Source organism: Sorex araneus, chromosome 2 (genome assembly GCF_027595985.1).
Source record: "Sorex araneus isolate mSorAra2 chromosome 2, mSorAra2.pri, whole genome shotgun sequence".
In the NCBI taxonomy this organism is placed as follows: domain Eukaryota; kingdom Metazoa; phylum Chordata; class Mammalia; order Eulipotyphla; family Soricidae; genus Sorex; species Sorex araneus.
In genome coordinates this window covers 420,617-529,238 of record NC_073303.1, presented here as the reverse complement: position 1 = coordinate 529,238, position 108,622 = coordinate 420,617, and the positions used below count along the sequence as shown (strand labels likewise).

At 67.3% G+C, this 108,622-nt stretch overlaps 4 protein-coding genes across 9 annotated transcripts; 2 read left to right on the top strand and 2 right to left on the bottom strand.

The window, feature by feature from the left end:
• Positions 1-7,255: 7,255 nt before the first annotated feature.
• RIOK1 (RIO kinase 1) lies at positions 7,256-16,539 on the bottom strand. Its single transcript, XM_055126468.1, has 17 exons — positions 16,369-16,539; positions 16,098-16,290; positions 15,331-15,421; positions 14,593-14,662; positions 14,159-14,201; positions 13,576-13,668; positions 13,327-13,439; positions 13,153-13,233; positions 12,347-12,433; positions 10,422-10,559; positions 10,237-10,340; positions 10,060-10,166; positions 9,923-9,988; positions 9,568-9,687; positions 9,426-9,479; positions 8,433-8,582; positions 7,256-8,021 (listed from the first exon to the last, which is right to left on the bottom strand). Exons 1-17 carry the CDS (start codon positions 16,437-16,439, stop codon positions 7,911-7,913), a joined length of 1,692 nt encoding a protein of 563 aa, XP_054982443.1. The 5' UTR covers positions 16,440-16,539; the 3' UTR covers positions 7,256-7,910.
• Positions 16,540-22,933: 6,394 nt separating this feature from the next.
• On the top strand, positions 22,934-35,802 carry CAGE1 (cancer antigen 1). The gene is made up of 11 exons (XM_055127816.1): positions 22,934-22,964; positions 23,617-23,954; positions 25,628-26,542; positions 27,220-27,387; positions 27,879-27,998; positions 28,281-28,358; positions 29,151-29,348; positions 30,174-30,278; positions 31,033-31,103; positions 33,132-33,200; positions 35,581-35,802. The coding sequence occupies exons 1-11, from the start codon at positions 22,934-22,936 to the stop codon at positions 35,666-35,668; spliced, it is 2,181 nt and encodes a 726-aa protein (XP_054983791.1). The 3' UTR covers positions 35,669-35,802.
• A 1,213-nt stretch (positions 35,803-37,015) lies between these two features.
• Positions 37,016-44,228, top strand: SSR1 (signal sequence receptor subunit 1). 2 transcript variants are annotated; one of them, XM_055128178.1, is made up of 9 exons: positions 37,016-37,171; positions 37,974-38,086; positions 38,837-38,924; positions 39,327-39,589; positions 39,895-39,971; positions 40,782-40,860; positions 41,384-41,477; positions 41,573-41,587; positions 42,111-44,228. In XM_055128178.1, exons 1-9 carry the CDS (start codon positions 37,093-37,095, stop codon positions 42,176-42,178), a joined length of 876 nt encoding a protein of 291 aa, XP_054984153.1. In that variant the 5' UTR covers positions 37,016-37,092; the 3' UTR covers positions 42,179-44,228. The 2 variants fall into 2 exon arrangements, with proteins under 2 accessions (XP_054984153.1, XP_054984154.1); XM_055128179.1 differs by lacking the exon at positions 41,573-41,587.
• A 2,357-nt stretch (positions 44,229-46,585) lies between these two features.
• On the bottom strand, positions 46,586-97,134 carry RREB1 (ras responsive element binding protein 1). 5 transcript variants are annotated; one of them, XM_055126124.1, is made up of 13 exons: positions 96,873-97,134; positions 68,031-68,086; positions 67,712-67,786; positions 66,879-67,091; positions 64,202-64,291; positions 62,927-63,090; positions 60,024-60,168; positions 59,428-59,561; positions 58,960-59,149; positions 55,640-58,328; positions 51,997-52,161; positions 48,874-49,560; positions 46,586-48,567 (listed from the first exon to the last, which is right to left on the bottom strand). In XM_055126124.1, the coding sequence occupies exons 4-13, from the start codon at positions 67,050-67,052 to the stop codon at positions 48,203-48,205; spliced, it is 4,803 nt and encodes a 1,600-aa protein (XP_054982099.1). In that variant the 5' UTR covers positions 67,053-67,091; positions 67,712-67,786; positions 68,031-68,086; positions 96,873-97,134; the 3' UTR covers positions 46,586-48,202. The 5 variants fall into 5 exon arrangements, with proteins under 5 accessions (XP_054982099.1, XP_054982100.1, XP_054982097.1 ...); XM_055126125.1 differs by having other exon boundaries at positions 67,703-67,786; positions 96,900-97,134; XM_055126122.1 differs by having other exon boundaries at positions 96,900-97,134.
• Positions 97,135-108,622: the final 11,488 nt, after the last annotated feature.

The window sequence follows — 108,622 nt, the reverse complement described above, 5'->3', positions numbered from 1 at the left end:
CGGTTCCCTCCAGACCCATCCACGTAGCGGCACACGCAGGCTCCGCCCTGGAGCCGAGAAGCCTCCCGCTCTGCCTCGTGCGTTCGCGTGTGCCGGCTTCTCTCTCGGGCACTGGCGCGTCCCCAGGCCCCGGACGCCAGGAGTGGCGCCCACGGGCACGGAGCGCAAACAGCTCTTCTACGAAGAACTCAGGGCCCGCGGGAAGCCGCTGGTCATGGGTCCTGGTGTCCGGGGACGCGTCCTTCCCAGTCGCATTCCCGCCCGGGGGACGCGGGTCCCTGCCCCCGCACAGCGCCCGCACTGGCTCGTCCTGTCCTCGGTGGCTCCGGCTCTGCTCCGGGAGGGCTCTTGGCTGACCCCTGGGCCAGCTGCCCACTGCAGGGCCCTGTGGGCACACTCCCTGCCCCCGCGCCGGCCAGCAGGTGTCCATCCCTCGCCCCTCGGCTGAGCCCGCTGGGCCTGGCCAGCACCGCTCCCGCTGGGCCGCCGGGGACCCAGGGTGTGGCTTCCGATGGCCGGCGCCCCCTGGCGTGGCCGTTCCCCGCGGGCCGGCAGAGCGGCCCTGCAGGTGCTCCCCACTTTCATCTGCGCCCGTAAAGCCGCTTCCCAGGGAAACCGACCGTGTGAACCTTTGAAGGTTCATGTTTGGACAAATTCCTGCCGAGGTTGAGCAAGATAAGACGCAGGGGGTGCGGGGGGGTGCGGGGGGTGAGGGCCGCCGGGAGCACCGAGCCTCAGAGCGCGCAGGCGGCCCCTGGCCCAGTCCTGGGCAGCCCCTCTCCGAGCAGAAAGGAGAGGCAGTGAGAAAGCACAGCCCGTGTGTGTGTGTGTGTGTGTGTGTGTGTGTGCGTGTGCACTCACGCATGTGTGTACGTGTGTGTGTGCATGTGTGTGTGCGTGTGTGTGTGTGCGTGTGTGTGCATGTGTGTGTGCGCACACGTGTGTCTGTGCGTGTGTGCGCGCGTGTGTGTGTGTTTGTGTGTGTGTGCATGTGTGTGTGCGTGTGTGTGTGTGCATGTGTGTGTGCGTGTGTGTGTGTGTGTGTGCGTGTGTGCGAGGTCGGGAGGTGGGCTCTCGCTGTGGCCGCCACCTCAGCTACCATCAGCGTAAACACTCGAGGAAACGGGGGTCCCGACCCAGCCGAGGTCGGGGCAGGACTCCGATCCCTGGGGTGGACACACCCATCGTCAGCACCTCAGGACCGAGCCCTGAGTCCCCGTCCAGGCCGGCTGGGGCCACAGCGCGGCCCGGAGTAACCCAGAAACTTCTACACAGTGCCCGGCCACGTGGCTCTTCTCTGGCCCGGCCCCGTGAGGACGGCCCCCCCCCCACTGACCCCGAGGCCGCGGGAGCAGCTCAGGGCTCCTGCGTGCTGGGGTGCGATTGTTTTCAGTCTCGGGGGGACACATCACCTCACTGACTGCCGTGACCGTTTTGACACAAAGTTGGCGACTTTTATGTTGCTTTTTCTTTCCCAGCGTCCGTTTCTGGGCCGAGCAAACGGCCAGTCCAGAGCCTTCCTCTGCCCCGCGGTGCCGGGTGCAGGGGGGCACGTGAGCTCCGTCCTGCCCTGCCCGGCTCTCGAGAGTCACAGGCAGCTGCGGCCGCGCTCTCTGCTGGGACTCGGGACACACGGGCGGCTGCGTGCAGGCGGATGCCCGGCCCCCCCGGGCTGTCTGGGGAAGGCCGGGCGGCTCCGCGGGCAGGACCCTGGGGCCCACTGGGGGCCCACCTGCGGGGGACTGCATTTCCCGCCGTGGTCCTGGGCAGGACCCCAGCTGCCCCCGGCCACAGCCCAGCCTGGTCAGCTCTGGCTGGCCTGGGTGCTGCCTGGGGGGGTGACCACTCCTTCTGCGTCCTCGAGGCCATGCCCGGCCGTGCCCCGGTGGGAGGGGGTGCCCCAGCTCCAGAACCTGCCTGCTGCCACGTCCTCCCCTGGCAGCCCTGGGCACAGGGGCATTCGGAGAGTCTGCAGATGCCTCAGTTTACCTTTCTGAACCTTCCCTTAACAGCAGACTTGCCACGGAACGCCCTCGCCCCCACAGTGCGTGGTCCCGTGTCTGCACCCACATGCGGGTGGGCGGCGTCCATCTGGGAGGAAGGTCACCACCACCCCGGCCGGGCAGGGGCACCCACCCCTCCCCGCCCCTCCCACGGGCCCAGGAAGAGGGAGAGGGAGGGAGGGCTCCCGGCGAGAGTGCCCGGGCGTGCGGGGACTTGACGAGAGGCTGCACCTGGCACCCAGGACCGGGCAGAGGGTGTGGCTGCGGGCAGAGGGGGGTGACTCAGCCCTGCGCCTCCCTCTCCCAGGCCGGCCCCCGGGGGCCAGGGTGGGATAAGGCTGGTGACTCAGCCCCCGGGACCCTGGCCCCATCTCTGGCCACCCTGTCCTGCCGGCCCCTCCGACCCCCACCCCTCCCCCAGCCGGGCCGCCCCCTGGCCCCAGAGCCGGCTGGTCCCAATCTGGAGCCCGCCCAGCCCCGCGAGAGGGGGGGCCGTCGGGCCTGGGGTGTTTCCCACGACAGTCGGAACAGGAGTCCGTGGGAACCGGCCCGGCGCATCTCACGGATGAAGGGATTTCCGAGCTCCCCGCCCAGGGCCTCAGGCCCAGGGCAGTCGGGAGGCCTCAGGGGACCCCCCAGGGGGCTTCGGAAGGGCCAGAGATGGGCGAGCCCTGGAAGTCAGGCCTGGCCCGCCGGCCCGTACTCTGAGCGGGGGGTTTAAAGGTGCCCCTGTAGGTCCAGTGGGAGCCAGGCCGGGTCTGACGCCCGGCACCCCCCAGCCCCAGCAGGAGTGACCCTGAGCACCGCCGGGGGGGCCCACGCAAGCAGCTAAAATCCAAGTATCCTGCACGGCAGCTGCCTTGTCCACGGGCAGCAGAGGGGCGCTGGCCCCGCCGCTGAGCTGGGTCATGGCTTGCGGGCCCCGAGTGCGGCTCAGGGCCCGCAGGCCAGAGGGAGGGTCGCTGCCCACGCCAGCTGCTGGGCGGGTGGACATGGTGACAATGGTGTCCAGCCTTCCCCATTTTTATTCATTTTATTTATTTGTTATTTGTTATTTTTTGGGGGGGTCACTCCTGGCTCTGCACTCAGGAATTACCCCTGGTGGTGCTCGGGGACCCTATGGGATGCTGGGAATTGAACCCGGGTCGGCCGCGTGCAAGGCAAACACCTCCCCGCTGTGCTGTCGCTCCAGCCACCCCCCACCCCCTTCCTCGTCTTTAGACAGATTTCAGAAACGGGCTGGCGAGTCCCGGACAGAGAGCGGGCGAGCAGAGGTCAGGCACACGGCCACCCGGTTTGGCCCCAGCCCCACACAGCCCCCGAGCACTGAGAGGGAAGCTACTGGACCCTCAGGCCCAGCGAGGCACCAGCCCCGGACGGGACAGGACGCTGGCCGTGGCGGCCCTGCCTGGCCAGCAGGGGGCGCAGGAGCCAGAGCAGGACTCTGCAGGCGCCTCCTCTCGGGCCACAGCCCAGCCCAGCTCCGGCCGCACTCCCCACGGCCCTCAGGGTCCCCGCACACCCCCCACCCTCCAGTGCTCCTCCCGGCCAGTCCCCCTCCGCAGAACGAGAGGCAGTATGGGGGGTGCCTCACCCTGCCTCACCCCTGCCCGGCACACTCGCCCCTGGGCACAGGCCCCCAAGGGCCCCTCCCGCCTGCCCCGCGCTGACGCTGCACAGGACACGGGTGGCTGGGGCTCGGACGTGTGGGACCCTCCTGCACCGACTGGTATGCTGGGGGCGCCCCAAGGGGTCTCTGGGGGACCCAGCTCCCACGGGCGTGCCTGAGTCCACACAACAGGCTGGCGGGCAGGCGGCAGAGAAGCAGGAGCCGCTGGTCTCCACTGAGGAAGGTCCTCAGGGCAGAAGGGCGGCCAGCACTTGCCTCGAAAGCATTTGCCTAAAGAGTGGGGGAGGGAGGGGAGAGAGAGGGAGGGAGGGAGGGAGGGAGGGAGGGAGGGAAGGGAAAGGGGGAGGGGGAGGGAGAGACAGAGGGAGAGAGAGAGAGGCGGAAGGGGGGAGGGAGGGAGGGAGGGAGGGAAGGAGGGAGGGAGGGAGGGACAGAGGGAGAGAGAGAGGGGGGGGAAGGGGGGAGGGAGAAAGAGATGGAGAGAGGGAGGGAGGGAGGGAGGGAGAGAGGGAGGGAGGGACAGAGGGAGAGAGAGAGAGGGGGAAGGGGGGAGGGAGAAAGAGATGGAGAGAGGGAGGGAGGGAGGGAGGGAGAGAGGGACGGGGGAGGGAGGGAGGGAGGGAGGGAGGGAGAGCTCCCCGCATCCTGGCCTTCTGTGGGAGGAGTCCCCGCAGCCCTGACCCTGGACGGAGCTGCTGGCCGCGGGAAGGTGTGGCGGCCACAGGCAGAAGGGGCGAGGGGGGCTCAGGCAGCAGGAGGGGGGGCAGCGGAGGCCCCAAACTCCCTCCCACAGCAAGTCAGCTCGACCGAACAGAAGCTCCAAGAGAAGGGGCCGGGCCGGGCCTCCCGGGGCAGAGGCCAGACGGCCCACAGGGTCCTGTTGGCACCTGCCGGTGGGCGGGGGGCTGGCACACGGCCCTGGGGGCACACGCCTGGCACACGCCCCTGTTGGGGGTCTCCCAGCACGTGCTCCCGTCGTCGTCGGAGCCCCCGGTGGCAGCGGTGGTGGCAGAGGCGGGTCCGAGCGCCCAGCCGGGGTCACCCTGGTCTCGGGGCTCGTGCCCGGCCGGGGTCACCGGGGTCTCGGGGCTCGTGCCCGGCCGGGGTCACCTTGATCTCGGGGCTCGTGCCCAGCCGGGGTCACCGGGGTCTCGGGGCTCGTGCCCGGCCGGGGTCACCAGACTTTGAAGATGTTCACGAGCTTTCCTGGGAGTGTCCCCAAGGGTGTGACTCCCCTTCCCGCTAATAACTAAGGGGGACAGTCCAGCAGGACAGGGTGGCCCGAGGGGGTCAGCCGGGTCAGGAGTGCCCCCCAGGGCGTGCCGGGCAGCTGGTGACGCCCACCGGAGCCAGGCGCAGGCAGAGCTGGGAACCGGGGATGTGGGAGGCAGGGGAGGGTCTTCAGGGCCAGGGGAACGCGAGAGCGAACAGAGGCCAGAGAGGCAGTGCAGGGACTGCGGGGCTCACCTCTCCTACGGCCGGCTCTGGTCAGTGCCCAGCACTTATAGGGGCCCCCAAGCCCTGCAGGAGTGAGCCCTGAGCAGTCAGAAGTGAGCCCTGAGCACAGAGGTAGGAGTGAGCTCTGAGCAGTCAGGAGTGATCCCTGAGCACTGAGCCGGGATTGAGCCCTGAGCACTGAGCCAGGAGTGAGCCCTGAGCACTGAGCCGGGAGTGAGTCCTGAGCACAGAGTCAGGAGTGAGCTCTGAGCAGAGCCAGGAGTCAGCCCTGAGCAATCAGGGGTGAGTCCTGAGCACTGAGCCAGGGGTGAGCCCTGAGCAGAGCCGGGAGTGATCCCTGAGCACTGAGCCGGGAGTGATCCCTGAGCACTGAGCCGGGAGTGATCCCTGAGCACAGAGCTGGCTCCAGCCAAGTACCCCCCAGGTGTACCCGCCCCCAGAAAGGCTGTTTGCGGGGACAGGGAGCCGCTGGCTGGGGCAGCAGCCCGGCTCTCGGCTGGCAGTGGACGGGCCTCTGGGAGGTGCCCTGGGGGGATGAGAGCCCCTCCTGGGCGACCCCTTCTTCAAGGACCTGTCCCGGAACCCACAGCCCGGGAGAAGCACCTGGACCAGCTCCCAGCCCGCCCCCAGGCCAGGACCAGCCTGTGGGGCCGGACGCTCCAGGCAGGAGCAGGAAGGCCGGAGAGGAGTGGACACGACCCCACGCAGGACAGCAGGACACAGCGGCCACGGCCACGACCCCCAGCAATGCCCGGAAGCAGACCGAGAATCGTGTCCCAGCTGCAGGCGCCGAGGGGGTGCTGGGCCCCTCCCCACGGGCAGCCCCTCCCCCACGGGCAGCAGCACCTGCCGACAGGAGGCCCCGGGCAGCGCTGGCTGAGCACAGCCAGTGGTCAGTGGGGCTTCCTGGCCCACACCCCTCCCTGCCTGGACTCCCGCCCCAACCCGCTCAGCTCACCAGCAGGAATCACCTCCCCCGCCCCCGCCCCCAGCCGGCCCAGGTTTGGAGGGACCGGCCCGCTCCGGTTAAAGCCCCACTCGTGGTTCCTGGCCTGCAGCCCCGGAGGCCCCAGCTGCAAAACAAGGGCTGGGAAGAGGGTGCGGAGGCCGGGGGGGCCCCTGGGGACAGCACTGCACTCCGGAGGGCCGAGACCCCGGGACTGGCCCTGGAGGCTGGGTGGGCCCTGGCTGGGCTCCGGTCACCTGACCCACGTGACGGCCTGGCCGGGAAGCGGGTCACCGATGCCAGCACAGGCCAGGGCTCCCCCGGCCTCTGGCCTCAGCTGTCTGGGCGCCCAAGCGGGCCGGCCACGCCTCTAATCCGAACCCCGGCCGTGGGGCCGCGGGTGGAGAGGAACCGTCACCCTCCGTGCCAAGGGTCTCGACTTCAGCCTCTCCACGCTCCCCCGTGCCTGCTACCCCACGGTCCCTCAGACGGGGAAACTGAGGCCACAGAAGGGAGCCTCCCCCACCCCCTGCAGACAACTGCCAGACGGGACACACAGCCTTACACAGCCCAGCTGGCGGGAGGACAGCGCCCCCTGGTGGCCGGCGCTGGCTGCTGCAGGGAAGCCCAAAGCAAACCTGCCCCTCAGGCCGCCCGCCCCCCTCGGGGGTTACACCCCTGGGCCCGAGGTGAGACAGACCCGAGTCCAGTTCTTTCATCTAGCCTTAGGACGACCTTCCCAGAAGCCCGGCAGCCCACCCAGTCCCGGCCCCAGCGGCTGAGGTGGCCTGGCCCTGCGGCACGCTGGGCCCGTGCCTGCGGACGGCCAGACCAGGTCACGCCAGGGCCTTCGGGGAACGGGAGGGTTTGCCAGAGTCCCACCAGCTGCTGCCCCTCCCGGTGTGGGGCCCAGAGGCCTGGCCTGAAGGCAGAGGCTCCCCATGGCGGCCCACCAGCACTGGCAGCGGCGGCCTCAGAGGACACCAGAGGGGTCAGAGGATACAGTGGGCAGGGACTGGCCTTGCATGTGGCTGACCCCGGTGTGATTCCTGGCACCCCCAGGAGCCAGCCCTGAGCACTGAGCTGGGAGTGATCCCTGAGCACTGAGCCGGGAGTGATCCCAAGCACTGAGCCGGGAGCAAGCCGCCTGCTCCATCCATCCCCTTCTCCTCAGCTCCCCTGCCTGCCAGGACACAAGACACGCAGACGGATCACTGTCACGTGTTTATTAGGGGACAGGTGCTCCTCTCTCAGTGCTGCCCTGGGTTCCATCCCTGAGCACAGGGCAGCTGTGGCCCCAACCCGCATCCCAGCCCAGCAGCCTGTACCTGACTCGAGCTCCCCAGTGGAAGTGGGTGCTGGGGACCAAGTGCACCGAAACCAACCAGGGGGGGCCTGGCCCTGCCCCGGCCTCAGCCAGAGCTGCTTTCGGCAGCCGCGGCCCCTTCCTTAAAGCCTCAGACTTGCCGCAGCCATGCCAGCGTCCGTCCTTCCTGCTGTCCCCCGCTGGTGGCCAGTACCTGGCCCTGTGCCCCCCCCCCGCCCCCACAGGCCGATGTGGCCGGACTCCGGCCGTGCAGAGAAGCCTGTTCTCACCCCGGGGCCAGCTGTACGGGCAGCCCGGGCCGGAGTCTTCACGTGACACACGAAAGCACAGGCCAGCTCAGGGTCACGTGGAGCCGGGCCCGCCCTGTCCACGCACAGGCCGCGTGAGCGATGGCCGAACCCGCGGCCGGAAAGGTGGCGCTTGGGTCAGCGCTGCCCCTGGACGAGGAAAGGCAGCTGACGGGCACAGGCTCCGTGGGCCCGGGAGAGGGGCACGGCGGGCAGAGCCCGCGGGAGGCGGAGGTGCACTCGGGGCCCGAGCTCCAGCTCATTTGCCCCTTTTCGTCCTGGCCAGCCTCTCCTTCCTCTTCTTCACGTGCTTCGGGACCTTGTTCCTCCTCTTCTCTCTCTGGGCCTCCTTGACCATCCTTTTCCTTTCCTGCAGGACAGAGACTGGCCCTAGGACGGCGGGTCTCAGCACAGCACGGCCCCCTCCCCCGTCCCGACACACGACAGAGCGGAGGGGCCCGGAGGGGGGCTGGTGCCGGACGGGCAGAAGGGGCCCCTCCCCCTGCACCCCGGAGAGGCCCAGGAGAGCCGCAGGCGCCCTCCGGCCCTGGAGCTGCACAGAGCACACGCCCAGCGGCGGGCAGAGGGCAGCAGCCGGAGGGGCCGGCACCCGGAAGGGCTGAGCTGCAGCCCTGGCTGGGTGCTGCACTGGCCCAGGCACGGGCGAGGCCTGTCCTGTGCCCGAGGACGGGGCCAGGATGCCCGGTGCAGGGGTGGCCGCCTCACGCTGAGGGAGACCCCACCCCCGCGCAGGAGGGGAGGTGCCCGTGTGCTCGCTGACCTTCTTGTCCACTTCCAGGCCGGCAGGGACCTCCGTGGACACAGCCTGGTCCTGCCCGTCGGCGTCCGCGTCCGAGTCCTCAGAGCTCGAAGCCTCTTCCGACTCAGAGCCAGTCCTGACCGGAACTTGGCTCTCCAGGAGGGCGGGGACCTGGGGGAGAGGCCTGCTGGTCACCCGGGGCAATGGAACGGGCTCCCCTAGCTAACAGGACTGGGCCCAGCTGTACCTTGGGGGTGGCTCCGAGCAACACGCAGGGGACCCCAGGGCCAGTGGCAATACTTGGGCCCGATGACTCAGTGCTTGACCCAGCAGTGCTCAGGGGCCAGCAGGACCACCTGGGGCGTGCTCCAGCCCCCGGAGAAGCCACCGCGCCCAGCAGGCCCTCCTCGGCAGGGCCAGAGAGCCAGGGCTGGGCCACCAGGAGTGCAGAATCCAAGCCACAAACGGTCACTCCTGGCTGCACTCCGGGGACCGACTTCAGGAACCGGCCACCAGGGGGAGCTCCTCTCCCCTGCCGAGGCCCCGTGGTTGGCTGCGGAGGATTCGCACCTTCTCCCGGCTCCTTTCTGCACCTCCCCAGCCCCAAGGAGACTCGTGAGCTGCCACCCCGAAAGCCTCCAGCCACTGCTGGGCGTCTCTCCCAGAGCCCCCCGGGCCAGGATGTCTGTCTGTCTGCTCGTCTTCCCGCAAACCCCCAGCCCAGGCCTGGCACCAGCACCCGGGGGAACAAGAACCCGACCAGCTGTCTGAGGGCGGGAGCTGCACGCTGAGCACCCACACCCCCCGCGCTGGTCTCTCCCCCTGCCCCCGACTCCCCCAGCCAGGGCTGCCACGGGCACGAGGCTGGAGCTGAGGGAAGGAGCTTGCCCGGCCTGACCCAGGCTTGCCCTGGGCGCCGCGTGGCCTCCTGTCCTGGTGGCCCCACACACAGCAGACGGGGACGGAACCCCGCGGACAGGCGGAGGCCCGGCAGCAGGCGCGCGTCCCTCCTACCTGCTGCACTCCCGACAAGTCCTTCTTCAGGCCCGTGACAGTCTGGTACAGAACCTGGTGCGGGGGAGACGGGTCAGCCGGTGGCTCCGGGCAGAGCCCCGCCCCGGCCTGGGGGGCCCCGCCCGCACGCCCTCCTGCACACCGTGTCCTGCTGGGCGCTGAGGGCCCGGTCCTCCTCCTTCAGCTTCAGCATGAGGTCCACGTCCCGCTCGTAGTGCTTCACCTCGGTCAGCGTCCGGGGGATGTACGCGCGCTTGAACACCTGCAGACGCGGCTCTCGGTCACTGCGCCCTGACCGCGGCCAGACCCCCAGCCCTGGGCTCAGGAGAAGCGCGTGCGTAGCAACTCCCGGCACCACCAAGGGGCCCGGGGCACCAACGACCCGCCAGGAGCGCCAGGAGCAGCCATGGAACAGCGTCCCCGCAGGCCCGCTCCCACGTGGGCGCAGACGGAGGGGCTGGCCAACACCCCCCTAGACCCGCCCAGGGGCGTCTCACCTCCTCGTCCACGTGGTCCTGGCTGGACCGCTCCTCCTGGGTGCGTCGGGCGGCGATCTCCATGGCCTGGGGAGAGAGCAGAGCTGCTGGCACCGGCGGGGCAGAGCCCGGTCCCGGCCCCCAGGGGGCGCCCTCACCTGCGAGAGGTACGCGTCCATGTTGGCCTCGGTGATGGACGGGTCCGTGACGAACTCGAAGAGCTCCCGCACCGTCATCACGGCCACGCTGTGCTTCAGGAAGAAATCTGTGGGCGCCCGTCAGACGGGGTCCACAGCGCCCTGCCCCCCGCCCACCCCCGCCCGATGCCCACGCACCATTCACGTTGGCACAGTCCTTCCGCAGGAACTCCAGGGCATGCGGGTGGTCGTGCTCCACGGCCTGGGACACGTCGATGATGTACACGCCTCCGCCCTGGTAGCTGGGCACGAGAGCACCCGTGAGACGCCCGTCTCTGACCCGGGGGGGGGAGGCAGGGGCGGCCGGGCCCGCCCACACTCACAGCATGTTGAACTCGCTGAGGTCCGCGTGCACCAGCCGTGCGGCCTGGTACATGCGCCGCATGTACTGTATGACCTGCAGGTACAGCTCCCGGGCCTTGGACTCAGACAGCGGGACGTTCTTCAGGAGCGGAGCCGGCCTGCAGCGGAGACACTGTGGGTGCCTCGCCGAGTCAGGCGAGAGGGCAACGGTGACGCAGGCAGGGACCAGCAGGGCCAGGGGGCGGGCTGAGGCCAGTGCAGCGGGAGGCGCGCGTGCCGGCCCTGCAGTGGACGGGCCAATGCCTGGCTGCACCTCACAAGCAGGTGCGGGTCCGACAGACCAGGGGTGCACACAGCCGCACACGCCACTCCCGCACAGAAGGGGCTTTTCAGACAGGCTGAGGGGACAGCTAAAGGGCTGGGGCACGTGCCTGCCACGCAGGAGCCCCAAGTTCGGTCCCTAGTGTCCCAAGGTGCCCTGAGCATCGCCAGGTGTGGCTCAAGAACAGGAAAAGTGATAATCACACACAGGCTATTTCAGACCACTGCAGAACACAGCCCCAGGCAGCACAACAGAGCGTCAGCAGTGCCAGGCACACAGACAAAACACACACCAGACACACAGACACAGAGAAAGAAGAAACACGTCACACGCAGGCACACAAGAAACGCACCAGACACAGACACAGAAGAAACACCACAGACGCAGACGCAGAAGAAACCCACCGGACCCCTCAGCGTAGAGAAGAAACCCCCCAGACGGACCAAGCCACACGCACAGCCCTTGGCGCAGGGTAGGAAAGACCCTAAGCCCAGGAGCAGGCGCAGACCCTTCCCAGAGCCACAAGGCGATGCACAGTGGACCTGACTGGACGAGCAGTCCGAGACCCTCAGCCCGGAGGATCAGGTGGTGAGCTCTTTGCTGACACAACGCTATTGTGTCTTCAGCAAAGGAAACAAAAGCAGAATTAAACTGCGGGGATCACATCAAACCATTTGTTTTGGTTTTTGGGGGCCACACCCGGTGATGCTCAGGGGTTGCTCCTGGCTCTGCACTCAGGAATGAGCACTGCTGGTGCTTGGGGGGCCATAGGGGATGCTGGGAATTGAACCCGGGTCAGCCAAATGCAAAGAAAGCCCCCCCCACCCCCTCGCCCCTACTGTACTATCTCTCTGGTCCTTAAGCCAAACACCTTGTGCCTAAACAGCATTCGGGGGCCTGGGGTGCCCTCTGGGTGGTGCTCGGCTGAGTGCTGGTGGCAGAGCACGTGTTGCCAGGGAGGGACCAGGACTGGGCACAGGCACGCAGACCACCGCTCTCTCCCCGCCTCAGTCTCGACAGCAGAACAAACAGCGTCAAAACAGAATGGGAGAAATTCCCGCAAACCAAGCCACACGCCAGCTCAGAGCTGAACCGAGGGTCTGAGTGGCCACATGCCTGGCCCAAGGAAGGTCTCCACAGTGGGGTCAGCCCCGCTGGGAGGCCACTCCTGCCACGCAGGCGGGAGGAACTGGTCAGAGCACATGGAGGGAGCGAAATGCACCTGCCTGGCGGGCGCGGGCTGGGCGGGACCTAGAACCAGTGTGGTCTGGGGTCACGTGACGGCGAAGGGGAAAGGAGTGCCGGGAAGCGCTGTGGCCCGTGTGTGTGTGTGTGTGTGTGTCCGTCCCACCCCTGCGGTGGCTGAGCACAGCGTGCACAGTGCTGGTTCGAGGCTGATGCAGGACCTGCAGCAACCAACCAGCGGGACCCCGCTGCGAAGCGTGACCCAGCACGGGGGAAGGCTTGGGTCTGCGTGATCAGCTCAACACCGGCACCCCACGTGGTCCCTAAGCACGGCCAGAGGCAGCGGGGAGGCCGGCAGCACGGCCAGGAGAAAGGAAGGGGCGCTCAACAGGCCCCGGGGCCAAGCACTGCAGGCGCCGGGCACCGCCCCCTACTCACATGTCATCTTTCCCGATGAAGCCCATGACCAGAACGTGGCTCCTCAGCAGCACGGGCTCCGGGCACGGGACGCCAGCAGTGCTGAGCCTGCGGTGGGGGAGAGGAGCAGGGTGAGGGTGGGGACGTCGAAGCAGAGTGTGCCCGCCCCCAGGGGGCAGCAGCCCTTGGCGCTCCCTGCAGGAGACCCCACCACTCGGGGCCCCTGGCGGCCCCCAGCCCGGGCCGAGGGACCCCCGTGGGAAACGTGCTGTGAGCCCGACAAGACGCAGCAGGAGGACACGCCCGCCCCCTCCCCGCCGCGCACGAGAGCAGGACGCCTGCACGGGCTGAGACGGAGCTGGTCAGCCTCCGTCAGCGCAGTGACCCGCGGGCACAAGGCAGAGAAGGCAATCCCGAGGACCTGAGTGCCTCTGTGCCCTGAACGGGGTCGGGGGGCGGCTCAAAGGGCTGAAGCCCCGAGTTTGGTCCCTGGTACCCCAACACCCCGTCCCCGAACACCTCGGGGTGGCCCCCGAAAAGCCCAAGTATAGCTGGGAATGTCCCCAGGCCCCTGAGCAGTGCTACGGGGAACACCGAGCCCCTGGTCCCTGCTCCGTCCCCAAGAGACACTCTCCCAAGCCCACGCCTTAGCCTGGGTGCACACGCACGTACACACGCCACACACGCACACACGCACACACGCACACGTGCTGTCCCAGAACCTCAGCTCAGCCCAACTGGCTGCTCGGCCTCCGGGGACGACCAAGGGCGCTGCTGTGGCCGCCACACGGGGGAGAGCCCGGAGCCCCGCCCGGCCCTGCCCGCACCTGATCAGGTTCCTCATCTCCTTTTCTGCCCAAGTTTTCACCATCTTCCGGGGGTTTCCTTTACAGTAGCCGTGCCGGAACCTGCACGAGAGACACGTGTCGGTCCCGTGTGTGTGTCCCCCACACCCCACGACGCCGCCGCGGGTCTCGTGGCGGGGCAGCCTCTGCGCTCACCTGAACTCCCCGCTGACGTACTTGTCGCGGTCCTTGAACACCAGGATGGACGTCTTGTAGATCTTGATGGCTCTGCTCTCCCCGCTAGACGTGCGGGCGTGGTACACGTTCGCCTGTCACGGCACAGGCCAGCGGCAATGAGGGCTCAACCCTTCTGAGCACAGTCGCGGGGGGGGGGCGCATCCTGCACGTCTCTCCTGCCCCCCCCCGTCCACCCTCCCCCCAGCCCTCGCAGCACGAATGCTTCACCTCCTTCCCGGTGCTGACACAGCCGTGGATCTCTGAGATGACGCCTCGCGTCAGCATCTTGAACAAGATCATGCGGGTTCTGGGATCCAGGACCTGAGGAGAGACGCCGACGCCAGCTGAGCAACCCCACGGCTGCTCCTCACGGGCTGAGGTGCTGTGCGGGTCTCAGGGCGTCAACGTGCGCCAAGGCCCCCACGCACGGGCTTGGGGCCCTGGCAACCCGCCCCCCGCACCCACACGCTGCCGTGTCCGTGTGCCGGCTCTTCGAAAGCCAGTGAGGACGGGACGAGGGACAGGGACACGGTGTGGGGGCCACCAGGCCTACCAGGGCCCCGTACCTCAGCCCCACACCCTCACCCAGAGGGGGGCAGTGGCAGGGCTGCCCCGTGCCCAGGGGCTCCCCGTCTCTCGGACAGCAGGACCAGAGACCCGCGGGCACTCCTGCCCTGAAGGGAAGGCGGGGCCCCCACCAACAGCCAGCACAGGCTTAGGGCAGGCCAGGGCTGGGAGAAGGCGTGTCCTGCCCCAGACTGTGCGTGCGGGCAGGGCTGGGAGGGGAGACCACCACCACACCCGGGCCCACCTGCTCCACAGTGGCTCTGTCCGCCTTGTCTTTGATGCGGTACCTGCCAAGGAGAGAGGAGCAGGGGACAGTGACACACAGCCTAGGCAGGCACCCCGCGCCCCACGGGGCCGCCCTGCACCTTCTCCAGCCCTCAGGGCCCTCAGGACACAGGTCGGACGCCCGCCCAGTCACAGTGGCAGGGAGAGAAAGCGCAGAGAGGAGGGACAGGGCCCGGCCCCTCCCTGCACAGTGTCCCAAGACCCCCCCCGCGGCTACACAGAAGGTGCACGGGGTCCAGGCAGCCCGCCAGCTGCACGCAGCGAGGGAGGCTCCCCACAGGGCTCGCCCCACCCTCGTGCCGGGACACCCGGGAGAACGGTGCTTCGTCGCGAACAGTCTCTGACCCTCAGGCGTTCTCACCCCCAGAGCTCGCCGGGGCCCCATCAACTCACATGTCCGCCTCCTTCTGTCGCGACTTCTCGGTGACCTTATTCATGACAGAGTCGGTGACATGCAGCTTCTCTGGAGACAGAAAATCCACAGTTGGAAACCAGGCGAGACAGTCGTGAGCGAACAGGCCCCTCCAAGGACACGAGCCCCTCCTCCTGTCCCCCTGTCGCTCATCGGACAGACCACGGCTGGCGACACGCTTTGCCCTGGCCTTGGTCGGCCTGGCAGTCTCCCCAGGTCTCCCAGGCCTGCGCTCGGCTGAGTGGTTTCGGGAAACAGCAGCTGGCGTTTCCGCAAAGACTCACTCCCGGGGCTGGGGCGGAGGCTCTGCAGGCAGAGTCCTGGGGCCAGGGTCCCCCCCGGAGCCCAACGGGCGGGAACGTCCCCCTCAGCTCCACCCAGACAGTCTGTGCTCCACCGCGGCACCCACAGTCCCAACCCTGCAGAGCCGAGTGGGACCCCAGGCCTCCGCCTCTCCGGGGGAGCAGGGGTGACCCACGCAGGCCCGCACCAGCCCCCCAGCCTCCAGAGATACACACACCTGCAGCTGCTCTTCCAGGCCCGACTAACCCCGCCCGAGCACGACGCAGCCAGAAACCAGCTTCCTGGGACCCCCAATCCCAAGCGCCCCCCAGAGCCTGAGTGACACACACACCCCCAACCCAAGTGAAACCTGAAGGATCGGTGGTTACTGAGCAATTTCCAGACTGCACAACAGGAACAGGAACTTACAAACTCACCGAGGTTGATCTTATTCTCAAACTTCCGCAGGGCTTTGTCAGCCGGGGTGGACATCTTGGCTGAGCTAAGGCTGGCGGCCTGTCGGTTTGCCTGGAGGGAGCAGACCAGCAGCTGAAGCAAGGGCCGGGGACGGCGGGGAAGCCCCTCGGCCCAGGGAACAGGGGAGCAGCAGTGCTCAGAGGGGACACAAAAAAGGGGCAAGGCAAGTGCGCTCCCCGCGGCACCATGACCCTGGCCGTTACAGAACGTCCCTGGGAAGGCTGGCGAAAGTGAGGGCGGTTCCTGATTGCTGGGATCTCCTCTCTCCTTAGCACCAACCTACTAAGCACCACTTGAACATGTGTGCTTGGGGGTCACTCCTGGCTTGGGGGATCGACTAGGGTGCTGGCAACTGCACCGGGTGAGTGTGTGCAAGGCGGCGCCCGCCCCGCAGGACCATCACCCGGCGGGCCGGCCTTCCCCGGGGCTCCGGAGGGCCCAGACCCGGCGCTGGCCGGACAGGCGCTGCCCGACGCACCACAGGCCGCCCATCCCGGCGCCGACAGCCTCCCGGGGCCCACGTTGCTACAAAGTAACAAGTCAAGCCGCAAGGAACGGAAGAGAAACTCCCACACGGCAGGCGCTACAAAGTAACCGGCGATACAAAGTAACAAGTCGGGCCGGAGGGGGACCAGAGAAGCCCCCGCAGGGCAGGCCCTACCGTCGCTACAAAGTAACAAGTCGGGGCCGCAGGGGACTGGAGACGCCCCGGCCTGCCCGGCCCTACCTGGGGGGCGGCCCCCGCGAGCCTGCCCAGGCCGTCGTCCCAGTCCCAGTCCCAGGCGGCATCGTCGTCGTCGTCGTCCTCCTGCTCCTGCTCCTCCTGCTCCTGCCCCTGCTCCTGCTCCTGCTCCTGCCCCTGCTCCCCGGCCGGCGGCTCGTCCCGGGCCCCGAGGGCCGCGCGCAGGGTCCCCCGCTCGCTGCGGGAGAAGCAGGGGGTGGGTGTCTGGCGCCCCGCGCCCCCCGCCGCCGCGCCCCCGCCTCGGGGCCCCGCCCACCTGTCGGAGGCGTCCGCGTCGTCGAACTGCCCGGGCACCGTCCGGCTCATGAGCAGCCGCCGGTAGTCCATGGCGCCCGGGAGGCGCCGCAAACGGCCCGGGCCGGCCTGGCGCGACCGAAACCCGCGCCCCACGCCGCGCCCCACGCGCCTGGCCGGCCCCGCCGGAAGTCCCGCCCCGCGAGGCCCGGGAGAGCCGGAAGTCCCGCCCCACTAGCTCGGCCAAGCCGGAAGCGCCGCTCCGCGAGGGCCGACCAGCCGGAAGCGACGCCCCAAGAGGCCCGGCCGCACCGGAAGTGCCGCCCCGGCGGGGAGCGGGACGCGGGCTGGGCGGAGCCCGCAGCCGTCGTCCCGGCGGGCGCGCGCTGTGACGTCACACTGGCGCGCCGCGCCTCGTGCGGGCCCGGAAGCGCGGACGCGGGCCGCCTCACACACGGTGCCCCGCGAGCCGGGGAGCGCGGCGGGGGGCCATGTCCGAGGCGGACGCCCGGGGCAGCCCCTCGCCGGCGTCCACGCGCGCGGCGTCGCCCTCCGACCCGCCTCAGGTCCGCCGGCCCGGCCGCGTGAGCACTGCGCGGGGAGCACTCGGACTCCCGCCGCAGCCCGGGTCTCCCGGCCCCTCGGCCTCGGCCGGCCGCGCTGAGTCCACCTTCCATGCCCAGGGCCGACTCCGGGCTCTGCACTCAGGACTCAGCCCTGGCAGTGCTCGGGGACCCCGTGGGATGCCGGGATCGAACCCGGGCCGTTGCGGTGCCGCCGCTCCGGCCCCTCCCCCCCTCCCCTCCCGAGACGCGTCCCCGCCGCCTCCCCCGGTGTGGACCGGCCTCCCCGGAGCGCGTCACTCGCTCTCCCGGTTTCTCCCCCCCCAAAGGCCTCCCAGTAAAACCACTTTTACCCAAAGAGACGCGGGGGCAGCAGGGGCAGAGCCCGGCGGAGCGGCCAACTGGGAGGGGCACTGGGAGGGGCAGCTGCCCGCGGGAGCGTCAGGAGAAGGAGCTGTTGCTTCTCGCTAGTTTGGGGGCCTTGGGGGGCTTAGTTTACTTTGACTTTTATTTATTTTTGCTTTTTGGGTCACACCCGGCAATGCCCAGGGGTCCACTCCTGGCTCTGCACTCAGGAATCACTCCTGGCGGTGCTCAGAGGACCCTATGGGATGCTGGGAATCGAACCCGGGTCGGCCCCATGCAAGGCAAACGCCCTCCCCGCTGTGCTCTCGCTCCAGCCCCTCTAATTTTTTAAGTATTTCATTCGGAGGGAATCTGGCCTGGGCAGAGTCTACTCGTCTCTGCTCCCCCTCGCGGAGCGAAGCTCTGACTTAGGCGGGGAGGCCTCCGGCTTGCAGCCACAGCAATCCCGGGCTGAAGGAAACGGGCGCCTGTTTCAAACAGTGACGTACACGACCCCCACGTTCCAAGTGACCTGAGGTTCCCTGAGTAGCGAGGTGTCCCAAGAGGTCACATTAAATATGGTATCGATGGATGTTAACAGGAGATAGGAACTTTGTCTGGGGGGCCTTGAAGGCTGTCCCTGCTCTGTGCTTAGCAGTGACCCGTGGTCACTTGTGGGACTTAGGTCAAGGCTTGTGGGACGCAGGTGCCTTAACCCTTGTGGTGTCTCTCCAGCCCCAAGAGACGGAATTTCTTAGAGCATCATTGCAGTCTAGCAAATTTATGATTTAACCAATGTTTTCCTCACTTAAGATATCTTCTTAGTTAAAATTTACTTAATAAAACCCTTCGTCTTAGATAACATAACTTTAGAGGATGTTACCGATTTGTGGTCTGCAGATTTAGAGTCTACCGCATCACAAAATCACTATATATCGTCTGTGTCAGTTGAATTCCAGCGACTGTGATGTGGGCAGACACTTGAGAAGTATCAGGAAGATGTCATTTTCCCCTGTGCAGTTTCATGCTTTCACTTAAGTGTTAGAACAACACGGTACTTGCCTGGGCTGGAGCGGTAGCACAGCGGGGAGGGCGTTCGCCTTGCATGCGGCCGACCCGGGTTTGATTCTTCTGCCCCTCTCGGAGATCCCGGCAGGCTACCAAGAGTATCCCACCCACACAGCAGAGCCTGGCAAGCTCCCCGTGGCGTATTCAACACACCAAAAAAGTAACAAACAAGTCTCATAATGGAGACATTACTGGTGCCCGCTCGAGCAAATCGATGAGCAACAGGATGACAGTGATATTGTCCAGTGATTCAACAGCACAACCCCGATTGGCAGTGGGAGAGAAGCGCTGTATAAAGCACTGCAGACCGTATTTTATTCTGCTTCACAGGCAATTCTGAGTTTTACTTCATCTCACTGGGGCTCAGATGATGATAAGCATGTTATCAATTAACAATGAAGTAGTAGTTTTGGTGCGACCACACACAGAGTTGCTCAGAGACTACTCCCCGTATAGTGCTCTGCTCTGAAGAACATGCAGTGTTGGGGGGCTAAGCCCTGGGTTCCTACACGCAAAGCGTTTACTTCAACCTGCTGGGCCGGGTTACTGCCCCAACAGTGAAGTGCTCTCTTTTTTGTGTGTTTTGTTTGATTTTTGGGTCACACTCAGCAATGCTCAGGGTTCCTCCTGGCTCTGCACTCAGGAATTACTCCTGGCGGTGCTTGGGGGACCACATGGGATGCCGGGGATTGCTTACAAGGCAAAGCCCTCCCCTCTGTACTATCGCTCTGGCCCTGTAAAGTGTTTTTTTTTTAATTTTATTTTTTATTGAATCACTGTGAGATACAGTTGCAAAGTTTTCATATTTGATCCACCACCAAACCCCGCATCCCCCCCCCCCACTCCCCCGCTGCCTGTGCGGCAGACATTTTTCACTTTACTTTTTCCTTACTTTGGTTACATTCAATTTTCAACAAGACTCGCACTATCATTATTGGTTTTCCTCCACCAGTCAGACATGTTGGATGGCATCAATAGATTGTGTGTTTTCATTTTTTAGAAAAGGTCGGGCGGCCGCCTTAGCATTAGTTGTCCCAGTCCTGCATCCCGTAGCCGTGTTAGTCGTGGCTCATTGTCGCCGGGGCTCCATCTGGAGAAGGCGTACCGGCCGTGCCTCCTCCGTCTGGCTCCCCGGTGTTGCTGGCCCGGTCTGAGGTCCGGAGCAGCCTCCGGCCTGCCGCGCCGCTTACCAGTACGCCCAGATTCTTCTCTGTTGAATGCGGCAAGATGGCGCCGAGGGTGGGTCGAGGACGTGACTTCCAGCGGCCGTGGCCCCCATAAAGTGTTCTTAGGGGCAACTGGTGCTCCGTGTTTCAGACGCGGCTCATGCCGTGTTCCCGGGGAACCCGAAGCCCCCTTTATCGTTTCTGCGCTTTCCTGCCATGCTTGGTCTGAAGCCACCTGAGCAGTGGCGAGTCACAGCTGGAGAGGCAGGTCCCGCTGTGCAAAACACGACACTTCGCCGGCTGTTCACAAAGTCTCCTTGAGGTGTGGACACTGACATTCTCTCGTCCCGACAGGACGCCGTGGAAAGGGAAGGCGAGAAGGGGCGTGAGCTCTCACTGTCAGAAGAGATTTACAGCACACTGGACAGTGTGTTGGGCGGTGAGTGTCCCTCGGTGGCCCGAGGTGCTCCGTGTGTCCTCGGACAGTCGTGGCAGTGGCCAGGCGCCGTGCTCAGATGCCCGTGGACAGGCCTGTGGCCTGGGGCTGGGCCTGTCACTCCAGGAGCTGCTCCCTTGGCTGAATGGGAGGGGGGGTGGGAGGCTGGGGTTGCTTATGTCTCCCCAGCAGGGTCAGGCCCAGGACATGCGTGATGTGTGCTCGCCCGCTCGGTCATGCCCCGGCAATGACATACTCTGTCCCCATTAACGTGGGGCTGTTTTCCCTCCGTTTCACAGAGGAGAAACAACAGTGGCGTTGGAAATACACTCAAACCACAAACTCATTTGATTACATAGGAATCTCTTCAATCTTCCAATGAGCTGACTGTAATTAACACTTACAAAGCCCACCACGGACGAGAGCTGGGCATGGGCCACGAACAGAGCCTCAAGCCCAGGAGAACGGGCTCCCCCGCCTGCGGCCTGTCCTGGAGAAGCCCCTCCTGGGGCTCTTGTTTCCTCGCTGGCGGTGTCCGGTGGACGCTCTGGAGCCAGGGTGACTTCTGTGCTTTTCCCTTCTCAAGCTCCGCTTCTCGTTCCTCTTCAAGGGGCCAGTCTCTGACTTTGCTTCTCACTTTTCGGTTACTCCTGACTCTGTGCTCGGGGATCACACCTGGAGGGCTCAAGGGGCTGTCTGGGGATTGATCCAGCTGTGCGCAGGGCTTTCCCTGCTGCACTGTTGCTGCGGCCCGTACTTCCGTCGTGTCCTGCTGTGCTTGGTTGGCATCTCTGATGCCAGCACTGAGTTCCTGCCTCAGACTGAGCCTTCTCAGCTGTTGTCTTTCCATGAGCCAGTTTTCCCCTTCCTGCTTTTGGGGTTTCTGTGGTTCAGAGGTGGCTCTTTCCACTATTGTCCATCAAAGGCTTACGTTTTCTTCAATAAAACAATTCTTACCAATAATAATAATAATAATAATAATAATAATAAATAAATGATTCTCTTACCTCTTTATTGTTTCAGTGGGAAGGGGAGGACTTGGGGAACACATCCAGCCCTACTCGGGCTACTCCCGGCTCTGTGCTCAGCAATCACTCCTGGCGGTGGTGGGGAACTTGTGGTGCTGGGGATGGACCAAGAGTCAGCTGTGTCCAGGCAGGCGCCGTCCCGCTGTGTTACCACTCCGGCCCCTTTATTGAGGGTCCCTCAGGTCGGGCCCTTCTCCACCGTGACGCCCTGGCCCTGGCCCCTCGGGTCCGGTTCATTTTTCAGCTCTTTCCGTTCTGTTGCAGCTGCCTTCTGCGACTGCTGCCTTTAACTCCTTCATTTCGCCTGAATGGGCTCTTTGATTGTTTAATTTCCCTCCTGTCAGTACTGAAAGTCCCTCCCAGTGACTTCACCCACTTGGTGAGCACCGAGTTACTGCTTTGACTCCTTCAGACAGCGCTGAAAGTCCTGCTGTCTCAGGCTTTGCTGGACGTCCGTCCCCGTCCTGATGGGGCTGGGGGCTTCACCTGGCCACTGTGCCTGGTGCTTGGAGAGAGCTAAGAACAGTGCTCTGAGTTCCGCCAGTTCCCACCAGGGCAGTGTTGCTCCGGTGAGGGGCAGGCACGCTCATGCCTTTGTGTCCAGGATCCAGACTGAGCTCTGGTGCAGTGCCCGCGAGCAAGCCTGTGGTGTGGGCCGGGCCTCCGCTCGGAGCGGCTCCTGCCCGCTCCCTCTGTCCGCAGGGCAGGCGCCGGCGTGACCCGAGGCTCTGGAGGCCTCTAGTGTCCACCGGTCCTGCTACTCCTGTTCCTTCCGTCCCTGCCCACCCCTCAGCTGCGCCCTTGGCCCTGTGCTGGCCCCTTTCTGCTCCCACAGTGCTGAGGCTCCCCAGGTGCCGGCTGCTCACTCCGGGGATGTTCCTGCGGACCCTGCGGTGCTGTGCCTACGTGGTTTCCATGCAGGGGGTGCATCTTGGCCGACGCCGCAGGACCCCTCGCGAGACTGTTCCTTTTGGCCAGGTGGAACCTGCAGGCTTAAGAAAGGAAAAAACTTGGGGCTGGAGCGATAGCACAGCGGGTAGGGCATTTGCCTTGCACGTGGCCGACCCGGGTTCAATTCCCAGCATCCCATACGGTCCCCTGAGCACAGCCAGAGGTAATTCCTGAGTGCAGAGCCAGGAGTGACCCCTGAGCCAGGTGTGACCCAAAAAGCAAAAAAAAAAAAAAAAAAAAGAAAAAAATTTTCATGAAACTCTAAGAGCAACAGATCCCATCACTAGAGGTTTTGGAGTTTGGGGGAAACCGTGAGCCTGGATGTCAGTGCACTTCTGAAATCCCCTTTGCTGGGAAACCCTGCGTGGAGCCTTCTAGAATCCCTTATTTGCAGAGTTGCGTTTGGGGAGCTTGTGATGAAAAGATCTGTGTGGAGACGCTTGTGGGTAGGGAGCAAAGGCTGTTGGTCCAGTCTGACTGTGAGGTTGAGACCTGCAGGGCCGACAGTGTGTCGCTGATGAGTTTAAGAACGAACGTGGTACCATGGCACTGCCACGCAGGGTCCGAGCACGTGTCAGTTTCAGTAGAGCGGGTTGTGTTGTTTGCAGACGTGTGACAGTTTGTAATCACGCACTTTGGAGACAAACCCTTAGGACGGTGGTTACGAGTGTGTGAATGTCTGTCGCTAAAGTCTGTCTGTCATCGGTGCCCCTGAAATGAACGTCTGCTTTAAGAAGTGAAACGTAGCGGCTTGGGATGGCCCAGTGGTAGAATGTTTTCACCTTCTAGGCACCTCCGAACAGCGGACACTCACCAGAACATACACAGACACGGGCAGGTGCTTCCCCACGCACTGGCCAGGAGAGGAGGCGTGAGAGGCAGCAGTGAATCATGAGTGCAGTCGCCGTCAGGGGCAACACGCTGACCTTCCTACTGAGGGCCCGGCCCCCCGACTGATGCCATATCATGGCTGTGTACGGTTGCCCTGGCTGCAGGTGTGCCCGGGGGGACCTTGGCCCGCCTGTCAGCGATGTCTGTTCCGGCTCCCTGCTGCGGCCCAGGTGCGGTGTCCTCTGGCCAGGGGCGTTTGAGCAGAGGTGCCCTTCCACCGTGGAGCCTCTGCCTTTCTTCTGTGACTCCAGAATGCGCCACTGTTTGGGGACCATCCTCGTGAGACGGTTTTCTGACCCACTGTCTGTCTCTGGGGCCCCGATCCCGCCTGGCCCCTCTGGATCCTGGGGTGAGGAGAACTCTGGTCTCCTGGAAATGTGCGTTTCCCAGGATTCTGTTCACTGTGCCTTTATGGGTCTTCAGCCTTTTGTAACTAATGATGGTACACAGCCCACTCCCCGCGGTGCCCTGGGGCCTCATGGGGTGCTGGGGTTGAACCCGCGTCGTCTTCATATGCTCCAGCCCTCCCAGTTGTTTTTATAGGGTCCCTGCTGCCCCCCCAAAGGTGGTGTGTGCAAAGGCAAACTGCCATATGTGGGGCCCAGCACTCAGTGCTCCTCTGCAGAATCCTCTGAGGAAGCCGGTGGCCCTGGGTCCCGGCTCCCGGCCACTGAAACAGCAGAAGGTTCCGTGGGCTGGCCCAAAGGCAGCCAACCCCACACCCTTGATAAGGTCGAGATCCTCCTAATTCTTCAGGCTCCCAAGGCCGGTCTTCTCGACAGGGTGGCCGCTGACACGCGGTTCCCGTCTGTCTCTCCTCAGACATCCACGTGGGACACGGCTCCCCGGAGGCAGGAGCGTGGCCCGTGAGCACACACAGTGCTCCTGCCCACCAGTACGGACACCTGTGCGAGCTCCATCGTCGGCGAGCCTCCCCCGAGGAGACTGTGACGCTGCAGCCTGTGGCCGATGACTCGCCCTACGCAGGAGGTCCCGGCCACGATGACAGCACCGGCCGCCCTGGGGAGCACTGCTCCTCCAAGGACGCGGGCCCCGAGCCGGGGAGCACTCGCGCCGGCGGGAACCTGCTCGCCCGGCCTTCTGCCTGGCAGCTGCCGAGAAACAGGCCTTGGGCCCACAGCTGCGGGGACTCCCCGGAGGCCGGCCCGCCTCCTGCCCGGCCTTGCGGCCACCTGAGGAAGGAAAGTAGCCCACGTGCTGAGCCGCCGAGCCCACGCGCACGCGGGAGGCGCCTTCCCGCCTCCCACCGTGGAAGGTGTTTGTCTCCTCGGCAGGACCCGGCCTGGGCGTCAGCACCAGGGCCTGGGGGGAGGCTGCTCTGGTTAGTGGGCGGGAGAACGGCCTTTCAGTCCAGAAGCAGACTGCTGGTCCCCGGGGATCCTGTCTCTGAGGGTCAGAACTCCGTCCTTCTCTCTGTGCAGTATCCACACAGTGCGTGGAACGTGGTGGGGTTGGCCGGGACTCGGGGTTACGTAGGGGGGGTCTGAGAAGAGGACAGAGCACGAGGCGCTCGCTCAGCTGACAGGGAAGGCTGGAGAGGCGGGGCCGGGTCAGGGCCGAGACCCCGTGTGGGTCCAGCAACGCGTGGCCCCCTGTGCCCTGCCAGGAGGGGCCCCTGAGCACCATCAGCGAGGCACCGACAGAAACAGAAATGCTCCTGGGGTTTCTGTTCACGTCAGAAAACACTTATGGGGCTGGAGCGACAGCACAGCAGGGAGGGCGTTTGCCTTGCACGCGGCAACCCGGGTTCGATTCCCAGCATCCCATAGGGTCCCCTGAGCACCGCCAGGGGTAATTCCTGAGTGCAGAGCCAGGAGTAACCCCTGAGCATCGCCGGGTGTGACCCAAAAAGAAAAAAAAAAAAGAAAGAAAACACTTATTTTTCCACCCAAGGGAACGCCTTGGTTTTACTCTCGACTGGGTGGTTTTGGAAGCCTGTCCCTCAGGTGTGGGGACGTCACCCTACATGCTCCACTCTACTTGGAACAAAGAAACCCTGGGGGCTTGGGAGCACTGCAACCCTGTGCCTCCCTCCCAGAGCCAGCAGGTGTCTGCGCGTCCTCCCGAGGGAGAGTGGGCGTCTGTGCGTCCTTCCAAGGATCAGCGGGCATCTCTGTGCGTCCTTCCAAGGGTTGGCAGGCGTCTCTGTGCGTCCTCCCGAGGGTCGGAGGGTGTCTCTGCGCGTCCTCCCGAGGGTCGGCGGGAGCCTCTGTGCATCCTCCTGAGGGTTGGCAGGTGTCTCTGCGCGTCCTCCCGAGGGTCAGTGGGCGCCTCTGTGCGTCCTCCCGAGGGTCGGAGGGTGTCTCTGTGCGTCCTCCCGAGGGTCAGTGGGCGCCTCTGTGCATCCTCCCGAGGGTCGGCGGGTGTCTCTGTGCATCCTCCTGAGGGTCAGCGGGCGCCTCTGTGCATCCTCCTGAGGGTCGGCAGGTGTCTCTGTGCGTCCTCCCAAGGGTCGGCGGGCGCCTCTGTGCGTCCTCCCGAGAGTCGGAGGGTGTCTCTGTGCGTCCTCCCGAGGGTCGGCGGGCGTCTGCGTCTTTCCGCGGGGCGGCGGCATCCCTGCGTTTGTCGGGAAGCAGCTGTCCGGAGTCCCTGGTGTTGACCTCTGGAAAGCAGCGTGGGGACAGGCTCTGACTTGCCTCCTCACTGCTCCTCGCCGTTGCCCTTGTCACCCACCCGGTGGCCCTGCGGAGACCTCCCAGCCTCCCGTGTGTGCGGTGGCGGGGCCGCCCCGAGTGCTCAGGTTCCCCCGGGGGTGAAGCGCCTGGGCTGGGTGGGCTGGCCTCGGCCCCTCACCCTGCCCTTCGCCCCACAGGTCACCGACTGCTCCCAGGAGGTGCCGAGTCCCCGGGCAGGTGCCGGGAGGGCGACCGGGCAGCCCCAGGAGGCTGTGGACGGCGGCAGGGAGAGTTCCCGGGGCCCCGGCACCTGGTCCCCGGCGGGCACGTCCTGCAGCGGGGGCTCCGACTCGGAGGGCAGCGAGGAGGGCCTGGCCCTGAACGAGGCCCTGCGGCAGCTGCGGGCGGCCAACCGGGAGCAGCAGGCGCAGATCCGGAGCCTGCGCAGCAGCAACGCGCGCCTGGAGAGCAAGGTGCGGGAGCTGCAGGCGGGCGCGGCCAAGCAGCGCCTGCTGGCGGGCGCCATCGGCACGCTGAGGGAGAACGTGGAGGCGCTCATCGAGGACAAGTACCGGGCCATGCTGGAGAAGCATGAGCTGGACCACGCCCTGCGGGACCTGCACCGGGTCCTGGCCGGCACCCAGACGCACCTCCGGGAGTCCCTCAGCGACAAGGAGACGCTGGAGCTGGAGCTGAGGAAGGTCCAGGCCAGCTACGTCCACCTGCAGGAGAAGTACGTGGCGGAGCTGCGGCCGGACGAGCCCCCGCGCCCCGGCGGCCAGAGGGCGGAGGCCGAGCCGCTGCGGCAGCTCCGCGGGGAGCTGGAGAGGGCCGCGTCCTGCACGCAGCGCCTGCTGCAGGGCGAGAGGCGGGCGCGGGAGCGGGAGCTGCTGGCCCTGCAGGAGGCGCTGCGGCAGCACCAGCGGGAGGACCTGGAGGAGCGCGAGAGGGTGCAGGCCCGGCTGGAGCGGCTGGGCGCCCAGGTGCGGGGCCTGGCCTGCGGGAAGGAGCCGGCGCGTGGCGGCGGGCTCCCGGAACAGGCCGGCCCGGGGACGCCGCAGCTGCCTGGCAGCCAGAGCCAGCGGGCACCGGAGCCCCCGGAGGAGCCAGAGGCAGGTGGCACAAAGGCCTCGATGGGCACGGGTGGCGCGGAGGGACGCCTGGGTTGGGGGCGGGCGGCACGAGGGACTTCCCGGGAACAGCCGGGGCACCCCCACGGGAGTCGGGGGTGCTCGCGTGTTGGCCTGCAGAACGCGACGCACATACAGTAACGGGGAGGCGTGGGGGTTTCCTGGGAGCCTGCCCCGCGGGAGCTGCTGCTTCCCAGTGGCTGGGGGCTGGGACTGTCTGAGACCCCCTGGACGGCACCTTTGGGAAAGGAGTTTGTGTATTTGTCGTTGTGTTTCAGTTCTGGGGTCGCTCCTGAAGGGGTGCGGGGGGGTGACTGGGGTCGGCCACGTGCCAGGCAGGCCCCTCGCACTCTCTCTGCCCCACGCAAGCATTGCGTGTGCTCCTGGTTCAGATTTCCAGCACGGTAATTACGGACGCCTGGAACTCAGTAGGCCGAGTGTCTTGGTCACCTCTAGGAGCAGCAGAGGGTGAAGAGGGAGCTTGGCCCTGGCCAGTGACATGGCCACGGCAGCACTTGTTCGTGGCCTGAGTGGGCAGTCACCGCCCCCGCCTCCACCGCAGGCCCTTGGCCCCCTGCCCTCTTCTCAGACCCCACCACCCCCTCCTGAGCCGCGCGTCTGCTCGGCAAGCCACACCAGGCCTTGTCTTCCCCACCCAGACCGCCCTGGACACTGTGCAGGACTCGGAGCAGCCCACAGAGCTGCCCCTGGACCCGTCTCCTGGGCAGGAGGGGAGCCCGGGGTCCCCCGACAGCAGAAGGGCCTCGCAGCTGGCCGCCAAGGTCCACAGTGTCCTGGGCCTGATGGTGGGCCTCCTGAGCCGCCAGGTAAGGGGGCTCCCGCCAGCCCGGCCCCTCCTGCGCCCCACCCTCCGGGGGACCCCTGGGCTCGGGCAGGGACGTGCGTGCACCCTCGCCGGGCTCCTTGCCAGGCACGGCACGTGTGGCCCTCACCGTCCGCGTGGGACTCGGCGCTCACGCACGGGCAGCCGTGCCTTGCTGTGCTGTGAGCCACCTCCTGGCCCCCCGCCCGCCACCGGACCCTCCACTGTCCTTGCCCTTAGCCTCGAGGGCAGAGCGGGCTCAGGAGGGGCTCGCGGTGGCCTCCTGTCTCAGCACTGGGGCTCTTGGCTCTGACCTTTGCCCCTGTGGGCCCGGGTGTGGCGTGTCCTGTTATGGGGGGGCGGGATTGGGGGTTCCTGTGGGGCGCCGGGGATTGAACTTGTGTCGGCCACATGCAGGCTGGTGCCCTACCCACTGCACTCTCTTCCCGGCCCTTTCGCTGGCGCCTTCCATTTGGCTTCTGGGAATCCCTGCAGGGCCACAGCCCTCTGGACGCGGATGGTGCAGCTCAGCCCCCAGACAGCGAGGGGGTGGGGGAGTCCCTGGTGCAGAAGCTGGGGCACTTGCAGCTGAAGAAGGAGCGTCTGGAGAAGGAGGTACTAGGATCCTCTCCACACACAGCCGGGAAAGTGCGGGAACCCTGGGACTGAAAGTGTCTGAGAACGGTGGGGGGCGGGGGGCGGGGGCGGCCTGCGCTCTGTCTGTACAGGGTCAAGACACCGTGCCGGTGTTGGCCCCGCTCCATCCCTGTGACCACACCCGGCTCCCTGAGCCCCTGAGCGTGGCCTGCACCCGCGGCCGCCCCCGGGTGAACGTTGCTTGTGAGCTCCTGTGGCTGGCACACGCTGTCTGCAGGGACCAGCTGCTCTTCCTCACAGCTGCTGAGGCATAAGCAGAGAATCGCGACGTTCGGAAAGTCGGTCGCCAGCAGTAAGGCAGCTCAGCGGCGGGCTCAGGTGAGCCTGACGTTTGCCTCAGGCCAGTTTTCCTCTAAAAGGCGTCGTGGGAGGGCGGAGAACAGTCAGGGGCTGGAGCCCAGGCCTGGCTGCGGGGGCCGGGCAGGGTCCCCTGAGCGGGCTGTGGCCGAAAAATCACCATTAAAATGGTGACATTCCTGAGGACTGTCTTAAACATCTGAGAATAGAGTTTCAGGGGCCAGAGAGTTGGCCCAGTGGGACGGCCCTTGCCGCATACACGGCAGACTCGGGGCCAGCCCTGGTTCCTCCTGGCCCAGCGGGACGGGCCCTTGCCTCTCACACGGCAGACTCGGGGCCAGCCCTGGTTCCTCCTGGCCCAGCGGGGCGGGCCCTTGCCTCTCACACGGCAGACTCAGGGCCAGCCCTGGTTCCTCCTGGCCCAGAGGGACGGGCCCTTGCCTCGTACACGGCAGACTCAGGGCCAGCCCTGGTTCCTCCTGGCCCAGCGGGACGGGCCCTTGCCTCGTACACGGCAGACTCAGGGCCAGCCCTGGTTCCTCCTGGCCCAGCGGGACGGGCCCTTGCCTCTCACACAGCAGACTCGGGGCCAGCCCTGGTTCCCCCTGGCCCCTGTGCCCGCTGCAGCCACCCCTGAGCAGAGCCGGGCGAAGCCCTGAGCATCCCCGCATGTGGCCCCCAAGCAAAGAAAGATTTCACATATTTCTCTCGGCGAATCTTGCTGAAATTTCCCTCCTGTTTCTGGTGTTGCGCCTGCTTCTACTTTGCCTCTGTGCTGTGTTTCATTGTACCTGCTGTTTCTGTTCCTTGCAGTCAACAGTCACTAGTGACCAAAGTGCCCCGCCTCCGGTGCTGCAAGGGACGGGAAGGGATGGGAGCGGGCACGGGTGTCCCCAGCCCCCAGCGACAGACCCGGGTCCAGCTGACACCAGAAGCGTCGTCGAAGTGCCGGTCTTGCTGGACACCAAGCTGGATGAGTATCACCTGCTGAACCAGGAGCTGGGCTCAGTGGTGAGCGGCCTGGGCCCCGAAGGATCCTGTCTCCCGAAGAGCCCCCCGAGCCCCCCCAGGTGGCCGCTCCCCTTCCCCGGGGCTCCCAGCTCCAGCTGGCCCGCTGTTCACCCGGAGTCTCAGACGAAACATAGCCCACCGGTTTCTGTTCCCAGAGCTTGGCCTTTAAAATACACAAAGTTGGGGCTGGAGCAATAGCACAGCAGGGACGGCATTTGCCTTGCACACGGCCGACCTGGGTTCGAGTCCCAGCATCCCACTTCATCCCCTGAGCACTGCCAGGAGTAATTCCTGAGTGCAGAGCCATGAGTAACCCCTGTGCATCGCCAGGTGTGACCCAAAAAGCAAAAAAAAAAAAAAAAAAAAAACCCACAAAGTTAGGGTTGGAGCGATAACACAGTGGGGAGGGGACTTGCCTTGCATGCAGCTGGCCTGGGTTCGATTACCGGCACCCCGTCTGGCCCCCTGGGCCCTGCCAGGAGCCATCCCTGAGTACGGAGCCAGAGTAAGCCCTGAGCACCACTGGGCGTGCCCCCCACAAAACAAACATGAGTAAAATACAGGAAGTTGTTTCATACATGTGCGATTCTTCCAGTGGGGCGAGCACCTGTGTAGTTTGGGTGTGACGCCCCATTCTGTGACCTTTCGTCCGGAGGCTGTGGTGGGCCCAGGGCTCCCGAGTCCTCTGCGTCTGGGCCGCCTGGAGGAAGAGGTGACTTTAGGCGGCCCCCACAGACGACGGCGTCACCGCCAGGAGGGACACGGGCGGCGGGGGTGTTACGGCGCACACACGGGCCACGGCAGCATCCTGCTGCTTCTCCGTAGGTCACGAAGCTGGGAGGCCTCCTGGAGTCCAAAGAAAACCACTGCCACCGGCTCCTCGAGGAGAACGACAAGTACCAGAGACACCTGGGCAGCTTGATCGATCAGGTGACGGTTCACGGCACACGGTCCATGGTCCCTTGTTGTCTGTGTGGGGTTCGGGCACTTCACGTGGTGAGCCATGCATGGGACCAGGGTCAGCCGAGTGCAGGGTGAGGGCCGCGACCCCCAGGGCTGCCTGCCGCCCCAGGGTTCACATTCCCCAGGGAAATGTGTGTCTTTCTAGCCGTGTGTCGTGGAGTGAGGGTCGTGGTGGCACGGAGGATGTGCGGCTGCTAGGCCAGTTGTCACTGGGGCATTTCTTTCTTTTTCCTTTTCTTTTTTGGCTTTTTGGGTCACACCTGGCCGTGCTCAGGATTCACTCCTGGTGGTGCTCCGGGGACCCTATGGATGCCGGGATGGAAGCTGGGGGGCTGCGTGTGAGGCCAACGCCCTCCCCGCTCTCCTGTTGATCCGGCCCCCTCCTTGGCGCCCTCCACTGCCAAGGCTCTGACGTGCCCACTCAGTGGAGTGGGCGGGCGGGGGCGTCCCTGCCCTCAGCAGCTCCCTCTGGGGGGAGCATAGATGCTGCCCAGCCTGGGTTCCAGTTGGTCGCTCCTTGGTCTGCACGATGGCCGCTGGGCTGGAGCCATGTTGGCGGCACGGCGGCCCCTCTCTCGAAAGTGCTCGGAGACTGCAGGGGCCAGTGGGTCCGGTCTCCCCGCGGACTCGAGGCTTCCCTGCGTGGTCAGCGAGTCTCCGCGAGAGGACCGGCCTGCTCCCACCGCAGACACGACGCGCGGCCGCCTGGGTTCCCTTCCAGGTTGCGTCCTACGAGGAGATCATCCAGTGTGCGGACCAGCGGCTCGCCGTCTCGTGCTCCCACATCACACAGTGAGTCCACGGTCCCCTCGCCCCAGTCTGCTCTGCCCTCGTTTCCTGGGTGCTTCGCTGTGGTGACACCAGGTGCTCCAGTGCAGCGGCCTGAGGAGTGGGGCTGGGGACGCCCTTCCGGCGAGTGTCCCAGCACTGCCCGGGCCAGCGCCCAGCGCGAGCCTCGTCCTCCGTCCTGTCCCCAGCCCAGTTTACTGCGCAGGCTGTTACTCGGGCTTCAGCAAGACCTCTGGGCTCACCCTAGACAGCGCCCCTGGAACAAGCATTTCCTGTCCTGCCTCGAGCCCGCTGGGCCCAACGAGGCAGAGTGGGCGTCAGACAGGAAGCCCACCTTCGCCTCTGCTGAGGGGTTCCCTGCTCCCCCGGGAGACCCCAGCGGCCTGGCCAGAACCCGCTTCCTCTGCCCACGTGGGCTGCACCCTTGGGTGGCCCTTGGGGGTCCGTCATGCCTGTCTCCGCCCCGACATGTGGCCCATCCCTGGCCCATGGCGCCTGCGTCCCGGTTCTCCACCCACGCGGCCAGCAGGCGCTCCCTCGCTGCCGTGTTTCAGCGGCTCTGCCTCAGCCACCGGACTGTTGTGACGGGTGTCGGTCCTGGCCGTTTGCCTTGTTGAAGGGGCGCCCGCTGGAGTGCTGGGCCGGACGCCGGCTCCATCGCCGGCTGTAGGTGCCCAAGGAAGCGGCCGGTGGTTTCCAGTGGAGACTGGCCGAGCGTGCTCAGTGCCCCACACCACACGCGCCCTACGCTCTGCCGAGTGGCCGCTGTCCTGGAGTGACCGCCCACTGTGGTGGCCCCTGCCGAAGTGTTTGTGCCCGCTTACATCCCGAGGGCCGGGGCATGCTCAAAGGGGAGGAGGTGGCGGCCAGACCGACAGAGCCCGACTCCTGCCGCTTCACGCCCAAGCAGCCAGAGCTGGCACCGCAGTCTCGTGAGAGCAACGTGGAGTGACCCAGCGTGTCCCTCTGGGTTTCGTAGGAATGTCTGTTACAATAAGCCTGTAAGGGACCGCGGGGAGCCCTGAGTCTGACCCTGTTTCTCTGCCCCAGTCATTACTTGGTGTTGGTATGTTTGGGGGACTCACTAGAGGTGCTCGGGGTCTGCCCTGGACCCCAGCACGCACAGCTTCGCTGCAGCCCTCTGAGCGCCCCCAGCACTGCCCCGGTGGTTCTTACAGTTCAGTGTGATCAGACTCAGTGCTCAGACACCCCTCTCGGATCTGTGCTCCGGGGTCAGTCTTGGAAGTGCTCAGGAGACTGTGTCTGGTGCCAGGAGCGAACGGGGATTGGCCACATGCAAGGCCTCTCACCCGGCACCACCCCTCTGGCCCCTTGACACTTAGACTTTTGAAACATTGACATGGCTGATTGAGATTGTATTGGAGGAGATTCCTGGTACTGAGCTCCAGAAACTTCACTGGAAAAGTTGCTGTGGGGCTGGAGAGATAGCACAGCAGGGAGGGCATTTGCCTTGCTCTCAGCCAACCTGGGTTCGAGTCCCAGCATTTCATATGGTCCCTGAGCACCGCCAGGAGTGATTCCTGATCACTGTTGGGTGTGACCCAAAAAGAAAAAAGAAAAAAAAGAAAGAGTTTCTGATTGTGACCACATATTTGAATTCCCTTGAGTGCTTTTTAGGAGCGGCCTGAGGCCAGGGCCTCCCTCCCAGATAGACGGTGGTGTGGAGGCTCACGGCATCTGCTGTCTGGAGCCATCCAGGCCCCCCCCCCAGCGCGACTGTCACTGCCTCTTCTCATCAGATCGCTGTTCCCCCAGAGCGGCGTGCGTGTCCCCTGGGAGGCCAGGAGCCACTGGCTAGCTCAGTAGCCCGGGAGGAGAGAGCACCCGCCCGCTGTGCTCTCTCCAGCCCCCAACGAGCCGTACTGGGATAGGAGATAAGTCATAAGTTAATGCCAGAATGAAGGTAGGCCACAGCGGAAAAGAATTCACTTGAATCTACCACGTCCTGGAACTTTCCCTGTTACTGTGCAAGGCTGACTTGGCATAAAACTCAGCCGTTTCTTCCTCCAGTTTGGAAGAGAGAAACAGACATTTGGAGGACTTGATCCGGAGACCCGGAAAGCAAGCAAGAAAACTAAGGTAAAGCGTGCCTTTCCCTGAGAACTGGAGGATAACATGGGTTTGTCCTTTCAGCCTTGCCGCAGGAAGCTTAGTTTACCTCAGAGCAATGGCCTTTCTGTATGGACACAGGAAGACAGTGAATATTATGCTTTGTAACTCGGGAGCTGATTGACTCCAATAATATTTACTCCCGGGCATCTGCTTTCTCCACTCAGTTGTCCTTAGTTTCTAGCACCTCAAAAGCAGGGTCCCGACAAGGGACGGAATGGACCCTGCTGGGGTTAGGAAGACTAACCTGGCCTGAGGACTGTGGCCTGGAATATACAGTGACTGTCCTCAGGAAGAACCAAACCTTAAGTCTGACATGTCTCTTACTGTGCCCATACAGAATGACAGTGCTAGAAATCATCACTGTCACTGTCACCCCCTTGCTCATCGATTTGCTCGGGCGGGCACCAGTAACATCTCCATTGTGAGACTTGTTACTGTTTTTGGCATACTGAATTCACCACGGGTAGCTTGCCAGGCTCTGCCATGTGGGCGAGATGCTCTTGGTAGCTTTCCGGGCTCTACGAGAGGGGTGGAGGAATCGAACCCGGGTTGGCTGCGTGCAAGGCAAACGCCCTACCCGCTGTGCTATCGCTCCAGCCCATCGCTAGAAATATTAGAAGTAAATTTACTATAACTATTTAAGCGTATTACTAGCTGAGGAGGAAGAAAGCAACACACCCTTGTTTGGATCCCACCCTTGAGCGGATCTCCTAGTAGTCTGGAGTAATCTCCTGAGATGAGATTTTGTTAATCTGGAGGAGTGGCCTTACCCCTCTGTGTTGGTTTGTTAATGTTCGACCCACCTTGTGTCACCACCCTGTGAGATCGCTGTATAAACTAGGACTGTAACAGAAGTAGGGAGAAGACAGAGGCGAGGGAGAAGACACAGAAGGAGACACAGGAGTGGAGAGAGGTGAGACAGAAGCAAGGAGAAGAGACAGAAGCGGAGAGAAGACACAGAGGCAGAGACAGAGAGAGGTGGGAAGAGACCAGAGGAGAGACCACAGAGACAGAGATAGAGAGACAGACAGAAGAGAGCACAGCGACCCACACAGAAGCAGAGCACAAGGAGGAGCCATCCCGATCTGGTCTATGCACAGGGGCTCAAGAGCACCGAATGCGAGCGATGAGAGAGAGAGAGAGAAGGGGAGAGGGAGAGAGAGAGAGAGAGAGAGAGAGAGAGGGAGAGAGAGAGGGAGAGAGAGGGGGGAGTGAGAGAGAGGGAGGGAGAGAGGGAGAGGGAGAGAGGGAGAGAGAGGGAGGGAAAGAGAGGGGAGAGAGGGAGGGAGGGAGAGAGGGGGAGGGAGAGAGAGGGAGAGAGAGAGGGAGGGAGAGAGGGAGAGGGAGAGAGGGAGAGGGAGAGAGGGAGAGAAAGGGGAGAGGGAGGAAGGGAGGGAGAGAGGGGGAGGGAGAGAGGGAGAGAGAGGGGAGAGAGGGAGGAAGGGAGGGAGAGAGGGGGAGGGAGAGAGAGGGAGAGAGGGAGGAAGGGAGAGAGAGAGAGAGGGAGGGAGGGAGAGAGGGGGAGAGAGGGAGGAAGGGAGAGAGGGAGAGAGAGAGGGAGGGAGAGAGGGGGAGGGAGAGAGAGGGAGAGAGAGGGGAGAGAGGGAGAGGGAGAGAAAGGGGAGAGGGAGGAAGGGAGGGAGAGAGGGGGAGGGAGAGAGGGAGAGAGAGAGGGAGGGAGAGAGGGGGAGGGAGAGGAAGAGAGAGGGGAGAGAGGGAGGAAGGGAGGGAGAGAGGGGGAGGGAGAGAGAGGGAGAGAGGGAGGGAGGGAGAGAGGGGGAGAGAAGGAGGAAGGGAGAGAGGGAGAGAGAGAGGAGGCGCCCGCAGTTCCCAGGGACACTGGCTTGATTTAAGTGGACACCTGGACAGCTCCAGCCTGACCCTCCCGGGTTCCAGCCTCTCCTCAGTGACCGCTCCTCCTTGGGAGCAAGTGGACACGGATTCGTCGTGCATCCTTGGACTGGAGCAGGTTCTGCACTCGGGCACCTGTGTTCAGTTCTCTGAGCACTGGAGCTAGAGTCCCCTCATAGCACAGGCGGGTTCCTGCTCACTCCCCCTCCTAAGAAACCGAGGACCGGCATGTGGGGACCAGGAGATAGTGCAGCGGTTAAGGCACATGCCTGGCAAGCAGCCAACCTGGGCTCAGTTCCTGGCACCGCACAGCCGCTGAGCACCTCTGGGTGCGGCCCTGGAAGCCCCCGCACTGTGGGGTGTCCCGGGGACCCCAGCCCAGCTGGCTGAGACCCGGGCCCAGGCTCAGGCCGGGTGTGCGGGGCCTGGGGCGGCCGTGTGTGTGGGTTTCCTCTCCCGCTGCTGCGGTTCCTGACGTTCCTTCTCTTTCCCACAGGCTGCGGGGACTGGAGGCGCAGCCCGGGCTCGCGGGCAGGGCGGGCAGCAGGGACGGGCACTGCCCAGAGGGCCCCGCTCCCGTGTGACCCCGTGGCAATAACCCGGACTCCTCATTGCTGTCTGCCGTCACCCGCATCTGTCCGCGGCCGAGGGCTTTGGGGGGCGCCTGCCTGGACGTGTGCCTGGACTGTGTGCCTGGACCGTGTGCCTGGACCGTGTTGCCTGGACGTGTGCCTGGACGTGTGCTGGACCGTGTGCCTGGACCGTGTGCCGGGACGTGTGTCTGGACCGTGTGCCGGGACCATGTGCTGGACCGTGTGCCGGTACGTGTGCCTGAACCGTGTGCCTGGACCGTGTGCCGGGACGTGTGTCTGGACGTGTGTCTGGACCGTGTGCCGGGACCGTGTGCCGGTACGTGTGCCTGGACCGTGTGCCGGGACGTGTGCCTGGACCGTGTGCCGGGACGTGTGTCTGGACGTGTGTCTGGACGTGTGCCTGGACTGTGTGCTGGGACGTGTGCCTGGACCGTGTGCCGGTACGTGTGCCTGAACCGTGTGCCTGGACCGTGTGCCGGGACGTGTGCCTGGACTGTGTGCTGGGACGTGTACCTGGACCGTGTGCCTAGACCGTGTGCCTGGACATGTGTCTGGACCGTGTGCCGAGACCGTGTGCCGGACCGTGTGCCTGGACGTGTGTCTGGACATGTGCCGGTACGTGTGCCTGAACCGTGTGCCTGGACCGTGTGCCGGGACGTGTGCCTGGACTGTGTGCTGGGACGTGTACCTGGACCGTGTGCCTAGACCGTGTGCCTGGACGTGTGTCTGGACCGTGTGCCGAGACCGTGTGCCGGACCGTGTGCCTGGACGTGTGTCTGGACGTGTGCCGGTACGTGTGCCGGGATGTGTGCCGGGACATGTGCCGAGACCGTGTGCCAGACGCGGGATTCTGGGCTCGGCCCTGCCGGGGCCCCCGTGACCGTGTCCGGCGGGAGGAGAGCAGGGCGCGTGCCCTCCGGAGGCGGGGGCCGTCCCGGCGGACACCGTCTGGGGGTCCCCGCGCTCCTCCCCGGGGCCCCGACACGCCGGTCCCCCGCTACAGCGCGACCCCGCGCCCGCACCGCGCCAGGGGGCCGCAGGGACGGGACCAAGGCGCTTCCGGGCTCGCGCAGGCCGCTCCTGGCCCCGCCCCGCCTCCCGCCCGGCCCCGCCCCGCCTCCCGCCCGGCCCCGCCCCGACGCAGGCCCCGCCCCGCCCCGACGCAGGCCCGGATCTCGCGGGACTCGGGGCCGCCTAAGCCACGTCAGCGCCCAGGCCAGGCGGTGGGGGCGTGGCCTCGGCAGGGGCGTGGCCCAGGCGCGGCGGGGGCGGGGCCGCGGGGCGGGGCCGGGCGCGGCGGGGCGGGGCTCCGGCCGGCGTGTGCGTGCCCCGCCCCGCGTTGCCGGACGCCGCGTCACGCCATTCGGCCGGCGGCCCCGAGCACTCGCGGACGGGCGGACGGCGAGCGCCGCGCCATGAGGCTCCTCCCCCGGCTGCTGCTGCTGCTCCTGCTCGCCTTCCCCGGCGTCCTCGTGCCGCGGGGCCCGCCCGGAGGTGAGCGCGCGCCCCGGCCCGCCCGCGCCCCCGCCCGCGCCCCCCGGCCCGCGCCCCGCGCCTGCCCCCCGCCCGCGCCCCCCGGCCCGCGCCCCCCGGCCCGCGCCCCCCGGCCCGCGCCCCCCCGCCCCCGCGCCCGCGCCCGCGCCCCCGCGCCGTTGCCTCGCGCCCGCCGGGGCCGGGCCGGGCCGGACGGGGACTGGGTCGGGGACGGGGTTGGGTCGGGACGGGCACGGGCGGGGCACGGGCCGGGCACAGGGACGGGGACGGGGGCGGAAACGGGACAGGCGCGGAAACTGGGCCGGGCACGGGCCGGGCACGGGGACAGGCCGGGCACAGGACGGGGTCGGGGTCGGGACGGGGTCGGGGTCGGGACGGGCACAGGGACGGGGTCGGGGTCGGGACGGGCAGGGCCCGGCCGGGCGCGCGCCCGCGGCCGTTGGCGCCGGGGGACACGTGCGGGCGCGGACCGGGGTGGACGCACCGCGCGCCCTGGCACCGCCACATCAGCACTCGCGCCTCCTCCCCGCGCCCCTCCCCCTGCCCCTCCCGCCCCGCCCCCGAGGGGCGCCCGGGTGCCCCGCGGGCAGCTGCCCCCTCGCCGCCCACCCCCGTCCACCCCCGCGCCCCGGCGGGCGGCCCCTCGCCGGCCCCGCGCGTCGGTGCCACGCGTGCCGCCGCGTGGCCGCGCTTGGGCGAGGCTCAGCCCCTGGCACTGCCCCTTCCGGGGTCGGGGTCTGCCGGGCCCGCGACACCTGCCGGGTGTGGCCGCGCGAAGTTAACTGCCCCGCGCCGGCCGCAGGCTCCTTGGCGGCCGCGCAGGACCTGACGGAGGATGAGGAGGCCGTGGAGGACTCGGTCATCGAGGACGAGGATGAGGAGGCCGAGGTGGAGGAGGACGAGCCCACAGACCTGGTCAGTGCAGGGCCTGGCACCCTTGCTCCCGCCCCGCCCCACTGCTGTGGCACCGGTGGTCCCCGGGGTGGGCCGGGCCGCAGGCCCCCAGGGTTCGGGAGGGCACCTCCTCCCGGGGCTCCGCCTCCCCTCACACCAGTGCTTGCAGGGGTGGGCCTCAGCGAGCTGTCAGGTGGCCGGTCGGCAGGGGTGCGCCCTCGCCCGAGAGGGTTCTTGGGCGCCCGCGGGCCTCGTGCGGCTCCTCTGTGGGCCGGGCACGGGTGGGTCAGGTCTGCACTGGTGCGTGGGAGCTCTGGACACCTCCCAGGCTGCGCGGCCAGGGGCGCCTGTGGGTGGGCAGACGGAGCAGTGGGCGCGCGTGGAGCCAGGGCGGGCCCTCATGTCTGGGTTTGTGCACACCTGGCCCCGTGCCCGGGAGTCGCTGCTGGCACCCACGGGTGCTGGCGCTTGGCCTCCCTGTCAGGCCCTGCTGGGGGGCAGGTGCTGGGGGGCAGGAGGCTCCATCCCAGCGCCCGCCCCCCGCTGGGCGCCAGCCTCCCCGTGTGCACGCCCGAGACTCAGAGTATTTGGGAGTGACCTAGACCGGCTCTGTGGGACCCTTGGACGAGGGGCTGCTCTGGGTCAGGTTCTCCCTAAAGTCACTAAGACGATGAGCTGCGAGGAGACTGTGGCCCCGGCTCCCGGTGCCTGCGCCGTCTCGGGAGTGGCGCCGTGCCTCCCTCGGTGACCCTGCCGGCGCTGGTCTCCCAGGCAGAAGACAAGGAGGACGAGGACGTCTCTGGTGAGCCGGAAGCTTCGCCCAGCGCAGACACGACCATCCTGTTCGTGAAGGGAGAAGGTGAGGGAGCCGCGGCCAGGAGCGTGTCGCCGCCATCCACAGCCCGGGCGGGTGGCGCGGGGAGTCCTGCCCGGGTGGAGAGGAGCCGCGGTCTGCCCGCGCCCCTGGGTGTTGGCGTCACGCCTGAGTTCCGACCGGAGCCTGTTTCGCTGAGAGGAAGTGGGGGGGGGGAGCCCTAGGTGGGCCCTGGGCCGCGGCCACTCTGCGCGTCCTTCGTGCCAGAAGCCCGGGGCGAGACGGGGGCTGGGCCCCTTCCAGGTCATGGGAGGATGGGCAGGCTCGGTCCCAGGCCCTGGGACACCGGCTGAGGGACAGGGCCCCAGTTCTTGGGCCTGGCCTGCGCTGCGCCCAGCGGGCGGGCCCGAAACGCCGCCTAACCCCTGCCCCCCCCCCCGCTCTCAGACTTCCCAGCCAACAACATCGTGAAGTTCCTGGTGGGCTTCACCAACAAGGGCACGGAGGACTTCGTGGTCGAGTCCCTGGACGCCTCCTTCCGCTACCCGCTGGACTACCAGTTCTACATCCAGAACTTCACGGCGCTGCCGCTGGGCACGGTGGTGCCGCCCCAGAGGCAGGCCACCTTCGAGTACTCGTTCATCCCCGCCGAGCCCATGGGCGGCCGGCCTTTCGGGCTGGTCATCAACCTCAACTACAAGGACCTGAGTGTGAGCCTCGGCCCTTACTACACAGCCAGCCTTGGGGGGCTGAGGGGCAGGGCCGCGCCGACGGGGGCCTGTACCCAGGCCTGGGACCGTCTCCCGGCCCTCGTGGGACGGAGCTGCGTCCAGCAGACAGACGGGCAGATACGCCCCCGGTGTGAGCGGGGAGAGAGTGGGGTCCCCACGGCCCGGCGCAGGCTCAGGCTCACGTGGGCCCCGGGCCTGCCTCCCCTCAGGCACCCCCCCCCCCGCGGGAGCGGAGTGTCGCCAGGGGTGGGTCAGCAGCGTCCCTCCCGGCTTGTTCCCCACAGGGCAACGTCTTCCAGGACGCTGTCTTCAACCAGACGGTGACCGTCATCGAGAGGGAGGACGGGCTGGACGGCGAGACGTGAGTGGCCTGGTCTCGGGCGGGGGCTGGTCCTGACGGGGCTGTGGCCCTGCGGCTCCCCCGGACGTGTCTGTAAGAGGTGACCGTCCTGGCCACGCGGGCCCCTTCCCGCGGTGACTCCTGTCTCCACTGGCCAGAGGAGAGCTTGGAGACGCTGTCTCTGGCCTTTGGGGACACTCCGGGCAGTGCTCAGAAATACCGTACTGGGGGCTGGGGTCAAGCCCCGCTTGGCCGTGTGCGGGCCGGCGCCCCCCCCCATCCCCTGGCTTCAGCCCTAGGCACGTGAAGTTTCATCCTGAGGAGGGGTGTGGGGTTCTCGTGCGTACGAGTTACCAACTGTTTTGCCTTTTGGTTTGGTTTTGGACCGTGCTTGGCCGCGCCTGGGTTACTCCTGGCTGCTCTCAGGAGTCAGCCCTGCGGCAGGGGGAGTGCAGCACGGGATGGTGGAGCTGAGCCCGTGTCAGCCACATCCAAGACAAGAGCCCCCCACCCCCTGCCCCGTCCTGTCACTCCGGCCCTGTGAGCTGAGTCTTGCTGAAGGCTTGTGTGTGAGCTCCCAGGAAAAGACTTCAGAGGCCGCGGGTCGTCCCGAGGGACACGGCCCCAGGAGCGCAGCGCGTCTGCGCGTGGCTCCTGTGTCGGGGTCTCCCCTGGCGGGCCGATGGTCCTTGCGGGCAGAGTGGATTGTAAAAGTTGCTGCTTCTCAGTGGAGCAGACGCGTTTCATCCCGCGCGTCGCTGGGCCGGGTCTGCGCGGTGTCCTGGGGCCAGCTGTGCCCCGGCTGCGGGCTGAAGCCGGTGTCCCTCGCAGGATCTTCATGTACATGTTCCTGGCTGGCCTGGGGCTCCTGGTGGTGGTCGGTCTGCATCAGCTCCTCGAGTCTCGCAAGGTAACGAACGGCTGAGGAGTGGCGCGGCGAGGGGAGCCCCGTGTCTGTCCCCGCCCGGGCCCGTGTCTGCCCTCTGGGAGGATCTGCCTCCCCGGCTGAGCCCGGGTGAATCTTCACGGCCTCGTTCTTCGTGACGCGCCGTGTCCTCATTAGCAGCAGCCAGGAGATAGGGCAGCTGGCAGGTGACTGCCCCAGGGAGGGCATCGGTCAGCCATGCTGCTGGCCGGCCTGGGTGTGATCCCCAGCTCCAAATAGACAGATCCCCTAAACCCTGTGTGTGCTGAGCACTGAGGCAGGAGTCAGCCCTGCCCCGTGGGGCTTGAGTGAACAGTGCATTCGAGTCACTTGCTGTGTTCTGGGGACCCTGTTCCGGGGATCTCACTGCTTCAGCCCCAGCACAGGGGTCTGTGCGTCGAGGGCCGCCTGCTGTCCCGTGGGGCGGGGCTGCAGCAGGCGCAGAGAGGGGCGGGCCGGGCCTGAGAGTCGGTGACGCCGCGGCGTCCTTCACACCCTGTCCCCGCAGCGCAAGAGGCCCCCGCAGAAGGTGGAGATGGGCACGTCCAGCCAGAACGACGTGGACCTCAGCTGGATCCCCCAGGAGACGCTGAACCAGATCAGTGAGTGCTCGCCCGGCCCGCGGGCCAGGCCCGCTGTCCCCGCACCCGGGGTGTGGACCTCCCTAACCTCTGTCTCTTCTCTCCTGTCGCTCCAGTGCAGAGCAGAAGAGGTGAGGCGCGTCCCTGCACGCTGGCTGCTGGCTGTGCTGGGGGCACGCGGGCAGGCCCCGCGGCGGGGAGTCGGGCCTGGCACGTCCGCTCCGCGCGGGGCGGCCAGGGCCTTGGCAGGGGGCGCGTCCCCCTCACCGTGTCTCGAACCCGCCTTTGGCTTTTGCCGACGCTCTCCTGGAGGGTCCCGCTAGAGTCCTGGCGGAGCCCCGTCCCCCGAGGGCCGTGTCGGGCCTTCCCTTACCCCCTCGGCTTCTGAGACCCCCGTGCCCCCAGGCGCCCCCCGGCAGCGAGCGGCTCGTCTGACGGGGTCACTGGCAGCTGGGTGGCCGCCAGCAGGACGCGGCTTCTTGGCGTGCGGGTGCATGGCAGTGCTTGGGGCTGCTTCCAGCCGTGCGCGGGGCGTCTGCATGCCAGGCGAGAGCCTGACGCCGCGCCCACGTGCCAGAGCCGGGGCTGCCGTCCAGCCTGTGGGGCCGCTCACCCCCGGTGCCACCAGCCGTGACCCCCGCCCTCTCTCTGCAGACAAGGCCTCGCCCCGCAGGGTGCCCCGGAAGCGCGCCCAGAAGAGATCGGCGGGATCCGATGAGTAAATGCTGCCTGCCGTGACGCAGTGTGCCCGCTGGGCCGCACGCCCGGAGCCCCCGCTGCCTCGTGTGGACTGCTCAGGCCTGCTGCCCGCGCTGGCCTAACACCGCTGAAACGCATTCGGCCGTTTTTCTAAAGTAACAAACGTGGGTGTTTAGACCATTGAAACCTGTGTGCATGTGTGCGAGTGTGCGAGAGTGTGAGTGTGAGCGAGAGTGTGAGAGTGTGAGTGTGAGCGAGAGCGGGTGAGTGGGAGAAGAGCCGTGTCTTCCCAGGATCACTGTTGACCTACCTGAAGCCCCCTTTGGCCACCAGTATGGTGGCCGCCCTGGACACGCCCCGCCACGGGCAGCCGCCCAGTGCTCTGCTGGCCGGGGCGCCTGTCCGTGGGGAGAGGGGTCCTAAAGGCCTCCCGGCAGCTGCTGCCAGGCCCCCGTCTGCGGGGCCTGGGGGTTTCTCCAGCAACTCCGTGTCAGTCGTGGAGACTGCTGAATTTGGTGTGTAACGCCGACTCCAGCCTTCTTTTTCTTTTTCTTTTTCAACAAACACAGAGTGTACCTGTGGGGGCCGAGGGCTGGGCACGCGCCTCGCCTGCCCTGCTTGTACTGAGGGGTGGTCGCGTTGTTCGGGCCCACCCGGTGGGGGTTCTTAAGGGATCGGCTCAGTTCTGAAGAAGCATCTTGCTGAAGACGTGGCCTGGGTCTCCCACCCAGTGCAGGTCCGCGTGCGGGCAGGGACGGGTTCCAGGAAAAGAAATGATTGGGCTTTAATGTTCTTTAATCTTTGGGATTTTGTTTGTTGATGTAATTTTTTTATTTAATCTGGAAAAAAAAATCAAAATGTTAAGCATTTAAAATCTCATGATTTCAGGGTCTCAGAACTAAACTGAGTTTGGCCTTTGTCAGCGCCTTTCTCGGGACCCCTGCGGCACTGAGAGTGGCCCCAGGTGCGTGTTCTGGCCGGGCTGCCCGGGCGGGGTGACGTCCCCCCCGTTCCAGGAGTGGCAGCGGCTGCTGGCTCCCCCTCTGCGCCTCGCGCTGCCCCGAGGTCCCCAGGTGGGCCAGGCCCAGTGTCGGGTCTGCCCTGGAGCGGGGCTGTGTCAGCCCTCGGCCTTGCTGCTCCTTGAAACTGCCCTGTGGCCTCTGAGGAATTGCGTAGGATCCTCCGCCCACTCCCAGGCCGTGTCTGAGACATCTGCAGGGGTGGAGCCTGCCGTGCTTGGGCCTGCGTGCATGTGCGTGCGTGCGTGTGTGTGGGAGAGTGCGTGCGTGTGTGAGTGGGAGGGAACATGCGTCTGTGGGAGTGAGTGCGTGTGCAGGCGTCTGTGTGTGCGTGCCTGTGTGTGCATGCGTGTGCGTGTGTGTGTGTGCGCGCGTGCGTGCCTGTGTGTGCAGGCGTCTGTGTGTGTGTGTGTGCGCGTGCGTGCCTGTGCGTGCAGGCGTCTGTCTGGTGGCTTTGGGCCAGGTGTCTGCCTTGGCAGTGCCGCCTGAGCCCCTGCAGTGCGTGGCAGGCGCTTCGCTGAGCTGGCTGGGGGCTGAGCCTGGGGTGTGGGGGGCGCGGACACGCCCTGTGGAAAATGGGAAACTGGTCCACACATGGTTTGTTCAAGCACACCGAGTAGATGTTTCACGTTGCTCCAGCCTGTTTGGGAAGTTTCTGCTTTGAGGGGGTCATTTGCCGCGCCAGCCGTGGTGCAGGATTCCCTGGGCGTGTCCGCAGAGTGCACGCCTGGCCCCCGGGGAGGGCTGGGCCCAGAGGGAAGGGCTCACGGCTCGGTGCGCTGCAGAGAGGGATAAGGGGGCAAGAGATGTGCCCCTGTGTGTCTCGCCCGAGACCTGCCTGGAGCCACTGCACTGCGGTGCCCAGTCAGGGCCCGTATGGGTCAGCCGTCGACTTGCAAAACCATCTCAGAACTTCGTGACTCATTTCGCCCCTTCTGGCTTGGGTTCCTTCCTTCCAGAACTAGACGTTAGCATAAGCTCAGACACGTCACATGGGGGCCGCCCGACCTGGACATGCGTAGCCATGAAGTCAATAAATACGTTTGCGTTTCCAGTGCAGTTCACGTTTCTTGGCTGGGAGTCTCCAGCTCCATGTGGCCCCTGACCGGGGATGGGCCTGGCCAGCTCCTGGGGTCTGCCTGCCCCCTTCCCACCCTGCAGCAGTGCTCGGCCCCGTCCCTGCTGTGGGGGCAGAAACCGCCCCTCCCCCAGGCTGTTGGCTGGAGATGCAGGTGCCAGATCGGCTGTGCCGGGCTGGCCGGGGCCTCCGTCCACTCTGCGCAGGTGCCAGCAGGCCTCAGCTGCTCCAGGCTGGGCAGGGGGTGCAGCTTGGCCTGGTGCCATCCAGCTCCCCGCAGCATGCTGCTTGTTGGCCCTGGCTGCAAAGCCCATGTGGGTGCCCGCAGGACGCGCAGGGTGAGGGGGACAGTGCAGAGCCCCCGCTTCCTCCCTCCCACCTCCCCCCTCGCTGTCCTGATGGTGTGACCTTGGGGCCACTGATGGCCCAACTCCAGGCGCCACTAGGAGGCGGGAGAGAGTGGGACTCCCCAGGGGCCGCTCCCTGGACAGCACCAAGGGTGCCGCAGTCCAGGGGGAGGCACAGGCCACACGGGCGCATGTTGGGCTGTGTCGGGGACACAGGGAAGGGGCGCACTGGGGCCACCACGCTCTGGACAGGCTGCAGCACCAGCATCGGCTCCCAGGCCCCGCCCCTCCCCAGGGAAAGTCCAAGGGAGTGGCCGGGCGCAGGCACCCCCTTCTCCCACCTAGGGACAGTGCTCCAGGGCCTCTGGGAAGGTGCTAGAGGGGCTGCATTTCCTGAGGCACGGGTCACAGCACTCCTCGACCTCTGGCCTTGCGTCGGCCGTTTCTGAACTGCCCAGTCCCCAGCGTGCCCAACCCCAACCCGAACCCGAACCCTTCCACTGGTCTCAGCTGCCCTCTGCTGCTTCCGAGCGCTACCGCGGCATGCGCCCACCGCCTCCCTGCACTGACCTTGGCTGCCCTCTGCTGCCCGTGAGCGGAACTGCAGCGTGTGCCCACCACCTCCCTGCACTGACCTTGGCTGCCCTCTGCTGCCCGTGAGCGGAACTGCAGCGTGTGCCCACCACCTCCCTGCACTGACCTTGGCTGCCCTCTGCTGCCCGTGAGCGGAACTGCAGCGAGCGCCCACCATCACCCTGCACTGACCTCAGCTGCCTCCTGCTGATCCCGGGTGTTACTGCAACGTCCGCCCACCACCCCCCTGCACTGGCCTTGGCTGCCCTCAGGTGCCCATGGGCAGTACTATAGCTTGCACCCACCACCCCCCTGCAGTGAGTCCAGCTGCCCTCTGCTGCCTGTGAGCGGTACTGCAGCGAGCACCCACCACCCAGGCTGCGCTGACCTTGTCTGCCCATGGGCGGCACTGCAGTGAGTCCAGCTGCCCTCTGCTGCTCAGGGGCAGTACTGCGGTGCCTGCCCACTCCCAGGGGCCATCAGAGGCCGGTGCTGGCCAGCGCTCCGGAATTACGTCTGTGATTCCCTGTGAAAACTGCAGGGACACCCAAGCACAGGCCCAGCTCAGCGTCCCGCCCCGACCTTCCGCCCTGAGGCCTCCAGGCCGCCCAGAGCCGCCCTGTTGCTGCTGCTGTCCGGCACGTGCAGCTGTTCTAGATCCTTCCCCTCCTCGCGGGTGCTGCCTCTTCAGATCTGTGTCCCTTTGTTGTTTCAGGCACAGGAGGAGGGAGCTGCGGTGCTGATGGTGTCACCAGATCTGAGAGCCAAGAGGCGGCTTCTGCCCCCCCGGGCACCCGCCGCCCCTCTGCTGCTGCCCCCTCCACGGGCTGGAGTGGGTGGTGTGGGCCCTGGAATACGCCGTGGGGTACCAGGCTGCAATAAACAGAACAACCCCTCACGTGGCTGGCTCGGGGGCAGGGGGGCTGGGGACCTCCCCAGGCGCACCCCTGGGCACGGTGTGGTTGGCCGAGGCCAGAGAGGGGCTCAGCAGTGTGCATGGACTCGGGGCCCGGGGCCCCCCGCTTCTCAGGACGGGCAGCTGCACGGGCAGAGCCCGAGGCGGGGCTGGCCTGCTGAGGCCACGTTCAGAGACGGGCCTGATGGAGCTGGTTCCGCTCAGTCCTGCGCCTGGACCTCACTCCAGTGACCTCACCCCGCCCTGGCACACCCAGCCCGGACGGGCTCACAGGACCGACCCCTCACACCCGCCCACCAGGGTCCTGCCTCGTGCGCCCAGTTCAGGGGCAGCCCTGCAGCGTGGGGCTCTTGCCTCTGGGCCCACGGGGGCACCCGGGTGTCCCGGGGTTCGGTGAGGCAGCGGGCCCTGCAGCGCCAAACTCGAGATCCCATGCCCCGGGGGTCTCCCCGGGCCGGCCCCCACGCCCCCAGCAGGCCCAAGGCGGAGGTGCTCACTTTCAAAATAGAACATTTATTGCTTTGATGTTTGATACAGAACAGCAGCCTCTAGCCGCGCCCCGGAAGCTGCGGACGGAGGCGGAGCCAGCACGGCCCGCGCGTCCCTGTGCGTGCGGCGCCCCCTGGCGGGCACAGGCCTAACAGCAGCGGCGGCGCCCGTGGGAGCGGCCCGGTCCTTGTCTGCTCCTGCCCCAGCCCCGCGGGAGGGGCACGGGGTCACGGCCCCGCTGCTGCTGCGGGCTTGGTGCTGCGGCGCAGCCAGGAGCATCATGTAGTGATCGAGTCCCAGCACTGTCCGTAGATCAAAGGGGAAACCAAGGAGAAAACTTGCACCTCAAAAACCTTTTCAGAAGATCCACATATATATATATATATATAATTTTTTTTTGTAAAAGCCCTGAGAGGAGGAGAGAGAAATCAAACAAAATGTATAGAAACAAATTAGCTGGACATGCAAACTATGCTTTGATTCACCCAGAGTTGAAACAATCACAAATTTCACAGTTTCATATGGGGACGGGGGGGGGGCGCGGGGAGGGCCGAGTAAAGCTTTCGATCAACAGTGAGGTTCCTGCTACGGCTCGTCGGCGGGGCAGGCTCTGCCCCACGCCCTCAGGCACGAGCGTTAGTGTGGAGACAGGGAGAGGAAGAGAGCACGAGAACCCCCAATGACAATAGATGCAGGTAACAATCATCGTGTGGGGAGCAGGGCCGGAGGGGAACTTGATTCATGGTTGCCTCGAGCTAAGGACAGGAGTGGGCTCCCCCACACCCAGGCAGTCCTGACCCCCCTTCCCACCAAGCCAGGGCCCCCGGGGTCCCTGCCTTCAGGCCTGGCACCAGTGAGGGGAGAAGTGGGGGCCGGGAGGGGGCCCTGGGGCTCAGCTACAGTAGGGTCTGGGGCCTGCTCCACGCCGGGGCGGCCACAGGCCACACCTGCCCCCGCAGGCGTCCCCAGAGAGCAGCACGGCGAGTGCCGGGAAGACGGGACAGCCCGGCCAGGCCGCTCCTGGCAGAAAGGCTTGTCTGGATACAGTAGGAGACCCCAGCGGGGCAGAGCTAAGGGAACACGGGGACCTGGGTCTTAGGGACAAATATTGCCCATCTGTTTCTGCCGACTGCAGAGCCCACCAGGTGGGGCCCCACAGTAATAATAATAATAATATTAATAATACATAGACACGGGCGGCCAGGCCCCGGAGCCAGGCCAGGCGCCCGCGGGGTTGGGGGGTCAGGACGCTGAGGCGACGTGCACCTCTGGTTTTGGCTGGAACCAGCGGGCCCCTTCTCTCGCACCCGCGCTGGGTTGGGGCCCAGGCAGGGTGCAGGCGCACCAGCTCGGAGCCGTCTGGGGCCCGCGGGCGCGGCGACAGATTCACATCATCATCTTCCAGTTACGGGCCGCGGTGGCCCTGCTCCGGCTCACAGGACAGACGCCCCGCGGCAGGACGGCTGCGGTAATGCTGAAGTGGTCGGGGTCTCCCACGCGATCCGGAGACCGGGGGCAGCTCAGTCCCAGGGCTCTGCGGCCCAGCGGGCACAGCGAGAAGGCACCACGTGGCGGCCACGGGTTCCCCCGGGCAGGGAGGCAGACGGCGGCCCTGGGCATGGCGGTCACTCCAGCCCCGGGGGAGGCGAGTCGTCGGGCGGGGGGCCGGGCCGCTGGCCCCGCGGCTCCTGCGGCTCCAGTGCTGGTGTTGGGCTCTCGGGCTGGGGCTCGTCCCCCTCCGCCTGCCCGCCGCCCGCTGTCCGGCCCGCCCCGTCCTCCTGGGGGCCGACGGCCTCACTCTCCGAAGGGGGGTGGGTGCCGCTGTGAGTGGACTCGCTCCCACTGTCCTCCCCGGCCGCCTCGTCGCGGTCACTGTCCTTGCCCTGCGGCCGGGCGTGCCGCGCCTTCTGGTGCACGCGCTGGTGCCGCACGAGGCTGTGCTTCAGCGTGAAGGTGCGGGCGCACGTCTGGCACTTGTAGGGCCGCTCTCCTGCGGGCAGAGGGACGGGTCACCCTGGGCCACCACCCGCCCGGACTGGCCCACGTGGAGCCAGGAGGGAAGGCGGGGGAGGGGCCCCTACACATGCATGTGCTGCCGGAGCCCTGGCCACAGGCACCGGTGCTGCTCCCAGCTCTGTCCGTGTGAGCATGCGTGCACAGGTACTGTGCGTGTCTGTGCACACGTGTGCACGGCACTGCGTGTGTGTGTGCACGCGTGTGGTGCCGTGTGTGAGGGCCACTGTGGGTCCCCTAGGAGGGCCCCGCGCCTCCCGCCCACCCCCGGGCGCCCGCCTACCTGTGTGGGAGCGCATGTGGCGGGTGAGGTCCTGCAGGGACCAGAAGCGCTTGCTGCACACGCTGCACACCTTCTTCCTCTTGTCCGCCTTGCTGGCGGCCAGGCCTGCCCCCGCGGCCGCCCCGCCCCCGCCGCTCCTCTCCACCAGCCGCTCGGCCTCCCCGTCCGAGGGGCCCTCCCCCTCCTCGCCCTGCTTCTCGGCCGGGGCCTCCGGGGGCTCTGCGGGGGGCTCCCTGGGCTCGGGGGCGGCTGCGGGGGAGCCCTCCTGGGCCTCGTCCTGGACGTCCCCGTGCTCGTGGGCCTTGCGGTGGCGGCTCAGGGTGCCCAGGAACTTGAAGGTCTTCCCGCACACGCCGCAGGCCTGCTTCTGCTCGGGCGGGCCCGTGCCCAGCTTGAAGCCCATCAGCGTGCTGGCCAGGTTCAGGTCCAGGCTCTTGTTGCTGACAGTGTCCGACTCGGGGCCGTCCGCGTCCTTGCCCTCCGCTCCACACCCATCTCCCGGGCTCTCTGCAGTGGCCGCGTCCTCCCCGTCCTCCTCCTCCTCCTCCTCCTCCTCCTCCCCGTCCTCCTCGTCCTCCTCGGCGGGGTGTCCCCCGGCCTCGGGGCTGGGCAGCTCCTTCTCCTTGGAGGTGAGGTCCAGGACCAGGCCTCCTGTGGCCGCTGCCGTCTCGGCATCTGACTGGCTGTCTGCAGGGACAAGCGCAGTGGGCTCAGTGCCCCCTCTCCAGCTGCAGCCCCCCAGCCGGGTGCCCCCAGCCTAGCCCCGGCCCGGAGTGGACAGCCAGAGGCGGGAGTGCCACAGCCTGGGGGAGAGGGGTGCGAGGACAACCCCGCCCTCGGGGGCATCAGGTCTGGGCAGTCAGGACACGGCAGAGGGGGTAGGGGAGCAGAACACCCCAGACTCGGGCGAGGAGGCGAGCACCAAGGGCGAGCCAACACCTGCCCGACAGCCAGTCCAAGGGGCCTCCGAGAACCCACAGCAACCCCAGCACGCTGGCGGCCAGATACGGGCACCTAATGTGAGGCACCGGTGTCCCTGCATGACTAGTGTCCCCTCCCCACCAGCACAGCCTACCCACAGGCCCACCAGGTGCCTTCGCTGACGGCCTGTGTCTGTGGGACCCCAGACAGGCCAGAGGGTGCGGGCCAGGATCCCCCGGGGGTGAGGCTGAGCCGGGCATGCCCCACGGCGGGTGTGCCCTCGGGTGGGTGTGGCCCAGGGCCGGTGTGCCCTCAGAGCTGGGAGTACCCCAGGACCAGGTCCCCTCAAGGTTGGAGTACCCCCAGAGCTGATTACAGCCACAGGTCGCCGGGGGGGTATTTGGAGGCCCCAGAATAGTCAGTGGATAGCAAGCACAGCCCCCCCAGTAGTTCCAGAAAGGACCCAAGGGTGTGGGAGTGAGTCCAAGCCCCTGGCCCCAGTCCACACGCCGGCGCCAGACTCCATGGACATGCAGAAGCTTGTATGCTGAGGCTCGGCTGCGGCATCGGGCAGGCACACCTGGTGCTGTCTGTCCCAGCAGGGTTGCTAACCCACACCAGGGTGCTCACTGAGCACACACGGCCGAGTTCTGAGTAACTGAGGGTCCGAGAGAAGCCTGAGTGCACAGCTGAGTTCTGAGTAACTGTGAGGGTCCGAGAGAAGCCTGAGCGCGCACGGCCGAGTTCTGGGTAACTGTGAGGGTCCGAGAGAAGCTTGAGCGCGCACGGCCGAGTTCTGGGTAACTGTGAGGGCCTGAGAGAAGCGAAGCCTGAGCATGCACAGCCGAGTTCTGAGTAATTGTGGGAAGCCTGAGCAAAAATGGCCAAGATCTGAGTAACTAAGGGTCCGAGAGAAGCCTGAATGTGCACAGCTGAGCTCTGAGTAACTGTGAGGGTCCGAGAGAAGCCTGAATGTGCACAGCTGAGCTCTGAGTAACTGTGAGGGTCCGAGAGAAGCCTGAGCACGCACGGCCGAGTTCTGGGTAACTGTGAGGGCCTGAGAGAAGCGAAGCCTGAGCATGCACAGCCGAGTTCTGAGTAACTGTGAGGGTCCGAGAGAAGCCTGAATGTGCACAGCTGAGCTCTGAGTAACTGTGAGGGTCCGAGAGAAGCCTGAGTGCACAGCTGAGTTCTGAGTAACTGTGAGGGTCCGAGAGAAGCCTGAGCACGCACAACTGAGTTCTGAGTAACTGTGAGGGTCCGAGAGAAGCCTGAGCACGCACGGCCGAGTTCTGAGTAACTGTGAGGGCCTGAGGGAAGACTCAGGACATACTCACGGGTGTGCACATGCGATTCCCACCCTCAGTTCTCCTGGGCCCTGGGGCTGGCTGCTCCCACAGGGTTGTGGCTCTGGGACAGAGCAGGATGCTGGGGACTGGGCCCCCTGTTGCGGGGACACTGGGATCCCAGGCCCTCACACCCCCTGCTGCCCTGGGGCACGGGGTCTCTCAGGAGGCCCCTCTGCCCACTGGAAATGGCCCCCGCATGTGGGCTGGGTGCGTGGCTCCTTGCGGACACCCACACTCCGGGAGACGGGGGTCACCAGACCATGATGCTCCTAGTTCGCTCAGAGGCTGAAGGAGCTGCAGCTCCACACCCTCACAAACACCCCAGTCTTCCGAGGCGCAGCCCCACGCCTGGGAGGGACCCTCCCACAGGAACCTCCCCCCAACGAGCTGGACCCTCTCCCCATCCCCTCCAGTCAGGGGTGAGGACCACAGGGAGAGCCGCCGGGGGGCGGGGGGTGTTTTGAGAGACAGACCCCAGGCTCTCCTCCTCCGGCAGGCCTGGGGTTGCTTCCGGAGGGTTCTGTGGGCTTGTACCCAGGGCCAAGGCTCAAGGGAACCCACATCTGGAGCAATTCTGGGGTGCCGATATCTCACCGGGCCGGGGCAGCCCGGGGGGTGCAGGGGGGAGGTCAATGCTACTTCCTGGAACTGTGCCCTATCCCGACCAACTGGGTCGGGACCCCCAGGACAGCCCCCGCCAGCCTGGAGGGACACAGGAGACCTGGGACGTGCCCTCAGCCCTGACAGGCGCAAGCGGCAGTGTGCGGGGGGCGGGGGACGGGGCCGGCAGGACGCACGGCCAGGGAAGCGGCGCGAGAGGGGCCGCTCCTGAGCCCCCTGGCCCGGGCGCTACCTGTGCTATCGGGGCCCGCGCCCTCGCGCTCTGCATGCCGCGCCAGGAGCCCGTTCCTCCGCGGGGAGCAGGCGCCGAGTCCGTGTCTGCGCAGCTGGTGCCGCTCGCAGTTAGACTTGGTGGAAAAGAAGGCGTCGCAAGTCTGACAGGGGAAGGGTTTCTGACCTGCAGAGAGAAGACACCGTGACCGCCCGCCCCCTCGGGCCAGCGGGCCAGCGACAGAGCGGGAGAGGCCTCTGTCCTGGAAACTGAGTCTGGAACAGAAGCAAAGAAGCTACAGGAGCCCAGCTACAGGGCACACACGCTCACACACACACACCGCCTTCTTGCACACACGCACACACACGCACCAACAGCTCTCATACACACATGCACACATGCACTTATAGCTCTCATGCACACACGCACACTTACAGCCCTCTTACACACACACACTTACAATCTCATCACACACGCACACATGCACTTACAGCTCTCGTGCACACACACACACAGCCCTCATACACACATGCACACACAGCACTCACACAGCTGTGCACTTAGTCCTCATACCCACATGCACACACCCGCACTTACAGCCCTCATACACATGCACACACACACTTACAATCTCATATACACACATGCACACACACAGCTGTGCACTTAGTCCTCATACTCACATGCACACCAGCACTTAGAGCCCTCATACACTCACACATGTGCACTTAGAAGCCTCATACTCACATGCACACATGTGCACTTCCAGCCCTTGTACACAGACGCATTTACAGCCCTCGTACACACACATGCAATGCACTTAAGAGCCCTCATATACACATGCACACACGCACTTATAGACCTCATACACATACGCACGCATGCACACACAGCCCTCACATATGCACAGTCCTCATACATGCACACAGCCCTCATGCATATGCACACACGCGTGCGCGCGCGCACACACACACACACACAACTTCCCCCCACAGCATATGTGTAGCGCTCATCACAGAGCAGGAGCCGCGTGCACAGTAGTGCAGGGGAGAGGGGTGGGGACGCCGTGGGTGTGTCTGCCCTGGTGGTGACTATCCCAGGACCCACAGGGGTCCCAGGCTCCCAGCTCTCCCTTGAGCGCCAGTGACAGAAGCGACTCAATGGCTGGGTGCACACGCTTCCCCCAACACTTGGGAAAGGGCCCCTCCCCTCTGGGCAGCCCCCGCCTCCCCCCAGCACCAGCCAGCAGGCTACGGCGACACGGAGTGGGGCCAGGACCAGAGGGAACTCAGTACCCCAGACACCCACCCACAGGCCTGCAATACCCTGAACCAGATGTATTCTCATGGCCACACGTGTGCATGCACCCCCACCCTTCACGTACACGTGATCAACATGCATGCACACACCACAGCCACACAACATGGCACACACACGAGCACAACCCTCGGGTGCATACTTACACACTCACCACTCGCACCTGTACGTGAATCAACACGCATCCACACGTGTACACACCTAGCACTGACCTATCACCCCTGCCACTCAGAGATGTGGGTGCACTCAACACATCCACACTGGCACATGCGTCCACACGCACACACGCGTGCACCCACCCCCGCAGCCTCGCTGTCCCTGCAGGTGGCCGGAGCCTGGCAGGGGGAACACCCCCTCGTGGGCACCTCCTCTGACCCCCCAAGTGAGCGTCGCTGGCCCCAAACCCCCCTGGGGGCCCACTGGGAGGCTCCCCCGTCCCTGCCAGGGGCAGAGCCGAGACCCCAGCCCGGGCGGCCTCCAGGACTGCCATGGAAGCCAGGGAGGGGGCAAGGGAGGGGCCTCAGGTGCCCAGCTGGGACCCACGCCAATCCCAGGTGCTGCTCCCCGGGACGCTGGACCTGCCAGACGTGGATTTGGTGGGGCAAGGGGGGCACGAGGTCGCCCCGGCCAGCAGGTCAGGAAAACGGCACGACTGGACGCGCTGTCTGCAGCTACAAGCCCACTCGAGAGACGGACGCCGGACAGGGTCACTGTCTGACCCTCGCAGTGTGGGGACGGCCTGCCTGCTCCCGGCACACAGCTCTCGGCCACCCCTGCGCTCTCCCGCGGGCAGCATCCCTGGCACTGGGGCCAAGGCACAAAGGCTGGACGCTGTGCGCTGGAGGCCCTGGAACGGCCGGGCACCGTGGGACGGCACGAAGCAGAGGGGCAGGTGACTGAGTCCGAGTCCCGCACCATACTGGGGGACTGTGCACTGGACCGGCCCAGTGGAGTGGACGCTGCTGGGAAGGGCCTTGGTGAGACCAGTGAGACACCAGGTGAACGGCAGGGACAGCACCAGCCCCCATGTGCAAGGGGACTCAGGACTGGGTGATCTGGTCCTTTCCCCTTGTGGGTGCCCCAGACCCTCAAGGCCCCAGAGTGGGACTGGACTGCAGGGGCTGCCACCTGCCACCAATGCCTGCTTCCTCCCGGCGGCCACCCTGGACCCGAGTCCCTGAGCAGCTGTACAAGACGCAGGTATGGGGGCGGCAGAGGCCAGCGGCGGGGATGACCCTCCTGCTCAGGGGTCTGCAACCTCACGTGTTCCTGACGCTGTGGGGTGGGTGGGCCACAGACCGGGGGCAAGGTCACCCATGGACAGAGGTGACCTGTCCCCACCCCTCTGTAGACTCCAGGGTCCCCATGGACAGAGGTGACCTCCCCGTCCACCCAAGGCTTTCAGGTCCCCTCTTGATCACTGCATGTCAGGATCAGCTGGTGCCCCCTGGAGCAGGGCCAGACACTGCCCCCACACACCGCGGAGGCCCTGCCTGCCCGCAGCCTGTCCCCCAAGCTGAGAGAGCTGCCCACTCCTCCCCCAGCCCCGGGGGCACTCCCCGGCTCCTCTGCCACGGCCCCCCCTTTGACACGAAGGCACCAGATGAAGGGGCACAGTGGCACAGCACGGGCCCCAAGGACAGGAGGTGACCCCCCAGGGTCTCCCAAGGACAGGAGATGAGGACCAGCACTGAGCATGTCCTCACGGTCCTGCCCCCAACATCCAGGCTGGGGGTGCCCAGCCCCCCTCCGCTCCCCCAGGCCAAGCCCCAGGCACCTCCTGTCATCCCTCCCGGCCAGTCACGGCTCTGACGGCCCCTGGAGGGGGCTGCAGGTGACAGACAGGACACTGCTTCCTGGCTCAGATGGAGTGCAGGGGACACAGGGACTCACTGGACCACTCGGAACACTCCGGAAGGTGGAGGCCGGACAGGACACAGAAGAGAGTGAGGGTCGAGACACCGCGTGAGGGGCTGAGACAGCTCAGCAGCCACAAAGACACGGACACCACATGGCTCCAGGCCACCACGGAGGGTCCGCAATAGCCTCCAGCCGTGCTGCTGACAGTTCTCCACTCGGCCTGAGGAAACTGCCTCGTGGGTGACTTTTAGGGGACCTGCGTGTCGCTTGAGGCACTAGCAATACGGGTGTCTGTGAGAGCCGGTCTCCTGGGGGCGGGGCGGGGGGCCCAGGAGGCGCTGTGGGGTCCTGAGGATGTGGGGGCTCCATCCTGCACAGGAAGCCCTCCCCGCCGCACCCCTGCACTGAGAGCACGCCAGCCTGTCCCGAGGCACGCGAGGGTGAGCACGCATTGACACGGACGCCCCGTCCCCCGACTCCCGCTTACCTGTGTGCGTGAGCAGGTGCCGCTGCAGGGAGCTGGCCCAGGGGAAGACGCGCGGGCAGTGGGGGCAGGAGAGCCTCTGGGGGCAGCCGGGAGACGGGGCTGGCCGTCCCTGCTGGGCCTTGTCGTCCAGCGGGCCCGGCTGCTCCTCGCCACCGGCGTCCTGCTGCGGCCCGTCCTGCGCAGTCTGCAGGAACGGGGTGAAGCGGTGGCTGTCCGTGGTGGCCAGCATCTTCTCCACGCTGGCGAACTCGCCGCTCGAGTCCAGGTCCAGGCCTCCGCTGGGCTCCCGGGGCCGGCTCCGCAGCGCGCGCTTCCGGCCCCTCTTCTTGGACACGCCCGCGGGCCCCAGGTCGGGCGGTGAGGTGGGCTCCGGGCTGCTGGCTACAGGGGGCGCGGGGGGCGGGTCACTGCACTCGGCCGGGCTGGTGGCGGCTTTGGGGACGCCAGAGCTGTCCGCGGTGGCAAGTCCGGGCCCCGGGTCGGTCACCTTGGCTCTCAGCAGGGTGGGGGCCGAGGACACGGACGAGATGATCTGGGCGATGGAGGCCAGCGGGGGCAGCTCCTCGGACGCAGGCGGCTTCGGCAAGAGCAAGGGGGGCTTGGGGCGCAGGGGCCGCAGCAGGGCCGGGCCGCCGAGCAAGCTGGAGCCGCTGACCAGTGTGGACGGGTAGATGGGCACCGCCAGGCGGACAGGGCCCTGCAGGGCCTGTGTGGGGCCGCTCTCTGGAGCAGAGGCTGCGGAGGGGCCCCCGGGGGGCTTGGGCTTCTCCGGGACCGCGCCGGGCCCCGCGGTCGTGGTCGCCGCCGGTGCGAGCGGGGGGGCGGCCGGGGGCTCCGTGCCATCCGCGTCCTGCGCGGGCTTCTTGCCCTCGGCGAGGACGGGGGTCTCCTTGTCCCCCCTGCGGAGGCTCTTGGGAACGGACAGGTCGATGGGCTCCATGGAGCAGTCGTAGGGGGCGGGGCCCGCGCTGAGGAACAGGCCGGGGCTCTCCTGCTTGACGTGCACCAGCGCCAGGCCCTTCTGCGAGAAGTCCAGGGGCTCGCTGAGGTGCACGGGGAAGCCGCCGGCCGGCTCCAGCTTCACGGTCACGTGCGGCAGCGGCGCGGCGCCCGCGGCGTGCAGGAAGCCGTTGTGCGGCTCCAGGAAGGCGGCCAGGGGCTTGCGCTCGGAGGCCGAGGCGGGGCCGGGGGCGGCGTCGGCGGCGAGCACGTAGGCGTCGATGTCGCTCTCGGGCACGTGCACGTGCTGCTTCAGCACGTGGTGCACGCAGTTGCGGCGCGCGGTGAAGGCGGCGCTGCACTCGCGGCACTCGAAGGGCTTGCGCGGGCGCGCGCAGTGGGTGCGCATGTGCACGCGCAGCGCGCGGTGGTGCTGCAGGTCCTGGCCACAGAGGCGGCACACGGTGTCGGGCGCGCAGAAGGCGTCCACCAGCTCGGCCGCGCTGCTGGTCACGTACTCGATGTTCTTCTCGATGTCCTTGCGCGTGGCCTTGAGGTGCTTCTTGCGCAGGTGGCGCTCGCAGTTGGCCTTCACGGTGAAGGGGTACTGGCAGATGCGGCAGATGTAGGGCCGCTCGCCGCTGTGCGTGCGCAGGTGGCGGATGAGCGCCGCCTTGTCGGCCGCGATGTAGTCGCAGATGTTGCACTGGTACGGGGAGATGCCCAGGTGGGAGCGCACGTGGGCGCGCAGCACGCCCGAGAAGGCGAACACCTGGTTGCAGAAGCGGCAGGGGTACAGCACCTTGCGCACCGCCGGCGCCTTCTTGCCGCCCGGCCCCACCATGATGGCCTTCAGCTCGGCCTCCGTGACCTCCTGCTTGATCTTGGCCTCCACGCCCAGGGGCAGCAGCGCCTCCAGGAGGCCGTCCTGCTCCAGCTGGGCCTGCACGTCTGCCGGGCCGGGCGGCTCCGAGCGGGAGGCCGGCAGGAAGAGGGGTGCGGCGGGCGCCCCCGACTTGGACTGCAGCAGGTGGGCCTGCGAGGCGGCCTCCACGGCGCCCCGGAGCAGCTTGAGGGGCGGCGGGGGCAGGCTGGGGCTGGTGCAGCCGGGGGACGTCTGCTGGGCGCTGACCAGCGGGGGTGGCGTGGAGGCGGCCACCAGCGTGCGTGGCGTGACCAGGGGCTTTGGCTTCAGCGGGGGCATGTGCTTGAAGATGGTCTGCAGCGGCGCAGCCGGCGCCTTGGACAGCGGCGGGAGCCCGAGGTGCGGGGGGGCCGCGGCGGCCATCTGCAGGATCTGCTGGATGTCGGCCAGCTCCACAGCGGACTCGCTGGACACCGGCTTCACCACGAGGCCGCTGTCGGGCTGCAGCAGGAAGCCCTTCTGGAAGGGCAGCACGGCCAGCGGGCCCCCGAGCGCCGTGGCCGAGAGCCCCAGCACGGCGGGGCAGCCGGGCTCGGGGGGCAGGGGGCCCCGCAGCGCCTGCTGCTGGATGGCCTGGTTGTCGTCGGGCGGCAATTCCTCGGCGGGCGCGGGCCCCACCTCCCGGGTGTGCCGCAGGCCCAGCAGCGCCAGGAAGAGCTTCTGGTCGGGGGCGTCGGCGGGCGGGCTGCGGGCCGGGGTGGGCGCGGCGTGGGTCTGCACGTGCAGGGTGAGGGCCGCGGGCATGGGGAAGGCCTTGTCACACGTGTCGCACACACAGCGGTGCTGCTCGCTGATGCAGCGGCGAAGGTTGGTCTCGCACCAGGCCTGTGGGAGGGCGGGCGGGCGGTTAGCGGGCGCTCTGGCTGGGGGCTGACCGCCGAGCCCCGGGGCACTTCTCGGACACAGTCAGACGGGACTGAATAAACACGGTGGCCTGGGCGTCTCGCAGTGGGGCGCGTGGGGAGGCCACACCCAAAGCAGGACCGGAGCCGGGTCCTGGGTGGGCAGCATGGCAGGGGAGGCCCGGGACCAGTTCCCGGGTAGGCAGGGACCACAGGGGGCCTCGGGGGGCTGCGGGGGACCGAGAGGCCCAGTTCCCAGGTAGGCAGGGACCACAGGGGACCACAGGGGACCACGGGGGGACCGAGAGGCCCAGTTCCCGGGTAGGCGGGGACCACAGGGGACCACGAGGGACTGAGAGGCCCAGTTCCCGGGTAGGTAGGGACCACAGGGGACCGCGGGGGACCACAGGGGGCCGAGAGGCCCAGTTCCCGGGTAGGCGGGGACCACAGGGGACCGCGGGGGGCCGAGGGGGACCGAGAGGCCCAGTTCCCGGGTATGCGGGGACCGCGGGGGACCGAGAGGCCCAGTTCCCGGGTAGGCGGGGACCGCGGGGCACAGACGGGGACAGTGGGAATCACGGGCCCCGGGGCCGGGCCTGGCGTGCAGCGCAGACCTGGGAGATGCGCGGGAACTTGCGGCAGGAGAAGTCGGTGAAGCCCAGGTCGTGGAAGCCGGCGGGGATGGCCGGGTTGTTCTGGATGAACGGGCGCCCGGCGGCGTCGCGCGGCAGCTGCTTGTGCACCAGAGCGTTGTGGCGCAGCAGCCCGCGGTGCGTGCGGAACGTCACGCAGCACACGTCGCACCTGGCGGGGAGAGCTGGTGTGAGGGGCCGTCTCCACCCCCGAGGGGCCCCACCGAGGGTCAGAGGTCAGGGTCCGCGCTCCCAGGCGCCACTCCGGGGCCGCCCAGCACGGAAAGGGTCACACCTGTGTCTGCAGCTGCCCCGTCAGCCACGGAGAGAAGCCGCCCCCGAGCGTGCCGGCCCACAGGCAGCGCTGGCCTGGGCACTCAGTCGGGCGGTCACGAGAGCCACCTGGTGGGCCTCGTCCACTCCGGGGAGCCGGGCAGCGCCACGCCCTACCTGAGCGGGTTCTCCGAGTGCGCGTCCACGTGGCTCTCCAGGCTGTGTCTGCACACGAACTCCTTGAAGCAGATGGGGCAGTGCAGGAGCTCGTCACCGGCCCTCTCCAGGTCCACCGAGCCGTCCTCCAGCGTCTGCGGGGGGACAGCGGCCACTCAGCGAGAGGTGTCTGCGGGGGCTTTCGCCCTGGGGAGGCCAGCCTGGGCCAGAGGCGGCCACAGCCCTGCCCTGCACTGCCCAGTCCCTCCGTCCAGACCCACCATCCCCTGGGCCCGCCTCTCCACCCACCCACCCACACCCCACCCCTGCACCTACCACTCACCCACCCACCCACTCACGCATGCCCACCCATTCCCACACAGCCACCCGTCTGGTCCCCCACAGCTGCCCACCATCCTCCCAGCAACCCCCACCCCCCGTCCACTGAAGAACAGGCAATGAGAGCGCGGACGGCCAGCAAGGCCCCTCTCCTGTCCAGACAAACAGGGTGACCCCGCGGGCTGGCGAGGTTGCGCAGGGGCGTCACGGCCCTCCGGTGCGGGCAAAAGGAGGAGCTCGCCTGCGCGAACACAGAAGCCGCTGGTGCCGGCACCCACCTTCTTGGTGGATACCAGGTCTTCCTTCTCGGACTCGGCGTCATGGCTCAACTTCCTCTTGGAGGACAGTCGCCTGCGCTTCAGGGGGGACAGGGGGGCCGATGCCGTGGCGCCAGTGGGGTCCTTCTCGTGGATCTTCATGTGCCTGTGGAGCACACGCACACAGGCGGGTGAGCAGAGCGCGGGAGGACAGAGTCCCCGAGCTGCTGCTTCCGTGGGGTGGGAACGACGGGAGACCCTTCCCTGCAACCCACGGCCCCACAACTGAGCAGACACGGTCCCTGCCAGCCGCTCACCGACCAGGCGAGCAGAGGAGCAGCCGTGGGAGCCCCGCCTGCCCACACATCCCCTCTCCTGCCTTCCCGAGCCTTGTGGGGGGCGGGGAGACAAACGTGGCCAGGGCCCCGCGAGAGTCCCAATCCCCCAGGGCCACGCACGAGGCTCACCGTGCATCGCCCAGCCTTTCCGGGCGCACACCTTGCCTCACGGGGAACAACGCCACCGCAAAGCCACGTTCCCAGCACCAGAGCGACAGGACAGCAGGGAGGGCGCCGGCTTTGCATGTGGCTGGTCTGGGTTCCATCCCCAGCACCCCACATAGCCCCCCGAGCACCACCAACGTAATTCCTGAGTGCAGAGCCGGGAGGAAGCCCTGGGCATCGCTGGGCGGGCCCCATCCCCCAAAAGTGATGGTTCCCATCCCAGCTCTACGCCCACGACAGCCGCCCCCGAACCATGCTGGGTTCACGGAGGCACACGCAGATGTGTGGAGCCTGCCGCAGGGTGGACACCTCCCCAGGCCACGCAGGAAACTGTCCCTGAACCGAGGCTGCCCACTCTTGGCACAGCTCACGTCCAGCACCAGAAACGGGAGCAGCTCGGCGTGTGTCCAGCGGGGGCTGCAAACTGGCACCAACACGCATCAGCGAGCCCCTCAGAGGGAAGGTCCCGCCGCCCTCCAGGGCAGCAGTGTGGACGAGCCTGGGCCTCATTTCCTGGGGTGGGCACCAGGGACAGGGCCCCACCCCGCTCACAGGGCAGCGTGAGGCCCCCAGCCCTAGCCCCCTGTCCCAAGCAGGGCCAATGAGGGGCCCCGCCCAGAGCACGCGGCAGAGAGCACCCCTCTCCCCCGGGAGGTCTACGGCCCCCTCCAGCACGGCTACCCTGATTCAAGGCCCAGGGACCCCCTGCCCTTTCCCCAGACCACATGCATTGTGACCCCTAGGGCCTTGGGTGACCCAGCCATCCTCCCTTCTTGGCCCAGTTTGGTCAGTACACACACACACACACACACACACACACACACACACACACACACACACACACACACACACACACACACACACACACACACACACACACACACACACACACACACACACACACACACACACACACACACACCCCGTGCCAGGTGGGCTCCGCCTCTCTGGCTCATGGCTGCACGGGCAGCTGGGGCGGCCGGGAAGGACAGGGCTCGATCCCATCAGATGGGAGCCTGTGAGGGGCACCCCTGCTCACGGGCCCCCGGCAGCGTGGTCCCTGCCTGGACATCTGGCGTGTGGGACCAGGGGCCACGTCAGCTGGGCCCCTCCTTACACAGGAGGTCAGCGAAGGAAAGAGGGCGGGGCCCAGGGTCCGGGGGCGGGCGTCAGGCATGTGCCCGTGCCCGTGCGTGCCCGTGCCCGTGCGTGCGCGCTCCGCACGCACCCGCGCTTGCGCAGACGGTGAGTGGGCTCGGCTGGCGGCTGCTCGCTCTGGCTTGTCGGGTGCAAACAGGTTGGACGGGTTGTGCCCAGACAAAGGGGGAGAAAGGCGGGTGTGCAGGGGGCTGGGGCCCATGTCTGCGCCCCGGTCCATGGTCTTCCCACCAGCCGGACAGGAGAGGATGGCCCTGGGCGGCCACAGGGCCCGCCCCGCCCTGTCCTACTTTCAGCGGTTCAAGTGCGAGTGCAGGCAAGCGCCTGCACCTTCCCCTCGGGACAGAGAAGCACCACGGGACGAGCAGCTCCAGGATGCGGGCCGCCGGGAAACAGCCAGGGGCCACGCAGAGCAACTGGGCAGAGCAGGGCGCAGGGTCCGCAGGGCACATGCAGCCCCGACCCCTCTGACACGCCACCCGCAGGGCACAGGGCCTCCCCAAAGGACTCAGACACACCTGGGGCCACCGGCCAGCACTGCGCAGAGCAGACAGGACTGACGCCAGCACCTCACGCCCCTCAAACGTGCCTGCCCACGCCTGAGGTGGGCCAGAAGACAGGCCAGGGCTCAGGGCTCATGGACTGGCAAGCACCTGACCCGGGTCTGAATCCCGGGGCCGCACGGCCCCCCAAGCATGGTCAGCGCAGCCCTGGGGGTTCCCAGGGGTGGCCGAGTCCCCAGCACTGCAGGCCCTTGTGCTGACCACGCAGCCCGGTCATCAGTGGCCCCCTTCGCCCCCGAATCACCCACGATCCTCATTCCGCCAGCAGGCCGGACTCTAACCCCAGAACAGAACCAGCGTGCAGAAACCTTACACGCGCACTGAAGACACCTGCAGGGGGCCTCGGCGAGGGAAGTCAGGCGTTCCCTGCACCACACCCGCAGCTGCGGAACCCGGAGCCCGCCGTGCGGAGGGGGCAGAGGTGGGATGGGCGGGATGTGTGCCGAGCTCTGGACACGCTCTCCCCAGAGCCGGGGGGATGCGGGTCTCGGCACGCCTCTGCTGGAGCAACGGCCCCCGAGGCCTCCAAGACACCCTCACTTCCGGGAATTCAGACGGAGACCCACCCGCCGGCCACGGTCACGGCCACACTCACACACACCAAGAACCACATTTCAAATGCCGGACTGCGCAGCGGCCCATGGCCGGCCCAAGGCCAGCACAGGAGTCCCCGCCTCGCCCCCAGTTGGGCCCTGCCCACCTGTGCATGTTGCCGTTGGTGGTGAAGGACTGGCCGCACACGGTGCACTTGTAGGGCCGCTCGCCCGAGTGCACCAGCATGTGGCGGTCCAGGGAGCTGGCGGAGCTGAGCGACTTGCCACAGATGCTGCAGGAGTGGTCGGCCCCGCCCGTGTCCGTGTTGTGCTGTGGGGAGCAAGGGGCAATGTCAGGGCACTGTGCCCGTGAGCCTCAGGGGCGACGTGCCTGGACCCCACTGTGCCATGGGGAACCGGGCCAGTGCTCCTGCTCCAGGCGAGACTCCCGGGGGGTGCAGGGAGCACTGTCTGTGGAGTGCTGCACAGGGGTGTGGAGGCCTCTGCTGAAGGGGGTGTCTAGCAGACACGTTCCTTCCAAAGCCTGTCGTGTGAGTGGGGCCTGCTCGGCACCGAGTCACGCCCAACAAGGAGCTGCAGGCAGGCCAGGGGTCAGCAGGGCAAGACAGGAAAAAGGCCCACCTCAGGCAGGACACTGTCCCGGAAACCACACACATACACGTACTTAAGAGTCATGTACACACACGTGCACACTCACACCTAGGGAGGACAGACACACACCTTGAGAACGTGCATGGTGAGCTGGTGCTGCACACACACAAGTACACACATGCACACACCTGGAGAACGTGCACGCTGAGCTGATGCTACACACACACAGGTACCAAACATCCACACACCTGGAGAACGTGCACGCTGAGCTGGTGCTGCACACACACAGGTACACACACGCACACACCTGGAGAACGTGCATGGTGAGCTGGTGCTGCACACAGGTACACACACGCACACACCTGGAGAACGTGCACGCTGAGCTGGTACTGCACACACACAGGTACCAAACATGCACACACCTGGAGAACGTGCACGCTGAGCTGGTGTTGCACACACACAGGTACCAAACATGCACACACCTAGAGAACGCTGAGCTGGTGCTGCACACAGGTACACACACACACACACACACACCTGGAGAACGTGCATGCTGAGCTGGTGTTGCACACACACAGGTACCAAACATGCACATACCTAGAGAACGCTGAGCTGGTGCTGCACACAGGTACACACACACACACACACCTGGAGAACGTGCACGCTGAGCTGGTGTTGCACACACACAGGTACCAAACATGCACACACCTAGAGAACGTGCACACCGAGATGGTGCTGCACACAGGTACACACACGCACACACCTGGAGACTGTGCACGCTGAGCTGGTGCTGCACACACACGTACGGGTACACACACACATGTACACACCTGGCGGATGTGCATGGTGAGCTGGTGTTGGGTGCTACAGAGCTTTTCACACAGCGGGCAGCTGTAGGACGATTTCTCCTCCTTCGTCTCCTGCCGAGAGAGCAGAGGCTGAGTCCCCGCCCAGGGCCTCCCTTTCCTGAATGGCTGGACCTGGCCCTCGGCTGTGGACAGGGCTCTATCCCGGGACATGTCTGCATGGAGCATGTCATGCTGTGCCCCACGGTCATGGTCACCAGGATGGCAAAGTCAGCGGCTCCCCCCACGGACCCTGGGTGCCTCCTGAGGGTGGACGCCCAGTCTGTGCCTGTGCCCAGCCTGGCAGCTGGCATCTGCACGTCAACCCACTGCGGCGGAGACGGGAAAGTACTCGTGCGCTCCTGCCCTCTGACCTGTGTCCTTTCCCACTTCGGGGTGGCCGTGGAGGCACTTGAGCCCCTGCAGCTCTTTCCCTGCCTGGAGGGGTGCAGCGCCTGGCCGACTGCCGAGAGCTCTCAGGAACCCCAGGGTGGGGCTGGACGCTCTCCCAGGAGACTAAGTCACTGAGTACTGGGGGGTCCTGGCAGGCGAGACGGGGGATGCCCCCACTCTGAGTCTCTCCACCGCACACCTGAGCCCATTCAGAGCTTTCCTGCAGCTGCTGGTTTGGACCCGTTTCTGGCTGAGGAAATGGGTCCAGAGAGGTCCGGTCAGGGGGACGCCAGATGCAGATGAGGGAGAGAAGGGGTCTCCCCACCCTCACCACGAGACAGAGGGGCCATGCAGACAGGGGTGTGGAGCCCCACCCACTTGGAGGCTCCGGAGCCCCCCCGAGGACGCAGACAGGACATGCAGATGGAGGATGCGAGGGGAGTCGGCCACGTCAGGCTCACCAATCTGTGCTCACCAGTGAACTCCGTTTCCCCGGGCCCCAAGCCCACAGATGCAGGCTACAGGAATGTGGGGTTCCCACCCAGCACCCAGCAAAACCCGCATCACAGCCGTATCCCCGACAGGCCTGGCCCATGGCGGCTCCTCTGCCTCGGCGGCTGGCTGGCCTCAAGGGCACTGGTGCAGAGTCAGGAGCAGGGAGCAGGGGCCCGGCCCACGCCCAGGAAGTGCAGGGGGCCAGCTACGCCCAGGCTCCCCGAGCACCACCAGGTGGCCGACCCCAGAGCCCAAACCCAACAAAAACGGTGTGCAGGTGGGGGCGGGCCGCCAGCCTGTGCCCAGCAGGGCCGTGGGGCCACTCTCCTGGAGGGTGCCGGGCGCTGACAGGTGCGGGCACAGCTAAGGTGCTAACTCCAGCCTGACGAGGCGCCGCCACAGCTAATCCAGGCTGGAGAGGGCCGCGAGGTGTGGGCAGCACCCCAGGCCTGGCTCCCGCCGCTGCCCGGAGGGTAAGCAGGGTGGCCGGGGGGAGGTGAGCAGTGACAGGCTGGTGTCCCCTGGCGTCCTGAGTCCTCGCTGTGGCCTGTGGGATGGGTGGTGGGTGTCTGTCCCGGGCTCGGACGTGCAATGGCGGGGGTGGGGGATGCATGGCAGATGGACAGATGCACAGGCAGGAGAGAGAGACAGAACCTGTTCTCGGAGCTCACGCCTCGCCGGGCCTTGGGTGCCCGTGCAGGGGGCAGCAGAGAAGAGGAGAGAGAGAGGAAGGTCAGTGCCCACCCCAGCCCGCGCGACCCACACGGTAATGACGGAACCTGCAGGGTCCAGGGGTTCTGGCCGGGCTGTCCAGGAGGGTTCGGAGGTAAGGCCACACCCCCCCACACCCCAGGAACCCGGCAGCTTCTCCCGGTCCCACATGTGGGGCCACGCACACCAGCACCTCCCGCAGTGACCCCCCAAAGCAGCATCTTCCCTCCAGGTGACCTGAAGGACTGACCCCTCTGAGGCTGGCTCGCGGCCCCAGGCTCCCACCCTGCTCTCTGCAGGCGACTGTGGGGCCCCAAAGTGCCCACACTGATGCGCTGAGTGAGGACTTGATTCAGAAGCGAGGTCCTCCAAGAAACACGCTCACGTGGGCTACAGAAACTCAGTCCTGAAAGCCTCGGGCCATGTGTCCGTGCATAAGTCAGTGTGCGTGGGTCCGTGGGTGTGCAGGCGTGGGGGAAATATAAGGGAGTGTGCAGGTGTGTGTGCGCACGTGTGTGTAGGTGCCTGGGGGTGAGCAGGTGTGTGTGTGTGTGTGTGTGTGTGTGTGTGCAGGTGTCTGGGGTTGTGCAGGTGTATGTGTGCACGTGTGTGTGCATGTGCAGGTGTGTGTGTGTGCAGGTGTGTGTGCGCACGTGTGTAGGTGCCTGGGGGTGAGCAAGTGTGTGTATGTGTGTGTGCAGGTGTATGTGTGCATGCGCAGGGGTGTGTGTGCATGTGTAGGTGTGTGTGTGTGTGTGTGTGTGTGTGTGTGCAGGTGTCTGGGGCTGTGCAGGTGTGTGTGTGCATGCGCAGGGGTGTGTGTGTGTGTAGATGCCTGGGGGTGAGCAGGGGTGTGTGTGTGTGTGCAGGTGTGTGTGTGTGTGCAGGTGTATGTGTGCACGTGTGTATGTGTGCGTGTGCAGGTGTCTGGGGCTTGGGGATGACTGTGTGAACGCGGTCTGCTCACACGACCCCGAGGCTCTGAGACGCAGGGGTTGGGGCCCTAGGGTTCCTTCGCAGGAAGCTGCCCATCTAGCCACCCTCCCAGCGCCCAGGCGCTTACCTGGTTCCTCCTGCCGATCCGGTTTGGTCCCGGCACTTTCGAGGGAGACTTGATCCGTGGAGGGCTCCCGCCGTTCTCGGCCACCTTCCCCACGGCCATCACGGCGGACATCATGGTGTTGATGGAAGACAGGTCGGACCCCTCCACACCCGCTGGCGAACTCGACGCCATCATGACGAGCGTCGTCGTGCTTTGGGGTCCTCAGCCGTCTAGCTGCGGACCAGAAGTGGCCGGTGTGCACTCACAGATGTGCCCACGGCTGTGGCCACAGGTGTGCTCCGGGTACCCCCAAGAGGCCCCTCTGAGGGCCACACCCGTCCCTCCCGCGGGCACCCATCCTTGCCTCATGGTGTGAACGGCGTGGCAGAGCTCTGGGCCACACACACTGCGAGGGACAGGCCAGCTTCCTCCTGGGGTGGCCGCTAAGCCCGCGAGGGTCACCAGGGCCAGACCCTACCTTCCTGCACCTCTCCCGGGGCCCAGCCCTTCTGCTCCCGGACACCAGGCTGAAACCCAGGGCTGACCCATGTCTCGTCCAAATACCGCAGCCGCAAAGGCCAGCCAGGGAGATGGACGCAGGCCAGTGCATGCCCCACCCCGAGGAGGAGGAGACCCTGATGTTACTTTCTGGTCTGGGGTCCAGTGGTGCCCAGGGCTTACTCCTGGCTGTTCTTAGGGGTCACTCCTGGTGGGGCTCGGAGACCCTATGTAGTACCGGGGACAGGACTCAGGTCAGATGGCAGGCAAGGCAAGTGCCTAACCCTTGTGCCATCCCTCTGGCCCCAAAACCCAGTTTACTTTATCTCAGGAATACGTGCACACACCAGGATTACCTCCATGTTCTGGGTCTCCTCAGGACTGTGTCCAGGCCAGGAATGCTCAGGGTCTCTGTCTTCACTGGGTGGACACTGCAGGGGACAGGCAACGAGGAGGTCAGCAATCCTGCCACAGAGCAGCACCCTGGACCCTACATCCCCCGAGGCTCCCCAAACCATCGACCTCAGAAGCCCCACGGCTGTGCTGGGTGCGCCTTCGACACCCCGTTTCTGCAGGTCGCGTTTTACTCCCTGCTCACTCCAGCCCCACCCCGCCTCACCTCCAGACCCCTCCTAGGGCTCCCCCAACAGAAGGCCCCGACTCAGGGACACTGACCTGTCCACTCACGGCTGCCCAGGCAGTGTCACGCGTCAGCTGAGCAGCTCAGCCGCCTATGGAAGGGGACAGAGAGGGTCTTGGTGCTGGGTCACTCTCATGGGATACCACCTGCCCCACCCTCGGGAGCAGGCCATCCCTCCCGCTGCCTGATCAGGGCCTCCGGCGAGGGGCGGGGCTGCAGAGCACAGGTGGGCCCTGCTGTCACCCCGGAGGGCACAGGCGCGAGGGGAGCGCGGGGTGTGCTGAGGCCGGAGTGGCTGCTCCCACAGCCCGTTTGTCCGCCTGGAGCCCCCACAGCTGCACACGCAGGAAACCACGCTGGGGTGTAGTGGGATGGGGCTCCCCTCTGCACCCCACCACCCCGAGACGCCCCAGACACAGGGCCCTGCGGGAACCACCTCTCCCACGTCCCGCAGAGCCACACACACCCCCTCAGGAACCCACAGACCTAAACCCCCACTCCTCCTCACAGGCGCAACCCCCGGGTGACGCAGGCGCAGACCCCCAGGGGAGAGGCAGGTGCAGCCCCCAGGGTGACGCAGGCGCAGGCCCCTGAGGGGAGACACAGGCGCAGGCAGCCCCCCAGGGGAGAGACAGGCGCAGGCCCCCAGGGTGACGCAGGCGCAGGCCCCCGAGGGTGACACAGGCGCAGGCCCCCGAGGGTGACGCAGGCGCAGGCCCCCGAGGGTGACGCAGGCGCAGGCCCCCCAGGGTGACACAGGCGCAGGCCCCCAGGGTGACACAGGCGCAGGCCCCCGAGGGTGACACAGGCGCAGGCCCCCGAGGGTGACGCAGGCGCAGGCCCCCGAGGGTGACACAGGCGCAGGCCCCCAGGGTGACACAGGCACAGGCAGCCCCCCCAGGGGAGAGACACAGGCGCAGGCCCCTGAGGGTGACACAGGCGCAGGCCTCCAGGGTGACACAGGAGCAGGCCCCCAGGGGAGAGACACAGGCGCAGGCCCCTGAGGGTGACACAGGCGCAGGCCCCCCCAGGGGAGAAACACAGGCGCAGGCCCCCAAGGGCGAGACAGGCGCAGGTCCTTGAGGGGAGAAACACAGGTGCAGACCCCCGAGGGCAAGACAGGTGCAGACCCTGAGGGTGACACAGGCGCAGGCCCCCAAGCCGTGAGCCACACTCCCAGCAGTCGGTACCGGAGGCACCACACCAGAGTCCGCAGGCAGACCTGCAGGGGGAGAGGGCAGGGAGGGGAGGGAAGGCTGGGGGACTCCTGCAGGTGAGGGCCCTGGGCCAGAGGACAGGCCACAGGCAGGGCAGAGGCAACAGTGGAGAAGGAAGCATCTGCCCCAGGAACTTCTTTCCCACCAAACCCCCGCGTGCCCCCCAAGCCCATCCCTCAGGGCTGCCCCAGGATAGGGTCCCTGTCCCTGCATCCCCAGAACCGGGGCCTGCTCACGCCTGTGCAGGATGGGGGGGGCGCAATCCCGCACACCCCCAGTGTCCTGGGAGCCAGGGCTCCGGGCTGTGGGGCCCCTGTCCCCTGGGAACAGGGCCCCCCCCCGCGTCTGCAGGAAAGTGACACCCAGAGATGGACCACTGCCAGCGAGAGGCCCTCGCAGCATCAGCTCAGCAGCAACGACCACAGGCCCCGGCAGGAGGGGCGGGCAGCCGGGGAGAACAAAGGCCCCGTTCCCGCCCCCACAGACCCCCAGAGCACTGTGAGGGCCAGGGGACTGTCCTGCCCCACCCCGGGCCAGGGCCAGACACAGGAGCCCACGCCTGGTCCCGGGCTGTGTTCTGGGCGCCCGGCCCCCTGCCCACGGCAGACGCTGTGACCAAGGCTGTGCTGGCGGCGCCCCCCTTTATCTGCCCTCCGCAGCTCGCCGTGCTGGAGAGTGGCCTCCAACAGCCCACTTTATCTCACTGACCGCTGGCCCCGCCCGCCTGTTCCTGCAGCTCTCGGGGCTGCTGGCCCGGCCGGGGCGGGGCCCAGAGGTGCCGACACAGAAGCTTCTTAGCCATCCCTGTCCCAGGTCACCCCCAGCGGGGCGGCCCAGCTCCACTGCAATGTCCCCCCAGCCCCCGAGAGAACAAAGACGAAGCGTCACTGGAGCCGTGGCAGCTACCAGGAGCCCCAGACGGCCCGTGTGCTCCCTGGAGAGCGGGAGCCCTTGCGGAGTGCTCCCTCGCAGAGTGCTCCCAAGCAAAGGCCCAGCTGGCGGCGGCACAGACGCTGCCCGTGCGTGCCCACCCTCACAGCAAGGTACTTTCAGGGGCTCAGCTCATGGCCAGGAAACAAGGGGGACGAGGAGGAAGCAGGCGTGCGTGTGTCCGGCTAGGGGGCGGCCCCTCGGGCCCCACGGCCAGCCCAGCGTCTCCAACAGCGACGGCTTCCTCCCAGCAGTGCGGGCAGGAACAACCTGTGCCAGCGGGGGGACGGGCTTGCGACACGGCCCAGTCTCCCCAGAGCCCGAGCCCAGGAAGCGCGGCCACCTGAGGCCCGGCCCTCAGACCTGTGCCCCAGGCACTCGGCAGCTGGGCTGGGCAGGGCCTCTGCCTCCCTCGGGGAACAGGAGCCCCCAGGCCACTGCCCCCGGCACGGCGAGAAGGAAGAGGGACAGCTGGCATCCCCAGCCCAGGAGCCAGCCCAGACTCGGGACCGAGCGGGTGAGGGCCACGCGGGTGGCCATCACGGACGCACGGGCCGCGGCCACGCTGCAGGCCAGCACCCCGTCTGGACGGGCGGACGGGGACAGCGCCTGGCCTTCGCCTCCCACCCCTCAGACACGCTTCCTGTGCCGGAGGAAGTCAGTCCCTCTGCGCCTGCCGCGGTGACCCGTGGGGGGCGGGGAACTAAGTGCCTTTTCCGGCCTGCAGAGAAAGAGGATCTTGGCACCCGGCGTGGCTCTCGCATCTGAAGCACACGGCCGGCCACACGTGGGCCCGACGTCTCGGCCCCAAGAGCCACCAGCCAGTCAGGCCGGGCCGCAGCCTGGAGACCCCAGAGGGCCCTCAAAGGGGAGGGGCTGGGAAGGAGCCTGACACCTCCCCCAGGAGGAGCCCCTTGACTCAGTCACAAAGCCGGTGCTCCCTGGCTTTGGGTTTGGGGTCACGCCCTTGTCTGGCTGGGCAGGGGGCAGCAGGGGGAGGCCAGCCTGGGAGCAGCTCCCAAGTGACCGGGGCGGAGACACAGTGGGCGGGGCCATGGAGCCCAGCTGGCAGGCCCTGCAGGGAGCGTGCATGCAGGGCCCCGGAGGCGGGAAGGAGAGGACCGGACTGAGGGCATCTGGGGAGCACCCCGGGGTCCGCGGGGGAGGGGACGACAGCGCTGGCTCTGCTGGCTCTGACCAAGGGCATCGGGGGACTTGGGGGCTGCAGGCTATTCCCGCGGTGACAGCCCCCGCCGGGTCCACAGGGCGCGCAGCCACACACTAGGGTAGCCCCCAGGGCTCAGGGACCCCCCAAAAGGACCTGAGCTTGACACTAGCTGGTGAGGCCTGGGACTGCAGGGCCGAGAGCACAGCCCCCCGGGCCCACCCTCTCCCAGGCTGGGGCGTCTGGGGCAGCTCTCCCCAAAGGCCAAGTGCCCCAGCGTGCTCACGGCACAGAGGCACACAGGCATCAGAACCCCATGCGTGGAGCCTCTGAGCTCGCACACGCCCCTGCCTGCCCCCAGGAGCACTGTGCACCGAGCAAAGCTGCAGGTCAGTGGGCGTGTGAAGTCACAGGTCCAGCCGGGCGGGAAGGAAACATCTTGCTCACAGCCGCACAGAGCAGGGGGCCGGGGGCGGGGGGCCGGCTCCATGTCCTGTGCCCACCTGGCGGTCCACCAGGCCGCAGTCGTTCCAGCCGGCTGAGCCCAGAGACAAAGGCGGGGACGGCTGGCCCCACACTCGGATGGCGGCCGAGGCCCACGCCGAGGCCCAGTTAATAATTAAAGGCCAGGGCAGCACATGGCAGCTCCTGAGAAGCAGGCCCGGGGTCCCGGAAGCCAATCCCCTTGTCCTGAGACCAGGGGGCGTCTCTCACTGCCTTAACCTGGGGCAAAGGTGGGCTCGCGCGGTCACTGCATTGGAGAAACACCTTCCCGGGGAAGCCGCGGTCAGCTGGGGCAGGCGCCTCCCTCCGGACACAGGCCCTGGGCCCTGGAGAGCACTGGGCCAGGCTGACCCGCTACGGAGCAGTCCCCCCGTGCCTCACACGGCCCCGAGCACAGGTGCAGGCTCCCAGCACCCCTGCCAGCTCCTCCCATGCCCGTCGGAGAAAGCCAGGGCCCGCCGGGCGTCCCTGCCTCCTGCCTGCCACCCCCGTGGAAGAGCCCAACTGCCACCCACAGAGACGCACGGGTCGGACCCGAGCAAGCGCTGGCCACAGCCATGAAGTGAAACACGAGCCCCCAGAGGGAGGCTGCACACACAGGCACGGGGGACACGCAGCGCTCGGCAGATGGGCTGGGTCGCCTGTCCATCCTGAGCCTACCCGCCCGTCCCCCACCCTGGCAGAAACCCCCCGTTTCCTCACCCACCAACCCCGTGCCTGTCTGCACACCTGTCTGCCGCCCCCCACCCGCTGCCCACCTGCCCACCCTCAGGCCCCAGGGCAGGGACAGCTCCTCTCCAGGGCTCCCCGGCTGACTTCTAGGCCCAGGGGCTCGGGTGGGGCCGCGGCCCTGAGCTCTTGTCCAGGGACGGCACATGAACAGGGCTCACTCCCACGCTGCCGGCACCCCCAGTGTGTGGTCACCCCTGGCCACGCTCCGCCCAGGAGGCTGGGAGCACAGGAAGCGAAGCCCTTCCTGCCACGGCCCTGCGCTGAGCTCTGGCCGTGAGGAGCCGCCTGGAAGCCCCCGGTCCAGGTGCCCCCGGTGCAGGCATCTGGAGCAAGGTTCCGCGTCTGTCTCGTGCCACAGGGAGGACGCGTCGCAGCACCTCAGAAGCAGGGAGTGTCCTCTGCAGGCCGCAGGCGGGCTGGTCACAGTGGCGGGCAGCCGCCTGGGCGGCTGCTTTACAGGAGCCCGTGTGGGCACGCTGAGGAGCGGCCGGCGGGCGTGCAGGCCCAGTTCAGCCTCCGACACTGGCCTCTCCTCCCCGGCAGCCGCTGAGGACACAGAGTGGCAAGCACGGAGACGTGCAGGATGGGAGACAAATGCCACCAGGCCACCACAGAGGTGTGTGCACGCGGCCGCCCTCCTTCCTCCCTCCCTGTCTCTTCTGAAACGCCAAGACCCTAAGGCCAGGGCAAAAGCAGGAGTTTAACTTACCAAACCTCACGCTACCTGAGAACCCCAGGTGGGAGAAGATCTCTCGCCACAGCGAAATGTCACCATTTCGTGAGAAATTCGCTCGAAAAATGCATCAGCAACGGTAGCCAAGCAAGGAGCAAGGAAGAAGGCCCAGGGGTACAAATGCCGCACTGACCAGCAGGGTGCCCCATGCGCACACACACTTGCAAACACAGTGCCCACCACAGCGAGACTCGCGGGGAGGGCAGCGGGCAGCAGAGCCCAGCTCAGACCCTGGCTGGCTCAGGGACACAAGTGAGTGGGTGCTGCACGGAGCTCCGGGCTGAGCACAAGCACACACCCCCAACAACACACCCCAGCCCACGCACACGGCACAGCTCCATACAACACGCAGTGCCCACACCTGCACACACGCACGGATCTTCCAGGCTGCCCAGAGATGGGGGGACCCACTCACTACCTCCGGCTTCCCCAGCCCCCGACGCTGAGGCCTGAGCAGGGCAGACCTGTGCCCACCACAGCCTGCCTTAGCCCCAGGGGCTGTCCTGGCAGAGGGGAAGCCGCGACGAGTCCCTCAGACGAGTCACTGAGGGAGCCAGGTGGAGCCGCTTTCTCCAAGTGCCACGGACAACAGAGCACCGGCCGGCAGACCCCATGGCGGGACCCCGAGAGGGGACACTCACGCCCCCCGCACTGTCAGGAGTGAAGCCGGAGCCTGAGCACACGCGGCGGGGCAGCAGCAGGGGGGAGGCCAGGGCCCACTGTCCCGCGGTGCCGGCCTCTCCGTGTGCACGCTCAGAGCCATGCTCCACAGGGACCTCTCCGATCACGCGAGCCTGCGGCTGTCGTCGCTGTGGCCCCACCGTGAGTGACTCACTGACCCACACCAGCACAGCTGCCGGGGAGGAGGGTCCTTCCCCGGGGGCCGCCAGCCCTGAGCGTGCTGCTCGGGGTGCGTGCAGATCGGGTGACGGCCGGGGAGAGCAGGATGAAAGCGGGCTTTGTCTGCGTGTCCTGAAACCTCGAAATCCTGGACCGGCAGCAAAGACACACGCAGTCCCGCCTCCACGACCCGCAGCCAGTGCCCCAGCCTCCCCCTCCCTCCGGGACTCCCCGCGCGCCCCTGGGCTGGCCCCACTTACGTCAGGTGTGCGAGCAGGGCCCAGGGCACGACGGGCCTTCAGCACGGGTGCCCAGGACAGAGGAGCTCGACTCGGCCCACCATCCCGCCCTTCCCAGTGCCCCCGCCCCGCCGGGCCCCTCACGGCACAGGGGCCGTGATTCACGGGGGCTCCCAGCCAGCAGCCAGCAGCTGTTCAGGCCCTCTCCTGGGTGCTGCACCAGCCCCCGCCCCGCCAGTTGTCCCCCAGCACCTCCCACCAAGCCGCAGGCACTGCAGGTCCTCCCCCAGCCCCACTCCCCCCACCCCACCTGCCCCAGACAGCCCCACCGCCTGGCTGCCCGGGAAGCAAGAACCTGCCCATCGCAATTGAGGCCCATTCCTGCACCCCCGGGTCCCCACAGAAATGTCCCTCCAGGCTTGATGAAGGCAAGGAAAACTCTGATATGACAACCGTGCACAAACCATGGAGTGCTGGCCTTGCTTTACTCACACGCTCCACTAAACATGGAGTGTGCAAACCATGAGCACTGCCCGTGCGGCACTACCCACGGAGTGCTCACCATGGTACACTAACCACAGAGTACTAACCAAGCTGTAGGAACCATGCTGACCTAACCACGGTACACCAAACAGAGCACTAACCACGGGACTCTAACCTAGAGTACCAACCATACTGCACTAACCATGGAGCACTAACCACGCTGCACTAACCATAGAGTACTAACCACGCTACTAACCATGGAGTACTAACCACGCTGCGTAAACCATGGAGTACTAACCATGCTGTGCTAACCATGGAGTACTAACCACGCTGTGCTAACCATGGAGTACTAACCACGCTGCATTAACCATGGAGTACTAACCACACTGCTAACCATGGAGTACTAACCACGCTGCGCTAACCATGGAGTACTAACCATGCTGCACTAACCATGGAGTACTAACCACGCTGTGCTAACCATGGAGTACTAACCAAACTGCTAACCATGGAGTACTAACCACGCTGCACTAACCATGGAGTACTAACCATACTGTGCTAACCAAGCTGTTCTAACCATAGAGTACTAACCACACTGCGCTAACCATAAAGTACTAACCACACTGTGCTAACCATGGAGTACTAACCACGCTGCACTAACCATGGAGTACTAACCATATTGCGCTAACCATGGAGTACTAACCACACTGTTCTAACCATGGAGTACTAACTGCACTGCGCTAGCCATAAAGTACTAACCACACTGCTAACCATGGAGTACTAACCACGCTGCGTAAACCATGGAGTACTAACCATGCTGCGCTAACCATGGAGTACTAACCACACTGCGCTAACAACCATAGAGTACTAACCACGCTGCACTAACCATGGAGTACTAACCATACTGTGCTAACCAAGCTGTTCTAACCATAGAGTACTAACCACACTGCACTAACCATAAAGTACTAACCACACTGTGCTAGCCATGGAGTACTAACCACACTGCACTCACCATGGAGTACTAACCACACTGTGCTAACCAAGCTGTTCTAACCATGGAGTACTAACTACACTGTGCTAGCCATAAAGTACTAACCACATTGCACTAACCATGGACTACTAACCACACTGCACTAACCATGGAGTACTAACTACACTGCATTAATCAAGCTGTTCTAACCACACTGCACTAACCAAGCTGTTCTAACCACACTGCGCTAACCAAGCTGTTCTAACCACACTGCACTAACCATAGAGTACTAACCACACTGCGCTAACCATGGAGTACTAACCACGCTGCGTAAACCATGGAGTACTAACCATGCTGTGCTAACCAAGCTGTTCTAACCACACCGCGCTAACCAAGCTGTTCTAACCACACTGCGCTAACCATGGAGTACTAACCACACTGCACTAACCACGGAGTACTAACCACACTGCGCTAACCATGGAGTACCACTAGCTAGAGTACTAACCACACTTTACAAACATGCCGTTCTAACCACAGTGCACTAACCAGGGACTGCTAGCCAGCCTGCACTACCCTGGCATACTACCCATGCTTCAGTAATGCGGTCCTAACCAGGAATACTTACTACGGTGCACTAACCATGCCTGCCTCTGTGTTCCCTCGACAAAATGGAGCTCCTGCATGTACGAGGAGTACTGAAAATCCAGAACAAGCCCTGCCAAGTGAACACATCTAATTTTTCAAATCAGGATCCCTCCCCCTGGCCAGAAGAGCAGGCAGGCAGACACAAGACTGGTGACTTGCTGCCTCCTGGCACAAACCCTGACTGTGAAGGAACGCGGAGTAAGCAGCAGCACACACACACACCAACAGACCTGAGGCTGCTGCCAGCCGCACACCCCAGTGCCCCACGCGGGAGAGGGGAGCAGTCCCACACTGTCCTCGGGCCCCTCGGGGTCTGAGCCTGCTGCGTCTCGGCTCCGGGGGCTCCTTTAAGGAGAACTGCTGAGACTCTCTCCCGGCAGCAGGGACGTCTCCGGGATCTACTGTCCATCTCCCACCCCGGAAATCCCAACGTGGCTGAAACCAGGACCTCGGCTGGCCAGCACCAGACCTGCTCACAGACCAGCGGGGTCCCCGCGGTGCGAGTCAGGGCTCAGGACACCCAGGGACTATGCCCAGCCAGGGCAAGGGCACAACAGGTCGTTTCTGTGCCCGCAAGTAAGAGGCACCGGAGAGATACTCAGGGTGTCTCTGCACGTCCCGGGCGCCTGTTCCAACTCCCCGGCCGGCACAGGGCACAGCTGCACAGCACGTGGTGGGAGGGGTGGCGGGTACAGAGAACTTTCCGTGTACGGCTCCCGGGTGTAAATCGTCCCCAGCGTCTTCCCCCTCAAGCAGAGCACAGTGAATCAATGTGCGGTTGGTCCAGCCCTTCGGGTGACTCAGGGTCATTACCAGGAACCACGATTACACAAGGTGCCCTCAGAAACCGCCTCACCCCCCATCCCATGGAACCCTGTGGCCGTCACGGGGCGCAGTGCCGCAGGCTCTGCTCACAGGCACGTGGCCTGTCGCCCGTGTACCCCTGCTGGCGCTTCTGCACCACCCCCACTCTGGCCTCGGGTGAGGCCGGTCAGGGCCGTGCGCGGGCAGGCGGAGGAGGTGGAGGAGGACGGGGAAGCAGGTGCTGCTCGGCCCACCCCAAGCGTTCCTCCTGCCTCGCCAGTGCCACGGATGGACAGGGCCGCACCCAGGCTCGAACCCGAGAATCCAGCACGGCTCATTGTCTGAAGCAAGCAGCACCCAGTCGACACCAACCCCATTGTTCTCCCGACTCATTGGGATTCCTAAGGAAGTTTCGGGGGCCCCAGGGACAGGCAGGGGACGGCTGCGCACACAGGGGATGCAGGGCCCCCATCTCCGCTGAGCCCTGTGCCGGAGGCAGCCCACCGAGGGTCAGGCCACCATTGCTCAAGAGCCAGGAGGACGGGCAGGGCGAGCCGGGGAGGAAGCGGGAACAAGGGCCGTGGCTGCCATGCCGCCCGGCCCGCAGCCTCCCCTCATCCCTGCACACGTGGCAGCCAAGAGGAAGAGGCAGCGGCCCTGGAGGAGCAGGAAGAGGAAGGCGTCCCTTGTCCCTTATCGGAGCCACGAGGCCTCCCGGGGCTGCGGGGGCCCGCCCCATGCCGGCTCCCCACCTGGAGGCATCCCTCCTCTAGCAGACGCCCCCTCGTGGGGCAGGGCGTGCAGGAGGAGAGCGGGGAGCGCCCGGCAGAGACGGCACCGCGGCGGGGGCTGGTGGGGGGCCCCCAAAGCCGGCAGCTGAGGCGGGAGCCGCGGGTGGCATTCCAGGCGCCGGGAAGCGGGGTCCCCACCGTGGAACAGATGTTGGCAGGGGTGCGGTCCCCCTCCCACGCCCGCAGCTCCGTGCCTCTCAGTGGAAGAGGCCGGCAGCCGCTCCCGGGGGCTGGGATGACCGCGACCCACCAGGAACAGCCCCCAAGCCCTGCCCCCGCGAGTGAGCACCCCGGTCCCTGCCAGCCCCGCGGAATGGGAGCCGGCCCAGCAGGCTCCCGGGGCCCCGCTTCCCCCGGGAGCGCAGCGACTCTGGGTGCTGAGGAGGCCGGGTCTCGTGACTTCCTGGGCCGCCCACTCAGCCACCCCGGCCACCCCGATCCCACACTGAGGAATGCGTGCTGAATGGGGCCTATGTTAGGGACCAAGGGCACAGGAGGCACCAGCAACAGCTGGCGAGGCCGGGCCTCAGAGGAGGGCAGCCCCGCCCGCCCGCCAAGGATGAGGCTCAGGCGGCCAATACAGCCCCAGGGAGCAGGCGCGGGAGGGGCGTGGCCAGTGAGGCAGAAGATGTTTTAAGGTCCTGGAGGGAGGGGAAGAGGGAGAGGGAGAGGAGGGGAGGGGAGGAGGGCGGCAGCCCGGCCCAACCTGTTCTGCGGTATGTTAACTCCTCTCTGGCAGCCTCAGCTCCCCTCGTCCCCCCAGCTGCCAGAGGGCAGCCTGAGGCCGCACACACGCACGGCAGGGCCCGGCGGGGGCCAGGGCTGGAGCCAGGGCCCGGGCCCACCGTGGGGAGAGGCGGCGGGCACGCCGCACCAACGGGGTCAACCGACAGCGGCGCCTGCTTAGCAACAGGAGCATCAACTAGGCCACAGGCCGCCTGACCGTGGCGCCGGGGAGCTGCAGGGCTCGCACAGGCCCTGTCCACACGTCCAGGCCGGGCGAGGGAACTCCCCGCCCCGCCCCCGCGGGGCTGCTCCGTCCTCAGAGACCCCGGGGCCCCAGCGGGCCCTCGACAGGAAAGAGCGAGACTCCGAGAAAGGCCGGGCCTGCTCCCGAGATGGAGTCCAAGTCACCGCGAGCACAGATGGCGAGGCCTCCCCTGACGGACGCCCACTCGGTCCCGCCGTCCCCGAGCACTGGGGCTCCCCAGGCCGGGGGCTGCCCTGGAGCACGTGCCCCCGGCAGCGGGGCTGCACGGCGGGCACAAAGCACAGAAGGAAAACGCGAAGGCGCCAGCAGCCCACGGGCCCGAGGGGCAGGGGCGGGCGCGGGCGGGGCTGGGCGAGGGGGACCACGGCGGGGCGGGGGCTGGGCTCCCCGGGCACTGGGCAGCGGAAGGCCAGGGAGGAAACTCAGCCGTTTCTCACCTCCACGCAACCAGAACTAAGGCCTCCCCCATCACACCGTCCTGCAAACAACACCGAGCACGCGCAGGGGAGCCCCAGGCCGCCGACCCCGGCTCCCCGTGACAATCCCGGCACCGCGCAGCCAGGCCCACGGCGGGGCCGCGGGGGGCAGGGGGTCCCCCCGAAACCCGAGCAGGACCCGGGCGGGAGGGAGGGAAGGAGGACGGAGGCCGGGACGCGCCTGTGGGCTGCGGGCCCAGCTGTCCCCGGCAGTTGCGCGGCGGCAACAAATGGCACATTGATGCCCGAGAGCCGGGCTGCGCGCGGTCTGCTGCCCGCATGCTCGCGGCCCGCGCCCGGGCGCCGCCGGCTGCCGCCCAGAGGGCCCAGAGAAAGGGCCCGAGGGCCATTCACGGGCGGGCGCAGGGCTGGGCGGGCGATGGCCCGGCTGCCGGGAGAGAGGGAGAGGAGGGAGAGCAGGGAGAGAGGGAGAGAGGGAGAGGAGGGATAGGGGGGCCCGGCGCGGCCCCCGCCCCGCAGGAGGAACCCCTGGGCCGCCCCAGCCCCGAACAAAGGCACATCTGGCGCCCGCGCAGCCTCCGCACCCCCCCCCAACACGGCTTCAAAAATTAATCAGGGCACCCCCACCTGTCGGCGGGCGGGGCGGGGGGCCGGCACCTGGGTCCCGAGGGGTCTGCGTGGCGGCCAGGGGCCCACGGGGGGGGGGCAGCGGACACCCCCGCCGCACAGGGGGGTCCTGGCAGACACCAGGAGGGTCGCCCCGCTGACGCGCCGCTACTCCGGCCGCTGCAGCCCCGGACAAGCGATGGCAAGGCAGACACCCCCCTCCCACACACGGAGACGGGCGCAGGGCCGGCCTGCCGGGTACCACAGCGCCGAGTGCACACGGCCAGACACACACACACACACACACACACACTCTCTCTCTCTCTCTCTCTGCCGGGTACCAGCGCCGCGTGCACACGGCCGGCCAGATACACACACACACACACACGGAGACGGGCGCAGGGCAGGCCTGTCGGGTACCACAGCGCCGCGTGCACACGGCCAGACACACACACACACACACCACACACACTCTCTCTCTCTCTGTCTCTGCCGGGTACCAGCGCCGCGTACACACGGCCAGACACACACACACACACACACACACACACACACACACACACACACACACTCTCTCTCTCTCTGCCGGGTACCAGCGCCGCGTGCACACGGCCAGACACACACACACACACACACACACACACTCTCTCTCTCTCTCTCTCTCTGCCGGGTACCAGCGCCGCGTGCACACGGCCAGACACACACACACACACACACACACACACACTCTCTCTCTGTCTCTGCCGGGTACCAGCGCCGCGTGCACACGGCCGGCCCGGGGGAGGGCGGGCAGCCCCGTCCCCAGCGGCCTTGGAGGCCGCCGACGGCTGCCCAACTGCGTCCTGTCGCGGTGGCCATCGCCTGAAGGACAGGGCCGGCGACGCCACATGACGCCACATCACGGCCACCCCGCGTCTGGGGAGGAGGGCGGGGGGCACGAGCAGGTCGCGCAGGCCCCACCCGCAGGGACATCGACCCCCGGCCCTCACGCTCCTCCCCTCCCGGAAGGGTCCCGGGTCCGGGGCGCTCCCAGAGAAGCCCTGAGGGGACGGTGGGGGGATGGGGGGATGGGGAGGCCGTCTCCCGGGCCGGGGCTGGCTGCCGACAACGCGGGGGGCGGGGGATGCTCTAGAAGGTTCCCGGGACTCCCGGCTTCCGGGGGCTCTGGGGCAACGACCCCGGGGCTGAGGGGACTCGGGACGGGGCTGCGCGCGGGCCCCTCGGGGGGTTCTGGCGGCGGGCGGAGGCGCCCGGGTCGCAAGGGTCACGGGCACGCGCCGCCTCGTCGCCGCCGAGGGGAAGCCCCGGCTCCGGGGAATGCGCGTCGCGGCGCCGCGCGCGGAGAGGGGCGAGCGCGCCCGCGCCTCAAGGTCTCCCGGAGCCGGCCCCGCCCCCAACGCCGCGGCCCGGCCAATCAGCGCCCGCCACCCTGACTGACGGCCCCGCGGGCCGCTCGCCAACCCCGGGGTGGGCGGGAGGCCCGGCGCCCCGCCCCTGGCCCGCCGGCCAATCGGCGCCTCCCGCTCTGACGTGACGGCCCCGCGGCCCACTCGGCGGCGCGGCCCCGCTCCCGCCCCGCCCCCGCCGGCGCCGCGGCCCCCCCCCCCGCAGCCTCCCCCGTCCCGCCGCCCTCAGCTGGTCCCGGCCGGCCCCCGGGTCCGGGCGGGGGGGAAGGGGCCGCCGCGCCCCCCGGGGTCGGGCCCGCGGCAGGGCGCGCAGGGGTCCCCCGCCGTCCCCCCGCGCCCCGGACGCCCTCGACGCCGCGGTGACCTTGGACCCTCGCGGCTCCCGGGCCGCCGGGCCGAGGCCTGATAAAGTGGTTAATGTTTACTGCGGCCCGCGGTGAACCGGCCGCCGGGAGCGCCGAGGCAAAGTTCCGTCCGCGCGGCCGCCGGGCGGGGGTGGGGGCGGGGGCGCCCCCTCAGGCGCGCCGCCCCCTCGGCCGCATCACCCCCTCAGCCCCGTCGCTCCCTCAGGCGCGCCGCCCCCTCAGCCCCGTCGCTCCCTCAGGCGCGCCGCCCCCTCAGCCCCGTCGCTCCCTCAGGCGCGTCGCCCCCTCAGGCGCGCCGCCCCCTCAGCCGCATCACCCCCTCAGCCTCGTCGCCCCCTCAGGCGCGCGGCCCGCTCGGCCCACCCCGGGCTGCAGGGAGGAGACCACCCGGGGGTCCCGGGGGCCGAGCCCGGCTGGCCGCCGCGCGAGGCACGTGCCTCAGTGGGCCCCGGCGCCCTCGGCGAGCGGCTGGAATCACGCTGGGACCCACCCGACGGCCCTCAGGGAGCAGAGAGGCGCCTCGCGCGCCCCGCACCCCCCCTTTGTTCGCGGGACAGTCGCCCGTGCGGGACGCCGGGACCCCCGGGCCGCGCCCCCGCGAGCCCCACAATGGGATGCTCTCAGGTGTTCAAAGCCAGCCCCGCCGCCCCCGCCCCCGCGGGCGCAGTGGCCGGTCACCTTGGAGACAAACATCGCGGTGTTTGCAGAACAAACAATGGTACCTTTTCACTGCCGGCCGGCCAAGGGGCGGCCTGACTCCGGGCCGCGCGGGCGGGGCGGGGGCGCGGGCGACCCGCATCCCGTCACGCAGGGGAGATGGCCCAGTCCTGACGGCGGGGTCCGGGACCACCGGTCTGTGTCCCACCGAGCCCGGCTCGCGGGAGGAGGGTCGTCCCCCGCCCGGCCACGGGAGAAGGTGCCTTTAAAACAACGACAAACTGGAGGACAGCACAGCGGGTGGGGCGTTTGCCTTGGACACAGCCGACCCGGGTTCGAATCCCGGCATCCCACAGGGTCCCCCAGCACCGCCAGGGGTGATGCCTGAGTGCAGAGCCGGGCGGGACCCAAAGAGCAAAAATAAATAAATAAATAAAACCACCAGCCAACCCGCCCAAACGCCCAAAGACATGCCCCTCCCCAGTTCAAAGGGTTCAAGAGGCGCCTTTCCTCCCCGGGTTCGAGTGGAAAGCAGGCCCGAGTCTCCCCCTGCGCCGTCCGGTCTGTGTCCCGCCAACAAGCCCCGGGGACGGGGACGAGACCGACCGGGAGCCAGAAAGTCAATCACCGACTCTAGAAAAGCCGGAGCACCAGGAGCACGGGCTGCGTGCGGGGCAGGGCCGGCCACGGCGCTTCTGACCTTGGCGGCGGCCACAGGAGGCCCGGGGACAGCAGGGCCGGGGCCCCGGGGACAGCAGGGCCGGGGCCCGGGGACAGCAGGGGCCGGGGGCCCGGGGACAGCAGGGCCGGGGGCCCGGGGACAGCAGGGCCGGGGGCCAGGGGACAGCAGGGCCGGGGTCCTGGGGACAGCAGGGCCGGGGCCCGGGGACAGCAGGGCCGGGGCCCGGGGACAGCAGGGCCGGGGGCCAGGGGACAGCAGGGCCGGGGCCCGGGGACAGCAGGGCCGGGGCCCGGGGACAGCAGGGCCGGGGGCCAGGGGACAGCAGGGCTGGGGTCCTGGGGACAGCAGGGCCCGGGCTCCAGGTCAGGGGCCGCCTTTGAGCCGCGGGGCTGCAGACCCGAGGAGACACACTCGCTCCTCAGACCCCGGAGAAGGCAGCGCGCGGCCGCTCCCGCCGCCCCACTTCTCCCTCGGAGGGAGACTCGGCCTGTCAGCCAAGCGTCGCCCCTGGCGTGTCCTGCCACCCCGCGCCACGGGACAAGCGCCTCATTAGGATGGGCCGGCACGCGGCACCCCTGGAAAACTGCCTGCCCCCCCCCAGCCTCTCCTCCCCTGGAGACTCGGTCTGGAGCATCCCGGCCGAGCCCGCCTTGGGAGTCTGATTAGGCGACGCCGCGAGCGTTATTAGCCTCCCGGGGGGAGAGAGCTAAGCGGTCCCGCGGGCGCCCTGGGAAGTGAAGAGGAACTGCAGGAGTGCCGGTGATCTGCAGACTCGAGCAGGCCGGCGGGAGGAAGAGGAGGAGCCAGGGGCGGACCCCCGCCCTCCCCTCTCCTCCCCTCCCGGACCTCGCCTGCCCGAGTCACTTTTTCAGCCAACCGCAGCAAAATTGCCACCTGGAGCGGCCGAGGGTGCGCGGGCAGGACGGCCGGCCTCCGGCGCCCGGGCGGCCGCTGCCCCTGCCCCTGCCCGGCCCTGTCCGCACGGCGCGGCCCCCCATTAGCAGGCCGCAGGGGTGGCCGGCCGGCCCGCAGCTCCGTGCCAGGCAGCCCTGCGCCTCCTCCGCCGGGAGACAATGGCAGCCAAGCAACCCTGCAGCTCCCCGGGGGTCGCCGGGCCGGGCAGGCCGTGCCGAGCCGCCTGCCCGCCCAGGCAGCCTCCCTGCCCCCCGCGCCGGCAGCTTCCTCTGTCTTCTGAGGAAGTGAGAGGCAGCCAGGTGGCTGCTCCCCCTGCGGACTTCTCCGGAGTTTCTGTTTCGCGGCCCCTCCTGCCAGGGCGTGGGAGCCCTGCATACCTCGGGAACCCGCGGGTCTGCCCGGGACAGGCCTCCACACGCCCCTCCACGGGACGGGGCGCAGAGCCGGCCGGCCGGCTCGGGGGGCTGCGCGGGGTTGCGGGTCTGTGTGACGGCCCCTCGGCCCCTCTGCCCGCTGCCCTCCCAGGAGCACTGCTACCGGGCCCCCGCAGAGCCGCCCCGAGTCCGTCTCTCAACCCAGGGCCGAGGCCACAGCCCCAGAAGCATCACTGGGCACCCTCTGTCCGTGACCACCTCCAGGGCCTCGGTGGGCTCCCTTCCCAGGCGGCCAAGGCCATCGACCCCTGCCTGGGCCCTGGAACAGTGGGGTCCTGGGGTGACCTCCCCAGCGCCCCGTGCACCAGCAGGGGCCACTCCTAAGCACTGAGGAGCCACAAGTCGGCGCCCCAAAGTATGAGGCAGAAATGACACTGGGCTGGGAGGGCGGAGGGTCTGCGGCCGGGCAGGATGCTTCGGATTCCGGGGTTTATGGGCCTCTCCTCGGGCACAGGGGCCTTCTGTCCGCTCTGCCCCTCGGAGGCCGTGCTGCCCGCCCTGGGCCCGCCTGAGCTCACTGGCCAGGCCGCCCGAGGGTGCGGCAGCAGGTGGGATGCCAGCAGGTGCCCTCGGGCCTGGCCTGTCACCTCAGCCCACACCTCAGACGCACACCCGAGGTCGGTCTCCCGCGGGCTGTTGGGAGAGGGACAGCTCGACTCGGACCAAGCACCCGCGCCCTGCCTGCGCCCGGAGGCCCGCGTGCCCACAGACCCATCTCTCATCCGGTTCTGGCCGACCACACGCCATCTCTCCGGCCAAGGGCATCCCAGACCCGCTTAGCGAACTGCCTCCCACCCACCTCCCAGGAGGCGCCTGGCCAAGGTGCCAGGGTGGCACAGCCGGTGTGGCCTGGAAAACCAGCCTCGCCGAGACAGCGGCTCACCTCCCAAGGACCTCCTCCCCGCCCCCATGCACACCAGCACCCAGCAGGAGGGACAGGCCAGGGACGCTCTATCACTCGGGCGTCCCGGCAAGCCTGGTCCCCAAACCCCCTTTCTGTGGGTAAAAAAAGTCCGTTAAAAACACAAGAGGGGCTGGAGCGATAGCACAGCGGGGAGGGTGTTTGCCTTGCACGCGGCCGACCCGGGTTCCATTCCCAGCATCCCATATGGTGCCCTGAGCACCGCCAGGAGTCATTCCTGAGTGCAGAGCCAGGAGTAACCCCTGTGCATCGCCGGGTGTGACCCAAAAAAAAGCAAAAAAAAACCAAGATCCGTGCCTGGGAGATGCCCAGTGGGCTCAGCGCATACCAGTGGGGGCTGGGTGTGCCCCAACCATGAGACGGATGTGACACGCACGTGTGCAGGACAGATGCATCCCACTGAGGGTGTGCGTCCGGGTGACCTAACACGAGTGTGCCAGAGGTCACCCAGGCCTCGCTCACCCGTCTACTCACGCTCACACGCTCACGTACTGACTCTCTCAGACGCACTCTCACTCCACTCCCTCTCTCCCTCCCTCCCTCTCACCCCCACTCGCATACTCTCTCTCACACTCACTCTCACACTTACCACTCACTCCCGCTCATTCTTCCACTCACCCACTCCCTATCACACAGTCATTCACTCTCACACATTCTCTCTCTCACTGACTCTCACACTCGGTCGCCGACTGACTCTCATTCTCTCACTTGCTCCCTCTGTGCCTCTCTCCGTGCTGCCTGGGCACCCAGGACGTACCCGGCACCTAGGTGGCAGAGGGGGTGCTGGAGGTGAGAGCAGAGCACAGGGAGAGAGCACATGTGGGGTGGGGGCCAGGCGGCCCTGGCAGATGGGAATCACCGCGAGACGCCAACGGTGGGCTGGCCGGGGCACCGTGTCAGGCTCCGCTGGAAATTCTGCTGGATACACAGGAGCCGAGATTAGGGGCGCTGCTCAGACGTGCACATCCTGCCCGGCCTGACCTTGGCCTGGCGTCCTGGTCTGTGCTCGGGAGATAAGAGCCACCTCACCGCGAGACTGCCAGACAAAGCGAGACCGAGCGCAAAGGCCGTCGGGGTGCCTGGGACCCCTCAGACCATCCCCCCTCGCACCCCACCCTCCCCCAGGCTCCCAGCGCACGGGGGGCGCCCGAAACACGGGAAGCGTTGGACAAACACGGCGGGGCACACCCCGGCTTTATCTGCTGCTCCGAAACGACTGTTAACGGCCGAGCGCCTGGCTTCACACGCAGGAGCCGGGGGCCCATCCCAGCCTGCCCAAGGCCGAACACGCGGACAGGAAAAGGCCCGTGCCGAGAAAGAGCAGAGAGGGTGAGGCCCACAGCCGCGCCACCAACAGAGCAAGACCTGGGAGCCCCCACGCGCGGACCCCAGCCCGCCTCTCGGCTCCCAGCGCAGCCCCCCTGGCTCCCAAGAGCCCCGCAGCAGCCAGGCCCGGCACCCCTGCCTGATGGAGCACCTATCGGCAAGCAGTCTGCTGAGCCCAGGCCAGCTCCGGGCCCAAACCCAGGGAAGGCAAGCGAGGAGCCGGCGGGCGGAACCGGGGGCTTTGCTTGCCCAAGACTCCCTCCCAGTGGTCTGACCTGCACCCGGGACCCGGAGTGGCATCTCCTCTTCCTGCTTCTGCAGAGGGGGCACTATCCCAGCTGACCCCAGAATCACGCCATGTCCCAGCACCAGGCCGGGCAGTGGCAGGGCAGCCTGCAGGCCCCTGGGGCCAGGAGCCCGCTCAGTCACCTTTCAGAACCGGCCCCCCAAAGCACGGGCACTGCTTCTCGGAACACCCTCCGTGAGAAATACTGAAAACTCAAGTGCGAGCTGCGAGGGTCTACACGGCGATGGGTCCAGCCCCCAGCCGCTCTCTAGATGAACGGGCACTCAGCCCGTCCCCGAGGGAGCCTGCAGCCCGGTGGGGTCTCAGCAGGCAAGGGGCTGGGGTGGGCACCTGCACGGCCCGCGCCCAGCCCCTGCAGGACCCACCCCTGCCTCCAAAGCCACTGGCCCAGTGTCTGGCGAGAGGGTGCCATGGGCACCCACCTCGCGCCGAGTTAGGGACGCTGGTGGCCACGTGCCACAGCCCCAGGCTTGAGAAGACGAAGGGAAGAAGGATCCCCACGAGCCTTGGGCCCCGGGCCCCAGGCGCCCCGGCCAGGGCAGGCCACCAGAGCCAAGCAGTCCCCTGCTCACGGGCCCGTGCCCCAGCTCAGCCCTCAGTCGCCAGCCCACCACACGCTTCCGGTCCCACACAAGCCCCCGGCATCGCCCTGGCCAGCAGCAGCCACACACTCCGGCCAGCAACTTCCCTTCTGGCCCACGCGGCCGCGCGCGTCCTGCTCCCAGCTCAGCCCACGTGCCGGGGGGCTGTGCTGGCCCAGAGCTGGGGTCCCTGTGCACCTAGCCCGGGTGGCGGGCAGAGCCGCGTGCGCCATGAAGGGGGCACATCCCCTGCAGAGAAGCGAGAACTCGGTCTGCCCAGGGGCTCCCCGCCCCCCGCTGAGCGGTGACGGGCGGGGGGGGGGGGGGGAGCAGGACAGAGCAGGGCCCTGGCAGCGACCACCTCAGGCACGGCGGAAACTTTCTACTGACTCCTGATTTCAAAACTGTCCCCAGCCCCGCAGAGACAGGAAACAGACAGCACTGGGGCCAAGGAGACCCACCAGTTCCCGTGCAGCTCAGGAAAGGGGGGACCCCAGACAACGGCCGGGAGACGGCGGCACCACAGGCCTCAGCTGCTGCCACTTCAGAAGCAGAACACTTGGTGCGGGCACAGAGTGAGCATGTGCCCGGGCCAGTCCTCCACACAGGCGCATCACACAGGCACACACGGCAAAACACGGCACACAGGCGTGCACACGGCACACAGGCGCACACATGGCACACAGGCGTGCACACGGGACACAGGCACACGCACGGCACACAGGCGCGCACACGGCACACAGCACAGGCAGGCACACGGCACACAGGCACGCACATGGCACACAGGCACGCACAGCACACAGGCGCGCACACAGGCGTGCACACGGCACACAGGCACACGCACGGTACACAGGCGCATCACACAGGCGCACACGGCAAAACACGGCACACAGGCGCACACACAACACACGGCACACAGGCACACGCACGGCACACAGGCGCACACACGGCACACAGGCACACGCACGGCACACAGGCACACGCACGGCACACAGGCGCGCACACGGCACATAGGCAGGCACACTGCACACAGACAGGCAGGCACACAGCACACAGGCGCACACACAAGCGCACCCTACAGTACAGGCGCACACAGCTAGCAAGCGCACCGCAGCCACAAGGAACAGTCTCAGCACTGCACCCTCTCTGCGCCCCACACTGGGGTCCACATGCCCCAGTCCCCTGAGGAGGAGGGGCCCCGACGCCCCAACTCCGACAGCTTCGGGCCCATCCGCCCACGCCCCTCTCGCCAACGGCCCGGAGAGGGCAGTGCTTCTGAGGAGGACCCCTCTGCGACGGGCAGGGCAGGGCTCACAGGGCGCCGGTGACGCGGGGCTGCCCAGTCGGTGCCGGGCACCTGGGCGCCAGCTCGGGCTGGGCCGGGACCCCAGGACACTTGAGCACGCGTGGGAGGGACCCGGGTGGGCACACAGGGAAGCCAACTCCGCCTGGACCCAAGGCACCACGCAGGGGCAAGTGCGGCTGTCCTGTGGCCGCTGCACAGGGGCCCGAGCTAGGGGTGAGGGCAGGGGTGCGCCTAGAGGGGCTCGGCTGCCCGTCCTGACCACTCGGGCCTGAGCCCCACCTGCTGAGGCCAGGCCCTGGTGGCTGCTTTGGGGGTCCGCGCACGACCCACCCCCCACGGCGACAGGAGCCCACCGGGAGATGCAGGGATGCAACAGGAAGCCCCCCCGCAGGCCCACGGGGAGGGAGAAGGGGCTGGGGGCTCACACAGGGAGCCTGTGCCTAGGCCCCACAGCCCTTTGCTCTCCCACCCTCGGCCCGTCCCCAGGAGGAGGGACGGCCGTGCTGCAGCCAAGGCCAGTCCTGGACCTAACACCCCTTAAAGCTACTGCCTCACACACACACACACACACACACACACACACACACACAGTGCGCACTCGCCTCAGCCCACACTGACCTCACGACCTTTGTACCCATCATCCTCCACCCCTCCCCGCCCTGCCCTTCTCCAACTCAGATGCCGCCTCCGTGGACACCGGGTACCTGTCCCTCAACACCTCACCTTGGCACGCGGGTCTCACGTCCCCCCGGAGTGGCACCAACAGAGCCCCCCCCCCCCGTGTCCAGCAGCACTGCCCACTCCCTCCCGCGGGGACCTGGAGGAGCCCAGGTGGGGAACGACCCCCCACCCCACCGCACGGCGGGCAGGGGGCCACTCCCTCAGGGGGCCCAGCTCTGCGGAGTCTGAGTGCGAGCCCCAGAACTGGCCCAGGCAAACAGGCAAGAGCACTGTGCAGGGTGCCCGTGCTCGGCACGCACATGGCTCCCGGGAGAACCCACCAGAGGCCGTGGGCCCAGGGGAGCCACTCAGCAGCACCCAGAGCAGCTGGAGAGGTGCCAGGCTGTGGCTGGCCACGAGTGAGGACTGTCTGCCCTGCCGCAGAGCCGGCAAGCGTCCACCACACACGGGGCAAACGAAGAACAGGCCAGCCCCATGCCACACGCTCGGGGTGGCCGGCCTGCGAGGCCGAGAGGGGGGCGCCCGGGTGCAGCTGGGGGGGCCGGGCTCAGAGCGCCGAGCGGGACAGGTGTGTGGGCAGCTGAGCTCCCAAGGCACACAGCACGGCTTTGAAAAACAGGTTCAGTGCGAGGAGGCAGCTCCGGGGCCGAAGGGCAGGTTCTGCGTGTGGGACGGCCTGTTCCGACCCGGCACCGCAGAATCCCCCGTGGGGGACAGCTCTGAAGCCAGCGTGAGTAAATAGAATCAAGGCTGCTTTCCACATCAAAGGAGCCTCGCACAGCCCTGCACGCAGCCGACCCGGGTTCGATCCCCGGCATCCCATAGGGTTCCCCCGAGCACCGCCAGGTGTAATTCCTGAGTGCGTGACCCCTGAGTATCAACGGGTGTGACCCAAAAAGCCAAAAAGCCAAAAAAAAAAGAAAAATCTAGAAACCACACAGGCGGGTCAGAGCGACACAGCGGGGAGGGCCCTTGCCTCGTGCAAGGCTGACCTGGGCCTGGTCCCCAGCACCCGGACAGTCCCCCGAGCCGCCAGGAGTGGCCCACGCCAGAAGGCCCCACACGGCACACGCAGCCCAGTGACCCAGTCTCGGCACGGCGGCACCCCCAGCGGCCCTGCAGGCGGCCCGTGCCCCGGGCGGGCAGAGACGCCGTCTTCCACGCTGCCTCGGCGGGAGCGAGGGATGCTGAGGCTGGCGTGGCCGGTTTGTTGCTGCAACAATCCCCGCCCGGGCTCCCGCAGAGGCGCCCTCCCCCACCCCAGCCCCGGGGCCCTGGCGGCTTCATCTTCTCACTGCTGGGAGGCCACGTGTGAGGAGGGCCAGTGTCCCGCCACGTGACTCACCTCCCGGGACGTCTCTGAAAAGAAAGTCAAGGCAGGGGCCTGGATCAGGGCTGGCAGGGGGGTCTCCCGGGGAGCGCGGCGGGGCACAGCCCCCCGAACAAAGACGGCTGTGGAAGTCCTCGGTGCATTCAAAGCACTCGCTGCCTTCTTTTTGTTTCTCCACCACGGAGTCTCGCACACAACACAACCTCACAATGAAAAATGATTCTTTTTTTATTGTTGGGGCAACGAGCAACCCGGAGCCGGAGAGCTCAGCGGGGAGAGCGTACGTCTGTCCCCGCAGCCCCCGGGCTCGCACCCCGCATCCCACTCACCCTCCGAGCACCGCCGGTGCGGCCCCCAAAGCGGCGAGCAGGCAAGCGTGGGACCCACTCCCGCCAGGATTCGGCGGTGCACACACCCACGCGAGCCAAGGCCAGACCCACGGCCACGGGTTTCTGGGTTGGTGTTTTGTTTAAAATCCAAAGAGTAACGGAAAAAAAGAAAAGTTAAATTATACACAGACCAACACGCCAATTAACTCCTACCACTAATGAAACCGAGGTCCAACGAAGCAGAGAACAGGGCCCACACAGGGGGCGCGGAAGCGAGGCCCCACTTTGATCCGCCTGCCCATCTCTCCTGCTTAATACGAACTTCAAACCGGGACCCAGGAAAAGTGGTGATAATTAGTAAGGGGCCGGCGGGGCAGCGTTTAGTGCAATCAGGCATTAAGGAAGTTTTTTTTTCCTCTTTAATTTCGAGTAAATTAAGCCGAGCAAAAGTTTGAGAACTTGTGTAATCCAGCACCGTGACCCATCGCAGCGGGCCGGTTGGCAGTGCCCGGGCCGGCGCCCGCTCCTCGGGCCTGCTGGGCGGCCCTGAGTCAGGACTTGGCTCCCGGACGCTCTCCGCTCTCCTCTAAAAATAACCGGCACCTCTCGGGCAGTGCGGGCGCTGGATCCCCCACCCAAACGCGTGCCCCGGCAGGTTCCGAGGCCGCGCGGGGGGCGGGGTGCCGTGGGCAGGTGGGTCTCCGCCAGCGGGGCTGGGGGAGGGGCGCGGGGCAGGCCAGGTGCAGGGTGCGGGGACCGGCCTTGGGGCCAGACCACCTTCCCGGAGCTCTGGAAGCCGAGGCCCGGGGCACCTGCGAGGGAGATGCGGCAGCACCCTCCCCTGCATCCCCCGGTCCCCCACGCCGGCTGTCACTTCCTCTCCCCTCCTGGAATTCCTGCCCTCTTCCTGCCTCTGCGGCGGGCTGGGGGCAGGGCGTGGGCCGGCCAAGGGGCACCTGTGGCCAAGCTGCCCGACACGCTCACGCGGAAAATGAGGTCCCACGGGGGCCACGGCCGCCCCCCCGCTCTCAGGAAGGGGGGGGGACACCCACGTGATGGGAGGCCAGGCCTGCACCAGGCGGGCAGCGCTGGCCCAGACGGGTGGGCCGCGGGGCAGGCAGAAGGGCCCACCACACTCCGAGCCCCTACCTGCTGCGGATCCAGTCCCTGCCCAGGCTCCGGACGCCAGTGGTCCAGGTGTCGCTGCTGAGGAAGCAGCTCAGCCCCAGGCCCCAGCAGGCCCCTCCCTCTGTCCACTGGAGAGGACCAGGGCCCGCACCACACAGGGCAGTCCACGCCAGGAGCACCCACACCCGGCAGAGCCCCCTCTCCAGGGACGGGGGTGCAAATTCCAGAGCCTTCCGGAATGCAGACCCCGAGAACTCCCGGGTTAGCAACCTGCCTCCTGTCTGTCCCCAGGCCCTCCCAAAGAGAGTCTCCGTCTGTCTGTCCATCTGTCTGTCTCTCTCTAGGGCTGTGTGGTGGTGAGGATGGACCCAGGCCTCCACCACGGAGACCCCGCGGCATCCCACTGAACAGCTCCCCGTTTCAGGACCCTCAGAATGACAGCAAAGGGAGACGGCAGATGGAGCCGTTCAGCACACACACACACACACACACACACACACACACAGTCACACATTCATCCAGACACACACAGAGGCACACACATCACAGTCTCACACGTTCACACACAGACCCACATACATTCACAGACTCACCACCACATACTTTCATACCAACATGCACACTGCCACATTCACGGCCACACAGACACATCCACACAGTCACACTGAGGTGCAAGCAAGCAGGACACGCTGCACAGGCAGACGCTGCGCGTGGGACATGCATGTGCGTGGTGTGGCAGGTAGGAGGCGGGCGGGAGGACGGCCCCGGGCTGCCCTCAGGATGGTCAGCAGGAGGCAAGGTCTGGGCTCACCCCAAGACGAGAAATGAGCATCCTGGGGCCTTCACCCAAGCCGGGCCCTGGGATACACACCCAAGAGACACTCCGGGGAACCCTCTGGGCCAACTGCCAAGCCCCCGCCAGCCCCCCACAGCCCCGGGCCCCCCCCCCCCCCCGCCTCAGCAAGGCTCAGCGCCCTGAATTCTCAGAGCGTTCCCGGCCTGAATCACACTGAGCAAACAGCCCCCACCCTCCCCCACTTCTTTTGTCTGAAGCACCTCGTCACAGGCCGCCACCTCGACCCAGGACCAGCAGGAACCAGAGCTCCTGGCTGCAGACAGCCCGGTCCTTCCTCCTCACCCCACCGGCCTCCGGCCCCAGGCCAAGCTGCAGCCACCGGGGCCCAACCGGTGCAGCACAAGGTGGTGCAGACACCGGAGAGGCCAGCCGGTCCCCCCCGGGCAAGCTACGGGCAGGTGTCCGGGGGCTCGGAACCAGGGGCCCACCCCGAGTCCCGCTTCTGGGAGAGGTCGGGCTCCATCTGCCTGACCCGCTCTGCCAGCCCCGAACAGCAGGAGCCAGCCAGCGGCAGGCGAGCAGGAGAGCCCAGAGCCCCTCCCCCTCCCAGCCCATCCAATTTCTCAACGATATTTGGATATACAGAATGTTACCCAACTCTGCTCACTAGGTCAGACGGGCACCGCGGGCTTGCCGAGGCTCTGCGGCCCGCAGAGGTCGTCCCCCTGGCGTCCCCGCTCTGAGCGCCCCGAGTGCCCGGCAGGTGGGTGCAGGGCGGGGGGCAGCCGGGGCCTCCTGCCCTGCCTCCTCGCAGCGGCCTGCTGCACCTGAGATTTTTTTACAAGAGTCGGGTATATAAAACAGGCACACACAAAACAAACATTTACTGAGTATCAACGATAAAATGATTTTAAGGCGCCTTCTCCACGACCTTCAGCTACGTGGCCCCACGCAGGGCTGCCACCCAGTTTAAACCGGGACTTAAGCAGGAGAGAGTCTGACTTATCCGACGTGTACGTGTACACACACACACACACACACACACACACAGAGGTGCCGCATGGCTGGCCCTGAGCAGCCGGGGCTGCGGGGCCCAGCTGGAGAGCCCCAACTCGGACGCGACACCTTGGCCAGGCGGGTACCTCGGTGGACGGCGGGGCTGGCCCCAAGCCACAAACTGTCATGCCCACCCGCGTGGGGGAGGGCGGCTGGAAAGGCCCGGGGGGAGGGGGGGGGAACGGGGCAGCTCACGCCCTGTGGACACCAGGCCCCGTCAGAACCTGAACTTCGACTCAGAAACACTTCGGCAAACAGACAACTTCAGTGCACGATGAAAACACAGCCCTGTCCCTCTCCCCCTCGGCCGCGAAGGGCACGCAGGATCCCAGGTCCTGGTCATCTAGGAAGGACCCGGCGGCCGCACCGGCTCCCAGAAACTGGCCGGTTAATTTTAGCATCTTCTGTTTAGCTGCCTGGCAACCCTTACCCTCTGACCTCCGGAGCACCACCTCCTTCGCGGGAGGGCAATGAGCAGGCATCAGCGCGCACGCCCGCCTGGTCCGCCTGCTCCAGGACCCCGGGGACCCCTCTCCCGCGCGGGGGGCGGGGGGCATGGGCGTCCGGAGGCCACGGGACACGCATGTGCGGGCTCCCGGCTCCCTGGCCCTGAAGGGCGCGTGCGGGGGGAGGGGTAGGGCAGAGCTGGCCGGCACTTCCCAGGCGGCCAAGGAGTGGACGCGCAGGGCCCGGCTCACCAGGGAGAGTAAAAACGGAAGCCGCGACCTCGGCCAAGCAGCAGCTGTCCCCAAGGAGAGCGCGCCCGCCCGCGGGGATGGGGGCCACCTGCGGGGCGGGGCGGCGCCCCCCGGCCCCCGGCCCCCCAGCCCCCGGCCCCCCGCCGGCTCGGGGTGATGTAAATGGGGAGGAATGAGGCAGAACACCTGCGGGCTGACTCAGCCCATCTCCTCATCCCAGAACAAACACTCCCCTGCCCGGGGCGGCCGCGGGCACCCCGGGGCCAGGCTGCACCCCGCGGCGCCCCCCTGGGGGTCGCAAGGCCCCTCCGCCCCCGCCGGGACGGCCCGACAGCAACAGGCTGGGCGGCCTGAAGGACACGAACACAGACGGAGGAGGCGCAGGGGCCGCGGGCACGGCCCCTCCCTCCCTTTGTACCGAGGGGGGCGCGCGGGAAGGGGGGGACACACGGTCGGGGTCACCCTCTCCCCCCGCCCGAAAACTCGGCCCAAGCCCCGGAAAGTCTTAACGCATCCACGGGGCGGGCTGGACACATCCCCGCGCGGCCGGCCGCGGGGCCAAGGGCGCCCGGGGCAGCGGTGGCCGCGGGGCGCGCCCGGCCGGCGCCCCTGCCCTGCCCGGCCCCGCCCGGCCCCGGCCCCCGCCCCGACCCCCGCCGGGGCCACAGAGGGCCGGGGGCCCGTCCCGGCCAGGAGCAGCGCTGGACTTCCGGGTTGCTCTCCTGCCCACGTCTGCCAGGCTGGGCACGGCCGGGCCGGGGGGATGCTCGGGCCGCGCGGGGGTCCCCGCGGCGCCGCCCGCCGCCCCCGCGCGCGCCGGTGAGTCCCGCGCCGGGCCCGGGCGCGCCCCCCGCGCCCCCCGCACCCCCCGGGCCGGGCGCGGCCGGCCCCGAGCCGGGTCGGGTTTCGTCCTGGAATGCGCAGCGCCGGGCCGGGCCGCGCGCGCCCCGCGGGCCCCGGGCCCGACCCCCGCGGGGACCCCCGGGAGGGACCCCGCGGCCCGCGCCCCCGGCCCGCCGCGCGCCCGCCGGCCGCGGCCCCGGACTCCGGGCGCTGCTCCGGCGCGCGGCGGACAAAAGTTTCCCGCGGGCCCCGCGCGGGCCCCGCGCCCCGCGCCCCCCGCGCCCCCCGCGCCCCCGCGTACCTGCGCCCCGGGATGCGGCGCGGGGATGTCCCGGGGTAAAAATAGCGCGGCGGATTCCTGCGCTCGCTAATATGGATGCGCATCAGGTCCCTCCCGCCGCCCGGGCGCTGGTTGGCAGAGCCGCCGGGAAGGAGCGCGGAGGAAGGGGAGGAGGCGGGGAGGAGCGCGCGAGGCGCGGGACCCCCGCCCGCCGCCGCGCCCCCCGCCCGCCGCGCCGCGCCGCGCCCGGCCCGCGCGTCCCGGGGGCCCGGGCCGGGGGGCGCGGGGCCGGCCGCGAACTTGTTCCGGAAAGGGCCTCAAAATGGCGTTTCTGGGTGTGCAAAGTTCACCGGCCCGCCGGGCGCCTCGGCCCGCGCCGCGCCCCCCGCCCGGCCCGCGCGCCCGCGCCCCCCGCCGCGCGCCCCCGGGACCCCCGCCCGCGCCCGCCCGCCGCGCGCCCCCCCGCGCGCGCGCGCGCCGCATCCCGGGCTCGGGGCCGCGGGGTCCCGGGGGTCCCGGGGGGTCCCGGGGCGCGCGCGCGCGGAGACCCCCGCCCCGCCCGCGCCCCGGCGCGCCCTGTCACCCTCGGGGCCGGCCGAGCCACGCGCAGCATCCGCGCCCGCCGCGCTCGCGCTCGGGGTCCGGCTCCGGCCGCGCCCGGGTCGCCCCGCGCGCCCGCGCCCCTCCCCGCGCCCCCCGCCGCGCCCCCCGCGCCCCCCGCGCCCCTCGCGCCCCCCGCGCCCCCGCTCACCGCGCGCACCGGCCGCCCGGCCCTCACCTGGCCCCGCGCCGCCGCGGCCCGGCCGCCGAGCCCGGCCGAGATGATGCTGCCGGTCCAGGCCGCCGCGATTGGCTGCCTCCCGCGACCTTTGACCCCGGCCCCGCCACCCAGGTCGCGGGTGCGACCCAATCCGGGCGCGGGCCGCGCATCCCGCCCGGGCGGCCGGGGATGGGCAGCGGGCCGGGCCGGCCGGAGGACGCGGGGACACGTCGGGGCGGCCGCGCGCGGAGCCGGCGCCGCTTCCCGGGCCGCCGTCCGCCCGCGGAGCCCCGGGTCCGGCCCTGCCCCCTCCGCGCGCCCAGGGGTGCCGGAGGCCCCGGCCCGGGCCGCCCCCCAGCTCCCCCCTCCGGGCATCCCGGGCATCCCCGGCACGCTGCCCCCACGGTGACCGAGCCCCGCGCCCGGGTCTCCGGACAGGTCACCTCCGTCATGTCCCCGCGACAGCACTGGCCACAGGAGGGAGAGAAAACGAGTCTGACCATCAGCTTGTTCGGGAGCGATGGCACCGCAGGCAGGGGCCTTGCCTCGGACACAGCTGACCCGGGTTCGACCCCCAGCACCCCACATGCCCCGGGAGCGAGCCCTGAGACCACCGGATGTGGCCCCAGCCCCCTCCCCCAAATAAATAAAATAAAAATGTCACATGACTCTTTCCTGGGTCCTGAGTTCCTCTCCTCTGGCTGGCCATGGACCCCGGGGGCCTGTCCCTGTGGCCTCTAAACGTCCGGCCCTCGAGTGTCCTTGCCCAGCCCCTGGTGAGGACGTCCATCCCAGGGGTTTCTGGAGAGGAGGTGGGGACGCGGGCTGGTTAGAACACAGAAAGTGGAAAGGTCAGGGTCGGAGAGGCCTGCAGAGGGGAGCCTGGGGGAGCCCCGAGGTCCGCTCCTGACACTGTGTGGTCCCCAGGCGCTGCCTGGCGTGGGTATGGCCAACAACAACAACAACAATAATAATAATAACAGTATGTTTGGGGCCATGGAGACATCTCAGCCCGACACTTGGCTGTGTGAGGCCCTGGGTTTGAGTCCAGCACCCGGAAGCACCCCAGGCTTGTGCGGGCCTCCTGGACGGCCCAGCCACGCGCGGCAAGAGCTGACCCGCCGCCCAGGGCCCGTGCGCTGCGCAGGCAGCAGGGCAGCCTTGTCCACGCCGCAGGAGCCAGGCTGCCCAGCGTCCCAGCCAGGGAGGGGCCACGCAGTCGCTCCCGGAACCATGTGAGGTGCTGGCGCCGGGGCTCGAACCCCGGCCGGCTGTGGGCAAGCTAAGTGCCCGCCCGCGCACTCTCTCCAGCCTGTGTTTCTGAGTTCTCAGTCAGTTCCGTCTGCCCCACCTGGTGATGCTCAGGGCTTACTCCCGGCTCTGTGCTCCGGGGCCCCGCGGTGCTGGGCAGACTCGGGGCCGACTGCGAGGCTGAGCTCAGTCACCGTGCTCACAGCAGGGCTGGTCCCCGGCCGAGGCTGGAGGCCGCCGATGGGGACGGGGCCTGACGTGGCTGTTCCTCGGAGGGCACCACAGACGCCCCAAGTGGACTGTGGCCCGGGGCCTCCCCGAGGAAGAGCCGTGTCCTCGAGGAGCGAGCGGCTCTGCTCCCAGTTTTACTCAGTTCCCGAAGCAAAACTGTTGTTCTCGAGAAAAATGAAACTGTGGTGGGTGTCCTCCAGTGGGCTAAAGGGCATCCAGCCGTCCGCACGGGGGCCGGGCTGTGGGTCCACCTGATGCCCCTGAGCGACGGGCACAAGATCTGGGTTCTAGCCCGATAAAGACAAGGGGGCCGGAGCGATAGCACAGCAGGTAGGGCGTTTGCCTTGCACGCGGCCGACCCGGGTTCAATCCCCGGCATCCCATATGGTCCCCCAAGCACTGCCAGGAGCAATTCCTGAGTGCAAAGCCAGGAGTAACCCCTGAGCATCGCTGGGTGTGGCCCAAAAAGCAAAAAAAAAAAAAAAAAGACAAGTGAGCCGGCGTCCACTGTGTCGGGCAGAGCGGGCAGGAGGTCCGCAGTGCGGCCGCCTGCGGGTCTCGCTCATTCTGGGACCCGGGCAAAGGGGGTGGCCCAGGAGGGGCAGCGGGAAGGGCCCCAGGAGGGGCAGCGGGAAGGGCCCCAGGAGGGGCAGCGGGAAGGGGTGGCCCAGGAGGGGCAGCGGGAAGGGGTGGCCCCAAGAGGGGCAGCGGGAAGGGCCCCAGGAGGGGCAGCGGGAAGGGGTGGCCCAGGAGGGGCAGCGGGAAGGGGTGGCCCAGGAGGGCCAGCGGGAAGGGCCCCAGGAGGGGCAGCGGGAGCCAGTCTGACCCCCAGCCAGGGACGAGGTCAGAGCTGCTGTCGGCACCTTGTCGCCCCTGCCTTGGAAGAGGCCGTCCACTGCGCCCGGTGAGGGGAAGGGGCAGCTCGGGAGAGGTGCAGGGGGCTGCCCGGCCCTGGGCCCACCACTCAGGAGCATCTCGGTTCCTGTTGTGCTTTAAAATAAACCACGTCGCTTAACTCTAGGGTTCTTGGCGACCCCTCGCTCGAGACCCACCTCGCGGGCTTCCTCAGGTGTGCGGGCAGGAGGAGGGTCAGCAGAAAGCGCCCTGGCCCCGTATTCCCGTCCCCAGCCCCAGCGTCTTGCTCCGAGCGCTGGGTCCTACTGCGGCCAGTGAGGGCCCAGGCGGGGGCAGGGATCAGTGCCCCCCCCCCCCGGGATGGGCTTCTGCTCAGAGCAGGGCCAGAGGGAGGGGGAGGCCCCCAGAGCCCCGGGGAGAGTGACCGGGGGCCGAGCCAAGGGCAGCGGCCGGCAGAGGAGCCCGGACAGGAAGGAGGGGCTGGAGGGTCCCTCCCCAGAGGGCCTGCACACAGGAAGCAGAGGCCCTCCCAAGGTCACCTCTGCTGCCAGGACGCAACACCTCTGTGCTGCCCGGGGAGGGGGCCCGAGGCCCGGAGCCAGAGCCGGGCAGCTGCCGGGAGCCCTCCCCGCCCGGGCAGGAGGGCGGGGCTGAGGGCAGGCAGGACTGACCCCCAGTGAGCTGGGAGGGGTCCTGCCCACCACCGGTGTGGTCTCAAGGGCAGTGGACAGATGGGACACAGGGGGCAGCTGGCTGTGGCCTAACCTGGAACCTGCCTGATAAGGCCCAAAGGGCCCCCCAGACGTGGGGGCAACTGACCTCTGAGCTCTGGGAACGCCCCGGGCGGGGCGGGGGTGGGGGGTAGAAACAGGCTCCAGCAGCCTCTTAGGGGCCAGGAGGGGCTTCAGCGGGGCCTGGGGCCCCAGCACGGGCCTGTCCCAGGGTCAGAGGCGGGGGGCGGGGGGAGGGCTTCCTGCCTTGCACGTGCAAGGCCCTGAGCTGGACTCCGGTCCCCAGGCCCCGAGGGCTGCTGGGAGCCCCTCTGAGGGGGCCAGACCTCGGTAGGGGGGCTGCGGGGGCGGGGCAGTCCCTCTGGGGGGAGCAGGTCATGTGTGCCCAGCCAGAGACAGCGACCGGGCGGGGGAGGGGACTGCTCTGGGGCTGGGTGATGGGTGGGTGCGAGGGGGGAGGGGCCCCGGAAGCAGCAAGGTGGGGCCTGGGGCACGGGGTGGGTGGCCCCGGGCAGTGCAGCAGGCGTCTGTGGGGGCGGGAGGGGCGGGGGCCCGCCCGCTCACCCCCAGGGTGGCGGAGACCACGGGCTCCAGGGGCCCTGCCACACCCCCTGGTGTCCGTGCCGAGACTGCCCTGGGCTGGACCTGACGCCCAGCGACGGTCGGCCGTGCCTGGACATGTCTGCGGCGTCTGCTGGGTGGACAGGCCAGGCCCGGGAGTCCCAGAACATCCTTCCTGGGTCCCGGCAGCCCCGAGCAGCCGCGGCACCTTGGCTCAGAGTTCCCTCGGGGGACACGCGGGTGGGCGAGGGGACAGGACGCGCGACCCCCAGGAGCAGAGGCGGGGAGGGCGGGGGCGGGCGCAGCAGGGGAGGGCCCAGGGGCCTGGGGCCGTGCTCACCCGGGAACAGAAGCAGGCAGAGCTGGGCTGCTGCAGAGCAGGGGACCCCGTCCTGGAGGCTGGGCCGGGGGAGCCCCTGAGCGAGGCCCAGCAGGACAGGACAGAGCCCCCCAGCAAGGCGTGGACGGCCAGGGCCGGGCAGCAGGGGTCCAAGGTCAGGGCAGGACCACGGATGCGCCCAAAAACCTGAGGGGCTGCGCCCAGGTCCCAGGTGGCCCCTGCGTTGCCCCCGTGTCTGTGTGTCCCTGAAGGGATGTCACAGCACGGGGACACAGGCCACCCAGAGAGGCCAAGGGAGGAGCCGGGGGGTCGGGTCTCGGCCCCGCCGCTGAGGGCCACAGGGCATGGGGGGCCTGGGTGTAGGGAGACGCACTGGAACACCCCTCCCACGAGGGGCCCACGCAGGGCCGGGGGTGGGGCCAGGTGACACTCGGGGACCGGCGGGCTCTGAGCCGGGGGTCTGGCACAGCTCAGCCCAGGGCACAGCTGAGGGGGCTGCAGTGGGGTGAGCAGAAAGGTGGCCGGAGTCGGAGGTCTGTGGCTGCCCTTCCCCCAGTAGCGCAGGGCCCCGGGGCAGGCGGGGAAGACACTCGCCCCTTCCCGAAGGCCCCACGGAGACCCCGGCTCCTGCTCTCTCCGAGAGACCCGGAATATTGGTGTGGGAGGGCTGGGGAGATGGGGTGGGGGCTAGGCCACTTACCTGGCACGCAACTGGCCCAACACACGGTCCCCCGAGCACAGAGCCGGGAGCGAGCCCCGAGCACAGAGCGGGGAGTGACCCTGAGCACAGAGCCGGGAGCAAGCCCCGAGCACAGAGCAGGGAGTGACCCTAAGCACAGAGCCAGAATGACTCTGAGCACAGAGCCGGGAGTGACCCCACCCACATCCCAGGCCTGGGGGACGGGTACTTTCTGCTGCTTCAGGGGTCCCCCCTTGCGGGCCCTGCGCCTGTTTCCGTGCCCCCCACACTTTATCCTGCTCTCTGGACGCACACGTGGGCCTGAGGAGCAGAGGCGCGTGGACGCAGCCGCACGTGGGCCGGGGTCACGGGGGCGCTTTGCTCCCAGGGTCCTGGGCTTTTCTTCCTCCTCCTCCGGCCTGTCCTGGCTCCTGGGGAGCCCCCCAGGCCCGGGGTCAGTGCACCCCCCACTCCCTCTCTGGGGCGAGCGGGCGGGACCCCCACTCCGACATCAGACTCCTGCAGCTCCTTCTCCGGCTCCCTCCCGGGTGGGGCCACGAGGGTGGTGCTCAGGGTGTCCCCCGCGCTGGGAGGAGCCTGAGCCTCCCGCACCCGACTCCTCCTGGCCTCTGTCCGTGTTTGGCCCCACAGCCGGGCCCCTCCCCCCCACCCGTCCCGCTGACTCGACCCTGTCCTCTTCTGCTCCAGAGGGGGCAGGGAGACGGCCTGGGGAGGGACCCCCACAAGAGCCCAGGCCGGTCACTGAGCGGGGGTCCTGGTGGGCGGTGGGGACCCAGGCAGCCGTCCAGTGCTCAGAGGTGCGGCTGTGCATCCTGGTGTGGCCACAGGCCCTGGCCCTGGGTCAGGGTGACCACCAGGACGAGCGGCCTGGTAGCCGGCCCCGCGTCTGTGCCAGGGGTCACCAGCGGGAGTGTCCGGGAGGGCGTGTTCTCGTCCCTGGCACGCTGTGACAGGGAGCAGTGGCCAGTCCCTCTCCCAGGTGGGTCCCGCCTGCGGCCAGGGACAGGGGCTCACCCTGAGCAGCTCCTGGCCGGGCTGGCCACACGGCTCACGCGAGCCCACCCCAGGCAACCGCCTCACCACCGTCCCTCGTCGCCTGCAGAAGGTCAAGGGACGGGGCTGAGGTGGGGCATAGGCTCGGCACGGCCGCCCAGGGCCTGGTTTGACCCAGCCCTGCCCCCACCCAGCAGGTGTGGCCCTGTGGCCCTCAGCACTGCGGGGCGTGGCCCCTCGGAGCATCCCAAGGATGCTCCAAGCCCAGAGTTCTCAGACGAGGCCTGGGGGTCTGTGCGCCCTGACCCCCCTCCCCTGGACCTTCCAGCTGACCCCGAGGCCCTGCAGGCATGGGGGGGGGGGGGGGAGCCAAGGCCATCACGTGAGGGCCAGCCAGGAGGGGAGGGGAGGGTCTGTGAGCCCCGGGCCGGGAGCTGGGCTCAGCTGCCAGCAGGGCCGTCAGTGGGGTCGCCAAGAGAGGGACTCGGCGGAGGCCAGGGGGCAGGGGGGTGATGCCCCCCTCAGCCCGCTGGGCCTGCCCCACCAGGCCCGTCCCCAAGCACAGAGCAGCTGGCTGGCCCAGCCCGGCCAAATCCACGCTAAGAGCTGCGGAAGGAGGGCGGGGAGCCCTGGCCTGGGGGCTGTGACAGCAAAACAAACATCAATAAGCAAATTTATTCACTGAGAAAGGATCTTTTCTGGCTACAAAGTTGAAAGTTCTGGGGCATTGTTAGCGGTGAAGAGGGTCATCCTGTTTTGTCAACACTCAGGGCCTCCCTCACCTGTAAACAGGAGGCCAGGAGGGGCTGCGGCTGCGGAGGGGTGGGGTGGAGGGGTGGGGCGGGGCCCCCCCCTTGCCCTCTCCCCTCGGCATCTGTGAGAACCGGGCCTTGCTTTGCTAAGGGGACAGGGCGGCGGGGCTTCCTCTGGGTCTGTCTGTCCGTCCGCGGTGGGCTGCATCCCTGCCCGAGCCGTGAGGACCTTCCGCGAGTCAGTGACCTGGGGCCAGCCGCCCACTGCCGTCCAGTGTGGGCGCCCTGTGCCCTCCTCCGGCCGCCGGGCACCAGCACAGGCCCTGGACCGCGGAATCCCGAGCGTCTGAGCTTCTGCTTGTAGACAGCAAAATCGTTCTCTTTCTTCTCCGGTTTCTCAGACATTGGATAAAGCAAACACCAACCGCAGATACGGTCACGGGTGGTGGGCACAGCCGGGGCGGGGCCGGGCGGGCCCTCACTGTCTCCTTCCCCGTCCAAGGAGAGCCTGGGGAGGGGGGGCGCTGAAGGGCCCGGAAGCAGCTTAAATGAGGCGCTGGGTGGGAGACGGGGAGACTCGGGTGGGAGAGGGTGGGCAGGGCTGGGGCTGGCCTGGCACGGCCCCTCCTGGTTTGATTCCCAGCACCCACACCCTCCCCCGGCACAGCCAGGGATGTTCCAGAGACAGGAATAGCCCCCGAGCACTGCCGGGTGTGGCCCTAAAACCAAAAATTAAAAGCTATAAAAGAAACGGGCCAGAGAGGTAGCGCAGGGCCGGCTGCACAGCGCCATGCAGGAGGGCTGGGTTTGACCGCGGCCTCCCAAGCCCGGAGCAGACGCTGAGCCAAGCCAGGCCGGACCCCCAAACCAAAAATAAGAGATGGCAGAGGGGACGGTGTGGTCGGTATTGATGCTGTCGAACAGCCAGGAGGGTGCTGGCACACCTCCGACTCTCCAGATAACCCTTCTGTTTGCTCTTTGTGCCGGGAGTGAAACTAGAGGATCTTGGAGAACAACTGACCCCATCACCACTAAGGCTGCACCGTAATCTCCTTTCCCTTTTGTTTGCTTGTTGTTTTGTTTAGTGCTTAGGGCCACGCCAGCGGTGCTCAGGGCTGGCTCCTGGCTCCGTGCTCCGTCCTGGGGGTGTCGGGATCACACGGGGTCTGCCAGGCGGCCTCGAAGCATCTCCAGCCCTGACTGTTTCTGTGTGTCTGAGCCCCCAGGCCGGCTTATGCCGTTTTAACGTTTTCTTTTATTCCCTTTTTGTTTCCACTTACAACTGTTTTTCCTTAGTCTTGCTAATAACTGTTGCCCTTAGTGGAGGGGGTCCCAGGACAGCACCCCGCCCACCGGGCATCTTAGCAGAAATAATAACCCCTTGTTTACTCGGATTGATCTTTGTGGCCCCTCTTCCCTCACAACATTAACTTTGTAACTTGTACACAGAGAAGGTAGCTACTTTCTGACCTGAAAAAACACTTTTTTCCAGTCAGAGGTGAAACCTATCAAACCGGCCATCGGGAGGAGGCGAATTCTCACCGAGAAGGGGCCGGGGGCTGGCTTCTCTCCGGCCAGGCCAGTAACACGTTTAAACTTTGTCTGCCTTGGGGGTCGCACCCTGCGAAGCTCAGGGGTCACTCCTGTCTCTGCCTCAGGAATCACTCCTGGCGGTGCTCGGGGGACCCACCCTACGGGATGCCGGGATCACTGAATCAGAATCGACCGCGTGCAAAGCAGGCGTCCCACCCGCTGTCCTCTTGCTCTGCCCCCAGATTTAAACTTTGGAGAGAAGACTTAGCGTTTCCTGAGAGACGGACTCGCCACCAACTAGGAAATCTCGAGCAGCGGGTGGAAGGCCCACAGGGTGGATCCAGGACCAATGGCAGTAGCAGGCTTGTGTCCGAACCCTGTGTCCGGCACGGACTCTCCGAGACAAGCACATGGCGAGGGGCAAGCTAGGGCCCACGCCAGTCGGGGGGGCCAGGACCTCTGCACCGTCCCTGCCTCTCTGTGGAGTGGGCCGGCCGCACACGTGTGTTCTAAGGGCCGCACACACGTGTTCAACACCCGTCACAGTCATTCAGAGGGACCAGAAGGCCCTCGAGCCCCAGCAGGAGTCACCCCAAGCACGGCCAGATGTGCCCACCCCCCCAAACTCGAGAGATGCTTCAACAGGCTTCTGTGAGAGTGCAGGGTCTCACGCGGGGGGCCGGGCTTGACCCTGGCAAAACGAAGCGCAGCTCCCCAAAGGGGACGTATCCCTGAGAGCTCTCCCTTCGTCCTCACCCCACTGCTGGGTGGACCAGGGCAAGCGGCCAGGGCCACTCTGGGCCTGTACCGGGAGCCCGAGGCAGGGGCAGCCGCACAGACCGGGCCCCCGGGCGGGCACGTGTGGGGCAGGTCCAGTGAGAAGGCCCTGGACAGGGCAGGGCTGGGCACTGGCCACAGCGGGAAAGGCCGGAAGGACCGAGAGGGGAGGCCGGGTGTCCACTCACCTGCCCAGCAGCAGGGCTGCTTAGGAGGGCGGGCACCCCCTGCCACGCACACCAGTCCACACCCCGGCCCCCAAAGACCAAACACCCACCGGGCGCTGGAACCAGGGGCCGGGGACCACTCCCGGGACAGACACCGGCATCGGGACATGGGCACGGGCGCGAGCAGAGAGGCGCGGGGATTCCCCGTAGCCACTGACTGCAGGGTCAGCTGCCTGTGAGGGTGGCGTGACTCAGGGAAGGAGCTCGGGCAGCACCACGCACGCTGTCTCCCCTCGGCCCCTGGGGACCCTCTGGAGGGAGCGGGCCAAGAGGTGCCCACCCGGCCCGAGACTGGCCCTGGGGGACCAGCAGGCCGAGTGGGCGCCCAGACGGGGCCGGGCGGCAGCTGCGCAAGCCCAGCGGCCCGACACCCTCGCGGCTGCCCGGGCTTCCCGGCGGCAGGGAAAGAGCAGCGGGGCCGCGTGCCGAGACTGCGAAGGGCTGGGGGCTCCATTATCCCGGCCACGGGATTTGCAAGAGAATGGCTCCTCTGGGCGTCCCGCCTCCGGCCGCCGCCGGCCGCCCGCCCGCGGGAGCCTTACGTAAGCGCCCCAGGAGGGCAGGAAGGAAACACTCAGGTCTGCGCCGAGCCTTTCGCCGGCTGGGAAAGGTCTGCCGACGCCCCAGGGTTTCCCGGTTCTTCTTCTCTGAACGGCGGGCACTGTCCCCAGCAGCTGCTGGCGAGGCGAGGCGTCCGTGGGGGGAGCCCCGGCCCCCCAGGGATGGAGGAGGGACCCCACACCCCCGCGCTTCCGAAGGTGGGGCTCGAGGGGGGCCCGCATGGCCTCCTGCAGACCACACGGCCTGCCCCTCCTGCAGGCGCCTTCCCTGGGGAGACTGAGGGAGGAGGCCCGACTGATGGAGGAGGCCCGACTGATGGAGGAGGTGCTTTCCCTGCGGTTTCTGGGTGGAGGAGGGGGTGAACTCGGGCCCTGGCGCCAGCTGAGAGCACTTAACACTGGGCTCAGCGCCTCCCTTCAGACCAGGATGCTGAGAGCGGCAGGGTGGGGGGCGGGGGAGTTCCTGCCTGCCCCCCCAGGTGCCCCAAACTCTCCCAGCCAAGAGGGCAGTTTCGGGGGGCGGGGAGGGGCGTGGAGGCCCAGACCCACCCAGCTGTGGAAAGGGCAGCAGGAAAGGCGGGGGCGGGGTTGGGATCCCTGGGCTGAGGGGGGAGGTGGGGGAGCCCGGCCGGGTGGGCAGTGAGGGTCTTGCCCTTGCCCCTCTGCCTCCTCCGCCCCAGCCCCGCTGGGCCGCTGCCCCCACAGGCCCGGCAAGCAGCACCACAGTCCGGCCTGAAGCAGGCGAGCTAGCAAGCGTGCTTCTGCCGGAAGAGACTTAGCTCCACTTCTCTGGAAGGTTCCGGAACAATACGCCATCAGTCTGGAGCTGTTTTCTAGCCCGTGCCCCAGCTCCAGACTGCACCCCACAGAGTCCGGTGGTGGGTGTGGGAGGTCATGGGAGGTCATGGGAGGGGCGGGCCGATGCAGGGAGCCCAGGAGGGACCCCCAGGCCACAGGGTCCAGATCCTGGGTTGCAAACGCCGGCCTAGAGCCCACAGGCAGCCCCAGGTCAGGCCCCTCACACCTCCCGGGTTCGAGTGAAGCCATCCGCAGCCCCGGGGGCCTCTGCCAGGGGCAGGAGACGGCCACTCCCCACTGCCGCCGTGGGGACCCTCAGGCTCTGGCTCGAGTGTGCCGAGAACACCTGCTTTGCCACGACGCCAACGACAACAGCCGCGCTGCCGTGGCCCAGGCCTGACCATCCTGACACCTGAAATTCAGGTTTTGAGACGGAACCTGGTTCCAGCCAGAGGGTGCTGACTCCATCCCCTCACCGGGCTGGAATCTGCCAGAGGCGCTGGGTGACGTGTGCGCGCGTGTGTGACTGCACACACGTCTGTGTGGGTTCATGCACATGTGTGCAGGAGCGTTGTGTGTGTGCCCGCTGTGTGCACACGTGTGTGTGTGCGTGTGTGTGTGCAGGAGCGTGTGTGTGTGCCCGCTGTGTGTACATGTGTGTGTGTGCAGGAGCGTGTGTGTGTGCCCGCTGTGTGTACACGTGTGTGTGCATGTGTGTGTGCGTGTGTATGTGCGTGCGTGTGTGTGTGTGTGTGTGTGTGTGTGTACACGTGCGTGTGCCTTACGTGGTCGGCAGGGCAGGCGAGGAAGGGGCCAGCCCTCTGCCTGGGGCAGGCCGTGACCGTCCCTTCTAATCATCGTCACCAAACGCTTCCTACACCTGCTCCCTCCCGGACTCCTCGAGCTTTGCAGCCGGTCGCGGTGTCTCCCTCACCCCAGGACCCTGTGCCACGGCGCCCCCAGACTCTGCCGGGCGTGTGTGGTTGTGTGTACACCGCCCGCGTCCATTTCCGAGTTTCTTTTGGCAGAAGAGAGCCAGGAGGATGGGGCCAGGCTAGAGCGTGGATGAACGCCCCCTGGACGTGGCCTGGCCTCGTTATCTGGCACCCGCGCTGCCCGCCAGCTCGCCACCCGGGCCCCTGCAGACGCCAGCCCGCAGGAGGGCCATGGCACGTGCTACGAGCACTGTCTCCTATAAAGAGTCTCCCACGAGCACTGTCCCGTGAGCCCCACCTCCCAGCCCTGCCTCAGTTCAGGCTCACAGTCCCTCGCAGCCCCCTCTAGCAGGTGCTCTGACTTCCCGGGTGCTGCTGTGCCCCCGCCTGCCCCCGCCCGCCCCAGCATCGGCCGCCCCTTGGCGCCGCCTGGCCCGGCCCACTTCCTCCTTCCCTGCCGCTGTCCCAGGGATTCTGGGCTGGGGGGAGCTGTGATG

What these genes read in the sequence shown, in the direction of transcription:
- RIOK1 (XM_055126468.1), bottom strand. Translation starts at nt 16,439, where the DNA reads ATGGACTACCGGCGGCTGCTCATGAGCCGGACGGTGCCCGGGCAGTTC. An exon ending in GACGCGGACGCCTCCGACAG is followed by an intron (nt 16,291 to 16,368) that starts GTGGGCGGGGCC and finishes CTTCTCCCGCAG; the next exon opens with CGAGCGGGGGACCCTGCGCG. An exon ending in GAGATGAGGAACCTGATCAG is followed by an intron (nt 12,434 to 13,152) that starts GTGCGGGCAGGG and finishes CCCCCACCGCAG; the next exon opens with GCTCAGCACTGCTGGCGTCC.
- CAGE1 (XM_055127816.1), top strand. Translation starts at nt 22,934, where the DNA reads ATGTCTGTTCCGGCTCCCTGCTGCGGCCCAG. An exon ending in ACCAGGAGCTGGGCTCAGTG is followed by an intron (nt 29,349 to 30,173) that starts GTGAGCGGCCTG and finishes GCTTCTCCGTAG; the next exon opens with GTCACGAAGCTGGGAGGCCT. An exon ending in TCGTGCTCCCACATCACACA is followed by an intron (nt 31,104 to 33,131) that starts GTGAGTCCACGG and finishes TTCTTCCTCCAG; the next exon opens with TTTGGAAGAGAGAAACAGAC.
- SSR1 (XM_055128178.1), top strand. Translation starts at nt 37,093, where the DNA reads ATGAGGCTCCTCCCCCGGCTGCTGCTGCTGCTCCTGCTCGCCTTCCCC. An exon ending in GCCGCGGGGCCCGCCCGGAG is followed by an intron (nt 37,172 to 37,973) that starts GTGAGCGCGCGC and finishes CGCCGGCCGCAG; the next exon opens with GCTCCTTGGCGGCCGCGCAG. An exon ending in CCTGTTCGTGAAGGGAGAAG is followed by an intron (nt 38,925 to 39,326) that starts GTGAGGGAGCCG and finishes CCCCGCTCTCAG; the next exon opens with ACTTCCCAGCCAACAACATC.
- RREB1 (XM_055126124.1), bottom strand. Translation starts at nt 67,052, where the DNA reads ATGATGGCGTCGAGTTCGCCAGCGGGTGTGGAGGGGTCCGACCTGTCT. An exon ending in CACTCGGAGAACCCGCTCAG is followed by an intron (nt 59,150 to 59,427) that starts GTAGGGCGTGGC and finishes TCTCCCCGCCAG; the next exon opens with GTGCGACGTGTGCTGCGTGA. An exon ending in AGTTCCCGCGCATCTCCCAG is followed by an intron (nt 58,329 to 58,959) that starts GTCTGCGCTGCA and finishes GCCCTCCCACAG; the next exon opens with GCCTGGTGCGAGACCAACCT.